The sequence below is a fragment of the Pituophis catenifer genome, unplaced genomic scaffold, assembly GCF_029215685.1.
Source record: "Pituophis catenifer annectens isolate HBS135680 unplaced genomic scaffold, rPitCat1.0.hap2 SCAF_2, whole genome shotgun sequence".
NCBI lineage: Eukaryota > Metazoa > Chordata > Lepidosauria > Squamata > Colubridae > Pituophis > Pituophis catenifer.
The window spans coordinates 96,462,609-96,582,960 of NW_027256882.1; the positions used below are offsets into that span (position 1 = coordinate 96,462,609).

Below are 120,352 nucleotides of genomic sequence, written 5' to 3' on the forward strand. Positions count from 1 at the left end.
TCAGTGGGTCAGGGAGGCCTTGGGTTATCTTAAGCAGGTGGTCTGTTCCATCACTAGCCCCCCCCCCCATGGCCTTCCCTACCCTGAAATATCTCATGTTCACTTAATGAGCCATGCATTCAATTAGCAAATGTGTGGGCAAAAGGAGGGAGTGATTGCGTTCAAGGTACAAGATTCACTCCCACGAATCCTCGGGTTACGAATGGAATGGGCAGGCTGAATTCTCTTGCATCTCATAAACCCAATATCTCCTGACCAGAACCATTTAGTACTGTTGTTTTTTTAATAGTAATTTTGTTAAAAAGTACAACTGCAGCAATAAGAAACTAATCAACAAATGTTCTCTTCTTCTTATATCTCCTTATCTATAAACAAATCCTTTAAAATCCTTGTCATTTCAGTCCTGATTAGCAAAAGCTCATTAAGGGGTTACCAGAGATAACAAGTCTATTTTAATTCTGATAAAGTAAGCCAACTTTATATTCCTTCCTTTTTCTTCTAATAATCTTGATAGTTTCTTCAAATAATGTCTTAAAACAATTTCTTTTCAGTATTTCTTTGTCCCTTTTTATAAAATTTTAATAGGCCTGTTCTGAAAATCCAATGTAGGAAGGTTATCCAGGCCACACTCTTGATTTGTTTATCCCTTTTAATTATTAAAACATCACCTAGTCTCTTTTGTATGTCCAGTGTAGCATCTTTTTCTGTATCATTCCTGTAGCTTGTCATTTTAAAATCCACTTTCAGATCAGCTTCAGCCTTGTCTAATAGAACCTGTTCCTTTTCATAATATCTTTTAAACATAGTCTATATATAGAGGAAGACACTTTTAAAATTAACTTCTGTGTCTACTGTTCAAGAATATTCTTCAATATGTCAAATGTTAAAATAGTTTGCTCCATTCTGTGTAAATCAAATTTAAGTGTTCTTCTCATTTAATTGTAACTTTAGTTCCCTCTAGTTCCCTCCATAAGTATCTTCAACTTATGATCTGTAGTTTAATGACCATTTGAAGTTACATCTTAGAAAGGTTGTTTTATGCCCTGTAAAGTACTTCCAATTATTGGAATGTCGCCTTGCCCCCCATACAGATGGACCACATGAGATACACGTAGGAGGAGAATTTTTCTAAGCCAAATATGTACCTTAAGGGTAGGATCTCCATTGGTAGCCTAAGTTTACACCAACCCCAGATCTCTTGTGAGATTTTTTTTTCTCCATTGACTAAACTAAAGATACGGTTTAAAACGGTGAATAAACCTGATTGAGATTCTTATACTGGTAATCATCAGTTTTTCCCCAACTTTGTATTATGCTTGAGATTTCTTGCTTGATTCAGAATTAAGCCCAACTGAAGAGCTTAATTCTGAAGAGCTTCCTTTCCTGAAGGAAAAAAAAGAGTCAGCTTTAAATTTAATAAACCCTTACAATGAGTTAAGTATTTTCTTAGATGCATTTCTCTCATTTAAACAGGTTGCTTTAATGTTCCTACAAAATATATAGATATATAATGAAGGCAAATTCAGGTCAGATCTTATGAAATTATACAGCTGTTTTCACAATAAACCACGCCAGTGAGCACACCTGTCATTGCTTCATGGAAGCCTCTGATACAGAGATGTACAACCTTGGACCCTTAGCCTAATTTCTAAAACCCTGACCAGCCTGCTGAACAGGGAGGGAAGAAAAATGAGAGGGGTGGGTCACAAAAAGGAAACAGCCACCTGGCTCCACCTGCCAATAACATCAGTCCCATTTTCTACCATTGTGACTCTCCGGATAGATTATGAAATTCTCATCCCTGTTTTACAACATTCACAACATGTGATGCTTCTGGTATAAAGTTTCCCACTTGTTAAAATTCAAGAAAGAAATCCCAAGAATTCTAGATCTACCAGAGGGCAACGCAACTTGTGATCCCAGGTGCAAGGTACATACACAAAAATACTGTAGATTGTCCTTAATGTGAGCTCGCATGAAATAACAATTTTAATAATTACAATCCTACAATATTAGTAATTATGTCAAGATTTGGTGTTCTCAGCTACATTTTCACAAGACTGCAGAGCAGAACTCTAAACTTTCATGAGATTTTGTGATCTTATGAGATTTTTTTTTATTTTTTTTCAAAAAAAATAATTCCTGACTAATGCTGGCATTCCAACAGGCATAGCAGCATATGCATGATGTCACCCAAAAGCAATGTGTCATCAACCTGGTTATGTCATGGCTTTAAAAAATTGCTGTGATGATTTCATGGTCCACATCAGTGGAGAAATACAAAATGCTGGCAGAACACATAAGAGTATTGAGGACTCTTTCAGAATAACAAGACTATAGAATTTACCTCCTAGTACCGTGATGGCGAACCTATGGCACAAGTGCCACAGATGGCACGCAAAGCCATATGGGTGGGCACGCAAGCGTTGCCCTAGGTCAGCTCTGGCGGGCATGCGTGTGCTAGCCATCTGATTTTCAGGCCTTCCGGAAGTTGGCAAATGGGCCATTTCTGGCCACCAGAGGGCATCTGGGGGATGGGGAAGTCTGTTTTTGCCCTCCCCAGGCTCCTAGGAAGGCTCTGGAGCCTGGGGAGAGTGAAAAACGGGCCTTCCGGTCCCACCGTACCATTGCATGCCAAAAGCTGGGGGAGTGCAGGGGGGCCATGCGCGCATGTGCGGTGGGGGGGTGAGGTGCATTGAATTATGGGTGCAGGCACACGTGTGCATGACACACACACACCCGTGCTCCCCCCGTTTTTGGCACACAATGGCAAAAAGGTTAGCCATCACTGTCTTAGTACAATGACCATGAGGGATGCGGTGGCTCAGTGGCTAAGATGCTGAGCTTGTTGATCGAAAGGTCGGCAGTTCAGTGGTTCGAATCCCTAATGGCACGTAATGGGGTGAGCTCCCGTTACTTGTCCCAGCTTCTGCCAACCTAGCAGTTTGAAAGCACATAAAAATGCAAGTAGAAAAATAGGGACCACCTTTGTTGGGAAGGTAACAGTGTTCCATGTACCTTTGGCGTTTAGTCATGCCGGCCACATGACCACGGAGACTTCTTCGGACAGTGTTGGCTCTTCAGCTTTGAAACGGAGATGAGCACCACCCCCTAGAGTCAGAAACGACTAGCACATGTATGTGAGGGGACCTTTACCTTTACCTTACAATGACCATGGCACTAGGGGTTCATAATTAAACACCATTTTCATGAGCCTCCTCTCATGGGAAATTGTTGAAAGTTCTGTAGGGAAGGTCAGAATAACAAAATACTAAGCTTACAAGTTTAGTAGTTTCACAAATGATTTGCAGTGACATCTACATATTTGCATGAACAAACATATTACTAAAAAATAAAACTGAGTTTATTGAAATTTAGTCCCAAATACATGGATTTCAAACTAGTTTGAATAGAATAAAAGAATTAGAATAAAAGAAAAATCCTGCTATTAAAGATATTTATCTTCATTAAAAAAATTGGTATTAACATGTTTAATTACAGGAAACCATACTTCTGACAATATCTGTGACAACTTACTTATCTTTTCATTCCTTCATTTCCCATCCATATCAACTAGATTTTTTTTAAAAAATATTCCATCTTTATTGTTTTTATAAATAACTTAAGATGGCGAAGATATTTAATGCTCCTTTTTCCTCCTATTTTCCTACAAGAAGCCTGTGAAATGAATAGGACTGAGAGTGAGTGAGTGACTGGTTCATAGTCACCAAGCCAGCATTTCCTTTTGAGGGCTAGCATGTTTGAGCTACAAAGCTCTGGGTGACCACTAGATGGCCACTAAGACATATGTACAAAAACTCTAGATCTTTGCTGCCATCTGGATGTTTGCAGCCCAGATCTGTTAGTCCTACTTTTCTTTTTCCCAGGAACTCATTGTGACATTGCAAATGTTTATTTTTTCAAATGGAATTATCTTTTCCTCCAAACTTTCCCCTGCAATGGCTCCCTTTTTCACCTGTTCTGTTTAGCATCTTTTTGTCATAGCCAAATTAACATCACTTTAATTCTGGATTGGGTTGCACTATCCCAGACAGACCTGGTTTGTAACTAGGGGTTCTCCTGGACACACAACTCCTGCTCGATAAGCAGGTGAAGTTGTGGCTAGGACAGCCTTTCCACAACTTTGTGTTGTGTGCCAGTTGAGCCTTTTTTTGGATTGGGAATTCCTGACCTCAGTCACTCAAGATCTGGTCATCTTGTGCTTGGACTACTGCAATACATTCTACATGGAGCTACCCTTGAAGAGTATCCGGAAGCTTCAGCTGGTGCAAAATGCAGGTTCATTGGCGGTTCTTGAAGTTCCTAGGGTGGCCCATGTTACATTGCTGTTGTAGATGACCAGGCTGAGCTCGAGGGTGAGGTCAAATACAACATCAGTTTGGAGTCTCTACACAACTGTGAGAGGCCGAAGTTCAGCCTTCTTTGCTTCAGGGTCCAATTCAAGGTGTTGATTATCAAATTTAAGGCCCTAAATGGTATGGGTTCAGGCTATCTCAGAAACCAGGTCACCTTGATGGGATTAGCCTGCCCCACCCATGTCCCTTCTGCAGTATGGCAGAAGGGACATGCTGCAGATGCCATCAGCCAAAGAATTTTCACTGGCAAGTTCCAGAAGAGCCTTTTCTGCTGCAGCAGAGCACCTCTAGAACATCTTGTCCCCCGAGGTCAGATCTGCTCCCACCCTTTCAGCCTTCAAAAAAGCCTTGAAGACATGGCTATGTCAAGTAGCCTGGGTCCCTTAATGGGGATGTAACACATTGGGGGTGACTAACGGACAGGGGTGGGCTGCTGGGGGTTCAAAGGGTTTCTATTGTGGTCTGCCAGCAGCCCGTGGAGCTAGCAGCGGAGTCGGACAGCGAGGAGGCTGGGGAGGACCATGGGCCTGTCCTGGAGTCTGGGGAAGGCCCGGATGAGGGCTCTGGGTCGGAGGCAGAGCTGGGTCCAGGGCCATCAGGGAGTGACGTGCAGACTCCGGAGCCTCCAGAGTCGAACAGCAGAGAGGCAGAAGAACAGGAGGAGCCTGTTCCTAGTGTACACTTGCGCAGAGCTGCCAGAAGGCAAGAGCAGCTAAAGCAAAAAAGACAACTCGGGAGTAAGGCCAGGAGATGATTGGCCCCTCCCATAAGGCTTAAAAGAGCAGCAAGGGCTCTTGCACTCTTTGTAGGAAAGCAACTTGCTAAATCTGTTTTCCAGTCGGCGTCTCGTTTCTGAATTTTGTGGGGCTTTGCTAAGGCCTTTGGCAGGGTGCCAAAGAAGATAAAGGTTTGTGATAACCCCCTGGACCTTTTCTGTTTTGGAATTAATTTGGACTAAACTGGGAATGAAGTAATTCTCAGCTGTTATAATAGTTTTGTTTGAGAATAATTGGGTCCTGTAATGACTGAGCTGAGGTCACAACAGGTTCCGGAGAACTCCTAGCTAAGATTCTGTGCAGTTCAGAGAACCCCCAAATCCCACTCCTGGCTGGCCCCGTCCACCCCCTCCCAGGAGTCCCCACACAGCCCAGTTTGGATGCAGTTAAATGCAGGGTGTGCGCGGAGGCTCGGGGAGGGCGAAAAGGAAAGCCTCTGGAGGCCAGGGAGGGCAAAAATGCCCCCTCCCCCACCATGGTGCAGGAGGCTGACTAGGCCACGCCCACCCAGCAACCAGGCAGAGAACCCCTTTTTGAAGCCCACCCCTGCTAATGGAGTATAAACATCCTGCCTCCTCCCTGTGTATACTTTGCTCTCTTTCCGCCCCCTCCCCTTTATCCTGCTTAGCTTTATTTTAACCAAATTTTTAAATTTAAGATCTTTATTGTTTTAACGTTTTACACTGCATTTTATTCAATGTTTGTAAGCCACCTAGGATTGCCTGTGGTGAGACGGGCAGCATACAAGTTCAATGAATAAACAAACATAGCCAAAAAATGCTGGGTGCTTTCAGATAAGGCTTTTATTTTATAACCGTCTTACCACATTCAGAGAATTTGATATGGAAGTCTGAATACAGCCAACTTCCATTTGCTGTTCTCCGAAGTCCTTTTATTGCTTTTGTTTTTTTCCTTGCAGGGAAAAATCCATTAGGAAGGGCCAAGTGAAATTACAGCAAAATGTTTTTTGACAATTAGCATTAGCAGTCACATATCTGGAAACAATCCTTCTTGTATATTATATTTTAGAAGCTGTGGGTACCTTAGGGTGAACACTTTTGAACAAAACCCCCATAATATTAAGTCAGATAATGGCATTTTGACAGATGCAGATTTTGTTACCACCATAATATGAGCATTTGCTTTAAAAAAAAAGTACAGAAGTCTACTCCCTATGCAGTCAGTCACATTGCTCTCCCACTTTTTCCTGCCTTCAGCATTTGTACAGATAATTTTTTAAAAATGCATGTCCCTCCCCATTATCAATTCCATGTTGAAGTGGTGCTGAGCTATAGCAATATAACTAGTTGTATAATACTTGAACAAACAAACGAATAAAAATTCCCTGAATATAATTGACGAGCAAGGTTGTTCTGCAACACCAAGCTGCTGTAAGCTATGTTTTTTTAAAAAAATAATCATGATCTTAGCCCATATTTAACCGACTGGAGATTTCACACAAAATCCACCCCCCTTTTGTAAAAAAAAAAAAAGAAACATTGCATTTATTTTGCACATTCACTCTAGCAAGAGGAGGAAATCATCTGGTTGCTATTTTGTCACGGCTCTTCGGTTTGCTGCCTCCCTAACTGATCAAATCTCACTGCAATCGATCACAAACGCTTTGCAAAACGAACGCGGTGCTTTATTTCGGGAAGGGCACACGGGGCACGGGAAAAACAGACTGAAACGTAAAACCGAGGAAACTTCACAGCCCCCAAGGGAAAGATCTGCGAGGAACGCACCACAAAGGGCAAGCAACCATATTTCTTGTTTATGCAAGAAGAGCTCCCAGACTTAGCGTTGAAGGGCGGACTCGGGATATTAACGTCAGAAGGGCATACTGTTGACTCGCGGAACCGAAGCACAACCGCGCGCCCTAAGACGTTTACCAGCCCGTCTGGGCTTCCCCGCTACGGTTCCCCTCTTTTGTGCCTCTGCCGGCGACGGAGGGGAAAGTTTGCTGATTAGCTGAGCGGCTTGTCAATCACGCTTTGGGAAATTCCAAAAAGGGCGGATCTGAGTCAATGTTCCTTCTGGGCAGAGGAGAGGAAGTAAAAGCAATGCCCGTGATGCAAAGGTTTGGAGGTCCCGGAGCTGTTTGGACCTCGATCCGTACAGTTTTTAGCAGGTAGGACTAGCTCACCTCTTCCCCTCTCCCTGCAGGAACTCGAGCTCATTGCTTCTCTTTTAAACGAAAGGAGGAGGTGGGAAGGATGGAATCCCGGGTGCTTTCGGTACGTGTCCGAGATGCTCTATGTATAACACGGCTTTTTCAAAATATATATATATATACACATATATATATATATGTATGTATGTATGTATATATATGTGTGTCTGTGTATGTATATATGTGTGTATATATATGTATATGTATATATGTGTGTGTGTGTGTGTGAATATACATATGTGCATATTTGTATATGTATATATGTATATGTGTGTGTGTGTATCTCACATTTATGGGTACTTTAAGATTTGGGAATAAAGGTGAGACAAGATCAGCTCAGAATAGGATAAACAAGAGTATCGCTGTAAGGGATGCAGGCACAGGCAGGTCTGAATTCTCTCATTTGGACCACTTTCTGGTGAACGACATTTCTTAGTCTCACTTCGTATTGCAGGTAATAAACAGTGATCTTGTAACTGTATTGAGTTTTGGGGGGGTTATCAAGAAAAAAGGAGGGGATGTTTTCCCTTTGATGTTGAATGTAGAGTCTTTTAAAAAAAATATCCTTGTCCAAGTGCACAACCAAAATTCTGTTGTCATATTTCTCTTTGCTGTTAAAAGGTCAGATCTCCAGTATGTGGCAACTCTTTTGAGATGCATGAGTGGAAAGATCACATCAGATTATGGGGTCATGTAAATGAATTAAATTACTGACTCATTTGCTAAGCACTGTTCTTGTTTGGGAGCAACTGATGTGTCTAACATCTGGGACCCAATTCTTTTCATATACACCTATTTGTTCACATTAAAATATGCAGATTCCCAGATAAACATGCACAGGATTATAACGTTTTTTAAAAAATGTGCTCACAGTATTTTTATTCTACTGTCTTCCATAGATTACAGGTTTGGATATGTGGGAAATATTTTATTTTCTCTTTCCCAGACTGAGTTAGATCCATGTCATTAATGTTAAAATATGATTGGCTGGCTTGTGGCTAGTATGCTTAGTAGGATGGGTGAGTCCAATTGATTGTGTTCATTATATAAGCAGTGGTTCAAGTTAATTGTTGGTTGATCAACACATCATGGTCACAGTTGGTGAATAGCTACTAGTGAGCAGGGAATTAAAGCTAAATCTCATTAGTAAAAATAACATCTCCTTCAAATTGAAGGAAGGGCATGGATCTAGCCTCAGACTGGGAAACTGGAAAACAATGTAAGCAGGTACATCTTCAAATATCCTTGGTAAAATATGGTAGTGATTTGCTACTAGAGTATTATGAGGCTTAAATATGATTAGATTTTTTGTTTTTGGTGGTGGTAGTAGGGAAGAATAGTCCAGCATTAGTTAATTTCCATCATCTGCTATAACAAATTTCCAATTATTTTTCGGTTGTGTTATTTTGGTTTGTCAGTTCAATTTCTCATTCTCTATTTCTCAGAATCAGGGAGAATAAGCATAATCACACATTTTCCTATAGGTAGTCCTCAATTTACAACAGTTCATTTAGTGATCGTTCAAAGTTACAACGGCACTGAAAAAGTGACTTACGACCATTTTTCACACTTGTAACCATTGCAGCATCCCCATCCATGGTCACATGATCAAAATTCAGATGCTTGGCAGTTGTCAAATATTTATGACAGTGGCAATGCCCAGGATCATACGATCACCTTTTGTGACCTTCTGACAAGCAAAGTCAATGGGGAAGCCAGATTCACTTAAAATCATGTTACTAACCTAACAACTGCAGTGATTCACTTAACAAATGTGGCAAGAAAGGTAGTAAAATGGGGCAAAACTCACTTAACAACTATCTTGTTTAGCAACAGAAAATTTGTGATCGTAAATCGACTACCTGTATTGTTTTTTGTTGGCATCATACAGTAGGCACATTTATGTTCAGCAATAGAGTTGTGATACAGTGAAAGGCTATATTAAAAAAAATCAACTGAAATCACCATTGGCCTGTGTACTGAGTATTAAGATCAAGAGAGAGAAGTAGATTTGTGAGAAAGTGTTGTTATGTGGCATATCCCCAGTTTGGTTTCTGTTACTCCATATGCAAAATAACATTGTAGTACATATAGGCAGTAACCTCCACATATGACCATAATGGAGACTGCCCATTACAGATGTATATTGTGATAGTCATAAAAGAAGTTGGTCATGTGACCAACCTGGTTTTATTTATTTATTTTTTTGCAGTCGTCGTAAGTGCAAACCCGGTAATCGCAAGTGTGAGCCTATTGTTTGCTATGGATGTGATTTTGCAAAAAACTGGAAGTAAGTGTTGGGTTTTGGCAAAACCATGGTAAAAACAGTCACATGACTGTGGGATGCTGCAAATGGCCAGGATTGTGGTTGTGTTGCTGAGTGCCCAAAGTGTGATTATGATGGTGGGATGGGTGGGGGTGACCATTAGAACTTTGAATCTGGGTCAAGTCCCCTTTTTCAGGCAGGTGGTACCTTGAACAATTGCTAAGCAACCAATCATAAGTTGAGAACAATCTCTATATGTGTTGGCTTCTACATGAACTAGAGCCTGCATTATCAAGTTCTTGGCTCACGTAGAAGCCAAGGTACATGCACTGTATGTGGAAGGTTTTTCTCTCGCACACATCAGGGCTAAACATGCTGATATTGCTTGAGTGATGTTTGGTTGTGCACAGAGCTTTTTTTAAAGAATGTGTGATGGAATTGCTCCATTGTCCTAATAGAATCTCCCAGAATCCATTTAATTTGCCCGTAGATTAGTTTATTTGATTTTGTTGTTGGTGAGCCTAGCCATTGTGGTTTATTCAATAGCCTGTGGTTAAACTATGGTTTAGTATTTATATGAGCCAAGTCACCAGCTCCTTATGGTAACCTTTGGGTGAACTCCTGTATTGGTTACCTGCACTGGAAGTGGTTAGGCTCTCATAGAGTTCCAGGACTCCCTCTGCAGCCTTGAAATACAGAACTGCTTGAGTAATTCTAACCAAAGTGTAAGAAGAAAAGTCAGGATGAAACCAAATAATTTAGATTTTGCCCTTACTTGTTTATCTGTGTATGTATGTACAGGTAGTCCTCGACCTATGACCACAATTGAGCCCCAAATTTTTGTTGCTAAGCAAGACAGTTGTTAAGTGAGTTTTGCCCCATTTTACGACCTTTTTGCCACAGTTGTTAAGTGAATCACTGCGGCCGTTAAGTAATGCAGTTGTTAAATGAATCTGGCTTCCCCATTGATGTTGCTTGTTAGAAGGTTGCAAAAGGCGATCACATGACCCTGGGACACTGCAACCATCATAAATATGAGTCAGTTGCCAAGTGGCTGAAATTGATCACGTGACCACAGGGCTGCTGCAACGGTCATTTTTTCAATGCCATTGTAACTTCAAACGGTCATTGAATGAATTGTTGTAAGCCAAGGACCACCTATTCTCACATATTCTGTAGGGGTGTGTGTATGTATTCAGGAGCAATCTAGGCAATAGTGTAGCAATGGTTTGAAGGTAACCATTAACCCACTTCCTAGAAGCCAGGATACACAGACTGTTTATTATAAACTTTAGTCTATTTTATAATAAGCTTGGAGAATGAGAGGTGCTCTGGGCACAAGAAGAGACATGGTTTTAAAATTGTGCTGTGTCTGTTTTCTTATTACAAAAAGGAGATGGTTCCAGACATCTATGTACAAAAAAACCCGAGTCATTCAGCATATGGAGTTCTGATCTAATCACTCCTCCTTGAGATGCACTGTCTGTCAGGGTTCCAAGTAATACTCCCAGGATAAATAAGGACTCTGAGGCAAGCAGATTCCTCAAAGAGCTGGTTCATTGGAAATATCATATTGGCACAGGCTAGTGAAAACCGACTTTAAAGGTTCCCGCAGTTTTCACCGAATTAAAAGTAAAAGTTTTTCCCCTTCCCCAAACAATCAGTCACATGGTCCAATCATGATGCCGTCCGGTTGCCTGGTAATATCACTCCTCCTCTCTCTGACCTGGTGTGAGAATGTCCTTGGTTCCCAGGAGAAAGATTTTATTTTTTTGGCATATATATTTTATTGATATTTTTTCTTTAATAAACATTCTCTCCCCTCCCTAACCCTCAGCTCCATTGTGGCAACACTGAAGCCTGGAAAATGGCCTCTCTCAGGCCAGCTTCAGGGTTGATATTGTCTCTACTCTGTACCAATTTAATGCTTATTTGGTGCCAGCTCTGGATACATGTTTTCTTTCCCAAGAAAGAAAACATGTGGTTCTTATCTGTGGCTAAATAATTTGGACTTTTATCCATTATTCATTAACATTCATCTCTGTTTTCTGGATCATTGGGACAGGAGGCAGAGCAAACAGGTCATGATATGCCCCCTCCCCTTTTGTTAATTTTTTAAAAAATTGATGGCATTCATGTTCTATGAATCATGATCTGATGGCTTCCCCTGAAATAGTCTGGCCTAGAATTGGCCTCTCTTTCCTGGAAACAATTCTTGGGTCTTTTTCATACCTTTGGGGACATATGCCAAACTATTATAGCAGTGTGTGTTCTGATACTTTATTTATTGTTCATTTATTGTTCAAAATTATATACATACATACATACACACACACATATAGATATAGATATACATATACATATATGATTCTGGGTGGGCTTAGAAACAGAACAAATATAAACATTGGCAAAACAGAACAATACAGTAAGAAAAAGGAAAATGTATATATAAAAGTATGTAAAAACCTCCTGACCTTCCACAAGAGATTGAAGACCTGGCTCTGCCATTTGGTTTGAGGCCCCAATGGGGAACTATCATGCTGGGTGGAGGTGGTTGATGGACTAATAGCAACTCCCCCCTGGTACATTCTGCTCTCTTCCTTCCCATCTTTTGGTTATGATTGTATTGCCTGTATTAGGTGGTAGAGAGTCAGAAATAGTGGCTGATCTACTGTAATTCACCCAATGCCTTTTAGTAGCTTCTGTAATCTTATCTCAAAAGATATACCGCATGAATCTTTTATTTGCCATCACTCTATCCATCTACCCCCGCTCAGTTTTCTAACACTAAGGAGAAAAATCCCCCTGTAGCTGCCTTGTATTTTGTATTATGTGTAGTGCTGCTAACAGTGGGTGGTAGTAATCCTGTTATGGAGGCTGCAGTGTCATTTAAGTGGGCGAAGCAGAGAATAGGTGGGCAGAATTACTTTGTGGTTTCTTCTTTTGCACCTGCAGACATGGCTGTCTCATGACCTTAGTGTGAGGGGGAGTGTTTCGTCTTGAAAGTGCCAAGGTGTATATCTCTTTCCAAATAAGTTCCCTCTCAGCTTTTTATTTTTTAAAAGTCATCATTAATTCTAGCTACAGTTGTCACGGCACCAAGCTGATCCTGACTGATCTGAAAAAAAAAACAACTGAGAAGAATTTGAATGAAAATCTACTAGAAAACCCCAGCACTCTTGAATTAGACCGAGAAGTTGAAAAGAAGCATCCCGCCAAAAAACACAACAACCTGGTAATGAACTGGGCCTTCTACCAGGACCAATTCTATCAAGACTCGAACACTTCAGATCAGTGTTTCTCAACCTTGGCAATCTTAAGATGTCTGGACTTCAGTGTCCAGAATTCTGGGGAGTGGTGGCTGAGGAATTCTGGACACTGAAGTCCTTTCATTGTAGATATGCTATGGTTGAAAAACATTGCTATAGGAAATTAAACAGATGTATGTATTCCAGAAGTCTAAAAATGAAGCTATAAGTAGAAAACTTACTAATGTAACAGAGGAAATGATAAAAAATAGGACAGGAAAGGACTCATTTTATTGGCATTTCAGTAAAATAAATATCAGTGAAACTAAATGAGGGAAGATTTGCAACTGGCAGAATGGAAAACTTTGTCACATAAATCACTGTTAAACTGTGAAATTCACTGTCATAGTTATGGTAATGGTAGCTCCTTTGGATAGTTTTAAAAGAGACTGGACAGATTCATGGAAAATCAGGATATCAGTGGTGTTTAATACTGATCACTATTTACTATTTCCTAAATTGTAGGCAGCATATGATAAATTCTGCCTGTTGGAAGGTGACTGGAATGGAGGATCACCTGGTAGTCCAGTTTGGTGAGCTTCCCAAAGAATCTAGTTGGATATTATGCAACACTGCCCTATATTATGTTACTCTGTAGGATAAGCCAACAGGGCTTTTACATGGAAGTCTTTTCTGTCTATGGCAGAGGTGGGCAACTGTAGCAACTTTACAGCCTGTGGAATTTTGGGTCCCACTTCAAGATAATAACTTTGACCCATAATGAGTTTGATCTTTGAGGCCTATTAAGGCATGGGATAAACACCACTGCTGCGTGAGAGCCTTTTTGGTAATAATGGTGTATTGCAGGTGGTGCAGATTTTATATATATATATATTTCTGTAGCATATTTTATGTGAGTTTATTTTATTTGTTGCTGTGAATGCTGTTTTTGCCACTATTGCAATGCTGTTTAAATTTGGTATTTGGTTGGCATATAATTACTGTAGGTCAATATATTTCTGCTGTTGGAAGTATATTCTAAGGATTTTAGAGGTGTGCTCTCTCTCCCTCTCTCCCTCCCTCTCTCTCTCTCTAACTACCCATCTCCCTCACAAAGGGGATCTGGGTGGTGTACATTTTAATCAATACAACAAAACATTACAAACTGAATAATTTAAGATCAAAAATGTAAAACAACATTAAAATTGCATAAGATGGAGATTTCCAAGATGGAGGTCTAAGAGTTGGGGGAGGGTTTCTCAATCAGCCTCAGCTGTGTGAGCCCCTGTATTCCCCTCACAAGGCTACACAGCCAAGTTTTGCCCCCACTGCGGGAGGCCAAGAGATTGGGGTTTTTCCTCACGTCTGAGGGCATGATGTTTCACAAAATATGGGCAGTGGAGAAAAGATCCTCTTCCTTGATCCCACCAGTTGAAGTTTTCTGACTAATGCGGTCTGCAGCATGCCTTCCCTGCCTGAACAAGTGGGACAAACTGGTAACGGGGCAAAGATAACCTGGCCCTATGACATGTAGTATACTCACATACTACATCTCAGGTATGAGAGCTAATGTACTAAGTGAGCTTATTTCCAAGTTATTATGAATAGGAATACAGTAGAAATCCTAATTAGTTTCAATGGAAGGCATTTAGTCATCTGACTGGCATTCCCATGGAAACTTAAAGTGCATTCATTAGCTGCATTGCACAGTTCATAGTTCAGGATGTTATATCAGTTACAGAAGCATACTAGATGAATCAAAATCACTACTAATCAAGTTAATGATTTCTACATACTTTGATTAAATTCCACATGAAAGGAGAGAGATATTCATTTATTACTGAAAAACAAAGTATATTTTCCTTTCGGATGTGGTCTCCTGATCTCTTCATTCTCCTGCAGATTAAGTACTTACAGAAATAAGCATAACGAAAAGCAGTTGTTATCTATAGCATTGCACTGTAAATCAATCTAAATTTTACCCTGAGAGTCTTCATGATATTTTGCAGGAGGGTATCTAAAAAGTTACTGTATATAAGAGCCATGGTACCACAGTGGTTAGAATGCAGCATTGCAGGCTAATTCTACTGACTGCCGACTGCCAGAAATTTGGCAGTTTGATTCTAACCGGCTCAAGGTTGACTCAGCCTTCCAGCCTTTTGAGGTCGGTAAAATGAGGACCCAGATTGTTGGGGGCAATATGCTGACTCTGGAAATTGCTCAGAGAGGGCTGAAATGGTATATATATATATATAAGTATTGCTATATATCTAGAAAGTTAAAACTTGTCCTGTAAACTTTATACAAATACAGATATATGTCCTTTATTAACAATATGAGCATCATTTTGAAGTTATCCCCATATTTATGAGAACAATCATATATCAGAATAAGGTTACGCAATCTTAGTGACCCCTAGATAGAGTTTATCTAGCTACTGGTAGCCTATTAAGTATCTCTGTCTGCTTGACTGGTATGTGAATAATGTGATTGTTTGGTGTTTTAAATTCAGAGTGATGGTTCCTTCTTCATTTCCCAAAGATCTATTTTCTAATGATGGTAGTTAATAATGGAATTATAAGGTTATCAAGAGAAGAAGGGCTGGAAGAACGTTGTCCATGGGGTTGCGATGGGTCGGACACAACTTTGCAACTGACAACAACAAGGTTATCAAATAGCTTAATTGTAATTAGGATATTTTTAGTTCCTGCAAATTACTACCCCAGCAGGCCATTATTACTAAAATAATTTACAATATATTGTTCTCATTGTAGTTAAGACTGTAGAATTTGCTGCTCAGTAAGATACTTGGAATGTTTGGTGTTCAGGTAGTTCAGTCAGTTGCAATAAAAGGAGAAAATGAATATTGCATTAATATAGATTTGATACTTGATTATCTTGTGGGATTCAGTTACTAATCTGGTACAATCTGTACAGTATTTGCTGATTTCCTCCCTCAACCCCCCCCCCCCCGCTCCTCCAGATCATTAAAGGATGGCAACTTCATCATTCAGTGTTCATGCCACATCCTTTCAAACTGGGGTAATTGTAAGGTGTCAGTTGTTATGTTTGGCAGTTGTCTGCTACAAACCTAATCCCCAAAAGTTCTCTGAGTCAGCGATTCTTCAAAAGAAAATATCCTATTATGGAAAATGTTATCTATCCTCCAAGATTAGATTCTTCAAAAGAAAATATCCTATTATGGAAAATGTTATCTATCCTCCAAGATTAGTGCACTTAATATTCTCTGTGCATGCAAACATAAACTGACTATATTTCTTGATCAATTTCCAGTCAGCTGCTGGGAATCTCCAGAAATAGATAGATTACTCATGAACCAATGACTCTTTCTCATTGCTTTGATATGCCTTCTGTTTCATTATCAGCTGAACCTCAATCTATACTCTCCTCCCGGATCTGCTTTTTCAGCTCGGCAAAGTGGGATTACAGTGATGAATATATCATGTGTCAAGCAGATAAAAGGGTTCTTTTTATGTCATCTGCTCCAGGAGGCTGTTGTTGGGGTGGTTGTGTTGAATTGATATAAAGCAAGAAGAATGCAGTTGTGTTTTCCCTTGAAAGTTTGTATGGGATTTGAAGGCAGGGATTTACTTTAGGCTGAGAATATCCACAGCAATGTTTCTCAACCTTGGCAACTTTAGATGTGTGGATTTCAACCCCTAGAATTCCCCAGCCAGCATGAAATCTCATTCTGGAAGTTCAGCTAACTTTATTTTAAATTGGTTACAATTCAGCAAAAAGAAAAATGTTTGTTCTAGTTTCAGCCAAACTCAGATCCCATAGTTAAATGCTCTTCTTTTTAATATTTCTCTGTGCAACATATCCCATCTGCCTACTGGCTCCTGATCTTCTCAGTGCCTTCCTTTCCCACAACCTTCAGCTATTGACATCAGTATTCTTGTCTTTTGCTCACTCTTACCCTCTGAATCACTTATTCCCAAAACATCCCCATATCAGTCCATATCTAGAATATAATGCTCCCATTTCATTCTCTGTACAATTTTAAACACCCAAAACATACATACTGTATTTCAGTTCAGTCATAGACCATGCAAAACCAGCTGTGTCGTGCATGGACTGGTTCACGTATTGAACATTTTGCATGTACCTGTTTCTAAAACATATATTTTGTAAACTGTTTTGAAGACTGTTTTGTAAACTGTCAGATGCCAGCTTCTTTGTTACCAGTGAAAAGATCCATGTCCCTAGTAGGTCACGAGATTGCTATTATTAAAAAACTAGAGTTTCCATCATTACATTGATAAATTGTAATTCACTTGCTGAAATTTTTGTAACCCCATCCTTTTCATTTCAATAAACCTTGCTAAAGAAAAGTGTGATGATCTTGCCTGAAAAGAATTACCATATTTTTCGGAGTATAAGACACACCTTTTTACCCCCTAAAAGGGGGTGAAAATTTAGGTGCGTCTTATACACCAAATGTAGCCCTGCCCACCCACTGGCCCCCACCCTTTGGCCTGTGCCTGGCTGCAGTTACCTCCTTGCAAGCAAACAGCAAGAAAAAACAGCTCCTTTCAGCTTCAGCACAGGCTAATTAGCACAAGTTGATTAGATGGCCTCCCAACTCTCAGCTGATTTGCTCTCAGCTGTTTTGGGCAGGGCTCTGCTGCTTGCTGCAAAGATGTAAATTGCTGGAGCAGATTTTTTTCCCCTTGTGCTAATCAAGCTATGCTGAAAACGAAACTGAAAGTAAAGCAGGCTGTTTACTGCAATGAGGCAAAATTAGGCAGAGGGAGATTTCTTTTTCTTCTTTTTCCTCACCGGAAAAGGTAGGTGCAAACAATGGGAAATTTAAGGCAAAAGAGGAGAGTTCAAGATTTTAAAACACAAAAGAAAAAAAGGAGAAAGAAAAAGGCAAAAATAAAAATGGGAAGGAGAAAAAGAAAGAGAAAGATGCTATACATATTCATAATTGAAATATGAATAGTAGTAAGAAATAAATGGGAAATCATGATTGTAAAAATGAAATGAATAATAATTGGAATATTTGTCTTTGTATTTTTGAAATCTAGACAATGATAAGTTTTTATTTTTTTATTTATTTTAGAAATATGAATAAGTATAAACTGTAACAATTGAAATACCTTTAATGGTATATGGTGGTGAAAGTAAAAAGGATTAAGTTGTAGCTTGGATAACAGCTAGAATATTTTTTAATTTAATTAGGGAAATTGCAATGATTGAAATATTTTTAATTATATATTGTGATGAAAGTAGAAATGATTAAGTTGTGATTTGGAGGATTATATGGTTATTGGGAGAGTTTAAGATGTGAAAATGAGTAACATAAAGGGAAAGCTCTATTTAACTAGGGAATTGTAATAATTGAGATACTATTAATTGTATATTATGTTGAAAGCAGAAATGGTTAAGTTGTGGTTTGGAGGAATATATGGGGGAAACTATTTGGTTTATTATTATTGGTAAATTAATTGATTTGTAAGAAATTGGATTGCATGGAAATAATTGGAATATTCATGTTCATATTGATTAATATACAAAAAAGATAATTATATAACTAATTGATTTATATTAAAATGTTGAATTTGTATTAAACAATTGTAATATTACATAATTAATCAATATGAGGATGGATATAAAAATAGATGACAATGGGAAGAAGTATAATATAGAATAGAAGGGAAAAATTGAATTTGATTAAGATTAGAGATGAGGATAAAGGGTAATGTTGTTTTTTTAAAAAAATAGATGAATAAATATGGCAAAAAGGAAATATAGAAATTGTAAATTTAATTGAAATGATTAAACACTGTTTAAATTTGTGAACTGGCCAAATACTCTGTTCAAAGAAAATACATTGTATGTTTGTATGTGTGTTTGCCTAAAAAATAAAAAAAACTTTTTATAAAACAAAACAAAACAAAAAAGGTAGGTGCATCTTATACTCCGGTGCGTCTTATACTCCAAAAAATACAGTACTTTCATTCAGACAGCTGCTAAGGAGCCTGAAGTATCTTATTAGAAATTCAGTATTTTATGGGTTAAGGTGGGGAGACATTTGTGCTCATTTTTCTTTTTGGAAACTTCAGTTCTCAAAGAAGCTTTTTTAATATTCAGGATTTAAATTTATACTGTTAAATTTATTTAATTTCTCTCTGGGATTAGTGAATAGTAAGTTTTCCTCACTGGAATTTGCCTTCATGTGCCATCTTGAAATTGGCACATTTAATATCCTTGGAAAATGTTGAGGCCTAACCAGCTTGGCAAGTCCGGAATTTCCCCTCCTACTCTATTAGCTACAGGAGAGGTGTGGTATGTAGTAACAAGCCAACTCCAATTTGATCCTGATGAACGTTGGGAATCCAGATTTGGAAAGAACAAGGTGATTTTTCTGCAGCAAACCTGGGAGAAGTTTGTAACTAAGATCAGTTAGTAAGATTTGAGGTTGAATATTTGTTATTTGAGTGGTTGCAATAAGTAATATTTGCCCAAAAGAACAATGGTATTTTCATCTTCATTTTAATGTCTAAATATGGGCCAGTAAAACCCTAAATGTCTCAGAATCTTCTTTTTTGTTAGAGGATTTAACAAACTAGGTGTTATGACCCAGGTCACCTAGGCAGTGGCAGGCTTGGATAGAGTCCTTTATTGCTCTGCTACTTTCATGACAAATGGCCCTACAATGGACGGTAAAGCTGCATCCTTAACTTCCCTGAAGACAGCCACCCATAGTCAGTGCAACTCAATCCCACAAATATAAGCCAATAACCACCAAAGCTAATTCACAAAGGAAGAGAAGAAGTCCAAAAACAAGGTGCAAGTCCACAAGGCAAGGTCTGTAAGTCGTACTCAAGATTCAAGGTCCACAAGGCAAGGTCCAGAGTCCACAAGGCAGAAACACAATTCAAATCAGGATTTTTTCAAGGCTGGGGAAGTATAAGCTGAAGTAAAATAATTGTTCCTAACAAAGAACTCTTCCCCCCCAGCTTCTGCTTAAATCAGACCAAGCCAGGTATTCCTTGTGAGGAAGGGCGGGGTGGCCTCCGTACCAGCAGCCTCGCAGGCCTCCTTTGAACTTGCCTCCACTCCACTCTCCGTGCCCTCAGATTGAGTGAGGGAGGAAGCTGTTCCTCATCGAATTGAGATCTAACCAATTTCATTGTATATATGATGTACAATGGCAATAAAGGCTATACTATACTATCTGCTGCTCTCAACACCATTTCCTGTCTGCAGCTGATCCTCCCACAGGCAGCTCCCTGTTCAGTTGACCACCTCCCCCAATGCTGGAGGGGCCTTGGATAGCATCGATCTCAGTCCCTGAACTCTCCAAACATTCCAGAGAAGATGTGCCATCCCCATTGGATAGTCCCAGTTCCAACTCCTCCTCCTGCTCTGAACTGGAATCTTGACGGGACCATGACACTAGGATACAAAATAGAGCTATTATGGTTATTGCGCTTACCAAAACAGTACTGGAGTGGTGACACTCTGAGTGTGATATTCAGAAATATGAGAGGTCATTAAATAAATTGACATCTTGATCTCCCAAAATCTCCGAAAGGTGCTTCTTGGATGAGAAGCGAAATGTCTTTAAGAAAAAAACAAAGTCTAGTTGCCTTCTGAAAAAGCGTTTTTGGAATAACCATGACCTGGATAACTGAGAATCTCCATAGACATCTTCCAAAATGGGAATCCATTTTGCCATATATGGATGGCATATAAACTACCATTATTTAATGGATACTGGATATCTTTACATCTTTTTAAAAAAGAAACTGTTGGGCTCAGTAAATTGTTGTAGATAGAGCTTTCATGGATCTCTCTCTCTCTCTCTCTCTCTCTCTCTCTCTCTCTCTCTCTCTCTCTCTCTCTCTCTCTCTTCTGAATCTCTAGTCAGTCTCGTTGGATGGCACTACTAAGGTTTGGGGAGAGAGAGAGAGAAATACTTGATATCTACCTTGTCTATGCCATGAATGATTTTATACACTTTGATCATGCTCTTCCTTGGTTGTCTTTTTTCTCATACATATTTTTTTCAAGCTATCTAATTATTTTTGTTGCCTTCTTTGGCTCTCCCCCCTCTCTATTATTTTCTCAAGTGCAATAATTAGAATTGCAACTCTACCATATATTTGTGTAAAACCCTTTCCTCATGATTCCTAGCATGGCGCTTGCCCTTTTCACAGCTGCTGCACATCAAATTGACATGTTCTTTGAGGTATCTACTATGAACCCAAGATCTTTTTTCTGAGTAGTGATAAACAATGCAGACACCACCGAGTTGTATGTCAAGTAGAGCTTTTTAAGTGTGTAGCAGTTGACCATTATTTCTTTGTTGTTTTGGTAATCCTTCAGCCATTTTAAAGAGCTACTTCTGGAATCCTTCACAACCACTGTGATTTTTTTCATCCCGAGCAAAATTATCTGCAAAGTTGGACAACTCACTGTTAGGTGGAAAGTACACATCTTAGTGAACTTATTGTGCTTTTAAATAATACGTGCTAGTACAGCAATATCTATCTCTCATCTAGGTATCTTCTTAGTTGTTTGGTGACATCTACAGGATCTCACTGCAAGATACTCTTATTTTCAATTTATTGCTATATCAATGATTTATAATTTTTTAATAAATGGGAATATAGTGTATGTATTTTAGTATGTTCTGTAGATGTGAACCCTTTAAGTGCATAAAACTTACCAGAAAATTAAGGCAGAGCAGTGAAAGCAAATCTTTTTTTTTTTGTAAATTTTTTTTTATTTTTTCCAACATAAACATAAAACAGAAATTTTTTTCCAGTCTTGGTCCAGTCACAAATGGGTACACTAATTTAACAAATGTAAAACAAACAATTTTAATATAAATTTCAACATCTATTATCTCATCATACATCCTAATCTTCTACTAAAACAAATCTCCTTTTTATATTCAATTATAAGTTCAATTATAAATCGAAGTTCAAAATTTTATCTAAATTTTTTATCCCTTGCTCCTTTTAGCATCAACATTAAACACAAAAACAATCTATTCTATTAATCTATATATTTACCTTACAATTTTATCACCACAAATCTTAATTTCAAAATATATACAATTCAATTTTTATTTCAATTTATTAATCAAGATTTCTTTCTATTTTTCTTGTTTTCTAAACCAATCTATCCTGTTATATTCTTAAACTTTTACCCAGAAATCTCAAAATTTACCATTTCATTTTAATTATCCCCCAACATTTTCTTTTTTACCCCTTATTAATAATTATTCTTCAATATGTTCTCCTCATTCTCCTCCATTACTCCACCTATTCTGTGGCTGATTTCCAGCATAGCATATTTTGGCTGAGTTTTCAGCATATTATCCTCCTTAACTCCCCCTTTTATTTGGCTGATTAACAGCATTTTTTATTTGGCTGATTAACAGCATTTTCCTCCTTGACTCCACCTATTATTTGGCTGATTAACAGCATTCTCCTCCTCTACTCCACCTATTATTTGGCTGATTTCCAGCATTTCATAATTTGGCTGATTTATCAGCATATTCTCCTCCATTAACTCCAACTTCTATTCTACTAACCTATTAAAAATTTATTTTTCCACATATTATCTTTTAATCCACTATCTCAACTATACTTTTCCAGGCTGTATCCCCATTTATTTCTTAATATTAATCATTCCCAATATATATTAAATATAATCACAATTATAATTTCCATCTGTGTACCTTAATATATCATCTAAAATCATTAACAATTAATCATAATTATCATCCACCACTTTGTTATCAAATTAAAACTAGAGTATGTTACAACAAATTATGCTTTTATGAACATATCACTTTTAGCCACCTTGACTTCCCATTTCTATTTTTATAATATTTCTATCTTTATTTACCATGAACACTTCTTATTTTTATTTAAAGTTCATTTAAGTTTTGAACCATTTAAACAATTAAACATCCAAACGTTGCTATCCAATTTATCTATTTTGCTTCTTCTTTTCCTTATCTGTCCATGTGCATTTCAATTTAAAGTCAATACTTCCACACTTAAAACTCTGCATATCCTTTTAATTCCATTATAAAGTCTGCTTCCAGTAAAACATCAGCTTCTCAACTTCTGTTGCTGCGCCAAAACCTCTGTTGCTGCGCTAGTTAGTTAAAAGTTTATTAAACATTGTATCTCTTCTTTCTTTGTAAAACCATCAAACGACAGAATAGGAATCTCCTAAGTTCAAAAAACCATAGTTCTTTTCAAAGTAATCCACAATATGTAGCAAATCAAATAGGTTCTTTTCAGGGAAAGCAAATTTCCACAATGAGCACTTTCACTTAGTCACAGTTTCAATCGCCATTTTGTAACATTCATGTAGCAATCCGTTTGATCTCTTTGTCCGTTTGATCTCTTTGTCTGGCTTTTAAAGGTGGCAAATCCTTAGTTCACTTTCTTCTTTTCCAGTTCTCAGTTTTAAGAAAAAAGTTCAAATATCCAGCTTTATTTAGTTAATAAGCAATTCCCTCCAATCAATCAGTGGTGAAATACAGTTCTTAAAGGGTTTAAAACTTCTTTCCCTTCCCCCCCCCCAAATCTTCAAGCCCTTCTGATCTTCAGCCGCTAAGTAAGGCTGGGGGTCTTATTTATAAATATCTTCATTAGCGCGTTGTTTCTCGCCTGGGCTGGTGTCACTCACCCGGCTCCGAAGTGTTTCGTCCTTTCTTCCTTCCTCCTGCACTTTGCTTATCCCGATTTGTCGCAGTCTCGAGGCAGTTACCATGGCTGCCGTCCCCCGCCGCTGACTTAGAGGGTTGCCTGCGGTCTCCGAGGAACTTGCCTGTTCCTCTCGGCTGCCCAAGGGGTCCCTCTTTTTTCCCCTGTCCCTTCAGGACAGGGTAGGTCCGCAGACCTGTCAGCGGTGGTTAGCCAGACGGGGTTTTGGCAAGGCTCATCAGAGCCCCGCCATTTCCCCATCTGTATCGCCGCGATGCCAAATGGGAAGTCTTCAGCAGTGAAAGCAAATCTGTCATCAGCCTAATAGTGTAGTTGCTAAATATTTGAATTTGAGTGCTTCATCTTTACTTTTGCTTTGTATAGTAACATTTATTTGTACAGCAATTAAAACCAGCAGGATATTCTCTTGATAAATTGGCTATCAAGAATGAAAGATAATACTGCACTACAGAACTGAACTGATAATGTAGAAATTTGCTTTGCTTTTACTGTTATGTGTACAATTCATGATGAGGTTTTGACATCTTTTAGAAGAATTGATAACACCTCTGCCCCCCACCCACTTTCTATAATATTTTAATATCTTTATATTTGCAAGCACATATATTTAATATTCTTTATAAGGAAGTCAGTCCTTCAGAAACTACCCTGAAATATTATTCTGAAGCTGGAGCTTATTGAATAGCATAAAGAAAAGGGTTTGATCTCTGCACCAAATACATGCTGATACAAACCAAATACATAGGTTTAGACCAGGGGTGAAATGCTCCCGTATCGGACCGGATCGCCCGGTCCGGTAGCGATCTTGGCCATTGGTTCAGCGATTCGGTAGCGATGGTGGAGCAAAGCTCCGCCCACCTGCCTGGGTGTCATTACTTCCTGGTTTTAACCAGAAAGTAATCTGTTTTTTACCTTCTGCGCATGCGCAGAAGATTTTGCGCATGTGCAGAAGTTCTGCGCATGCACATGACGTGCGTGCGCTTCCAAACCGGTAAGGAAGGTAAGTAGATTTCAGCCCTGGTTTAGACCTGGGACACAGGTAAATTTTGTAGTCAAGAACTCAAGGTATCAGTAGGAATTTCTCACTCTTAGTGCCCCAGGAAGATGCAAGTTGGTAAGTGAAGTTCACTGAAGTAACTGTGCTAAATGAAGAAGATTTAGGTTTGTTTTGTTAGTTTCTGAAATCTCTCTTCTCTAGCGGGGAAATCCCATTCTCTCTGAGCCACCCAAAATTTAATTGCTATTCTAGTTGTTGATTCTGTCAGGTTTCAACTCTTAGCTGGAAAATCCCCAGCATTCCTGAATCCTAATAGGCGGGTTATGTAAACTGGGAAATGCCTCTAAAGTAAAGCTCTTGGATGCCGTCATTCGGTGACAGAGGTTGCTTGCTAATTGTGCTTTCTGAAAATCATTTTTCTAATGGTCCCATTTTTCCAGTTTCTCCTTTTGTGATCTGGGTAGACTAGCATAGCAGTCTGGTTGTTTTTTTGTTTTGTTTTGTTTTATCCCTAGTAAAAGACATTCATTGTTGAAGGCCTATTTTGTTTTATTTGCTTGTTTTTTTTTGAGGCCGAGCAGACAGTGGCACCTCTTAACTGCATGTACACACAAAGACACACCAGAGGCCACAGTATGAAAGGCCAGTTTGGATGTGAGTAATCCAAAATAAGGAAAGTCCACATGCATCTCTTCTTGCATGGTAATAAAAATGCACATTTGCATCCCATTTCCTGATAGCTACAATTGGCTGTGTCATTGCAGCACATCCAGGAAGCTTTAATGCTTAAGCAAACAAAGAACAAGGTAGATTTGGTGGCCCACCAAGCCTTGTCTTTATGCAGAAGGGACTTGGTCTGGGGCTTAGGAAGAGCAATTAGGAATTTTTGCTTATGTCTACATCTTCAACCACCTGAGGCAACCACTACAGTCTGTCTAAAGTTAGTGTCCACTTTTCATATTTTGCAATTCAAGAATTGAAACCAAGTTTTGTATTCTGTTCCAATAGTGGCCACCCTATTGCTATGAGGGAGCAGAACTACTTTTTTTTTTTAATTTGATTTATATGCCGCCCTTTTCTGGAGACTCAGGGCGGCTTACAATGTGTTAAGCAATAGCCTTCATACTTTTGTATATTTTTACAAAGTCAGCTTATTGCCCCCACAAACTGGGTCCTCAATTTATCTACCTTAGAAAGGATGGAAGGCTGAGTCAACCTTGAGCCTGGCAAGATTCGAACTTACTAATTGCAGACAGCTGGAGTTAAATTACAATGCATTAGTCTGCTGAGCTATCCAGGCTCCATACTTACAGTATGTAGCATTTTGCTCCCAGCATTTAATGCTCAGAGTTTCATCTTTCTGTTTCTTCAGCTTTTCTTTCCTTCTGTCTCCAAGATTGAGAGGAAATGGAAAAATTTATGAGTCTGGGGAGCCTTTTTCTATCCCCATCCAATTAATTGCCCCATTTCCATTATCTGGTTTGCTTTGCTTATTAGAAGCTAAGTGTCTCTTGAATGAACTCAATGTGTTTTTTGAAGAATATAGTCTATCTTAGCACATAGTGAGCACTTAACCAATTGTATGCTATTCCGGAAACCAGGATTAAGACTGGAATTTTGCAAGGATTGAATTTTGCCAGTACCTAGTATTGCTGAATATTTTTCAAATAATCGCTGGTGGAAAACTTCGTGGAGGATTACGGTAGTTTAATTTGCTGTACTGTAAAAACCAGCTCAACTACTTATTGTAAATATTATTTATGCACATTACTTATAAATTGTATTAATTAGCTCTTTGTTTTGATTTTCATTAAATGTATGACTAGTCAGTTACATGAAATAGGAGTTTTTTCAACAACCCTAACTAAAAACTCTGCATGGATTGGAAAAAAGAATCAGTGATATAGAACAGGTGCCATTTGCATCCTTGTAGTCATCTGTCACGGGAGTCCTTATTATAAGTACCTGGATTTGCATGAAATTACAAAGCACAAAAGCATGTAGGTATTCTCAGAGGGAAGAAAATTTTAGAACCTTTTTGTAATTGGCTGCTTTTGTAACAGTTTCATAGAGATGTTTAGGTTACAAATTCAGCTGAGATTGCCATACTTTTCAGAAGTTCAAAGGATCACTAACTGATCTAAAGATAATTTTCAGAGGTAATACATATGAAGTTAAGCCAATATTTTTAAAATGAGGCATTCCCAATGTAAATATTAGTGATCTGAGACTCTGACCTGAAACAGAACTGCACACTTAAATAATAAAAAATACTCCTGTGTGGGAACTTGCTGTTGAATATACTGTAATGTAAAATGTGTACTCAAAGAACAATTTATTGGAGAAGAAATGCTAAAGACCTTGATGGGATTTATTTCAAATATAGTTGCATAGAATTGCTCATTAAACAACTTTCCTTAATCCGATGTCCTCTAGAATGTACCTATTGGACTACAAGTCCCATCATCTCCAGCTAACAAAGTTGCTGTCTATATTTGACTTAATCCAGCATAATGGATGAATTATATGCAACATTGACTTCTTTTTGTTTTGAGATTATAGAAGGAAGGAGCGTGGAGGATTTTATCAGAACAAGGTAGAAAGAAAAGTCATGATGATTATATATTATTTCAGTTGTAGGCAACTTAATTGCTGAGGACATGAGTGGGAAGTATGTTTTGTTTTCAGATTTTGTGGCTTTCCCACTGTATCTAATTACTCAATGTGAAAAGAGAATGCTGAACTGAATGGACCTTTAGTCTTATCCAGCATTATATTTCTTACGATTTTATCATTACATGACATGTTCTACTCCAACTAAAGCTTCTTAAACACATACCCGGGCCCCTGCCATAATTCAATGCAGATTAGATTGAAAAAGAGTTCAGATTTCTTAGAGCATTATTTTTGAGGTTCAGTGCCAAGACCTTTAATCTGTAATGTATTTTCGAAGACATTCCTACACCATTTCCCAGGTATCTGAAAATGTTACAGGTATACTGCTTAATTCCTGCGAGTCCCTTGGACTGCAAGGCGATCAAACCGGTCAGTCCTAGAGGAGATCAACCCTGACTGCTCTTTAGAAGGCCAGATCCTGAAGATGAAACTCAAATACTTTGGCCACCTAATGAGAAGGACCGACTCACTGGAGAAGAGCCTAATGCTTGGAACGATTGAGGGCAAAAGAAGAATGGGATGACAGAGAATGAGGTGGCTGGATGGAGTCACTGAAGCAGTGAGCTTAAATGGACTCCAGAGGATGGTAGAGGACAGGAAGGCCTGGAGGAACGTTGTCCATGGGGTCACAATGGATCGGACACGACTTCGCAACTAACATAACTAACTAACCCCCTCCTGCGCGAGCTGCACTGGCTCCCAGTGGTCTTCCGGGTGCGCTTCAAGGTTTTGGTTACTATCTTTAGAGCGCTCCATGGCTCAGGACCAGGGTACTTACGAGACCGCCTCCTGCCACCAATAGCCTCTCACCGACCAGTTCGCTCCCATAGAGAGGGACTCCTCAGGGTGCCGTCGGCCAAACAATGTCGACTGACGGCCCCCAGGGGGAGAGCCTTTTCTGTGGGGGCACCTACCATCTGGAACGGGCTTCCCCCGGAGTTACGAAACATCCAAGACTTACGCATTTTCCGCCGAGCCCTGAAAACATTTCTATTCCAACAAGCTGGTCTGGCCTAACTCTCCCTTTTTAATTGGCTTTTAAACTGTCTTTTAAATTGGGTTTTAAACCTCTTTAGATAAATTTGGATGTTTTTTAATCTTTGAGCCTAAATTACTTAATCTGTTTCTTAATAGTTTTTAACTTCTATATGTATTTGTATTTATTATGGCTGTTCACCGCCCTGAGTCCTTCGGGAGTAGGGCGGTATACAAATATGAAAAATAAAATAAAATAAATAAAATAAACAACAACAACAACAATACTGCTTAATAGTGATTTTTGAGTTAGAAGTATTTGATAATTTAATGCTGATTACTGTTTCTGTGTCACAGTTGCCTGCCCTGAGAATAACAGCTTACATGGAGAATGTGCAAATCAGAAGTATAAATGCAGAATGCAAATTAATTTTTGTAAATAAATCAGAATGGAAAAAGTATGTAATCTGAAACATTGAGCAACATGTGATAGCACGAATGTGAACAATGTAATTCAAAGCCTGTGTAAAAAACGTATGTGGGGAAAAAACCTCTAGAGTTCTCAAGAAGTGAGTAGGAGGGCATTGGTGAAACGTCAGGAATTAAAAGCTTGGATCTCCTCAATTGCAGTTGTTTCTTGAGAATTGTCATTCATCCTAATATGCTAGAATGACTGGAATCGGGAGGTGACCAATGTCAGAAAAATTGAATCAAGGGAGATGCATGGGACATAGCACATTTGGTCGCAAGACTCTTTGGACTTTCCAAAATCTACTTCAGCAATAAAATTTAGATCAGGGTTGCATGTCACAAATGCTGGAATGGACTAATGGTGTCTAAATATTGGCCTTATATATTTCTTAGTAACTTAGAAAAAGTATTTTTTCCTGTTTCTACAGAAGCTACTTATCTATTTGTGATTCACTTACTTTTTTGTTGCCTGTATTGATCAATGGTTGATTTGTTCATACCTGATAACACACATATTTTAAATTCCAATTTAGGTCTCTTTCGTGAACGATTTTTATCAAGTGAGATTTATTCTATGTCTGCCTTGGTCCACCTGCCATCAGTTCTTTTTGCTATGTGACCAGCCCATTTCCATTTCAATTCTTTTACTCTCTTGATGATATTGTATACTTTCGTTTGTTCTCTAATCCGTGTGCAGGTCTTTCTATCTGGTCTTGTAATGCTGAGCATGTATTTCTCCATGGCTCCTTGCATCATTTGTAGCTTTTGTATCGATTCTCAGTTACTGTTCTCTAAATTTCCTGTTAATCCCTATGGATAAAAATTATCAAATTTTATATGGAGAAAGGCAGAAAAATGTCAACACCCCCCCCACCCCCGGGGACTGTTTGGTTATTACAGAGATTTCCTAACCACATTATGTCCATACCTCATTGATCTAGATCAGGGGTGTCAAGCTGGTGGCCCATGGGCCGGATGCATCACGCACAGGCCACACCCACTTCAGCTCTGTGAAGGGAAAAAATGGTGCAAAAGGTCACGTGATGGCAATGTGACACTGTGAGTTTGACACCCATGATCTAGATCAGCAGTCCTCAAACTTTTTAAACGGGGCCAATTCATGGTCCCTCAGACTGTTGGAGGCCAGACCTGCTGGGTGGGTGTGGCTAGGTGGTCGTGTGACTGGGTGGGTGTGGCTAGGTAGTCGTGTGACTGGGTGGGCATGGCTAGGTGGTCATGTGACTGGGTGGGCATGGCCAATTTGGCAGTCCATTAAACAATACACACAAATTAAACTTTAATTTGTTATGCTCCTGGGGGTGCCTGGGGGGGAGGGACTTCTATTTGTGTGTGTGTCCCTCCCTCCCTTCCTCCCTTCCTCTCTCTCTCTCTATGGAGGCTGGGGAGGCCAAAACGGGCCCATTTTTGGCCTCCCAGGGCCTCCGTGCGTCCCATTTGTGGCCTCAGCCTCCAGAAGGCAGGTGCGGGCTGGCAGGTAGGTGGGGTGATGTGGGCAGGGTATCCTCGTGGTCCCGCGTGGGCTGGATTAATGGCTTCAGCGGGCCGTATCCGGCCTGCAGGCTGTAGTTTGAGGACCTCTGATCTAGATGGTTGTCACTGAACAAGAAATTGATATCTAGAAAAATGTAATCTAAATTCAGATTAATTGTTTCTATTAAAGGCCTAGTCTACAGGCAGGATATTATTGGTGACTGTTGATACACCGACTGAAACTGTCCCATGCTGTTAAGTATTTCAACCTTCTTAGATGATTCTCTTCGGGAATGCTAACTTTTTCTTGTTGTTTTTCACATCAGGCAGAAATACCTGGAAATTCAGTAATTAATTTGCAGTCATGGAAAGCAAGGGGCCTTATCGAATCTATGACCCTGGTGGGGGAACACAGGAACAAGCATCTGCTGCCTTTGAACGGCTAGTGGAAGAAAATGCAAAACTTAAGGAGAAAATGCAGGGGATTAAATCTCTAGGTAACGGTGAGCATGAAAATGAAGCACAATTGACTCCTTGTTATTATTGTTGATGACTTTGGAATCCCATCATATGTGTGACAACCTAGAGAAAAACAGCTTTTTATCTAGTTCTTATCAGTAAACCCCTCAAATCCGCAACTTCATAAAAGTTAAGTTGGAGCATAAGAGGCCCTTTACCAGTAGGTGCATCTGTTTGGTTGGGTGGAATTATTGTAGAAAATAAGCAGGAGTGGTCTGACAGCAAATGTAATTCAAGTAAGAAGAAAAGTAACTTAAGTGCAATTTGTAATCTTAATATTTGCATTATAAAGGGGTACATTTCTCTCCCCCCCACCACTCATCAGTTGATTTATGGGCTGCAATTGGTCAGTTTTTGTAGGCAAAAGAGGATAAAAATCACCTCTGATAGCAGCAGAAGGTATGAAGTTATTTTCTTCTCCTTCACAGTGGAAGAGAAGCCTAGTCTGAAGTAGAAATAGTATATATATAGCTTAAGAAGGAAGACAGCAGCTTCTGCAACTACATGTTTTCCTTTTTCGTACCAATACAAAATAACATTGTTTGCACTTTATATTACAAATTGAAGAGTTGTATGATATCAGCCAGACATTTTAAATATGATGTTGCACATAAACTGGGCATGATAAATTCTCTGGATTGAGACATACATGACCTACATATTTAATGCTTTCATTGCCATTAGCACTTCTGAATGAAAAGAAACGGAAGCATCTTCATAGGCTTCTGTTTCTGTTGATATTGCTGCCTTCTTACCTCACCCTACAGAGCCACATGTACTTTTAGAGAGCCAGTTTGATGTAGTGGTTAAGAGGCTGGCCTAGAAACGAGGAGACTATGAATTTTAGTCCCGCCTTAGTCATGAAAGCCAGCTGGATGACCTCTCTCTCAGCCCAATCCACCTCACGGGGGGGGGGGGGGGGAGGGTTGTGGTGGGGAAAATAGGAGGAATAAGGAGTACTGTATTATATATGTTTACCACCTTGAGTTACTTATAAGATAATAAAGGCAGGATCAGAATCAAATAAATAAATAAATAACAAATCTCAGTCTAAAGCATTAAAGCTGAATTATGGATATACATGAATGAGGCACTTGTGTAAAGTGAAAAGGTTATCTTTTTCCTACATAGAGATACTTGCTTAATTAACTACCTTGTCAGTGTACAAACATTTGACTGTTCTGCTGAGAAGTGAGGATCATCTCTATCGGGGGTGGGTTCTACTTACCTTTACTACCGGTTCGCAACGGGATCGCATGCACGTGCTCGCTTCGCTCGCGCATGTGCCTTGCTTCTGCACATGTGCCGATCACCAATGATGATATCTGGGGTGGTGGGCGGGGCCTCCTGCTGGTTTTACTACCGGTTCTTGTGAACCGGTCCGAACCGGGGGCAACCCACCACTGATCTCTATGTAGAAAAGGATAAGCTATCAAATGTTCATTGGATTAAAATGCAGTACAATGGGGCGAGCATTGTAAACTGGGCTACAAATATGATGTTTTGCTAGAAAAAAAAGATCTGAGCATGGGTCAGGAAGCTCCGAATGATACCCTTTCTGTTTTGCCAGGAGAGTTATTAGAAGAGTCTCAGTTAGAAGCGTCCAGATTACGTCAAAAAGTGGAAGACCTTGTGAAGGACAACGAAATGCTAAGATCAGCCTCCTCTTTTGAGAAATTTGAAGAAATAGCAGGTATGAGAATATTAAAACAAATATGGGAATGTCCCCTAAATTCATGCATTAATGTGCAAGAGAAAGGGAATGGAATTTGAAAAAAGATCGGAAAAAAAGAGAAGTTTTGAGTGGGGCAGGAAAAATAAATCTGCAATTGTGCCTTTTCCTGTTCTGGCAGATAAATCGGATATAGTAAAATACACTTGAATCTACACTGTGACATATGAAAAGCATTCACACGAATAGGAAAGCTTGTATAAAATGAACTCAGCTCTTCTAACAGTTCCGTGTTTTCACCTTTATGAATACAGTAGAATTGAATTATAGCTGTAGGAACAGAGCAATGGAAACTGTCCTAGGTTTTATCCAGTGGGGGAAAAAAAATCTCAAAAAGTAAGAGATGAGAAAAACTCTTAGGTTGAAGGGTTAATGCCACCGGGAGTGACCAAGTTGCTAAATCGATGAATAGTTTATTTATTTTGATTTATTTAAAAGATTTCTGTGGCCATCTATTTGAAAAAAAACAAAACAACTCTGGGTGGCGCCCAATGGCAATAAAAAGCAAAAAATGATAATAATTTAAAAATTCCAATAACCAACAACAAACCCAACCCAATAAATGCAATAAACACAAAAAGCAAATGTCTGATGTCCCCAGTCTTTCTCCTCCAATGCAGCCATCACCACTATCTTCAGGTTAGACCTCATAATGGAGATGAGGATGGCAACATTTCCCTGAACTACTGGACAGGGCAACAGAAGCTACGTGGGGGGAGGTGGTTCACATCTAGCATATAGATTCTTGTAACCAGCACCATGAATTGCATTTGAGAACATCCTGGCACCCAATGCAGCAATTGTGTAAGATAACAGTGCTGAGATTTCCTGGTAGCCACATTGGCTGCTATTTGAGATCAGCTGAAGTTTTTGTGGGCATCCCCATGTAGAGCAAATAATAATCCAATTGTGAATAACTTGGAGCATCTGCACTCAAATGTCAATAAGTGACAAGTTGCTTTACTTTCATTGTTTTGAAACTTTATAAAGAAACGGTGTACGCTTAATCTTCGAAATGATGCATTTTCTCTTACTGTATTGCTGAAGCCACAAAACTCTCTCTTCAGTTCTTAAGAAAAGGAAAGAAGCTGACATTGTCAAGACAGGTTCTGCCTATCCGAGATGGAAGGGAATAGATCACTCCAATTTGGCCTTTCAATTTTATCTCTTTTCATAAATGCAGTGTCTCCTGTTTCTGCATCAGTTCAGATTTTTTAAAAGTACATGAACATCCACATTTACATGCTAGATAAACATACATTTAAAAACAAAGTTCTAATTATGTACTTCATTATAATTCACATACTTAATTTGGAAAGTGCAAATCGGTCTGATAGATAAGATTCTACAAGTGTTCTTCATTCTATGCCACTATGCCGGGTTCTGAAGAGTTCTAGAGTAGTTGAGAATTCACCTAAGTTTCTGCAATAAACCAAATTATTTGTTTGACTGATTGATATAGCTGTCCATCTTCTAATCAAACCTCTGGCCAGAGAATAAAGATAAAAAACCCAGTAGAATAAGTATAAATAATAACAACAGAATAAGCAACAGAAACACAGTAATAGGACAGTAACAGCCAAAGACAATCAAACTCTATTCATGTAAACCCATGTCAGAAAAAAAACAGAATGACCAGTTCGCCCAGCCTACAAGAGCCATAAGCTGGAGTTTATCCACATCTTCAAGGCTTTATAAAATGTCATCAGGGTTGGGGTTAAATTAATTTGGAGTGGGAGCCTAATGGGAGAGAATAATATATCTATGGTTCTAGATCAGTAACAATTGAGACATCTTCTGTATCTTGACATTACCAATTGTAGTATGTGCTGTACCTGTGAATTAATTCCTAATTGCAATATTAATTTGTATGATGAAATACTGTGACCTAGTAGGTTAACCAGAATTTTGAGTGAACTGTCTGTGAACAGGGAATACCATTAAGTTGTCCAATTTAATTTTTCTCTTACTTGAAATGTCTAGGCTTTCATGAGCTTATTTAGGTTCCTTAATATCTTTTTGTCCTTCTTGTTATTCTCCAAAACCTTTGCATGCCACTCTCTATCGATGCTGGAGTCTTGAAAATGTTAAGTGTCAACTACTTCTATCTATTGCTGAACTTTAATTCTTCTTGCTTTCCAGTTGATATAATCGGCTTTCTTGATGTTCAAGGAAAGCCTTGCCTACTTGCTCTTCTGTTTTGCTTTTAGAAGACCTTCTTAGGTCTTTTTCAGTTTCTGCAATCAAGGTAATGTTGGCATATCTCAGATTATTGACATTCCTTCCAGCGAAGATTTTTACTCCAACCTAGTACTTCCTAGTACTGTAGTCTATATGTTGTATTCAGTATATAAATGGAACAAATATGGTGATAGAATGCAATCCTGTTTGACTCAGAATTTTGTTCTCATGGTGACTTCCTAGTCATTGCAGAGATTTCTTATCAGGAAAGGATATTGAGGTATATTCATTGCTTTGAAGGGCTGCTAAAGTCTTGGATGATTAACACTATCAAAAACTTTTGAATAAAACAGAAATAGAGCTCCTTTTGATATTCTCTTGCTGTTTCCATTAAAACAGTCAATATTATTATAAAGTTTCATATTTCCTTGTTTGTTTTTTTAACCTGCTAGTTTAATTGTCACTTCTCTCTCAATACAGGATGCTGCGGACTCTGATCTCATTTGTAGAATTTTCAACAGAATCTTTCTGCCACGTATTAAGGCTATTCTTATTAACACAGTTAATAATTATTAATTATATATAAAATGATCCTTTATCTATATGCTCTAATTAGGAGATAAAACTCCCTTTTTAAGGATTTGAATCTTTCCCAGTCTTTGGTGGGTGCTTTCCCAGTCTTTGGTGGTCCATGGTGCTTTTCTTGATCTTTAATGTTTCCACACCAGCCTTCTTCAAGAGCTCTATGGGGATCCGTCCCTGAGGCTCTTCAATTTGCCAGTTGTTTCATATTCCATTTCATTTCCTCCTCAAGCACCATTGGTTCCTCCTCACATTCTTCTTTCTCTAATACATTGTCATCTTAGTTGATCTTTTTGTACAGGTTTTCTGGATATTTCTTCCAACTTTTTCATCTTATGTTCCATCATTAATTCATTTGATGTTCTTTATGACTTGTGTTTTTCTGATTTTCTTAAATAGGTCCCTTGTTCTTCCCATTCTATTATTTTATTCTATTTGTCTATAGTCTGAATTTGTATATACATCGTTATTTCTTCTCACCTGTCACTGGTAGTTTGTATTAGGTTCTCTATTTTCTCTAGATCTGCTTTGGCATTTGCCTTCTTTTCTTAGCCATTTCTATTACCTTGTTTGATAGCCAGCGCATTAGTTGTTTTCTTCTGGCTTTTAATATTTATTTTTTTAGCTTTCTCTTTTACAATTATTTTAACTAACTCCAACAAATCCTTGAGTTTTCTGTCAACTAGGTGCAACCCTTTGAATCTGTTTCTCATCTCAATCTTATATTCTTCTGCAATGGGTTTATAGTATGTATCCCACTGAAAACAGAGTCTTCTCTAGTTTTTTTCAGACTGGTGTATTTCTATGACTAGAGCGGATGATCTAATTCACAGTCAGCATCCAACATATTTTGCAATTCAGTATAGTTATTTTCCATCTGTTGTTACATAAAATATATTCTGTTGATTATAGTGTTGCCCATTTGGAGATAATCCAGATTAAGAGCTGTCTCTTGTTGTTGAAAAGTAATGTATTAAGGGACATAAATCCTATTTTTTATATGGAAAACTATTAGTCATTGTTCTGCATCATTGCAGGTTCCTATTCTGAATCTTCCAATTGTATTGCATATAGTTCCTCTTCAATTTTTACATTAAAACTGACTCTCAGAACCATCAGAAATTCATTGACTCGAAAAGGCTGGAAGAACAGGCTGGGAATTTATATTAAACATTACAACCAGTCCAGATTAATTAATATTCAAAATGTGATTCCCCCCCCCCCCCACTTCTACAGCATTTTGTTTTTTTCCCACCCCATATATGTTACTTTCTTTTGATCTGGAAATTCTGAATGTCTATGGAGGTTCTCAGTCATCCAAGTTATATATGTCCCAAAGGTGCTTTTTCAAAAGGCAACTAGACTTTGTTTTTTTCTTGAAAAAGTTTCACTTCTCATCCAAGAAGTTTCTTCAGTTGTGATTGAATGGAAAAAGATAGAAAGATTTATATTCCTTGAAATCATCTGGTCTTTAGCACTCATTCTGAGAGTTGTTGAGGCCACTTGGATGTTCATCTGTGCCCTAAGGGTCACTTTAATAGTGTAAATGGTGTGGAATCTTCTTGGAACTGCTGAAAAGATTGTGTTGTAAACAGGAGATAAGTGATGTCATATCCCTCCCCTTAGTTGAGAGAGGGCTGTTCAATCTGAATATAGATGGCCTGTTTGACCCTTCTTTTGGAAGTCCTGAAACTTGGCAGAGAATTATATTCCTGAGATATTACTGGTTTATGTATTGTGATATTTTTCTTTTGAGATTGGAAACCTCTTTTGCTACATATTGGGCTTGAGTTACTGTAATTCCTTTAGAAACCATAAGTAAGCCAGAAAAAAATCAGATTTATAAAGATAAAGGTAAAGGTTTCACCCGTCCAGACATTCCTGACACTAGGGGGCAGTGCTCATTTCTGTTTCTTAACCGAGGGAGCCAGCATTGTCTGAAGACACTTATGTGGTCCTGTGGTCAGCATGACTAGTGCCGAGGCGCACAGAACACTGTTATCTTCCCACTGAAATGGTACCTATTTATCTATTCACATTTGCATGCTTTCGAATTGCTAGGTAGGCAGAAGCTGAGGCAAGTAACAGAATAGCAGAGTTGGAAAGGACCTTGGAAGTCTTCTAGTCCAACCCTCTGCTCAAGCAGGAACCCTATAGCATTCCAGACAAGTGGCTGTCCAGTCTCTTCTTACAAGCCTCCAGTGATGGAGCATCCACAACTTCTGAAGGCAAACCATTCCACTGATCAATCATTCTCATTGTTAGGAAATTTCTCCTTAGTTCTAGGTTGCTTCTCTTCTTGATTAGTCAAGTAACGAGAGCTCATCTTGTTGTGCAGCACTCAGGTGCCAAACCCAGGCATGAACAGGGAAAAGTCAGCTGATGACAGCCTATTGGAGGAACAAAGGTGAAAGCTGGAAGGAATAGAGTTCAGAATGGAGGTGAGAGCAGCCTTCCGAGTCTAAGAGAAACCTCCTGGCAGGGGACCTGAAGATTGGAGCTAGAGCCTGAACAGAAAGTGAAGCCACTCTTTAAGGTCATAAGGGAAAGTTGAAGCAGGGAGATCTGGCCAAAGGACATTTCTAGCAATATTTGAAATATTTGAAACCTTTATCCAAGGAGCTAGCAGTAGCAGAAGGAAGTGGAGCTAGTGGAAGATTGCTATACATAAATTATCCTTAGTTGTGAGAGACTGACTAAAGGTTAGGAAAATCTCATCTGAGGAAACCACAGTTGAAAGATCAAGTGGTTGGGGAAGATTCCTTATGCATTAGAAAACATAACTAAATGTATGGATTGAAGTAATCTTTGGCTTCTGATAGAAAATCAAATCCTTAGTAAGCCCTTAATATATATCCCATAGTAAGTATTTTCCTTTTGTTCTATATGTAAACTGTTCTTACGGTGATGTCAGTACTATGTATGTGCCTTATATAAAATAAAAACAGAGTTTTATGTTTTATATAAGGCACACTGTGTTTTTTTGCTTAGAGTAGTTAAACATTTTATGGTTGAAGGAGTGGTCCCTAATGGTAAGGTTGTTTTAACTTTGTTAAACATTGTATCAGAGAATGCTATAAATCCAAGCCTATATTTTCTTGAAAAAACAAAACCAGTCAAGTGTCCACATGGTTTTGTCATGGGATTAAAGGAAACATATTTTACATGGTTTAATTGAGTACTTTTAATAACTGTTGGAGATGTAATTTACAGTTTTCTGCCTTGGGCATCAAAATAACTGAAACCAGATCTCTAGAAAGACACATAGTATGATAGAGATTTGCTTAAAGGCTAAAATGCATGACTAAAATGATAGATCCAAATGAAAAGGCTCACGGGGAAGTCTCGGTTAATCTTAGAAAATGTAATAATTAGTGTACAATTTATTTCAATAGAGAGTACATACTTGTATTTTAAGTAACTTTTAAAATATGTAAAAGGTTTTCAAACCACGATAATTATCTCCTTTTGAAAGATAAATTAACAGCAAATGGAAAAGCTGAGGAATAATTTTGATCTTTCAATATTACAGCATGCTAAGCCCAGGAGGAAAGGGGGGAAATTCCAGCTGACTTTGATCAAATGTCATTTATATACATTTGCATTGCACACAAATGTTGCCCTAGAGACAGCCACTTACACCATATGGGAAGATAATTTGACATGTGGATTTTTGTTACTCTTTAGGGCTTATTAGAACCTCTTAATAAGAAGGTGAAGAGGACTTTAGACTTCTTGGTATATCTGATTGGGCTTTTCTTAAACAAGGAATTGGTTAAGTGCAAATAATGGTCATGTTTGCTGTGAAACCTCAGAATTTATTTCCTGTAACTGCAGGCCATGGCTTTTTCATTCTGTCCAAATATCTATTTAGTCTCCCCCTCCCCCCCCGCTTTCTTTTTCTTCTCATTGTGCTTATTTCTGCTCACAGAATCAGGACTCCGAGGCTCACTAATTCACTCTTTTTATAGGTGAGATTCCAGAACTTTGCTCGTCCTCCGATGTTCCAGCTGAGGGTGAGAAGACTCTAGAAAAAACAGCACAGAAGCCATCTTCCAGTGTAAGAAATCAGTCTTGAGTATTTTTATAGCTATAACCACAAATAAACAAATTAACCAAATGGTTATGTATACACAATAGTTGATGCCTCAATTTATTTGGGGGATGAAGTGAATTGGTTTGCTAGAATGCAGCGAAGATATAGCAGTTAATAATAACTTAGCTGGCAGGATTGGGGCAATTTATTTCACTGAATTAGATACCACATGACTTCTGTTATTCTGACTTGAAATTGACTCTAAGTGGCCAGAGCAGTGCTAAAGTACCTTTAGCAGAGGCATGAGGCTTACAGAAATATATAAAACTATGTAACTCTCCTATCCCAAAATCTCTGTCTTCAGGAGTTGTTGATAGTTATTTGGAAAAGCACAGGATGGGGAAATTGGGTAGCTAAGTCTTTTCTATATCCTGGTACACTGTGTGACTACCTTTAAGAGAAACACTCTGGTTAACAGATAAAGTTCTACTACAACATTTTGTTGTAGGTTGCTGTTTTTGTTATTTGTTCGAAGGCTATCTAACCATCGGTTTACATAATTTTAAACAAAACAAAGCATTTAAATGTGCTTTCTTCCCCCCTGTCTCTTTCTTTTAAGGGATCATCATCTGAATTTGAAATTGTTGGCAATGAAGATAAGAGGTCCTCTCAAGAGACTAGTAGGAAATCTGTAAGTAATGAAACATTTTTCAAAACTTCCTTGTGCAATTTTAGAAATGAAAATAGGGACAGGTAGTTATGGAGCAATTAACAGAAAACAGGCTAACTTTGATATTTACCTGGAATTGATTGATCGATTACTTTAAAAAAAATAAATTATAACCCAATACTTAAGTGTATTGCATCATGTAGCATCTTGTAGGAAAAGGTTATGCTCATTCTTAATGAGCTTAATAGTCTTAACATTTAACAGTGTCAGGCATCCTATCTAGAAACAATAGATGCATATGTGCATAAGTGTATGTGTGTGAAAAGGGGAAAATGTTCCTCTGTAGCCCATTGTTAAGATTCAAAATACTGCCCAAGTGCTTTTTGATCATTGGGGGAAAAGATACCTATGTTCCCATTCTTTTTTCCTTCATGGTGGACAAAGGGTGAGGACAAGGGAGATTCTTCAGTTTAAGGGAAAAGGTGATCAATTCTACGAATTATAGAAGTGGGAGGTGTAATGCGTTCATACATTATGTGGTCGGTTGCTCCATTCATTGCTGCTTTAGTTTCTTTAGTTTCTGTATGCTCTGTCTCCAAGGAGCTGGCTTTTTCTGTCTGGAGCCATCAGCTGCTCATTACTGCTATTGATATTTTTTTTGCCCCCCAAAAGCACACAACTGCACAAATCATGCATAAGGAGCCCTGGTGGTGCAGTGGTTGAAATGCAGTATTGCAGGCAAACTCTGTCTACAGCCTGGAGTTCGATCCTGACCGGCTCAAGATTGACTCAGCCTTCCATCCTTCTGAGGTCAATTAAATGAGAACCCAGATTGTTGGGGGGTGACATGCTGGCTCTGTAAACCACCCAAAGAGTGTTGTAAAGCATTATGAGTTACCATATAAGTTTAAGTGCTATTGCTGTTGTTGTGTGCCAAAGGATTTCTTCACTTGGCCCTTTCCCAGATCAGATTTACAGAAACTGTTAGAAGTGTTAGTGTAAGAAAAATAATCTAAAGGTGATATTGTCAAGAGGGTTTTTTTCTCCTTTCTTACTTATATATGCAAAGCTGCTATCAGGTCAGCTATTTCCTTGTCTTCGGTAGCAATATATATTTACAAGCTTAGGCAATCAGCTAGCAGAATGGCAGGCAACATCACAGGCATAGAGCATAAAGCCTTTCTTTAAAAAGGTGGGGCAAGAACCAGTGTTGCTTGAGTAAGTTTATGTCAACAATAAGCAGATCAAGCTCATTCTCCTCACTGGAAAAACTGCCAAAAATTCATTGACTTGAAAAGGCAGGTAGACCAGACCAAGAATTTAAACTCTGGAGTCATCAGTACAGGGCTTTATTTCTGCATTTTCCATGAGCCTCCACCATATCCATGATGCTTGTGTTGTAAGCAAGTTCCTGGCTGAGGAGCTGAGTCTCTGGAGATTTGAGATTCTCTGTCATACCTGGGGTGAAGTCCTACAGCATGATGTGCCTCCTTCTCTTCCAAACAGTATGGGAAGAAAGCTTCTGCTTTCAACATTTGAGATTGAACAATGCCTGCAGATTCTGTTGTAACTCCATAAACACAAATCAGCTAACCAGTTCCTCGCTCCAGTATCAGAACTCAAGTTGCAACCCAACTGGATCAGTTGGCTCAGATGAGGCATTAGACAGTGGGACAGTTTCTGTGCCAATTCCAGACCAATATTTGTTCACTGTTGTTGCTGCTTCTGCTGCCATGGCAGAAATATCAGCAACCACTTTCCCTGACTGAAAAATCCTGGCAGATTTACTCTCTTCCTTTCCCAATGTGAATTGCACACAGAGTAACAGATCTGCAGGGTTGAAATTGGTCTAAAGACCCTCTCGTTCAGGGGTGTCAAACTCAGTCATCACGGCGGCATCATGTGATGTATCAGGACTTTTTCCCCCTTCGCTAAACTGGGTGTGGGTGTGCCCAGTGCATGATGCATCCGGCCCATGGGCTGGGAGTTTGACATCCCTGCTGTAGTCCGCAGGGAAGCCAGTTAATCCAGTCTTGAGAAGTGACTGCTCCAACTCTTCTTAAAACTTCCAGAGATGAGAACCCACAACTTCCATAGGTAGACTATTCCACTGTTATACAAATCTTGTCCTTAAGAAGCTTTTTTCTTCTTCTCAATATTAAAATAAGAATTAGATACCTGCAACCTATACCCATTTTCTTATCCTAATTTCTATGATTATCTTCCCCATGGTCCCTTTTTTAGCACACATCTATTCCTAAGAGTGGAGGATTTTGCTTTGGTCTGATTTCAAGTCAGATTTGTATTTGGTCTAATGATCTATCTTACGCCTGAAGCATCAGTTCTGCACTTATGGGAGGAAATGCCCTTTTGCAAGCCAAGCACTCAAGACCTGCAGAGCTGAGACTCTTGCCGGTTGACTCTTCTGGCCAAGGCTCATCACAGAGTGCACTGAATCTCCCCTTCTCACCACCAGCAAAGACTGCAATTTTATGTAGCATCCCCATTTCCTGTAATCTTGGGAAATTGGGCTGGCTTCAGACCCACAGTGTAGGACATCATTGACTCATCAGCATGCAAAACACATGGGTTACAAGGCCTCAAATGCTCACCACTCCGCATCAGGAACTTCTCCTCCCTCTCCTGCCAAAAATAGGGCCTAGTCTCATATGTTTTGAAAGGAAGAAGTACAGACGCTGCCCCCTTCTCCAATTTTGTGGCTACTGTCAATTGCTTTCCTAGAGCGCTGTTTCCTGAAAAACATAAGTATCCAGGGTAAGGGACAAAATTAGTTTGCCTGAGTTCATTGATGAGAACTCACAGTAAAGTTGTATCTTCCCCTCCATTTCCACTGATGGTTTCTCTTCGTTGAGAAAAAGACTGGGACTCCTGAATTCTGTAACCATTAGGGATTGTGATCTACTTCTTCCTACTTTTACACTCTTTGGACAACCCCAGAAAATATAGTTTTTATTATATTGGGTCTTGGGGAGTATATAGCTGGATTTGCGTGAAAGGTTACAAATATTTAACTATTATTGCTGCTTGTTGCAGGAAGTAATGTAAATTGAAATGTGGATCGGTCACTGCATCTTTGGCATTTAGAAATTATATTTTTAATTATTTTTTTAGAAATTCCACGTTTGAACTATTCTTTTTTTTTGAAGATCCTGCTTCCAACACTGAACACCTTTGCAATTTTACTTTCTACACTAAGCTAGAGATCTGCATCTTTATCTCCCAGTGTTAGATTATTAGGACATCTATATTTCCACAAAAATAATGTAAATAACAATCTGGTAGATTAAAATATATTCTGTTTTGGGAGCTCCTCTCTTCAGCAGTATCCAGAAAATACATCATTTCCTTAGCTTTACCAGTTTTAATTATACATTTGATTTTAATTTTGCTGCACTAATCATACCGCTAACTAAATTTACCAAGGAGAGCCCTTTAAAATGGAGTTATGACTCTGAAATAGGGAGTCAGGCAGATGTCAAGGCCCATATTCTTTGCAGCACTTGTTCTGGCAAGCTTCTTGTGAACAAGCCAGCTAGATTGTTGCATTCCTTCCCCTCATACAGGGAGCTGGGGACAAAGTTTCCTTGGACTACATATCAGATTTACATATGCCAAGTACATGTTTGGTGTTGTGGTTAAGGCACAAGGATAGAAACTGCGAGATGGGAGTTTCTAATCCTGGCAGCTGCATGACTTTGGACCTTTTTCCCAGACTGAGGAAGAAGGCAAAGGCAAATTATTTCTGAAAATCTTTCCCAGAGAACTGCAGGGACTTGTCCAGGCAATAGAATGTGGAGGCTATTTTGGTGAAAGCTGCCCTCTATCTAACTAAAATAGCTTAGTTCATTCCATCTGGTGCCCCTCCCCCCAAATTACTTTATTCAGCAAATTTTCTGGAACCATGATTTGTCCAAGCATTTCATTTCTGGCAGAAACATGTGGTTCATAATTTGTTTTTGGAAAGCTGGGTTTTAGCTCTTAGACATAAAACTCCCTTAGCTCTGTCCATCATCTTCAATCAGACAGAGAAATTGAGAAGATAAATGTCATGCAATTGATGCAAGTTTGTAGTAAATATGAGTGCCTCCTTAATCTAATTAAGTATTTTTCCAGGAATTGCCCTGCTGTTTTGCAAGGTCAGGAAAATTTATAGCTTCTTGATGAAGGCCCTGAGAGGTCCAGCATGCTAAATGAAACAAACAAAATGTCAAAAAGTTGTGATATTTATGTAGTTAGTTACCAAGCACATCTAAATTATATTAAAGTAACCAAATTACCTTCACAATCCCCAAAGCATGTCACAACTTTTGAGCACCCCTAATGTTTGAAAATTGAAAGTTGAAAAAAATTGACAAGCCCTAAATTGCTTACCCACACTTATATCTTTTCAACTTGAGATCTGAAGCATGGTATGATCCATACCACAGTGCCCTGATTTCTCAATGCTGTCCTACTGAATAGTAACATGATGAAATAGGATATGATAAAGCTAGAGGACAAAAGCAACCAGTATGGTTATAATGATTGTTGACCATGAGTTGCAGTGAATGAAAGCCAAGGCCATCGCTTTGGACAGCCAATTTTCTACTAGCAATATTTTTAGGCTGGGATGGAAGATTAGTGTCTTAAATAATAATTTGGAAAAGTCCCACGTGTTTCTTCCTCAACAACATATGATGGCATACCATGCTCATAATCCTCAGCATGATCATAGCCTCCTCCTGTGCTTGGGAAGGCACAGGGTTCTTCTGGAACAATTGGGCTGTGGATTATTGGAAGAGAAAGCTACCAAGCACAGCCCTCTGCTGGTTCTCAGTCCTGTACATAAACAGAATAGCTTTTCTTCCTCCAAGGAGTAATTAGGGTACAAGCAAACACCCAACCCCCCCCCCCCCAAATCCTAACAGACCTTCTGATGTTTACATTCTAAAATAAATGCATCCTGTTTAGGGATTTTAGTTTCCCTTTTATCTGCCATATTGCTCCAGTTTAAAACTAGACCTTCATGGTCTCTGTTAAGGAAATATGGAAGGATTCCTTGGTTATAATTTATCATAGCTCTTTCTTAACAGTTACGAGTTCTTTATCCTGCCAGAGGTCTCATTTTTATTCTCAGAGGTCAATTCCATTTACTTGGTATTGCTTGTGTATTTTTCAGGGCTCTTAAGCAGAGGAAAGGGGGAGCCTGTTTTTTTAAAACCTGAAATAGAGCAAGTCTCTTCATGCGTTGCTACCGGGCCAGCATGGGCGAGGCTAGTCGAGCAGAAGGTTTAAAGAAACAACTATATTAACATAAAAATAAAACATACCCACTTTTTTGAAATCTGGAGTGGTGTGGAACTGGCAAGAAATCAACTTTGGAGTTACTAAGTTGGGTAAATAGCTATTGTAGGCCTGTCAGATATAATTGGGAGATTGCATTTCCAAACTTGCTGATGTTTTCTTTGTCTGGTTGGCTGGGGTAGAAATGGACAAAGCAACTTTTCTCAGATACTTAATTATGTTAAGCATACTGGCCTTTAGCTGGACATTTTGGTAATGACTGCAGAGCTCCTGATCCAAACACATAATAAATGCCAGGCAAACACATAGCTTTATTAATTATTATAAACAATTATAATTAATTATTGTAATAACAACCTTAATGGTGGCCAAGGAATGTCATGATCCACCCTTATGTTATATAATTCCATAAAGCAAGCAGAGATTGTTTATGCGTAGCTACATAATGTATATGTGAGGGCACACACACACACACACACACACACACCTACAACATGTGTATTTTAAATCACAGTTGAATTCTCATGAGTAAATATTTCACAATCCTGACATTTTAAACAAGGAACCCCCGGATTCTGGAACAGGAAGCAAGATTAGATACCAATGCAATTTTTAAAAACTGCACTAGATTTTTAATGATAATATGTTTGGAAATGTATGTGAATAGTTCATGTGGAAATACAGGAGCTTTAGAAGAGGTGAAAAAAATGATTCTTTTAGATTCGTTCAAATAATGGAACACTGCTATAATATCACCCCTAGTCCTTCTTTTCAGTAGACTAGATGTACCCAATTCCACTATAACAATATATGTTATATCCTGTATAACAATATAAAAGTATAATAATATACTGTGAGATCTTGCCTGAGTTGAAAGTTCCCCCTGTTTTTAAATCAGCACAAATAATACTGTCATATATATTGCTGACTTGCACCTCCCTTCTCTAGCCATTCCTTTCGATGTTACTAGATGACAAAAGTTGATGGGTTTTATGTGTAGCTTGAGGGTGTCATTGGCAATGTTGTAATAATGGGGAAAAGGTTACTTTAACACTGGTAAAGCTAAAAAGGATTTGAGCCTCTTTCACTCATGTACTGTGGATGAGCTGGAGGCCCAAAAGGCCTGGGGTCTCCGTAGAAAAAGAAATTGCTAGAGCATCTTTGCATCCATAATTAAATGCAAAGCAGAGAAAGGCCTTGGATTTTAGCTTGGTATTTCTGGAATCTCACAGGCTAAAACCATAAAAAGCATCTGTAATGAAGTATTTATCAGGTGCTAGGCAATGGCATAAAAATGGTAAAGACTTCAGTTTCCATAGCAACAGAGTACCTAAATACTCTTTTCATTGTTGCATAATGTAGCTATGATATCTGGGGGGAAAAGATCCATGGGGCCTACATTTACAAATCTAGAGTTACATCTGTAATTTCCCTCACCTCATCCTGAAACCCCCTCCCCCGGTAATTTAACTTGTTTGTTTCTTATATATAATGGTTGATTATTTGCCATACTGGCAGATTGCAGAAGTGTTAGTCTGCCACATCTTCAGGGCATGAGTTTGGGAAAAACTGCCCAGGGAGAAGTAGATAAAATCTAAAAAGAATCTGCTTTGAATATAGTTATGTTCATTGAAAGCTCCTTACATTGTGATTTACAAGGCAATAAAGACCTTAGACTGCAGATAGATGTACAGGTTATGGTTCCTTCTTGAGGTCTTTTCCTCATGAATCATCTGCCAGACAAATGGGCAAAGTCTCTTGCAAGACTGGGCTTTTTTTCTCCCTGAACCAAGTTCATTGGGGCAGCCTCTGGAGGGGAGGAGATCATGAGTCAGCTATAGATGCTGAACAAAAGGTTGCATTTCCCTCCTTTTCACTTTCAAAGATTCCTTTTGCATGGGCTGCCCATGAGGTGGCAATCCAAGTTGGCTGTGCTTGCTGTTGAGCAAATGTGCTCAAAACTCTGAAGAGTGAACTGTAGCTTCCAATAGCAAAGGCTTTTGGCAGGCTTCCTAAAATTAAGGAGATAAATTTAGGAGGGTCCGTCTGTCAGTTATTATCTGAGCAACAAACCGCTTGCAATATTGAAATGGAAATGGCTAATGCAACTACAAAATGAGATTCTGGAACTGGAGAGCAGAAGGTAGGAAAAGGTATTCTTAATATGGGAGAGAAGCAGTGGTGAAATGTAAAATTTTGTTACTATCGGTTCTGTGGGCGTGGCTTGGTGGGGGGGGAATGTGACTGGGTGGGCGTAGCCAACTTTTTTTTTAACTTTTAAAACCATTTTTTCTACAACCTCTTCAGCCGAAGAGGTTGTAGAAAATTGCTTTTAAAAGCCTCTGACGATCCCAGCTGAGTTGCCTGATCATCAGAGGCTGTTTTTTCTTTTAAAAACATTTTTTACAACCTCTTCGGCCAAAGAGGTTGTTTAAAAAAATGCTTTTAAAAGCCTCTGATGATCAGGCAACTCAGCTGGGATCATCAGAGGCTTTTAAAAGCATTTTTTTCTACAACCTCTTAGAGGTTGTAGAAAAAATGGTTTTAAAAGCCTCTGACAATGCCAGCTGAGCTGCATGATCATCAGAGGCTTTTTATTTTACTTTTAAAAGCATTTTTTCAGCTGAAGAGGTTGTAGAAAAAATGCTTTAAAAAAAAGCCTCTGATGATTGCGCGGCTCAGCTGGGCATGGGGGGGGGATTTTTGCTACCGGTTCTCCGAACCACCCGCCTCCATCGCTACTGGATCGGGCAATCCAGTCCAAACTGGGAGCATTTCACCCCTGGAGAGAAGCAATATTGGTCTAGATGTGGAAGGATCATCCACTAGAATGAAAGTAGTAGTGAAGTAGGATTCTGGATGTATTTCAAAGCAGTGGTGGCTACTTTTAAATCCCTGATGGTTTTTGCCCATTTCAGCAAGGTGGGCATGCTCCAGTCCCATCAGCAAAGCATTGTCACTTGGGGACATTTAGCAAGTGGACCTTTTCTCTCATGCTACCTGATTTAATGGAACAGCCCTCCTCCCATGCCGATATGACAGCTCCAATCCCTTCAGCTTTCAGGAAGGCTGGAAAGACCCAGCTCTTCTCTAGGATCCGGGACCATCCAGGATGTTAATGGGATGCTGGCATGGATGTGGCTGGAACCTCAAATTAAGGATTATTTTCAATGGTTTTGTATGTTTTGCTTCATGCTTTTACCTGTATTGGGAAATGGTAACCTCTGCTGGAAATCTTGTTCTGAATCCTCCATATCCTTCATTTGAATGGGGAATGTTTGAAGGAGGCATCTATATCACCTTGAGTAGAGGCAGACATTTTGTCAGAATGGGATTCCTCTTAAGAACCTCTGGTTATGCAGTGGCTTTTGTCTCCATTCAAGCAAATGCAGTTAGAATTGTGCCTTTGCCCTCCCTCTTCGGCATGGGAACTTGGAGGCTGAGGAGTAGGGAGTTACAAGTAAGGGGTAAACAATTGTCTCCTTTCCCACTTCTAGCTTTGTTTGAGCATGCTGGAAATGTAATTTGGAGCAGAGGTCATTAAAGGCTGTTTTATTGTTACTTTTCCTGTTGCTCTTTAGGAAATTTGCTGAGGCAAAGAGTAGCATTCCAGCAGTGCGCAGTCAGAGTTAAGCTTTCTAGGAGTACATAGCACACCTAAGTTCTAGAATAAGTAATCTGTGATTCACATCACAAAACAGTATGCCCATAAAAACCATTTTCCATCATCCTAAATGGGGAATGGATTATAGTTGCTCTATGAGGAGGGGGGAAAGTATTTTGGCATTGGTCTTGCAAACCAGTTTTGAAACCAAGCTCTGAATAGCTCAGTCACAAATGACAACCAAAATATATCCTAAAGACACCCTGCACAACAGTGGGAATTCCAAGCAACAATAATCCTTAAATGTCCAATTCAACTTCTACTCGGTCCTGAACTGAGAGGTTTTGGCACCTGTAGTGACTGTAGAGACTTTACCTAGATTGGTTGATTGGGAATCTGTAAACTGAATTTTCTTTATGGAAAGAGAGAAACTTTACAACGTTCAATGGCAGTATGCCTGCCACCTTCTTGAGTTTTTAAAAATTGTATAAGGAAAGTAAATACTAACTTGTATGCATAGCAAACTGTCCGGGGAAAGCAGGAACAGGGAAATCATAAAGGAGTAAAAAAGGTAAAAAAAAATCTGTAATGAGTCATTTTGTCAGAATATTACTGACAAAGGTAAGTATTATCCCACTGAATCACAACATCAATCCAGATGCACGTCTTCATTGAAGAGGGAAATATATGATAGCCTTAGATTTGTAATGTATTAAGAGACAAATCCCTCCTTTTTTGAAAAGTCCCCCTCCCTCCCAATCTCTTAAATTCAATTATTGTATAAATTGAAGATATGGAGAAAGGAGGAGTCAGGAGAGTCTGGAGCATGTTCTATGTGATGGGCTTTCTACTTTGTGGGGAAAGAGACTGTTTGGAAAGGGGCTACAATAGATTTGATAGATTTATGCCTAGTACTGAAAAATGAATTTCCTCATAAAACACTGGGTTTTCTCCAGAGCAATCCTCAAATCGGACAATTTTCTTATCTCCACTTTAAGGGCTTTAAGGGGCAAAAAGCAGCTCTCTCTGTGAGCGTGTGAAAACATTTCTCATACAAAATTTAGAAGAAGCAGAAGATCTGTTTTTCCATCCCCCTGTAATCCTTTTCAGTTGCCGTCCCATCGCAAACAAACAAAAAATGGCTTTTTAAACGTGCAGAATAGAATAACACCAGGTTATTTGAGGAATTTTCCAGGTCTAAGTTGAAGTAAAAAACGGCCAAATGCTTTGCTGATACCATTTTCTACTTTGGATCATTTTCTGCAGGACGTAGAGCCACTTCTGAACGAGGATACCAACCTTATGCTCCACCTTCAGCGCTTCGAGAACACGCTCAGTCTTTTTGCTGAGGAGTCTGACAAAACGCAGCTTTTCGCCCATCTGGGGCGCATGGCTCTCGAGTTTAACCGCCTGGCCTCCAAAGTGCACAAGAACGAGCAGAGGACATCTATTCTTCAGGTCCGAGGGCTACTGGTAGATGTGCACAATTCATTTGTTTCTCTGTATTCCTGAGTTCTCATCTTTTTGTTTTTTCTCTCCCCCCTCCCCCCCATCCCACTGAGTGGCCATAACAGGCGAGGTACAGTAAAAATATTCCCTATACACCCAATCATACTATACCATCCCAGATCAGCTGGTTTCATCATGCCTTTTATGGCCCTTTACCTTTTTTCCTCATTCTTTTATTTCTGTGACATCCTCAGTACATCCCATCCATCTTTTGAGGAAATGAATAAAATCCTTTTGATTCAGTTTTATTGCTCCTATATTAAGTTTAGTTTTTCATTTGCCTATGCCCCTACCATGAGGCAGGGACTTTATTGCAAACTCTGTGACTGCTCAAAATCACGTTGTCATGCTTGGTGGCATTCCATTGTCCTAAAGCAGTTCCTGCCATAAGAGCCGGGGTGGCGCAGTGATTAGAATGCAGTACTGCAGGCTACTTCTGCTGACTGTCGGCTGCCAGCAGTACAGCGGTTTGATTCCCATCAGCTCAAGGTTGACTCAGCCTTCCATCCTGCTGAGGTTGTAAAATGAGGACCCAGATTGTTGGGGGCAATATGCTGACTCTGTAAACTGCTTAGAGAGGGCTGTAGCACTGTGAAGTGGTGTATAAGTCTAAATGCTATTCCTATTGCTAAGTAATCTCATTTAAAGACTCTGACCACAATTAGGAAGCATAAAGGTATCCTTTTGTTTATTCTTTCCTTCCTCAGTTTCCAACAAGGATGTAAGACTTTCAAGGGATATAAGATGTGGCCTTTGTCAGGCAGATCTTAAAAAGCATTAAAAAAAAACACCTTTTCCTCCAGGCTACAAACTAATCAGTGAAACCTTTGGATAAAAAGAGGAAGAATATTTCCTTGGCAATGACATACACTTTCTATTAGTAAAATGGGCAGGAGCAATTGTGTCACCTCTGGAATTGAAGCTTATCCTTTTGTCTGAGAAATTTTCTCTGGGGCCTTTGGCTTTGTTCATATCACCTAACTTTAACAATAACTACCAGTAGCCAATGGGGATGAAAAGAGCAAGCTAGGTCAGAGTAGGGCAAAAGAGATTTTATCCCTTTGAAGTTAATGAAAATTTTTCTCTTATTATAAAAAGGGTTCTATGTATTTGGCAGGGGTAGAATTCCATTTGGGATCCTGGAAAATACAGAAATTTTCTCTTCTCAGAGACGGATTGAACCTTGATCTTTCTTCCTATCCAAGTTTTCATGATTAGAGCAAACCAATATAGCATAAAGTGTATACAGTTATATATACATGCAATTTCAACCATAGGTTTTAGCAAAATTTATATGAAATCACAACAGTCCATACCCGTTCAGTACATTCCCTCTAATATTAAGATCAAGTGTAGCATAAAATGTACTTTTCAATAATTATTTGGAAGAACTGCTTGAGATCTTATATTCTCAAATTTTAAATGGTGATAAATAAACATACATGCATGCAGGACTTCTGTGCAATTCTTTAAAGCAGATTAATTTCCTATAGAAGCTGGGCTGCTTTCGTGAGGAACATATAAATGCTGTACTTTCACAAGATCTGAAGCACTTCTGAATTTTTGAAGCATATACAATTTTAATATTTAAATGATGGTGTCCAGTTAGGACTGAGAAGATCTAGTTCTTATCAGTTAGTTGTAAATGAAATTAGATTTCTCACTATTTCTCAGCTCCATTTTGAGCTTCTTGGGGGTGAGGTGAGAACTGAAAGAATCCAGTTGGATATTTGTGTCAACATCTGAAAAAAGAGGTGGTGAGATTTGTATTTAATTCAGACTAAAAGATAGATACCAAGAAAAAATAGTAGGCGGCCTCTTGCTGGAAGATTTTTGAAAATATTTAAACTATTCACTGTTTTCATCAGACCTAAACAAATCCATATCTCTGTACACTCCTATCCTCTACTTCTTTAGAAGCTCTGTTCTCCGTGCTCTAATGTTAAAATACAGTACATCAGGGGTGGGTTCTACTTATCTTTACTACCGGTTCACAACGGGTCCGTGTGCTTACGCTCACTTTGCTCGCATGCTTCTGTGCATGCGCATGAGCCTCCCGCCAGTTTTACTACCGGTTCTTGCGAACCAGTCCGAACCGGGGGCAACCCACCACTGCAATACATGGCTACTAAGTCTTCTTAGTTTCAGTGCCTCCGTGAAATACTCTTCCCAAAGAGGCCATTTCATTGTAAGACCAATCGATAGACAGTTTTGTTCTTTCCAGCCTTTGGATGTTTTATTGTGTCACGGAGATGTTTTTAACTATAACCATATCTTTGCAATCTAGTAACTTTTCTGATTGAGGTGCTTATTCCATTTATGTTTTTATTATGTATGTTATTCTGCTATTTTAAATTAGATGTATAGATGCAGATTGAAAAAGGCCATTTTGTTTGAGAAGTGTTTTTATTTATGAAATAAAAACAATAGATGAAATATATGTGTGGTGGTGCAGTGATTAGAATGCAGTATTGCAGGCTAGTTCTGTTGATTGGCAGCAGTTTGATCCTGATTGGCTCAGCCTTCCATCCTTCCGAGGTTGGTAAAATGAGGCCCCAGATTGTTGGGGGCAATATCTGTAAATCACTCCAGAGTGCTATAAAGTACTCTGGAATGGTATATAAGTCTAAGTGCTATTGCTATTACTATATGGTTCAGCAAACATTCAAATGGCCCTTGACAAATATGGTACAATACATAGCGCTCTCCCTCCCTCCCTCCCCCTCTCTCTTTCCCCCTTCCTCCCTCTCCCTCTCTCTCTTTCTCTCTCTTTCCCCTCCCTCCCTCTCCCTCCCTCTCTCTCTCTCTCTCTCTTTCCCCCTCCCTCTCTCCCTCTCTCTCCTGTATCTCTCTCTCAATTTCTCTTTTTCTTTCAAACAGACATTGTGTGAACAGTTGCGGACTGAAAATGAGGAGCTGAGGACAAAGTTGGAAAGGGAACTAGAGCAAAGGAACGAGATATCAGAGAAACTAAGGTGGGTGAACATCAGCTGGGAAAGGAGTACGTTGGTGAGCAAGCATACAACTGGGAAAGGGGAAGAAGTCCCCTATCCCCTAGAAGTCCCATAGTAATGTTAGTGCTACTACACATGTTGATTCTAGTATCAACTTTATTCTTTAATCTACTCTAATCTACCTGAACAGGAAGGAGCAGCAATGTGGCCAGTAAAAAAAGTTCCAATGGTGGGAAGCCCCAGAGAATTCTAAGGGAATTTCCATGGTGTAGAATGAGTCTAAACATTGGTCTAAAGCTATTTTCTTATTTAATGAAGGAAAGGTCAGAACACAGATAAGGTTTAGAAGATAATTATGAGGATCTTCCCTCTTGAATGCTAGTTTGCTCAGCTTGTGCAGGGTGGCGTAAAACTATGCCCACAAATCCCAAACAAAAAGAGCCAAGCATTACTAATGGCCTGTTTGGGATCAGGGCATCCTACTTATCTTAGCCCAGAATGTTTTGTGAAAGATCAGAATAGCTCATGGAGAAATATTTTTCTTACTTCTCAATGAAGGTAGGTAGTGGCTCACGTGTTCTCTCTGACCAAAAAGAAATGGCCTTCCTTTCATAAGATTTATCATGAACTGTGAGATCTTTCAGGGGAAAAAAATGCATTTTTGATTTGCAATTCTTTCAACGATTCTAATTGGGAACAGAGGCGCAAGGTTTATTTTCACAGTTGTGAATGTACTTGAGAATTTCTTCAAGAGCTTGATCCAGAGCATCACGGCACTTCCTTACTTTTGATGGAAACTATATGAAGATATTGTGTAATTTGCTTTTAGTCACAGAGATATCATTTGTATCTTGCTGGCTTCAACTGGTAAAAGTGAAGCTTTTCTGAATACCCTACGTTCAATACCATGATTATTCCAGTTCAAACCTTATCTTTTAGCTAGAATTGTGGGTCTAATAATCGGATTTGCTTTTTAAAAAGCTATGTGTTTAATCTCCATTAGATGGTGCCCTTGGTACCCAGTTCTGATATGAATTCTACATTCTGAACAACCAATGTTCTAGGATTGAGTTAGCTCTCAAGTAGGGGATAAGAGAACTATTTTGCACTGCCATAGATCCTGTTTATGTTATAATGTAGTCCATTAACTGCTTGGACAAGAATGGAAAAACTTGTCCTAGCTCAGTTTCTAAATCAAAATCAAACTCTTGTTTCAAATCAACGTTCTTAGAATAATTGTAGCCTTAAATTCATAATATGGCATGCATATATGTTGAGTTACATATCTTATTTCATTTTTTTCTTTCTTAGATTTATATCCTGCCTTTCCAGCAGTAGCTTAAAATAGCATATATATGACATTTCTGATTTTTAAAAAATAATAATAAAAATGGAAAGAGCCTTGTTTTATTCTTTAGGTGGTAATAGAGCTGTCAAGCCTGAATTCGAATGGGGTATGGCATTGTATCTAAATAAATGTGATGGATGCATTATTTGGAGCCTGACAAGAGCTGTTATAGACTAATGCAATAAGAATTGCATTAGTGCTTTAAGTTACATTGAGACAAGCAAGGACAAAACCAAATAGAGATTTCATATTGAAAAATCAAGCCTATTAATTCTGTACTAATTTAGACTAGTAATTTCTCTAGAGTTGAAAAGAAATATATTTGGTTTTTTAGCTAAATTGAAAAAAATGATGCAAGGGCAGCTCCCTAATTGACCTACCTGAAGGTTTGTACGGACATACAGAAGAAGAGAAGAATTAGGTAGTGTCTCAAAAATAAAAGCAAGCAAAGATCAGAAAGAATTTTTTAAAAAATAAAAATTTGACACTTTTAACATTGCCTGCTGAGCTCTGCTAAAGCGCAACTCATGATATCAAATGTAAACATTGGTTGACTATGTATATTTGTGCACATGCATAGATGGTATATATGCTCATCCTTTTGTTGACTTAGTAGCAAATCTCATATCTTTCATAAGTGTCTTTCTTTCAAAAGTTGGATTGCTCCTGTTTAATAATTGATGTTAGGGTACTTGATCCCTATAGCTACCATTTAATACTGGGGGAGGAGCCAAATCACAACATTCCATTTAAAAATAATTTCTGTAACATAATTATAGCATTTTCCCTCATTGATGTTATACTGAATCATGGTAACTCCTTGTAGATATTTTGAGCATGTGTTTGGCAATGCAAAATAGAAATCTAATAAATAGGATGGTGCTATTTTGAGGAGCTGTTCCATAATAAGCAATAGCACTTAGATTTATATATCGCTTTACAATGCTTTACAGCCCTCTCTAAGCGGTTTACAGAGTCAGCCTATTGCCCCCAACAATCTGGGTCCTCATTTTACGACCTCGGAAGGATGAAAGGTTAAGTCAACCTTGAGCCTGATGAGATTCGAACTGCCAAATTGCAGGCAGCCGTCAGGCAGCCAAAGTAGCCTGCAGTACTGCATTCTAACCACTGTGCCACCACGGCTCTTGATAGGGGGGGGAAAATAAGTATATATTATTATAGTGATGTAAGAAAATAGGGCTAGATCAGACCAAAGGATTATCTCCTCCAGCATTCTATGTCCTCTAAATCAAGGGGCCCCAACCCGTGGACCGGCACTGGGCTGAGGCATGCTGGAAACCGGGCCACACAAACAAGCAAAGCCCCATCCATGGGATGCAGGCAGCATATGAAACCACGCCCCCTCCAGTCCACGGAAAAAAACTCTTTCCACGGAACTGGTCCGTGGTGCCCAAAAGGTTGCGGGCACTATAAATATTCCACGTCAAAACTCATCAACAGGAAGTGAAGAATATATTCCTCTTCTCTCATAATTTTACACTGAATGGTATTTGGAGGCAGGTTGCCTGTGAATGTTAGCAGGCACTCAGTATAGTTCTCGTTATCCTCGGTGAAATGATCTAATTCAGTTAACAGTATACATTTTTGGTCCATTAGCTTTAAAGTAAATCTTATTCTGAATGACGGCTACTGTGACAGCTGCCTTTACATGCTTAACATGCTTTCCTTAAAATGTAATACTGTGTTTGATGATGATGATGATGTCTTTCTAATGTAGGTGTGAGAATCTGGAACTCAGAAAGATGGTGATGACGGGAAGTAAGGAAAGCGTGAAAGCAGAAAATATAGAATGTGCTGGCCAGCAACAGGTAACAAGATTTTAGCCTAGATTGAACCACTATCCTGTGCCATATGCTGATAACATTTAGCCTCAAATTGCTTGAAGTTATCTCTCAATAATGTGAGCCTAGCTATATCTGAAAGTCAGCTTTACAGTAAAAGGGATAGATATTTTAAAAAAATCAAAAGTAACATGTATTTAAAACTGAAGGATGAACATAATCTAAACTTAAACATCAAATAATCATATTTTTTCATCTTTTGACACAATGGTGCAAGGGTGTGTGATTTAAATATAGAATTTATTTGGAATGTAGCATCTTTAATTTTAAGAAAAAAAATGGTATAACATGTATTTACTAACTGTAGATGCAGACAGATTCAGGATCAACTCCCAATGGTTTACAATAAATAACAGATAACAAAATCAAAATAAAAGAATAATATCTTAAATTACAAAAAGGCTAAGACCATGCTACCAATCTCGTCCCTACATTCCCTGGAATGAATCTCCAATAGAGAGAAATCTTTTATGCTCAGTAATTCTTGCTTTCAGAAACAGAAGATTTAAAGGGTATTTTTGAGAGAAGCAGTCAAATGGCAACTTCTTTTAAGAGGTCACTGGTATTTTTAATCATCTCAGTTCTGTCATATGCAGAATGTTGGGGGAAAGGTGGCACTTAGTTGAACAGTACCTTTGTAGATTTTGAAAAAGGAGTCGTGGATACAACTTCTGAATATTGAGCTGGCTGCTTTGAATGATTTCTCAAGGTCTGATATGTGTCTGCCTTTTAGAAGGGAGCCACAGAGGAGCAAGCAGCAGGGAAGAGCATGTTGGGAGCAAGTGAGAAGAAAGTGAAGATACTCGAACATCAGCGCAATGAGGTAAGTCAAATACAACGGGTTTTTTTCCCCTTAGAATTATAAAGAGTTCATATCAGGTGATGGCTGCTACTAGATAAACAATAGAGGTTATTTACCTTCTACTCCAGAACTATTCTGAATGATTCTCCAGATTCCCAACCTGTCATGTTACCTGGTGTTCTTGCTTGTTTATTTATTATATTCCTAATCTAACCATCACCAGAGCTCTTCCTAAATGGGTCCTCCAAAGTATCCCCTCTGCTTGTATGTAATCCCTCTTCCTGTTCAGGAAAGCCTTGGAATAGACTAAGTGTGATAACTAGCAGGTTTAGCAATAGGGGTGATACCTGAATGACCCCATTTGGAATATAGGGCTATATAGAGAGCCGAGGTGGCACAGTGGTTAGAGTGCAGTACTGCAGGCTACTTCAGCTGACTGCTAGCTGCAGTTCGGTAGTTCAAATCTCACCAGGCTCAAGGTTGATTCAGCCTTCCATCCTTTCAAGGTGGCATCAGAGGAGGAAAGCTGTAAGGGGATGCGTTCAAAATAACATGATGCATTTTCTCTCTCTTTAGCTATTGGAGGTGAATAAACAATGGGACCACCATTTCCGGTCCATGAAGCACCAGTATGAGCAGAAGGTAGGCAGGACAGCTCTATCTGAGATGTTTTTGATAGCACAACACAAGATGAATGTGGCCTTGTTCTTATCCATATGAAGTAATACAGGAATGCTAGTTGAGTCATAAATTGAGTCAACAGCGCTATCTGTTCGAAATCTGCTTTAAGATAATTCTCTTTTATTGGCCTGGGAAGATATAAACACTTCTGGGGATTGAAAGAAAAGAAAAGAAAATTACAGTTATCACAGCTGCTAACTATAGACTTAGAAAATATCAGTTCAATAATACCAATATGCAGTTTTGTGCTTTTTAAAAATTTAGTATCTTCATTTTTATAATAAACAATAATATAGACAGAACAAGATATTGCAGGTAGTCCTCAACTAACAACAGTTCATTTAGGGACAGTTCCAAGTTACAATGGCGCTGAAAATAGTGACTTGTGACCATTTTTCACAATTATGTCCTTTTTAGCTTTCCCATGATATGCGATCAAAATTCAGATGCTTGGCAACTGGTTCTTACTTATGACCGTTGCTGTGTCCCAAGGTCATGTAATCACCTTTTGCAGTCTTTTGGCAAGTAAAGTCAATGGGGAAGACAGATTCACTTAACATTTATATTAACTTAACAACTGCAGTGATTCACTTAACGACTATAGCAAGAAAGGTTGTAAAATGGGGCAAAACTCATTTAACAAATGTCTCACTTAACAACAGAAATTTTGGGCTCAATTGTGGCCTTAAGTCAAGGATTACCTGCACTGTAATATATCATAGGATCTTTGCCAAAATAGTTAGAAGCAATTTTATGCATTTATTCCCCAAATTGCATATTTAATGCAGGAATGCCATGTAATAAGAGCCTGATTTAAAATTATATATTGTAGTATATACCTCCAGTATATACTGTACCTCTATATTTTGTTTTGTTCCTTTGGGCAATGTAGCCTTTAAAGTGGCTTTAAAATGTATGATGGTGTTTTGCATTTTTAAAAATTTCCATCCTGACAGATTACAGATCTACGGCAGAAATTTGCTGACTCCCAAAAGGCCCTAGCGGAGTTGGAGACAGAACGGGAGCAGAAACAGAGGGATTTTGACCGCAAGCTTCTCTTGGCAAAATCCAAAATTGAAGAAGAAGAGGTATAGTCCAAAATCCCACTTGGAAAATCCCACATTTACATTTCTGCCTAAAACAGTAGTGTTTACATCAGATTTAAATCTAAATGACAGACAGGTAGCATTAAAAGCATTTTTTTAAATTCCTGTTTTCAGTTCCTCTGTAGTAACTCACTGTGAGAATGTGTCTTAAATCCTTATAAATACCAAATAACAAAGATGCAAATAACAAAGCTGTCATTAAGAGATTATTGGTAGAAAGGGGTGACAGAATCAGTCATTTCTATATCTTCTACAGGTAGTCTTCAATTTACAACCATTTGTTTAGTGACCGTTAAATTTCAAACCTTTATTGTCAATGCACAACATGTGTACAATGAGATTGGCTGAGCCTCCCTTAGTGCATCCCCCCCCCCACACAATACCTTTCAATAACTCACAGTGAAAGAAAAAAAAATCCCTACTCTACTAAATCATACTAACAAAGACACAATCCTTTATACATATATGTGCATTACATTACATTATAATATATTGCGCCAATATGAGCATGTTGCACGTTGCGCCGGCCCTGCAAATCTATCATACTACATACTTACAATGTTATGTGGCATTCAGGAGTCTTGACAGCCCATGGATAAAAGTGGTTCTCAGTAACTAAAGTTAGCACAGCACTGAAAACAGTGGCTTATGATTCTTTTTCAAGCTTACGACCATATTGGGCACGTACACAAAATTCAGACGCTTGACAACTGGCATTTATTTATGATGGGTTGCGGTGCCCCCGGGTCAAGTGATCCCTTTTTGCGACCTTCTGACAAACAAAGTCAATGGAGAAGCCAGGTTCACTTAACAACTGTGTTACTAACTTAACAACCACGCCGATTCTCTTAACAACCAAGTGGCAAGAAAGGTTGTAAAATGGAGCAAAACTCACTTATAAAATGTCTCCCTTAGCAGCAGAAATGTTGGGCTCGGTTGTGGTCGTAAATCAAGGACTACCTGTATAGGCCTCAGTTTATTAGGCCTTGTAGGGAGGAGCAACACCTAAAGAACTGGAAAGGCCCGCCCTCTGGTGGACAAAAGAGGCTTTTGCAGTTCAAATTCTACAGTGCTGTAGCTACCAAAAAAAAAATAATAAAAAAAAATCCATGTGAGCTCTTTTACTTTTGGATTTGATTTCTGAATGTTCTCCTCTTTGTATTTTCTGGAAGGTGCTTTACTCTGTTGGGGCCTGCTCTCTTTCTTTCCATCAGTGTTCCTATTGCTATGTGTGGTTGAGGACACAAATGAGACACCCAGTTACCTTTTTTTAGCAGATAGGAGTTTTTCTATGGGAGGGAGATATTTGAGAATGACGGTTATGACAGCCAGTTGCATTTGACAGGTATTGAAACTTCAAGGGCTTTTTGGTATAAACTAACATGCTCTTGAAGGTAGACCCTGTCCTCAATCCCTTCTCGTTTCTTCTGAAGTGGCTTCAGAGGCAGGAGAGGAGATTCATTATTCCACACCTGATTGGAATGGAAAGCTGTTTCTCCTTTTATACATCTTCCTCTCCCTCCCTTCCACTCTATTCAAGGCAGAAAAAGAGAGACTCAGTGGGGAGGTGAAGGAGCTCAAGCACAAGGTGAAGTTCCTTCAGGATCAATTGGTGCCAGTCACAAGGCAAAGAGAGTACCAGGAGAAGGAGATTGTCCGACTAAATGAGGTGGGTATACCTTATTAAAGAATTTAGAGGATTTGTACCTGGTTCCTCTTCTGGTTTTTTTTTAAAGCTGTGTGAATCTTCACCTCCCGCCCCGAGATGATGGTCTTTCCAAGGCAGTAGAATGATTCTATATCTCTTGCCATTGCTACAAAGAATAAATGTTATGCCAGGAAAGGTTTCTTACAGTCCCTTTGTCTTCCCTCAGGCCCTAGAAGAGATTCTGAACTTACAAGCACCTCCTCATTCTCCTTCAGCCTTGAAAAACCCTACTGCTCCCAGGCCAAGTCTCCGGCACCAGGAAGTGATGACCCAGAACGAGCTTCTGAAACAGCAAGTAAGCACCCTCAGTTTGTGATTCACTCAAGTGTAGTGATTCCCTTAACAACGGTGGCAAAAAAGATCATAAAATCGCATGTGACTCATTTAACAACTGTCCTGCTTAGCAATGGAAATTCCGGTTTCCAATTCTGGTTATAAGTCAAGGACTATCTGTATTAATACTGTACTAGTTTCACTGGTGGATCTCATTAATTGACAATCAGTATCAGAAATAACATTGTTAATTGCTTTAAGTGCCATTTTGAAAAGTTGCATGTGTTGCATCAGTTAGAAAGTTGAAAACATTTTATCTTTAAAAATATTTTTTTAAATTAATGACATTAATTTAATTATTGTATTCACAACATCGGTTGTTCCCTTTCCCTTTCCCTTTCCCTCTCCCTCCGTCCTTTCCTTTCCTTTCCTTTCCTTTCCTTTCCTTTTCCTTTCCTTTCCTTTCCTTTCCTTTCCTTTCCTTTCCTTTCCTTTCCTTTCCTTTCCTTTCCTTTCCTTTCCTTCCCTTCCCTTCCCTTCCCTTCCCTTCCCTTCCCTTCCCTTCCCTTCCCTTCCCTTCCCTTCCATCTCCCTCTCCTTCATCCTTTCCTTTCCTTTCCTTTCCTTTCCTTTCCTTTCCTTTCCTTTCCTTTCCTTTCCTTTCCTTTCCTTTCCTTTCCTTTCCTTTCCTTTCCCCTTCCCTTTCCCTTTCCCTTTCCCCTTCCCCTTCCCTTTCCCTTTCCGTATCTTGGGAAAATAGGCTAAAAATGGTTTAAATCAGTGTTATGTGAATTTAGGAGGAAATTTTCTTTGTCAGATGACCACATGCTTTACAAAACTTATGGCACAGGTTTTGAATTTAGGCTTCTGCATTTTGTGTTTTCCTGAAATATGTAGAACATTTAAATTTGGTGGCCTAAGTGTCTGATCCTAGGATTTAAGTCTCTTTTTTTCTTCCAGGTGAAGATTTTTGAGGAGGATTTCCAGCGGGAGCGGAGTGACAGGGAAAGGATGAATGAAGAAAAAGAGGAGCTGAAGAAGCAGCTAGAAAAACTTCAGAAGCAGATGACCCTGACTAATAATCAGGTAGGAAACCAAAACAATGATTCTAAATTTGGAAGCTCTGGTGATCTAAATTTAATCTCTTCTATGGAATCCCTTCAAGATGGCTTCTATGGGAGAAATGAAATCTAAATTGGCCCTGATTCATGCAAAATTCCACTCTGTTGGGTATTCTAAACTAAATACCTTTTGTTTTTCTTATTGTGATATGCTTATCAGAATCTCCAGATAACCAAGACATAGTCTTCTGAGCAATTACGAGTTGCTTTTGGTGTCTTCCCCTATTTCTTGGTCCTTTCAAGCATTCTCCCCTTCCTTCTTTATATTTTCTCTTGCTCTCCATTCCCCTCCTAATCCTAGCCACAATCTTTGAAGGTTTATGGATAGGCTTGTCTATCCAAATCCTCTCTCCCAATATCCTTCTCCTATGTAATAGCTGCTCTCTTAAATGAATGCATTTAATAACGCACGAGTTATTGTTTGATTATGTAGTTCTCCTCTGCCACTTGTTTTATTCTTAAAGAAATTGAAAAAAAATGCCCTTAAGGGCATGCTTGCGCAGCTTTTTAAAAAGAGGTTTTAAATGGAACTAGAAAAGGCAGGTCAGTAAATAAGGTTAAAAGGTGTTTAAATACTTGCTTTGCAAAGCTCTTGAACCCATAAGACTTTGTACTCGCTGATTAAAGAAAATGATTCTTTTTGTCAGTGCCCAGGACAGTTTCATGTGTTCTTGTACTAGTCTTGTCTCTTGGGTTACTATCCAATTTCACTTGCTCCCTATGAAAATACTCTCCCTATCTTCCAAGAGGTATAGAATAAAAATAACTCTGTCACTGAGTTAATGATCCACAATGGGCATCCAGAATCTAGTTTGGCTAAACTGCAGATTTGAGCAGAATATTTCTATTGATCTGCTTGTTCTCAATGCTAGAATGCAATGCTCATGGAAGTCTATATTCTTTTTTTTTCCTTTTCCTCCCCCTCCTCTTTCTCACAACAGCTGCGAATCGTTAAAGAGGACTACCATAAAGAGAAGGACGAAAAGGATAAGTTTAAGAAACTGCTTAAACAGCACAAGCAGGTATGGGATACTGTACTATGGAAATGCAAATGCCAGCTGGCTTAATATTATGGCTTCCCAATACTGAATATATGTCATAGTCGCTTGACATGGTCTATCAGTTCTGCATATTGCATTCTAGTAAAATCATATATGAAGTCAGGCTGGGTTGATATAAAGTCACCTCCCCTAACTTGTGCACTGCCCAGAAATGTGGACCTCAATTTTCAGAATTGTCCCAGTTTCTCTGGCCATTGCTAAAATTCTAGGAATTGAAGCCTAGCACATTTGGAGAGTGTCCTGTTTTAAGAATAGCTCCCAGTGACCGGTAAGATCCCACAGAGTTGGTCTCCTCAGGGTCCCGTCAGCTAAACAATGCCGACTGGCAGGCCTGCGGGGGAGGGCCTTCTCTGTGACTGCCCCAGCTCTCTGGAACCAGTTACTCCTGAGGTCCGGACCATCCCCACCCTACTGGCCTTCCGAAAAGCGGTGAAGACCTGGCTTTTCTGGCAGGCCTGGGGCCGTTGATCTCGCTCTTGTGATCTGGCGAGATCCGGCCATGAATGGTGTGAATGGGTTTTAATTGTTTTTAATGGTTTAACTTTTAATGTTTTATATATGGTTTTTAAATGCATTGTAAGCTGCCTTGAGTCTTCGGAGAAAGGTGGCATACAAGTTGAACAAATAAATAAATAAATAAATAAATAAATAAATAAATAAATAAATAAATAAATTTATTGAAGTTTGTTTTATATAGTAAAATGGTGCAGTTTAAATTACAGCCAAGATCAGGTCTAACTTTTTTCCCCCCTTGTTTTGGTCCTATGGCATTGAGAGAGTACTCTTCCCCCAACCTCTCAATAGCTCTGTGTCTGTCGGTCTATCATCTGTTAATAGAAGGGTGTGCATATTTATATGCTGCCTATTCTAGTGACTATTTTTTTTCTTCCTTATCCTAGGTTGAATATTGCACATATAATGTTTCTTTAGCTGGTTTTAAAAGGGGATAAAAAAGGAACAGGCCAAGCCAAAACAATCTGCTTCGATTAGGTTGATAAATCATTAGCCTTTATAAACTAGGATTTCCACAAAGGTCCTTCATTTTCAACTTTCTGCTCTCTCTCTTGCAGCATTCGGGTGACAGGTTGCATCCCGAGCCACAGCCAGGACAAATCACCCCAGTCTGCCCCATGTACCCGTTTCAGTGCTCTCCTCCAGTCCAACCCCACGCTTATCATGGTTTTGAGGAGTGGCAGATCCGGTACCCACCACCAGCGGCAAATGAGCATCCTCCAGTTCAGAATTATCATCGTGTCCCACATGTGAGTTAATAAAATGTGAAGAATCAGAGTTAGGAACTAGAAGCAATAAGAACAGCATGCTCACAATTACCAGACATTTTCTTCTGTTCAAAAAATAAAAATAAAAATAAATGGATAGAATTGGAATTCTCAGGTTCTCTGCCAAAATTTGTGTACAAGGAAACACAAGAATGTAAACTTTCTTATTCAATAATTGATGCTTTCTTCTATTTGCTGCCATTCATTATGAAGAGCTGGGAAGTTTCTAGTAGAAAATATACAGCAGAGATGTTCCAATTCAATTCTGTTATTAGATTGAAACATCCCTCTTCTGATTTAAAAAATCCCATCTTTAAGCATAAAGCAGTTGTCTGACGTACTTATTTGTCCATTTTGGCTGAGTGATATTCAGTCCTTCTCATGAGTTCCAGGAAGCATAAAACAGCCAATTTCCCACGTAAAAAAAATATTTTTCATGCTTGAAATAAGGCATTTCATGCTCAAAAGAGCGGTGGAGGATTGAATTTGAAAAAAATTCAAATTAAAATGAATTACAGCTAGTCCTCAACTTATGAACATAAATGAGCCTGGAAATACAGTTGTAAGTCATGGCTGTCATTAAGTGGGTCACCAGATGACCGCACCTGATGATATGACTTTATGATTGCTAATTTTTTTGCAGCGGTCGTTGAGAAAATGTTGCAGTCATAAAGTGAACCCATTTTAAACAAACAACAGAACCCAGCAAACCCCCCTGAAAATTGGGGTCACATGACTGTGGGATGCAGCAAACAGCTGTAAACATGAGCCACTTGCTAAGTGCCAAAAATGTGATGATATAATCATTAGGAAGGGGAAGGGGATTGGGACTATCAGAACTTCAAAATCATAAGTAGCTCTGTGAAGGTCTGTTGTAACTTTGAAGGGTTGCTAGGTGACCAGTCATTAAGTGAAGACTACCTGTACACATCCCTACTATACGGTATAGTATAGTATTTTTATTTTTATTTTTCTCTGCTTCTTATAGCCAGATATTACCTGGTTTCCGGCATGTGTTATAGCACACAATCAGAACACACAAGGAGGGGACGGTGTGAAACAGTTTACCAAGGAATCTGGTAAGAGCTTTCTATTTCTTTCGTGGCATACTAGAATATCTTTTTTGGTGCTGCTGAATCCTAGCTCTTATTTTTAGGATCCATTCCAGGGGTGAAATGCTACCGGTTCGCACCGGTTCGGGCGAAACGGTAGCAGCAGCGGTGCTAGGCTCCATTTGGACGTTGTTACTTCCTGGTTTTAACCAGGAAGTAACCTGTTTTTTTACCTTTTGTGCATGCGCAGAAGGCTTTGTGCATGCGCAGAGGGTCCAAAATTGCATGTGATGTGCACACGTGTGTGAGCGGAGCTAGCACACGTGCATAGCGCGCACACTTCCAAACCGGTAGGGAAGGTAAGTAGATTCCACCCCTGATCCATTCGCTTGTAAAATGGATTCACATGGGAAATTTTGGCATGACCATGATTTGTGAATCGTTTGGAGAGTCTTCACGACTCTGTTAAATAAAATCATTATGAGTCTGTCTTTCCTTGATTTGATCTCAGGGTGCTCTGAGTTCATTCTAGTTTGGTTGGGTGTTTAAATCTGGAGAGAGGAGAGCCATCACTTGCAATTCTGAGTATATACTTTTCTGCTCTTTTATAGCTACAGTGAGTTCTTTAATGTGTGCTTTCACATACAAACAAAGGCATTCCAATTTTTCTGTATGTTAGTTATTGTATATCAGTCAATACATTCTGAATTCCAAAGCTAGCTTTGGAAACGAAAATGTTTAACAAACAAGAGTGAGGATTTGGGTGGCAAATCCATTTCACCTGGAATGTCTTGGCTAGGAGAATTAGAACCTTGGTAATACAGGTAATCCTCAATTTCTGACCACAATTGAGCCCCAAATTTCTGTTGTTAAGTGAGACATTTGTTAAATGAGTTTTGCCCCATTTTACGACCTTTCTTGCCACAGTTGTTAAGTGAATCACTGAAGTTGTTAAGTTAGTAACCCGGTTGTTAAATGAACCTGGCTTCCCCATTGACTTCACTTGTCAGAAGGTCCCAAAAGGGGATCACGTGACCCCAGGACTCAGCAACCATCGTAAACAATAAACCAGTTGCCAAGCAACTGAATTTTTGATCACGTGCCCATGGGGAGGCCGCAAAGGTCGTAACTCTGAAAAATGGTCGTAAGTCACTTTTTTCGGTGCTGTTGTAACTTTAAACGATCACTAAATGAATTGTTGTAAGTTGAGGACTACCTGTGCAAGATTTGAAAATATTTTAATACATATGTTTGCTTTTCAGACCCTACAGGTCTCGGGTTACCTAAAGCTCAAAGACCCGTTTAACTTTGTGGTGAAATGTGTAAACTGCAGAAGCAAAACAACACCATGTGTTAATCCATCTCAACACCTTTACTTCTGGACATTGGTTGCATTTATTTGTGTATAAAAAAAGATCCACGCCACTTGGATGCTTGAGAATAATAAGCAGGATTTTCTGAAACTGAACCAAGAAGCAACTGTGACCTACAGGTTTTGGGAAATCTCTCTTTTTGAAATCTCCAGGTCTTGTTTACTCTCGGCATTTGATCCACAACTTTTTTTCTCCTACATTCAAGGATTCAGCTGTAAGAGAACAACCGTTGAGTCCCAGCAGTGAAGACTAGGAATTCTGAATTAACAGGACGTATGTTGAGCTGATTCTCTTACAGTCAGGCAGCTGTATATCAGGGCGAGATGTGGCATTTGTTGGCTGTGGAAGCATGCTTTGGGCCTGTACAAGTTTGGGATTCAGTGTTCGCCCAAGGACAGAGAAAAAAAAATCTTCCTGTGTTTGTCTAAATAATGTATAGGAATAAAAATGAAAGATACTTTTCCTACACTGAATGAAATATATATATTTCACACGCACATTAAAATTGTCAATAAATATTTTAACCCTAGTGAATGTTAATTTGAGTTGAAAACTGTTTAATACTGCTTTAATTGCCCCTCAGCTACTCCTAAAGTATCACAGCCTTTTTTGCTCCCTCTTAATTGGAATAATATATCATTTATCATCGCATGCATGTTGCTTAATAGAATTATATCTGTTTATTTAAACTGCTCAGTAGAAAATGGCTTCAGATTTCACTTCCCTGGTTCTGTTTCGTCCCATTCCTAGTTACTATTGAACCTAATTGGTGGACTAGATAGATTTGTTCCCTGATCTAAAAATTCAGTTCTAATTTCCTTTTGTTAGTGAAAGGTTATCTTTGGCCCTCCCATGATTTAAATGGGAGACAGCTATGAAGAATGGTCTTTTTTTTTTCAGATTACTGATCCCTTGGAGCACTCATATGAAATGCTGAACCAGCCAAGCATTTTTCAAAGTGTGTAGCACTAGAAGTGACATAAATTGCTTGTTACAATTACATGCTCCTCTAAAACTATATATGCTCATTTGAAAATAGAATTCATGTTCACCAGTAAGCACATAATTGAGAAATAAATTTAGTGTTTTCTTTTTCTTTACGGAATAAAGGGAAGGAAAAATAATTTCAGAACGTTCACAGTGCAAAGAAAAATGCAGTGTTTGAAGAATCTGTAAAAATCTCTTTAAATAAAAACGTTTTCACTGAGTTTAATTTTTGTCATAGGTCTTTCAATTAGTATAGAATAAATTGTAGGAAGATGTGAAAGAAGAGATACAATAGGAAGTTTGGTCCGTCTACAGCAGGGGTGTCAAATTCAATTTCATTGAGGGCCGCATCAAGGTTGTGTTTAACCTCGGAGGGCCGGGGTGGGGGCTGGGCGTGGCCATGGTGGGTGTGACACGGGACCACACCTCCACACACATGGTTTTATACACTTGGGTCTGGAAGGCCTCCTGGAGCACTCTGGTGGCCAAAACCAGTTGCGGGGGAGCCATGTGCAGCCCTTCCGCGACCCATTTTTGCAAGCAGAGGCACCGCGGGCTGGTTCTTTGCTGTTTCCAGGCCGGCCCTGCAGGCCAGATCTAAGCACCCCATGGGCCACATTTGGCCCACAGGCCTTGAATTTGACACCTCTGGTCTACAATCTCTAAATGGAGACATCTTTATAAAACATTTTGAGAAATTCTAAGTATAAGCTGTCACTGTATTTATGCAGGCCAATATTTTAGCAACTATATTCTGGTTTCAAAAAAGCTTTGAAAAATTGTGTAAAATTATCTTAACTATATTCAGTTGAATAAAATACAAGTTTTCCTGGGCAATGCCTGGAGTTCTGTATCTGAGTTTTGCTCTTGTGAAATATTTTCTTTTGTAGCATGCTTGTTTTTATTGAATACCTTTCAAATTGCTATGAAAGGAGACTGAGGTATGTGGTATGCCGCCCAAACTATTCCCTACAATGTTGGTAAAGGGGAAAAAAGTGTTCACACACAGCTGGAACTTTTCTTCTTTTTGAATGTGGATATTATGAAAATAAATTCAGGGAAAAGCACTGCTGCCTTTTCTACCCTTAAGAATTCATGCTTGAAATCATGGAGAATATATTTAGCTTAATATAGTGTCTATCACACATGTGCTTTTGGTGCATGGCATTCTGGCTCCAACATTGTGAGCTATAAACCTAGAAATCCTCCATTCAACCATGCAAACATGAGTGCTTACAGATCTGAGCTATCAAAATCCAGAAAAACCTCTATAAGGCAGAAAAAAAGTGCAACAGACAATTAAATTTTTGATGTCATTTAGCCCATATACAGCAGTCTTTTTCAGCTTCTGCCATTGAATATAGAATCGTCGCCTATATATCTTATATATGTGTATGAAAGATACATGGAACAACTTGCCTCCAGAAGTTGTGAATGCTCCAACACTGGAAGTTTTTAAGAAGAGATTGGATAACCATTTGTCTGAAGTGGTGTACGGTTTCCTGCCTAAACTGGGGGTTGGACTAGAAGACCTCCAAGGTCCCTTCCAAGTTCCAACCCTGTTATTCTATTCTAAAGTTAGTGTATAACTGTATGTACACATGGCCTTTCCAAGAAGCAATGTGATCTATCCGATACGCTCAAACCTAAAATCTCGATTCTTTCATAATATGAAAATGACGAAAGTAGTAAAATGGAGGTTTGATCTGTACTGAAAGAAAGTCTCACAACAGAAGTGCACTGAGAATTTGCTTTTTTTATTAGACAGAAGATGTGGAGGTTAGAGAGCCTGGGATCTTGGGATTAAAAGGAAGAAATACATCTCTGCAAAGGTTGTAGTGAAGTAGCTGAATGCACTAAAGAACTACTCCACTGCCTTGCAGTCTTAGGCCAGGTCCCACTTGTAAGGAGTTTTCAGACCTAACCGTCATTCTGATGCATTTTCCTTGCCCCAAAATCCTTTGCCCCTCTTTCCTCCACTGTCAGAAAGAGAGTCATTTAAGAAATTCCAGTTCATAAATTCTCCAGATGGGGTCTCTATTCTACATTTTGAGGAAGGGAGGTAAACTCTACTTATCCAGAGATGCCAAAAGTATTAAGTCCATCTATATTGGAGGGCTCATCTTATTTTCAGTAGAACTGGGTGTAACCCAGATAGTAAGGATCGCAGAAAGGGGGTCAAAGGGTGAGGACATGATTGTATTGCAGATGCAATTTCTGTTTCTTAACAAGTAACAAATCTGCAGCCTTTAAGGTGTCATAAGAGACTTGGTTATGTGCCTGAATTCTGATTAATTTTTTTTTTGCTAGAACCAAAATAACATTACAATTTAAAACAACAAAATTAAGTGAGAAACCCTTAATGAACATAGTACTTAATGTTCATCCAATGTTAGAAATGTGTTTAAATTGCTAAAAATAAACTAGATTAACTTTAATACTGTGACACAATTGGCCAATGTATAGCTTGTAATTTAAAAAAAAAAAATCTTAATTTTGTTTTCCCAAAGATGCTTTTTTAAGAGGCAACTGGACCTTCTCTTTTTTCTTTGAAGACATTTCGCTTCTCATTTAAGAAGCTTCTTCAGCTCTGTTGAAGTCCAGTTGCCTCTTGAAAAATCACCTTTGGGACAACCATAACCTGGATGACTGAGAATCTCCATAGACATCTTAATTTTGTTGTTTTTAAAATTTGTACAGTATAATCTGCATCAATATGTTAATAAGGAAAGGGAAAAATAGTCTTCACTTTTCTTTAGTATCATAATATACTAGAGATGCAAAACCAAAATATTATCTTGGTCTCGTTACTCATGCTCAAGTAACAGATGTTTGAAGCATTATCAGAATTTACTAAAATGGTTTCCCAATACATATTGGAGCCATCCTGTGGAAATTAAAGCTTTCGTTGAGTAAACTGAGATCAACATGCTTTTATAAAGTTATGCTTGAAAATACGTTAGTTAAGAATTTTGATATTAGTATTTAGAATTATTAGTATGTAAATTGGCACTATGTAAGGTAAATTCTAACAACCTTATTTTAGCTTCGAATAAAGGATATTTGGATGTTTGGTTGTTTGACAGAAGAAAATAAATATGTCTGGATATGTCTGCAGCCTGCCTCCCCCCCCCCCCCCCATGAATCTATCTTCATTTGTATGGAGTTTATCCATTTGTGTTTTTCCTCATGTATCTTATGATATCATTCTTTACAGTGGAAACATTTGTCCGGTGAAACCACCTCATCACAGGCTTTCCTTGAGGATCAACCAAAAATTTCTCAAAGTTCCACTTAATGTCATGGATCTTCATAGGTGCCCAGAAGAGTCTCGCCGGGTCACCAAAAGTTTCCACAACTGGTGGACAGGAGTTCTATCAGGGAAAATAAAGTTAAATTTTGTTAGTGTTTTTAGAATTAGAATTGTATTTTTTCCCCATCTTTAATCTAATGGCTGTAGGGTTGGTAGCATGGAGAGAGACAGAGAAATTTAGGAAACTGGGAAAAAAATCTATAAAACAGCATACTTTATTTCAATGACATCTGAATTTCTAAGAGGCTTATAGTCAATGTTTATTATGAAGTTACCAATACAGGAGAATATTTGTAGGTCAGGGTTGAAATGAGGAGTCCTTGGTACTCTCTGAGCTTGGTTGTTTTCTTGCAGACATTTTATTACCCATACAAGGTAACATCATCAGAGATGTTACCTAGTTTGGGTAATGGGATGTCTGCAAGAAAATAACCAAGCTCAGAGAGTACCGATGACCCCTTATTATGGAGTTATATATTCTAATCCAAGCTGATTTGTTATAGCATTGTAGAATGATCCTTAAAATCCAGTTATCCCTCACTTTCTAAGCAATTCCATCTTAATTTTTGTTTGCATAAATAACACATATATTTTGGGCTCAACATTGCTCTGTCTTTAATAAGATTTTCTAATGCATTAAGACTTCCAATTATCACAACGGAGAAAGGTAATTTTTTTGCTATTTGTCTGCAGCTCTACAGTATCACAACACCCAGAAGATTTTCCATCCCTCCAGAGGAAATTTTTTGGGAGAAATAAATCAAAATATTGGGGAAATTTTGATCTATCCACATGCCTACAGGAACATTGCATAAGTAGGTGAAATTTTTAAGATTGAGGCATTAGAAGTTTGTCCCTAATATCTTCCAAATCTTATTGTCCATCATTGGTGAAACAGTGCAGCCAATACAAACCTTCAGGAAGGTGTAAATTTTCTGTTCATTTTCCCCATTTACATCGATTTTTTGAAAGAGTTGGAAATTGGGGACAAAGCCTCCCCCTGGTCTGATATGTCTGGAACAAAAGAAGAACATTAATAGAACCTTTCAGAGAGAATGCAGCAAGAAATGGCCTGCTCTGTTCTGACTTCTATATTAGACTTGATCATTTGCCACTAAGGGCCCTTGTATCTGGTTGTGCAGCTATTAATATGACTTTTTAAAAATAATTGCTTGGAGAAAAGTTCAAAGTTGCATGGGTGAGACACATGCAATGCCCAAGAGCACAACCCTTGAAGCTCCAACAGCTCACAGTATTGAAACTGTTGGCAAACTGCTGAATGTAAGTGTTCTTTGGGGATGGTAAAGAAGATGTCAAACAAAACTGACACATTTGACATTATGCATTTAATCCATGCAAAGTTGAGGAAATTCCTAAAAATACAATCTGTGAAAATATCAGGTCATCATTCTACTAATTCAAATCTTCAAGCATCCCCAAAACTACCCTATGTAAATGTGGCCCATGGATACCAAATTCTAATCTATTCTGGGATGAAAAGTTTCATTAGTTGCCCAATTTTCATTAAGATGCAGAAAGGATAAATGTAATGGCTGGTTCCAGACTGATAAAAGAATAAGGAGACCATTTGTTTAATTAATTAGCTGCAGGCCAAGTTATTAGTGAAAATACTAAGTGGCTTTCTAGTGTACTAGGAAAGTAGTTCAAAAGAAAACAGAGAAGTTTCCACCTTAACTTTTGGAATACACTGGTTTTTGATGGGAACAAATTCATTTGCCAGAATCCTACTAGTAACCCCATCTCTTTCTTCTCAATAAGTCTTGTGGAAGAGACTGAGACGTATGTTTGTAGAATAATCATTTCTGGCTTTAGGAACAGGTCAAAGAGCCTAACAATGGGAAAGACTTAGGCTACCCAAATACAAGCCCATTAAAAAATAAATGGTAAAGCCACAGAAGGAGACAGCAATCTAGCTGTTGGGAAGGCTGGCAAAGCTAACATAATCTTATATGAGTAGTATAACCAGGAAGGCATTTCTTGCATAAACTCACTTTATTCCTTGAAGGATTTCAGAATTCTGTCCAGGTTCTTGTTTTCCAAATTGATTGCATGGGAAGCCTAGGATGACCAGTCGGTCAATTCCCAGTGAAGTTTGTAGTGCATTCAGTTCTGTTAGATAAAGCAATAGGATAGTTCAGCAATAAGACTGTACTTCGAACATCCTATCAGGTAATGAACATTCTATTGAGCTTGCTGAACTTTCTGTAAGGTATTTCACACAGCCACCATCTTTGCCTTCTTAATTTGAAATGACTTTTTTTTAAAAATCACAGCATAGGGCCTAGCGGCTCTTTTTCTCCTTTACCAGACAAATCTTCATGGTGGCTGTAAAGGAGAGGCCTAAATAGGCAGTAAAGAGATGATCCATTCCTTTCTTGTTCTTTCTCAAGGAAGAAAACTTTAAAAACTTTTATCTGACCATCATCTGGTCAGCCATGGTGGCACAGTGGTTAGAATACAGTACAGCAGGCTACTTCTGCTGCCTGCCGGCTGCCTGCAATTTGGCAGTTTGTTTCTCACTGGCTCAAAGATGGAAGAGCATCCTTCCATCCTTCCGAGGTCGGTAAAATGAGGACCCAGATTGTTGGGGGTAAGATGCTGACTCTGTAAGCCACTTAGAGAGGGCTGTATATACCCCACTGTGAAGGGGTATATACTGTAAGTCTAAGTGCTATTGCTATATAGAACAAGCAACAAAACCTTCTGTTGGAGGTTGGGGGATGGACTGGTTCTGCACCACAGTGGCCCAATGACTGTAGTATGGAGGAGATCCATAACACCAAGAAGGGGGATGAGATAGAAGTTCCTGTTGCTGAGAAATTACATACCTGCAGCTCCAGAGAAAACACCATGATGAAAATATTTTTGTAGCCTTTTCTTTGGAGCAAAAGGCTAAACTAGGAGATGACTGGCTTGGTTTCCCAAGCTCTGGAATGAAGGAATGGCAGGAAACATCACTGATCTGAGATCAGTACAACCGCCATTCTGGAGCAGCCTAAACTGGGACAAGTCCGTTGTCATGACTTTTAATATATAAGATATGCCCCTAAACCTTAGATGGCTTAATACAGTATAGTTTCATTGCCATGTTTTTCCTTCACAGTACTCCATGAAATGTAATGTTGTGGAGACCTTGAAAATAGCCATCACCCATGTTGATGTACAAGGATATACCACAGTAGTTACCAGAAGTCAAATTCAACTTGAGGAAGCCTTTATTCTAACTCTCAGCCTTCAATGACCGATCAAATCTGGACTATGGGATGCAATTATTAAATACTTCTGAGCATTTCCAATTCCATCTGGATGTAGATGCAAAGTTGCTGGAGTTTTGCCTAGACATCCAACACCTGCTTACTTTAGCAAGAGATTGTGTTAGAGTGTACTTCTCTTCCTAGCTCAAGTTCTTACCAAGATATTGTGCTGTGAGTCCTCAGAAAGTGGCCACATTTACAAAGAGGATATACTTCCCCACATAATTCCGGAAGGCGATGTATTCACCAGTTATAGAGAGAGCCCCATAATCATGGGCTGATCCTTGAACTGAGTCATAGCAATCCACCTGGAAGACAGTACAAGACATAATAGTCCTACTTCCATGAGCTCTAACATGTGGTCCAGATTCCCACACCAACTCCAGTTCAGTTTAATAGCTTGTCTGTAACCCAAACTGAAATGGAATAGGCTGTTCAATTTCATCAGAAGCTTTCATCAGTAGGAAAAGCAATGTGTTGAGGTAATACCTCAATATATGTTTCCAATAATACTAATAAGATCTTCTCCTTGCAAGACAGTGAACGTGTAAAGGGCAAGAAGCACAACCCAGAAGCAAGTGGATCAGTGGTGGGTTTCAAATTATTTTTACTACCGGTTCTGTGGGTGTGGCTTGGTGGGCGTGGCATGGCTTGGTGGGCGTGGCTTGGTGGGTGTGGCAGGGGAAGGTTACTGCAAAATCCCCATTTCCTCCCGATCAGCTGGGACTTGGGAGGCAGAGAATAGATGGGGGCGGGGCCAGTCAGAATTTTTACTACCGGTTCTCCGAACTACTCAAAATTTCCACTACCGGTTCTGCAGAACCGGTCAGAACCTGCTGAAACCCACCTCTGAAGTGGATATAAGGAACATTTCAACTTAAAGGACGAAGAAAGAGGCCACAACCTCTCTCTTCCATGGAACTACTTCAGGAGGTTTCCAGTACTAAGTCAGAGGTTTAGAATAACAGAGTTGGAAGGGACCTTGGAGGTCCTCTAGTCCAACCCCCTGCTCAGGCAGGAAACCCTACACCATTTCAGACAAATGGTTGTCCAATCTCTTCTTAAAAATTTCCAGTGCTGGAGCATTCATGATGTCACATTTAACTTACCAGCTATATATGTAGGATCCATGGAAAGAAAAAAGAAAAGAAGAACCTTACATCAGCTTTCCTCTACTAGAGAAAAGTGTTAAACCATAATTCTCAACCATAATTCCCAGAAACCACTGTCATTATGGGAGCTGAAGTCCAATGTATTCGGAACGTGTCAAATTGAGGGCAAACCATTCTGTCTTTAAAACAGCTCAATGCTTTGAAGCATAGCTGCCTGCTACGTGTAACTACAGCTAAATGTAACTATAGGTTTGGAAGGCCAGTAGAAATAATAGGAACAGAACTGCATTTTTTTTTCTTGTGTCCTTTCTCTTCACCAAAAATAGTGGCATTTTGTTCCCATTAAAACGTTTCCTTTGACAAATTGTACAGCAGCCATGCACATAAATCTTTGTTGCATTTCATGCACTTTTTTGTTTCCCTTTTACCAAATTGGCAAAATAGTTATAAACACGTTCCAAAATGAATGACTAATTTGCAATTTGAGATACCGAAAAACTGGAACTGATACGTTCTTACTCTTAGCATTGTAAAAAAAACTGCTTGAAAAAATGAAGGTGAAGCCTCTTCATCAACATGGCATACTTTACTTTTTGAAGTTTTGACTGTTAGGAAGACATTAAAATCTCTGGGAAACATTTGTGGGGACTGCATGTTTACCCTCAGAGGAATTTCATATCTTAAAGAAGTATATTAATAACATGAAAATTCAGAGGCTTTGGATTTCAAAAATTTCAATTTTTTTTAAAAAAATTAATACATGCTGGACAAATACCATATAGTTTTAATAAATAAGGATTAAGGTCATAAGATTGCTTAACAGGCTAAGATTGAATATTAATTTAACCTGTAGTTCCTTATTGTGCACAGTGCTTGCACTAATGTATGCAATATCCCATGACATCTAGGCTTCACATTGATGCATCTGGTATGTCTAGAATCAGACTATAAAAAAGCTAGAGTACAAAGTCTGGTTTCTACACTTCTAAAATAATATCCATTTTGGGGCCAATGTCATGGTAAAGTGTTGGACGTCTAAGCAAGCTTCAGTTAAAGAATAACTTGACAACATTCATTTTCTCTTTACTCAGTCTTTGTAGTTTAACAGGCAATGTACCAGTCAGTAAATTACACAAATTAAGAAATTATAAACCTACATTACTTCAAGTCTCTTGTTCAGAATATTTAATTTCAATTTTATTTAGTTTAGTAAACTTTTTGATTTGGGAGAGAGATTTTGGCCTTTGACACTGAACAGCAAACTGAAATAACGTACTGTAAGTTGCAATTTCATACTATTGCCCTGACCTAATTGTTTTTAGAGAAAGAAAAGGCACAGGTGAAAAAGTATCAAAAATAAGATTTCCTATTTTACTCTAGCAAAGATGCCAACAAGACAGAATTTCATTTTCTCTCTCCCTCTGTGCCACTATTCTCTCTCTCTCCCTCTCCCCACCCATTTTCCCTCCCTCCCTCCCTCTCTTCAAACAATGCAAAGCAAGATGGATTTTGCTTTTATTGGGTTAAAGTAAAATATGTAGAAAAAAGTCTGAATTGGTAATACATGAAGTCTTCCCCCCCACCCACCCCGCAGGTCAATGGAGATTTGCAAATCAGATTCAGATCTGAAATGTGACAAAAATAATTTTAAAAATGTGAATTAACCTAAGTATAGAAATCTTTTAAAATATGCAATCTCCAGCAAGTTTAGCTAAAATGTTCCCCAGGACATCTTCACAGTGCTGGAAATGTGGGCATAGCAATGGAACTTACTTCCACCAATGGTGGACATGCCCACTGGCAGTTAAATATTGGATGAAAATACGACGATGGTTGTTTGAAATTACACACTGTAGAGTGGAACTGAACCAGAAACTTTTTTGTTGGGGGTTAGACCCGCAAATATTGGATTGACTAAATGGTATTTGATGCTGCACATAATTACTGCAGGGAGACTGGCATTCGCACAAGAATGGAAGAATGAGGACCTACCAATGGATGCAAAAATAATTTATAAAATCATGGAATGTGCAGAGTCTGACAGACTTACAAAACTGATCAAGGGTAAAAGAGACTCAGACTTTTATGGTAGTTGGAATATGTGGTATGATTGGACCCAGAAACGATGGGAGAGAGACAAAGGATAATGTTGGATTATAATTATAGATGATTGTATATTTATGGTAATCAATAAGTATTGGAAAGGTAAATTTGTGTACAAGAATCTGTAAATATTTTCTATTTTTACTCTCGGATTACTGGTGTATATATATATGGATATTTTGGCGATGTTACACCGTGATAGAAAAATTATTATATATTTGTTTTTGATTTTTCTTTTTGATGCTCTAATAAAATTTAAAAATTAAAAAAAAATATGCAACCCCCTGAACCCATAAAATATACAGTGTGAAAAAACAGTCATCATAATTATTTTCCTTTGAGTTTCTAGTTTCTATTTTGTCTTTGAGTGTATGAATAGTGTATGAATAGTGAGCCTATTTCAAAGCCACAGCCTACTTTCCTATATATGGTGCTCAAGATGTTAAAGAAAGAGTTGGTAACTACATTCTTCTCTAAATGGAGCATCCAGTACTCCAGAATATACAAGTAGGCTAAAGTAGATTGTTCATTTAAGGAATCAGTAAACACTAGAAGATCCTACCTTGGCTCGATCTGGGATCGGTTGAGAATTAGGAGCATGTGGGCAGGATCTTGCTTCCTCATGTTGATGAGATAACTGAAGTCCTGTCAAAATCTGATTCAGAACCAAAGAAATAAGGCAATTTGATAGCAAATCATGTACATATTAATTATAATGCATTAGCATTTCCTGTGTGTGAGAGGGTGCATATTATATTATATCTAAAGTCCATACCATCACAGTTCTAGACAAGTTTACTAATTTTTTCTGGCTGTAAGAAATTGGAATTCATGATTGACAGATTATGAAACTAAATTGCATTGAGACCCTCAGTATTTACTCCCAGCTGAGTGTATAGGTTAGACTCTACCGTGAGTTGCACACTCATCTTTGTACACTCAGGGGTAATGTCATTATTGTATATCATGTGTATATCCACCCAACTTTGGTGCCACCCAGAGAGGCAGATTGGAAGAAATTTGGGAAAGTACAGTGCCAATGCCTGGAAAACAGCAGCCTGGATCATAGAAAGCTGGTTAGCCCCACAGTTCTTCTTCTCACTCTTCTTTATGAAACGATGCTTTGATTTTTAAAAAAAATATTCAGGTGACAAAAAAACAGGCTCACAATTATTAGAAGAAGGAAAACACGTTATACATATAATCCTTGACTTACAATAGTTCATTTAGGGACCTTCCAAAGTTACAACAGCATTGAAAACAGTGACATATGACAATTTTTCACACTTACGACCATTGCAACATCCTCATAGTCACATGACCAGAATTCAGACGCTTGGAAACTGACTCAAATTTATGACGGTTGCAGTGTCCCGGGGTCATGTGATCACCTTTTGTCATCTTCCTACAAACTAATTCAATGGGGAAGCCAGATTCATTTAACAACCATGTTATTAACTTATGAACTGCAGTGATTCACTTAACAACTGTGGCAGGAAAGGTTGTAAAATGGGGCAAAATTCAGTTTAAAAAATGTCTCGCTTAGCAACAGAAACGCTGAGCACAATTGCGGTTGTAAGTCAAGGACTAGCTGTATGTATAAGGGTATGCGATAGATTTGGAAAGATTTCCATTTATATCCCAGAGAAGTAAAAATCATGTTTTCAGTCCAATTCTAAGTACTTGAAGCAATTGGGAAAAAAATCCAAGTAATTCAGGAAACGTATGCTGTAACAAAAGTGTTATCTTTGAAGGTGCCACAAAACTTTGGAGTTGTTACTTCTGTTTTCACATAAATTTTTCTACTTAAAAGTGGAGCCAGGATCTTATTAAAGAATGGTTTCCACACTGATTAAATACATGTTTATGTACTCTGAGAATGCAATATTTTACCTGCCAGTTTATGTACTCTGAGAATATAATATTTCACTTGCCAGAAGGCTGGCTGAGGAATTCTGGGAGTTGAAGTCCGCACATATTAAAATTATTGAGTTTGAGAAACACTAGTTTACATGATAGATTGACCATTAAACTTCCTCTGTCAGCATTGGCAGCTTTCACTGCTCTTCTGACCTCAGCACAGTCACAATGTTTGGCAGAGTTTGCCTGTGCAAATATACAGCTCTTGGTGTAAACATGTCCCTTGAGGATGATCTTGTCCACTGTGCTAAATACAGGTGGCCACGTATAAGAATTGTTTCACCATATTTGTGTTGCTAATTGCAGCACACTCCTGGAACAGGGTTTTTTTTTTGCTGGGCTAATATTTGCCTCACCAGAGAGCTCTGTAGTTCTGAGTTCCTTTCTTATTTCCAGGGTTTCCCTTTCTCTGCTTGGACAGGTAGAATAGAATAGAATTCTTTATTGGCCAAGTGTGATTGGACACGCAAGGAATTTGTCTTGGTGCATACGCTCTCGGTGTACATAAAAGAAAAGATACATTCGTCAAGAATCATAAGGTACAACACTTAATGATAGTCATAGGGAAACAGTCAATATAAATCTTAAGGATACCAGCAACAAGGTTACAGTCATACAGTCATAAGTGGGAGGAGATGGGTGATAGGAACGATGAGAAGATTAATAGTAGTGCAGACTTAGTAAATAGTTTGACAGTGTTGAGGGAATTATTTGTTTAGCAGAGTGATGGCGTTTGGGAAAAAACTGTTCTTGTGTCTAGTTGTTCTGGTGTGCAGTGCTCTATAGCGTTGTTTTGAGGGTAGGAGTTGAAACAGTTTATGTCCAGGATGCGAGGGGTCTGTAAATATTTTCACAACCCTCTTTTTGACTTGTGCAGTACACAGGTCCTCAATGGAAAAAAGGTTGGTAGTAATTGTTTTTTCTGCAGTTCTAATTATCCTCTGAAGGGCAAAGCCATTGAGAAAGATGCGTCTGTCTTTTCTTTCCCATCGTCGTTAATATCATGCTGAATTGTACTTTTGAAAGAAAAAAAAAATGACTCCATACATGTCACAACCACCCTTGGGGTAGAGAGCTAGCCCTTCACATTACACAAAAGTGTATTTGCAGTTCAGGTTTACCTGGTGCCCGGCTCAGCAGTATCAGCAGAGCCTTAATCCTAAATGAAATTTACAAGATTGCCTTTATTTCATCAGGCGGAAAAATGTGCACATATCTCCCGTCTTGTTGAAACAAGCCTGCTGAGGTCACAAATTGCTTTCATTATAGCCAACAGATAAAAATTTCAGGGGTGAAAGGACGGCACGCTAAACTATTGCTAGGCAAACACCCTCATTACCTTTCACTGGTTGTTGGGAAGCTGCTGGTTCATGCTGGGAGAAATAACCTTCTTTATCCTTTGATGTAGTCTGACAGTAGAGGTTCAAACATGGGTCTTATTGTAATAAATAAATGCCACCCCCCCATATACACTTTGTTACAATAAATAATACAATAACAATGCTGAAATAAAATAATGCCAGTTGGCTAAACTAAATTGGGATTCATTTCAGTCTTTCTCTTTCTAATAGCATGATTCTGGAGGAGTGGATTTGGCCCTCGTTTAACCAGTTCGGATTGACTGCTAGTAGCTATAGATTCCTAAGATGTCTGCATCATTACTCTGATCACAAATATTGTAAACCTCTGGCTCTGCAGGCAAACACTGTCTGACGTAAAACCAGAAAGCATCATCTGTCTGGTCTGATGATATCCTTCTTCTACACAATTCAAACACCTCCCTCCTTGAAACAGCGCTACAGTGTCTTACCTCCTGTTGTGCCTGTCCCAGGCTGGGCTGAAATAAACTAGCCAAGAGCAAGGAGAGAATCCAGGCTCCTTTCAGTCTGCCCTTCATGGTTGGAAAGCAAGAGGGACAGGGCTCCTGCACCCCTGCCCGGCCTCGCTTCCACAAAAATCTGTGTTGCCGCTTGCTGTAGATGCTCTTTGTGTTTCTCCCTCTTTCTCTCTGTGTCAACACATTATCACCTTCCAGCTCAACAGCTAGTATAAAAAGGATGAAGCTAAGTGCAGGTAGCCAATCATCAAGCAGCAGGGACGAGGGCTGGTCCTTTTGATATTAACTATGTGGCTTCTGGGCTTCAGCATTTCTCAAAGTCTGAGGTGACAAATGTTGCCTGGATCCTTAAGATTAAATTCCTGTAAATTGGCATTAATGCTTCATTCAACAAGTGGTACTGATACTGTTGCATCAGCAAGCTATGTTACCCTATTATGGATGATGGTTTTAATAATCCAGTGGAAAGACTTTAAAGAAGATATCATATGGATTATAAATTTAAAGTTATTGTCTTTTCTTTTTTACTTAGATATAATGGAATATATATACATATATTTTTAAGTAGAGTGGGCAATGAATTAAAGATATTAAGAATTGTTGTGTATGATAATTTTGCAGGACAGTGGGTGAATAAGCTAGTTTGCAGACTGATTAGTTTAAGAAAAGGGATTTTTAAGTGATATGTTTAGGGGAGTGGAGGAAATGGATAGAGTGGAATAAATGTTAAATTAGGTTTTACGGGGAGAGCCGCTTTGAAATGCTATAGTAATATATATAGATCAAATGTTAAAGTAGGATTTATTGTATAGTTTTAAAGTGGAAGGTAGTTTTGAATTGTTGTAATAATATATAGATATAAGCTTGGGAGAGGAGAAAAAGGGTAGATTATTGCCAAATTGGGAGTCATAATACTATTTTGCTAAATTAGAAGTTATTATATAATGTTATAGTATAATGTCTTTTTTTTTCTTTTTTTTTCCTTTCTTGAAATGTATGGATAAAGGGGGATGTTATAATATTAATAATATTTTTAGTAAGTAAAGGTCAGTATTTAGAGGAGGGGGTAAGTAATCTGTTATGAATTAGGTTTTTTTGATATGAAGAAGTCACAGGGGAGGATGGGTGGGGAGGGGGGGGCTAGGGAGGGGGAGCGGGAGGGGAAAAAAAAGGGGGAAAAAATTTGTATTTGAAAACTTTTTCAATAAAAAACAAAAACAAAAACAAGTGGTACTGGATTAAAGAGAAAATCGGAGTATATTCCAAAGGGTCATTTAGAATAATATGGCTCTGTGATTTGTTGGCAGAAGAAAATCACATCCTGGATCTCTCCTGCTGTAACTGAATACAGGTAGTCCTCAACTTACGATCACAATTGAACCCAAAAATGGGATCTATTAGAAAGAAGCAGCCATGGGTTCTAGTGTGAGGAATACAGGTAGTCCTCGACTTACGAGCACAATTGAGTCCAACATTTCTGTTGCTAAGCAAGACATTTGTTAAGTGAATTTTGCTCCATTTTATGACCTTTCTTGACACATTTGTTTTTTTTGTTTTTTTTATTTATTTAAAACAATACATAAAAAAAAAAGAAATAGTCAAACAAATGATCGCGACAGGAACTTTACATGATATTTACACTTTCTACGGTATGTAGGTTTCAGTCAGATTTAACATATATTAAACATAATCCTGGTTATACTTGACTTTTTGGGCGTCTGTTGTTCAACCTAACGTACCATTTGTCCCAACATTGGAAATATACGGAGTCCTTTTGATCTCTCAATGCTTTAGTCAGTCTGTCGGCTTCCGCATAATCCAAAATTTTCTCCAAAATCAAATCTTCAGCCGGCAGGTCTTTCCCCTTCCAATGTTGGGTGAAACATATTCTTGCTGACGTGGTGATAAATACACACAGACACCATATATTTGTGCTTATGTTGTCTGGCCTGATGTTCAGTAGATAGTACTCTGGTTTCAGAATTAGGTTATAACCTGTGATTTCCATGATCCATGCCTGTATAATTTTCCAGAATTCAGTCGTCCTGGAGCAGGTCCACCACATGTGGAAATAGGTGCCAATCTCCCCACACTTCCAACAGTTTGGTGAGAGATTTGAATATATTTTAGAAAGACGAGCAGGTGGAAGGTGCCATCTATACAGCATCTTGTACACATTTTCTTTGTATGATGTTGCCCACAGGAATTTCATATGTTTAAGCCAGATTTCTTCCCATTTTGTCAAATCAATTGGATAGCCAATATTTCTCCCCCAGGCAATCATAGAGTCTTTAACTATTTCATCCCCTATCCAATAGTCTATTAAAAGTTTATATATCCTTGATAACATTTTGTCCTCTTTTCCTAGAATGATATTGTCCAGATCATGCTGATTCAAATTAATACCATCTTGTTCCCTATCTTTTTTAAATTTCGAGCAAATTTGGGCATAAGCCCACCAATCCAGTTGTTTTCCCTGCAACTCCAACTCATTTCTTGATTTCAGACTACCATGGGGGTCCAAAACACACACACACACAAAAAAAACACATGTGTTTTGGCACATTTGTTAAGTGAATCACTGAAGTTGTTAAGTTAGTAACACAGTTGTTAAATGAATCTGGCTTCGCTATTGACTTTGTCAGAAAGGTGATCACGTGACACTGCAACCATCATAAATATGTGTCAGTTGCCAAGCATCTGAATTTTGATCATGTGAGTATGGGGATGCTGCAAAGGTCGTAACTGTGAAAAATGGTCGTAAGTCACTTTTTTCAGCACCATTGTAATTTTTAACGCTCACTATATGAACTGTTGTAAGTCAAGGACTACTGTGTTATATATCTCTTAAGTAGGAATACGCACCATTGAATTCAGTGGAACTGTTGCTGAGGAGAATTGTACACAATCGATGAGTAATATTTTTATTCTCACACTTTTTTCTTAATTAAAAATCAGGTTTGCATTTAGATACACCCAGTGGTGGGTTGCCCCTGGTTCGCACCAGATCTATAGAACCAGTAGTAAAACCGGTGGGAGGCTCCGCCCACTGACCCCGACATCATCAAAACACTTCAGTCCAGTATTCCTTAACTAGGCTTGGCTGCAGTAGTGCGAATTGTAGTCCAAAATATCTTAAAAAGACTAAGTTTCGGGAAGGAGGGGGATTTGTTGAAAGTCAATAAGATGTAGTGGATATTGGAGCAGGTTGGAGGAACCTGAAAGTCTCTTTCAGCCATGGAAGTTCATTTGGTGACTTTGAGTTATTCTTGTCAGCCCAACCTGTCTCACAGGATTGTTGTTATAAAGAAATTTGTTGCAGGGATGCTAAATTTGTTGCCTTGAGACAGGAAATAATTCTAATAAACAAAAAAGAACTAGCTCAAGTCATAGAATTTACATCTAAATTGCCATTTCAAGTGGCATAATTCACAAAAACAAATCTAGAAATCCTTTAGGCACGACCAATAGATTTCCTATCAAATTCCACAATGTTCCAGGACAACACTGTGAATTCTAGCCTTATAGTTTACAGTTAAATTCCAACTCAGAAAGATGCTCATCACACAGTCTAGTGATCAATACCACATATCTTTTTTCCATTATAAAATTAAGGAATTGTTGGAAGGAAAGTCCATCTGGTTCAATTCCAATCCAGGAGAAAGCCACTGGAAACAAAATGGAGGCTGGAGGCTGATTGAAAAAAAGGTCCATTTATTGGTGAACAGAACCATAAAAGTTCTGGGGCAGCTGACAAAATGAAGTTGAGAGTGGGTGGGTTTTATACTTTCTTGGGGCTTTGTATTTGAGCTTCCTGTTCCTGTGCAAGAACATGTCCTTTAATATTCTATTGGATATTGTCAGATTCCTATGGGGGTAAGGTAGGGGTTATGTAGGGGTCATAGCTGGCTCTATAGGCAAAAGAGAAAATGCAAATCCTAGGTGCTTGTCTGAGTTAATCTGGTCAACCTCTGGTTTATTGTTTTTCTGAGCTCCCAGGTTTCTGTGACTTTGAAGTTTGGTCTGCTCTGGGAGTGGCGCAATGATGGGGCTTGTGTTCTGAAAGGGTGTTGGGCAATTCTCATTGTAGCGAATGGCTTTTGTCCTCTGTTGGATCTTTTTTTTTTTTTTTTTTAATTTGATTTATATGCCGCCCTTCTCCGGAGACTCAGGGCGGCTTACAATGCGTTAAGCAATAGCCTTCATTCTTTTGTATATTTTATACAAAGTCAGCTTATTGCCCCCACAAACTGGGTCCTCATTTCACCTACCTTAGAAAGGATGGAAGGCTGAGTCAACCTTGAGCCTTGGAGAGATTCGAAATATACTGTCTTGAATGGATTTCTGCCTGCAGTATTTGCTTTGCTTATGAATAGAACTATCTAGATACTTGTCTTTCTCTTTCAATAAGCTCTTTATCTCTTAAGTGCTGGCATCTGCTGTAGGCTATTAAGAAAGACTTGGGGGCTGCTTTCTGCCTCTAAAGCATATTTTTCTATTTCTCCTTTAGGAAAATATAATATTCTGACTTTTTAAAAAATATTTCATTCTTCTGAGGTGGGGAGGGGCTTCCCACAGAATCATAGAATTGGAAGAAATCATTGAGTCCAACCTCTCAGAAATCCACATCGCAAGAAATGTGCACAGTCTCTTCCTCTTACTTGTTTTTTTTTAAATCTCTAAAATTCAAATAGAATGTGCCTTCCTGTATCTTAAAACAATTGTTCTCTGTCCTGCTCTCTGGAATGAAAGGGAACAGGTTTTGGCCTATTTTTGTGTGACATTCTGTCAGATCTAACAATCTCTTGGACTTGGAGACATTGGTTCACTGGGCCTTATGGAAACCTTTAGAGGAACACAAAAATAGGCCAGGATGATTTATCATGCTATTCATAGATGCAGAAGTAAAACAAACACCTGTTTGCCACATACATCCAAAGCTTGGAATGAAGGTTTAACTTCCATCCCTCTTAATGGTCTTGCTTAATGTCCCTACCTCTGTTCTGCTTCTATCAGTATGGAATCAGTTACCTTAATAAACATTATGAAGGAGAGAAGGATATAATTTAATTCATTGTTTTCTCAGTTTTGAGTACATACTTTCCCGCATTTATCCAATAGAAGAAAACCTACTTAACCATTTCTCATGAACAGGACTTAACAGTGACAATAGAACAACTCCTGGAAAAAAAAGAATAATGCAATGGAGATTGCCAGGAAAGCAATGGTGAACTGAAGACAATTCTGCTGAGAGCAGAGCTGATGACCACTGTGGAACGAAGAGCCAATGAATGGCTTCTGAGAATTCCTCTCTGGACAAGAGAGGACTCAGGATGACCCACATGCATTCCATGCAGTAGCTCCCTGGGAGAATACTGCAAGATAATGGTTTAAGGCAGTGGTGAAATTCAAATTTTTTTACTACCGGTTCTGCCATGTGGGCATAGCTTGGTGGATATGGTGTGGCTTGGTGGGCGTGGCTTGGTGGGCGTGGCAGGGGAAGGATACTGCAAAATCCCCATTTCCACCCCACTCTGGGGCCAGTCAGAGGTGGTATTTGCCAGTTCTCCGAACTCAAAATTTCCGCTACCGGTTCTCCAGAACTGTCAGTACCTGCTGGATTTCACCCCTTGTTTAAGGGTCTCAGAACTGAGGGATCACCATCTTGCTCCAAGCCCCATCTGGTGCTTTTATGGATACAGGATTCACATCAGTGGTGGGATTCAAGTAATTTAACAACCGGTTCTCTGCCCTAATAATTTGTCCCAACAACCAGTTTGCCAAACTGCTCGAAAGTTAACAACCGGTTCTCCCGAAGTGGTGTGACCTGGCTGAATCCCACCACTGATTCACATGCTTCCTTTCTTAATCACTTCTGGAAATTGCTTGCTAACTGGTTTTTGGTTATTAGGAACCTTCCAAATGGCAAACTTCACTACATTCTGTGAGTCTCTTTCTTAATGAAAGAAGTTTTATGCATGTTCACGGACTTAAAAATTCTTATTTTGGAATAAACAGGAAAAAGGTGATTAGAGTGCTGATTTTGGAAAGCTATAAACAAACTATGGGGATGGATCTGAAATAAGATTTTGAAAAATTAAAATAATTCTTCCTGTGGGAAAAGTGGTAGTTTAGAATTCTATTGAAAAAAATTAAAGATTTTGAAATTATATTTTCCTGTGAGAAAATGCTGTTGATTAGTGAAAAAAGCCCGAGATAAGATTGGACTTTGAAGGTTGTACACTAGTGGTAACAGTCAGAAATGAAGATTAAGTAAAGCAGAAGAGACCCATTAATATAGAATAGGGCACAATATAATTTTGAATGAATTTAAGGATACATGGGAACAATGCACTCAGAAGTTACTCTTAAGATTGTCTGCTATCATAAAACTGGATTTAAAAGATATTATAGAAGGAGAACACATTTTACTGGATAAAACAGAAGTTGAGGCTGATTTAAATTGAATTTAAAAATGACAGGTTGCAAGAATAATATAGATAAATAAGTTACACTGGATATTTAAATTAAATTGGCTAATTTCTTAATAATTAAAAGGAATATACAAATAGCAAGCCAGAAGAGTGACTGGGATAACTTTCTTATTGTGGATTTACAAAAGAGATATTGCAAAGGTTTGAAGGGTATTTTGGAAAGAAATGAAGAAAAAAAGTGAAAAGAAATCAAAAGCTGTTATTTTCACAATTAAGTGAATTGTTCCATTAAGTACTGAAAATCTTCAGCAGAAGCCAACGAAATGAATACTCTTCCTTCCCAAATTCCCTACTTGATAAACCTGATCTACTTCCTTCTGCCCTCCCCTGTGCCCAAAATTGGCAGGACAATAAAATTAAAATATGATTGTACTCATAGAAAGGAATCATTTGTTCTAGAAGCACGCTCTGCTCCATAAAGCTTATTACTAATCAGGAAAACATTTACATTTCTTGATGGAAGATACCCGGGGCAGTGAAAAACATTATTTCTGTAGTAATTTGAATATTTGCATAAAACGAGAAAAAATTTATAATAAATTACACAGGAAATTAATGGAATTAGAGGGCAAAAAAGACTATACATATATTCTAATATCTGTGTGCTTTTTCTGTGTTTCAGCAATGAACAAGACCAAGCTTGGCTCGAGGATTGATTTTTTTTTTCATGTTGTCTTTCTTAATTATTTTTTATTTCCAGGATTACTTTTCTTGAATTTAAAATAAGAATTTTGATTATGTCCGTGCATATATTTATACAATTTTTCTTACATTGTCAATGCCAGTTCTCAAAGATGTGCAAGCTCATTTAAGACCTGAAAATGTATCACTTTTCAAATTTTATTATTGCACATCTGTCATTGTCACTGACACATTCAATGCACCTAAAAAAAAAACCACTAAAAATTTAGTCAACTCTGAATTAACTAAAATTCATAGAATTTTGCTCTGTGAGATCCGCCCCCCCCCCAAACATTCCTGTAATTTAAATCCATTATCCTGCCCTCTGAGAGGATTCAGAATAGGTTTTGGCCTTCGTTTCAAGTAGTTGGGGACTAGTATCCTATTCCTCTTTTTCTTTATTGTCAAAGCTAAACGTTCTCTGTTCACTTTCTCTTTGTTGGATTCCTGTTCATCTTTGCCCTTTTCTGAATCCTTCCATGTATCTGTAAACCTTCTTTAATACTGTATTCAGAACAATGCTCATGGTACAATCTAACCAATCCTGAATAAAGTCAAACAGTGACTTCCTGTGATTTGAAAATTTTCTCTCTGTTGATGGAACCCAAACCTGCATTTTTGCAACTATTTGTAAGTAATGGCTATTCCAAAGTCTGTTTCATAAATACTATTGTCAAGTCAGGTTTCCTACATTCCACCTATTCATTTGGTTTCATTTGATTTCTATTTCTAAGTGCATTTATTTGTTATATTTCATTATTTTAGTAGTAGCTAGCACTTAGACTTATATACCGCTTTACAGTGCTTTACAGCCCTCTCTAAGCAGTTTACAGAATCAGCATATTGTCCCCAGCAATCTGGGTCCTCATTTTACCCACCTTGGAAGGATAGAAGGCTGAGTCAACTTTGAGATTTGAACTGCTGAACTGCAGCTAGCAGTCAGCTGAAGTAGCCTGCAGTACTGCAATCTAACCAATGCACCATCTTGGCTCATAATAAATTTTAATTCATGCCACTTTTCTAACCTACCATTCTGATATTTATTTTTTATTAGACCATCTGCATCCAACTGGGTCATTCTTCTTTTCACATATAACCCTAACCCTGTGCCATTTACTATCCCCTCTTGGGTCAAGCCTGGTGAAGCAGCGTCCTCCTCCTCCTGCTCCTCAGCTAACCTATGGAGCTCCCTGCCATTTTGTTGGGGGAGGAGGGAAAAGGGAGCTGTCAACCATGAGGAAACCTGCACGCATCCTTCCCATTCTTGTGTGTCACCAAAGGCCCCCTCCATACAGGGAGGAAGAGGGCTCTTCAGTTGATCTGAGTCACACCCTTCTTCCCTCCTTCCCCCACAGGTCACTTCCATTAAGAGATTTCAGATATCAGTCTCTTTGAGTATAATTTTCAGGTTTGTTCTGCATTATTTTAATTATCCTGTCATACAGCTCACATTCAACAAGTTTGCTAATTAGAATGTTTCATATTGTTATGAAAACTAGATATATTACACAAAGTCTCGCAATCTATTGAAAAAATTGTTTAATTGAAAAACAAATTAAGGTTATTCCAGCAAAAATGTTCTTGATGAATTAATATTAATTATTGATAATTATGACATAATTTTCAAAGTGCTCAAAATTCCTTTCCTTCTAATCTATTTTAGATTCTTCACAGGTATTCAAGTTAGACTGACTGGTTCACTGGCTCCTTTTGTTTTTGTTTTGGAAATGCAGATTTCTCCAGGATCTCAAAGAGGTCCAGCTGGGCTATAAATTCTCTTGGAATATGTTTTTCTGGTTCTGGAGACATAAACCCATTTTAAGATAATTATGGATTCTCGTTTGCAAATTTCTGCCACACTGAAATTTTAATTCTGCTTTTCACAAATAATATAATGAAATAGGGATTTTCAGAGAAGACATAAAAGTAGTCCCACCGTTTTTTTGTTATTTGTCAGCTTTTTGCCATTTTTGTATAGTGATTTTTTCCCCTTACTTTTATCTTAAATATCTGAAACCTCTTCCCCATCTTCTTGTTTTTAGTGTTGTTTCTCAACCTGAAATCTTTCTGTGTTTTAGCATTTATGAGACGTTTATTCATCATCCATCCATCCATCCACATTTCTACACTGCCCATTTCACCAAAGTGACTCTGGGCAACTTACAATAAAAAACATATCATAGTATAAAAGCATGTATAAGAACAAAGTTAAAAACAAGATTTAAAGGGTAGGGTTACAGTATTAAAACTTTAAAAATTTCAGAGGTGGGATGGGTGAACACCATCATGATACCAATCATCCCCATGATTGCATGTCACTCTTTTATTCTCTCCCCCCCCCATGCCAAATGGCAGAGCAAAGTCTTGCACTCTTTCTGAAGGACAGAAGAATGGAGGGGAGGGGCACTTCCCACCAAGGGCAAGGCGTTTTGTCTAATATTCTGGGATCAGTGGTGGGTTTCACTTACCTTTGCTACCAGTTCGCTCGCGCGTGTTTGCTCACTTCGCGCACCCATCTATCACTTCTGCGCATGCAGAGCATATTTGATGACGTCCGGGCAGGTGGGTGGAGCCTCCGCCGCTGCTACTGCCGGTTTGCCTGAACCGGGGCGAACCGGTAGCAACCCACCACTGTCTGGGATCCTCTTCTGTAACAATCCTAATTTTCTTTCCTCTTCCTTTTGGAAGTTTTCAGATCTTCATTAAGCTTTCTACAAATTGTTATCTTCTGATTGCATTTTTTTTCCACTGAAAAAAATACTGTTTTTGAAACTCCATTCATAAGAATGGTAAATTTGAACTCAGGTAACCATGACCTTTTTCTTCAGTGCAGAAACTTCAAGTGGGTGTCTCATTTGAGCACAGGAAAAAAACCATGAATTCATAGCAACCATGAATTCTAGCAAAAATGACAGGCTGATGAAAGCTTGCTCCAGGCGTTCTGAAAAACAGCAAGATTCTACTTGCAGCCACAGCAAATGAGTGGGAGGTAATTAACCCTGTCCCTGTGTATTATCTTTAATGTGCAGAGACAACTACTTGTAGTCGGCAGTTTCTGCTAGCCTGATCAACTTTAGCATAATTAAATATTGTAAAAGAATAGGCCTTAATATAGGACTATAGGAATTTCCTGTAATTTCAGTGATATTCTCTTTTGTGTGTACAAATGGCTATCCCAGCATGTTGTCCAAACTCAGCCAGTGTGATTAGGTAATAATAGAATAACAAAGTTGGAAGTGACATTGGCATTCATCTAGTCCAAGCCTCTGCTCAAGATAGAACAATCTAGAAAGAGTGAGACTGCAGTTATGCCTTATGGGTGAACCAGGACTGATTACCCAAAGTTCAGGACTTAAAAAAAATTAAAATAGCAGCAAAATCCAAAGCAATAGGCCAGAAACTCCACAATGATATATGTGTGTTAAGAAAGACAGAGATTTGTTCAGATTAGAATAATCAAGTTTTCTTTTCCTTTTTTGGTTCAACATGTTGTGATTGTTGTTTTAACCCATGGTTTAGAATTTATTACACAAACCCAGCCATTTTAAAATTGTTCATGGCCTAATACAATGGACAAATCAAGTCAGGAGATGAACTGAAAACTTTATAAGTTTTAAATCTTTTGTGAAGGGTATGAAGGTAACTTCCTAGTAGTGATGTGTTGACAGAGACAGAGATAAGCCTTGAGTACTAGCTTGTTAATATACACCTTGGATAAGATTACACAGTGAATTAATACTAATCAGATTAGTTTTCCATTTCAGCATAAAATAATTGTCCTCTGGCTATATAATGAGGAAGCTTAAACTGGTGCCTCAGATCATGTACCACTGATAAGGTGATTTAAGTGTTTTTGCAACCTGGGCTTGTATTTTGTGTATGTGTGAGATATTAATGCTGAAAACAATGAACAAATTGTCACTAGTTATATCATTTGCTGTCAAGGAGAAAATTCCATCCTTTGTATATTTTCAGTGCTGATATACAGTAAACATAGAAATTTTATCCTAATAATTCAATATACCTGGCTAAATTCCACTAATGCCCTGAGATCTCTCCCCCCTCTTTTTAATCTGAAATCAAATGTCAGGGTTTTAGATTTATTTCACTAAATCTTTTAGTGAAATAAAAATACTGATTTCGCTAATCAGAATACAATGCTCTTTTCTCTGGCTATGCTCATATATTATTGGATGCTTTCATTCTTTATTGCACTGCCCTACAAATTATAACTATGATATGGAAAAAGATGATTTACTGGATATACAATTGAAACCAGTTCTGATGTCTGAAAAGGACATAGAAATACCAAACATAAGAATAATTTGCATAACTCTCTTTTACTGGATTTACAAAAGAGATCTGTTAAAATTTTATAGGGTTTGCTAAAAAGAGACAAAGAGATTGAAAAAAAAAATTTGGGAATATTATTTGAAGGGATTAAAAGCCAAGATTGTTAAAGTACAGGGAAGGAACATAGCATTGACTTATTTGATGAAGATTAAAATGGATATATAGTTATTTCTGATAGCCCTTACTACACTTTTGCTCACTAGAAAAAATTATGAGGTTTTATGTTTCTGTTACAGTCAAGAGATGAGGTATGGGAAAAAGTAACCATTTTAAAGAGATGGTAATAAACTATCAAAATGTTTTTTATTTGTAAAGATGAAAAGGAAAGTTTCATCTTTACTTCTTTACATTTTTCTTTTTTTCTTCTATTTGCTTCTTTTTTATTTTTTACATTTTCAATTTCATTTTGTATTTCTGGTAGTTTGTATTCATTTCTATTTTTTTTAACTGTAATCTTCAATAAAATTATCTTTAAAAAATCAAAGCAGTATCAATCAATATGCCTATTGTTGTGAAACATTTTTAATGCCCTCAATGTGCCAAATATATAAGAGATAGAAGTTCTATTTTGCAGTAGATCATCTCACTCACTTAAGAAGAGTGGCCCTATTTCACCATCCTTCCAAACTGCTGTGTTCAAGTAGAAAATAACACACCCAAATTCAAATCCAACTATTATTTTTGAAAACATTATTAATTAAGACTGTTGACAACAGCTACAGTTTTTTCAAAACTATATGAGATCTATATTGCACCAAAAGGTATAACTAATGCACAGAATCCATGCTGGTGTCTGTTCCATTTCCTTTCCCCATCACACACCTGTGGATGATTCATCATTCATTCATTCATTTTCTATAATCTATAGCCACCCACCTCAACCAATAACTCTGGGTGGCATATAATTCTATTGTAAATTTAATATATATTTCATGTATTTAATTAATGTACATAATATAAGTTTTGCCTCCCCTTCTGACACTCAAAATTCCATAGAAATGGAAGATACTATGTTTACATTGGGTTCTACCAGTTAAGGAATGCACATTGCACCTTATATGATGCTTTTTGAGCTATACATTATAATTCTATGACTAGTGAGACGTTTCCCCTGTTCTTCTTGTTTCCTCACATTGCTTAATAGTAGCCACCCCTTTTTCTAGAAGGACCAGGATAAAGTGACCTAATACAGATGTTGATCTGAAGAGGAAGAAGTAGCCTAGGATTCAACAACAGCTAATAATGAGATTTGCTAAATTTGCATGAAATTGTTTGTGGGCACTGCAAATTAATGTATGGCACAGCAGACACCAAAGAAAATACCCAACAGCTCTGTTTCTAAATGCCTTTGAGCAGTGGTGGAATTCAAATTTTTTTACTATCAGTTCTGTGCTTGGTGGGTGTGGTGTGACTTGTTGGGCGTGGCCTGTTGGGCGTGGCAGGGGAAAGATACTGCAAAATCTCCATTCCCACCACACTCCAAGGGAAGGATACTGCAAAATTCCCATTCCTCCCCACTCCCGGGGGAAGGATACTGCAAAATCTCCATTCCCACCCCACTCTGGGGCCAGCCAGAGGTGGTATTTGCTGGTTCTCTGAACTACTCAAAATTTCCGCTACCAGTTCTCCAGAACCTGTCAGAACCTGCTGAATAGCACCCCTGCCTTTGAGGTATGGTTTCTGTTCACCACACCAAGGATCCAAGATCCTCCTGCCAGGTTTCCAAATTTGGAGTGCTCAAAAACCATTTACTTTTCTCCTTATAGCCACATTTTATATATACATTAGAAATAAACCAAATTGTGTAAAGATGTCATCTGACTGAAGGAATGAAAGAGGACAGCACAGAACTTCTTGTCTGAGTCTAGCTGCATAATTAGCCATCAACACGTAATAAATGCTTCTTGGAAGCGCTTGGGAAAAAAAAGGTAAATGCTTCGCACAATGTAAAATTAACAGAGTCTGCATGTATTTCCTCCTACTCACAGCAATTAGAAAGTGTGGCATTGGAGCCTGTTATCAAAAGGAACAGAAGAATTTCTAAAGGCCTGGTAGACAGATAAAGGGCTGGCAGAGAGACAGAATGAGATAGCAAAATGGTCAGATGACTTACCGTTTTAAGGTTGACTGTCCCATCAGCCAGTGAACTGTTAACACAACCTTTCCAGCTTTTTATCTGGCCTTTTACAAGGTTGGAGAGCTAAATTAAATTGAAGTAAACAAAAATCAATTTCACTTTAATAATCAACCATTAGTCTTGCCTCACAAACCAACAGTACCTTTCAGTCCTGTCCTAAAAATGGAGGCGTGCATCCTGATGGCCCAAAATGACATGACCTTTACCTTGATTTTATAATACTCTGTGGTAATAAGGCCTCCAATTTCCCCATGGTTTACTGCAAAAAGGGTTCCTGGTTTTTTTCCCTACCTTGTTCTAAGCTTTTCTTTCACATTTCTTTCTGTGCTATAGAATTTGCTTTATTGTTGCCCGATGCAAAAGTTTTGTTTTTCAGGCGAACACCTCTCCAGATGCCTGCACTTCATGCTATAAAAGTCCTATGTGAGGAATTCCATCGTGATCGCTTTCTTTGGGATTTAACTGAAGGGAGGAAAGTCAAAGAGGCTGCAGATCACTGAAAAGATGACTGGATAAAGACAATGAACTGACAGATTCCCTTAGCACCTTAATAAGATATAGGTAATTCTCAACTTACAACAGTTTGTTTAGTGACAGTTTAAAGTTGCAACAGCACTGAGAAAAGTGACTTGTGACCGTTTTTCCACAGTTACGATCTTTGCAGCATCCCCATGATCATGTGATCAAAATTCAGATGCTTGGCCATTGATTCATATTTATAATGATTGCAATGTCCGGGAGTTATCTGATCCCCTTTTGCAACCTTTTAACAAGCAAAGTCAATGGGGAAGCCAGATTCACTTAACAACCAGCTAATCAATTGCAGTAATTCACTTAACAACTGTGGCGAGAAAGGTCGTAAAATGGGGCTAAAACTCACTTAACAAATGTCTCGCTTAACAACAGAAATTTTAGGCTCAATTGAGATCGTAAGTCGAGAACTACTTGTATACGCCAGTATCTGCACCCCACTCATGAATGTTACATCTAAATTTTATTCCGTTTTAGATCACACTGTGTGCTGACATCACCTGCATTTTAATATGACTCTGGATCCATTTCTTTAGGTGGCAGATGCCTATGTCTGGAAATGGCAAGAAGAGGAAGCAATGATAGAAGGGAAAAACCCGTAATTAAAGGTTGCAAGAGAGGATGAGGTCCCTACTTCTACTCCATGCAGATATTTGAAGGGTGTTTACCTACCGTACTTAATAATATAATGGATGGGTGGAAAACAGAACCTGCTAATGAAATACCAAAACTGAAATGCTGACAAAGAATGTTATAATTCATGCTTTAAGAAACGACACCAACAATGCATTTCAGCTAAACTCCTTTACTTTTATCAGGAAGATATCTGCAGGCAAATAAGAAGGAATCTCTATGCATATAGCAGTGATTCTCTCACCTCCAAAAAGTGAGTGAATTGACACACATACCTGTATATTATACTCGATCTTGTAATTAAGTTTAGAGGCATCACACATTGATTCTCAAGCTATTCTGTGCAAAAATGAAAAGGAATGAACTTTCTATAGACTTCACATTAAAAAACAACAACACAGACTGATGCAATACTCCCCCCACCTACCCCCAGGGTGAAATTCACGTACCTTCTCTACCGGGTCACAAATGTGCGCAAGCATGCGCAAAGGCTGAAAATCATAGCAAAAAAGGGACGTTGTGATGTCCGCGCAGGTGGGCGGGACTTCATGCAGTCGGCCCTACCGTATCGCGTGATCCGGATAGAACCGGCTAAATTTCACTCCTGTCCCCCCACTTCATGCACCAGCATGCCCTTGGATTAAAGAACTCTGCAAAATAAATTCTATTAGGATGAAGCAAAAAATGCCCTTTGCATTAATATCAATAAGTCCTTGTATTGGTTCATAAATTAAACGAACGGAAAATGAGATGCTGTTCCGAGATATGCTAATTCAGTTTCTTACATGTTTTTTTATCATGATATGTTACAATATAAAACCAGCTGGATTCTCAGTGAGGGTCATTTGCACTGGCCTGTTAAAAGCAGCTTTATGAATAGACTGCTCCCTATAGAGGTAGTTCTCTGATTATGATGGCAATTGGGTCTGGGATTGCCATTGCTAAGCGATGCTGTTACAAAGCACAATGTCACATGACCACATTGCTTAGTGATGGCCATCCCGGCAGTCCCAGTTGTCATTGTAACTCCAAGACCACACAGTTTGTTAAGCAGGAAGAAGTGTGAGTCCCAGTCAAAGAGTATGGGGAGTATGTATTGGTACCACAGGGGAGGTGGGGGTACCATGGATGGTCAGATGGTTACAGAGTATTGTGGCCCATCAGCTACCAACAGAGCTGACAGCATAGTCAGACAAGGAGGAGGTGGAGGGAATGCCTGGGCCAACTTCGGAGCCTTTGGAAGGCTCTGATAAGGAAACAGCATCAGAGACAAAGGCAGAGCAAGGGCCTTCCGTCCTCCCCCAGGTGGAGAGGGAGCTGTCTTTGGGGCCTCAGCTGAGTGAAGGAGAGGAACAGATGGGGCCCATCCCAGATGTGCGTATTTGGAGAGAGGAAAGGAGAGGAGAGCAAAGGAAAATAATAAGTTGGCTCTCAAGCAAAAGCAGACATAGATGCTAGCCAGCCCCTCCCTGGCTGGGAAATAAATAGTAGGGGTTTGGGAGTGGCTGGTTGTCACAGACAGAAGTTTGCTTTTAGGATACAGCAAGCAATTCGGATTTCTTGGCCAGGTCTGTTGGGACTAATTAAGTTTGATTTTTGTTTATCCACATGAATAAAAGACTGCTCCTACCCTGTTTGTAAAGGGGCTTGTTTTTATTCGCAAGTAAATGGCTTATCATTACTTGCTAAGACTGGGTCAGAACAGAGTACCAGATCTCTGGGGCTCCTTAGGAGGAAAAGCAGCAGGAGCAATTTACCCAAGCAACTTGCAACCTTCTTTCCCGATTTCCCCGTTGACTTTGCTTGTGGCAATTATGTGATGCTGCAACCATTCTAAGTGTGAGTTACTGAGTGTCTAAATCACAATCACATCATCTTGGGACGTTCTGTGATGGACAGAAAGACCAGTCGTGAGTACCCCTTGTTCAGCACCATCATAAACTTTGAACGGTTGCTGACTGAGTGGTTGTAACCCAAGGACTACCTATAATCCTTCTGCTCCCTTATATCCCAAGCTATAAGGATTAAAAACCAAGCGCCATGACCTTGACAGTAAGCATTATGAGGAATGATTAAAAAAAACTGAATATGAACCAAGGAAGATATAACAACAGTCTTCAAATATTTGAAGTGCTGTCATGTAAAAGAGGAAGTAGATTTGTTCTCTATTATAACAGAGGAAACAGAACAAACATTAAAATTACAAGGAAGAACCTTCAGGCAAGAACTGGAAGAACTTCCTGGCTCTATGAGCTATCAGCCTGTGGAACAGGCTGCTATATTAGTTCTTCACTGGAGGTTTTCAAGCAGGGTAATCATCTGTTAATGATGCTACAGCAGATCCCACACTGAGCAGGAATTTGGATTAGAAGACTTCTAAGACCTTCCCACGCGATGATTCTGTGAATATTGGATCTGCTGTGCTGATAAATACTATTTAGAGGAGAAATGATCCACACAACAACATAAGCCTAACATAATATATTTGCTTGTGTATTAATTTATTTCATCTATATCCCATCTTTAAAATGAAACAAGCATAAGATTTTATCACTGACTATTCTTCAAAGCCCAGCCAGAACCCAACTAAGGGGCATAAGAATGACCTTGGACAGAATTCAACTAGTAACTAATTTATCAAATGGATTTCAAACTAAATAGAATCATGACACTGAAACACTGTTGAAATATATTTTGAAGAAACTTCTCAGCTGATGAAAGCACCATCTAAAGGCTGTTCAGCATAATCATTTTGTTGTTGATCAATTATGTGCCATCAAATTGTTTTGGATTCCTAGAAATCACATAGACAGAATTTATCCATGTCAATCTACCTTTAACTTGTTCTTTCAGATCAATGCATGCCTCACCACTGTACTGTAACTGAGTCTATCCGCCTTGCTGCTAGTTGTCATCTTTTCTCTCCTTCTACCTTTCTCAGCATTAGAGCCTCCTTCAGTGAGCTAGGTCTTCACATAAGAAACAGGATAATTTGAACTTGATCATCTGTGTTTCGAGTGAGAATTATTGGTTGAATCATTTTATTGTACATCAAAATATTCCAGAAACCAGAAAAATAAAATAAATAAACATTCCATTGTCCAGATAACATATGATCAAGAAACGGTGTCCTCTTTTCCCTCCCCTGTCTTTCTCTGCTTTGTCCTTAGAAACATACACCCTTTCTACAGTATTTCAATCATATATTCTTGGCCACCTCCTCTGCCACCACCATTCAGATATCAACTTCCAGAGGGCTTAAGTTCATGGCGTAAATAATCGGCGGCTGATTGAACTGATTGCTTGCCAGCTCACTCCCATCTAGCTGACTTCTGAAAGGCTTTCTTTTACAATGTAAGTATTCAGGTCTTCACTAACAGATTCCAAAGGGGTTGTGTTGTGTTTTACAGTGGACAATGGCTGAGGGAGAAGCAAAGGAAACTATTAGCAATTATTTTTTTTTGTCTTGCTATAGAAGGGGTAAAGGGCTTTTGTCACTTTCAGGACCCACAAATGTGCAACAGGAAGGATTTGGTTTCTGGGAACTTGAGTTAAATTACCTGGACAATGAATTCTTGTACAAGATGGATTATGCTGCACAAAGAATGGAACCATAGCAAACTTGGTCAAGAGGGATTTAAGGTGGGAGTCAGAAACCCAGGTTGCATAAAAGGAATGCAAAACGAGAAAGAGGGTGACTATACTCGGGCCTTTTTAAAAAATTGATTTGTAATTTTTCAAACTGATTTTGGTTTCTATAGATTCTTGCTTGAGAAATAAAGAGTTCCGCATGAGTTTGGACACTTATCCTGGAAAAGCACCATATTCATCCCAAGGCAAGCTAGCAAGCAAGCAGAGGTGTGCTTTCCTGTTTCCATATCATAGCTGTTCTCCAATGCAAGATAATATTTGTAGTTGAACTATGGGGTCAATAACAATAGCGCTTAGACTTATATACTGCTCCACAGTGCTTTATTGGATTCTCTTAGTGGTTTACAGAGCCAACATATTGGCCTCAACAATCTAGGTCCTCATTTTATTGACCTCGAAAGGATTGAAGGGTGAGTCAACCCTTGAGCTAGTCAGAATCAAACTTCTGGCTGTGGGCTGATTTAGCCTACAATACTGCATTCTAACCATTGCGCCACCATTACTTCTAGTTCATTGGTACTCTCTGAGCTTGGTTATTTTCTGGCAGACTTTTTATTACTGAACTAGATAATATCACCAGTGCCAGAAGGAACTGGAGTTTGCTTTCATTTTATCTACTTGCCCTGTCAGTGTTGGTGAGAGTGGTCTTGATGGTTCCTTGATTGGGCTGTTGTTTGCTTCTTGATTATTAATCTAATGTTAATCTTGGTGTTACTCTCTGCTCATCTGAGTGTTGATTGCTAGTGAGATTAAGACAACTCAGACAAATTGGCCATCAACAAGCACGTAGACATAAACAACATTTACATACCATTCAAAAGAGACACTCAAAAATCCAAAAAGGAAAGAAAAACACCAAAACAGTTCTTCACCTTGTTAGGATATGGTTTGAGCCTAACTATGTTGTCCAGGTAATATATGTGTACTGTAACTTTAATCTGTAAATGTATTATGTGACTTTAATGCTGAGTCATGCTGTAATTAGGTAATGACTGGTTGTGAGAATATTTAAGTAAGGTACTGTAACTTATTCAGTTTGCTGTTGATGATGAAGCTGCTATGCTATGCTACCATTGTGTATGAAGATGATGAGATGATGAAGCTGATATGATAAGCTACTATTGAGAGGAGTTGATATCTGCTAATCATGGTTGGATGGATGCTACCATCGTGGTTTGTGATCCAGAGTGAGTTTGTTATTCTAACCAACTACTGTTTGTTGGGTAACAAGATTCTGTAACTACTGGACTGATTTAACTGGCAAAGACTTGGAATTTGTTTAAAGACTATGAGACTGTTTTTCTACTATAAAGTAAACTTTTGATAAACCAGTTTGCATAACTCTTATTCATTGCTCTCAGCAACGTTTCCTTGTGCATTTACTCTGCTGGTTGGTAACACAACAACAATATCCTTAACACGCCTGCAATCAATACCCAGTTCAATCCTCACATTCAACTGCAGGAATAGAGGCAAAAAACCACGATCCTACAAAAACAGGGCTTTTTTGGAATGCTTATCCATGTTACATTTCACCCACTCCTACCAGCCCTACAAGGGCTGACATAACAGGGACAGGAAGTGGTGGGAAGTTGGCTCCCATCAACTCTACTTCTGGCATCAACCCTGAGTCATCACAGTTTGGGGTGGGGGGAACTAAACAGTGACAGCCATCCAGCCATTTGCCTGGAACAGCTGATTTACGCCAATCCTGCAATAGCGTGAAGTTCTTTTTTCGGCATAAGAGAGCTTTCCACCTGGTTGTGCATGACCCTGGAATTCATTGAACTTGGTGCAAATGTCTCACATATTTTTCCTCCGTGTTCCCACACTGCACATTGTTTCATTAGCACTGTGGTTAGCAATTAGCTGTATGGCTACATTATTCATTGAGCTTTTTGTTTTCCATTTGAAAGAACTCTCTGTCTCTAGGACAAAAAGAAAGTGTTTAAGATCATAACTCATAACCACAGGCTGCCATGTCAGCCTGTTCTATTATTTCATAGGTGTGGTTATGAACACATCAACATGACTTGACTAATATTCTTCCTGAAAGTCTTGTGTGCTAATGGGAATGCTGGATTTAGTGTTCATTATGTGTGATATATGCTCTGAGAAGCTTTTGCTGTAAGCTCTAAGGCCTGCAACAAACACAACATTTAGATCCACTCTGTTTTTTCCTTCTTCCTTCACCCAATTTGCCCCATCGAGCAAGAAATCTGGGTGTGATCATGAGGTCATTTTTCCCATTAAACTTAAATTTTTTTTGAAAAACTGAAAGCCAAGCTCTGTAAGATACTGTAAACTTCAGTTTCTTCAGAAGTAAACTTAGCAAAATATATTTTTAAGTAGATAGGTTGATTGAGACTTACTGTAACCACTTTGGCAGCAAACATTCTGTTATTTTATTTTATTTATTGGCTGATTAGTGAATTTCTTGGGCTTGGACAAAATTATCTTTAAGAATCCAATTCTTTCAAGCATAAGGAAAAGCTTGAAAGACCTGTCACAAAGACAGCATTTATTAGATGAGGATTTCTTTCTTGATAATAACAAGGTGCCACATGACATCCTTAAGTAGCACCAGGAAAAACTTGGCTTTTGTGGGCTAGGATCTGCTTCATGTAACATTTGAAGAATACTCTTCAGATGTCAGGAGCGCATACACAGAAGTATAGAGGAGGAAAACTCTGATGAAAATGTTCATATCACTACCTGTACTCAAACCCATTGTGCTATTTCCTTGTGGAAAAAGCAAGGTGTAGAAAAAGAGCAAGTAGTAGTGAGTTAAAATAATGAAAAACAATATTAATAGCAATAAATTGGATAAAATCACAAACAGGATTGGAATGGAAATGTCGAATGGCCAAATCATCAGGAGACATCCGGATGAAGCCTACAAATAACTGGACTTTTTACAATTGGATAACATATAGCATGGACAAGTTGAAAATGTGATTAGTAAAAAAATATATTCAGAGATTGAGAAAATTGCAAAAAATAAGCACACCCATCCATACCTTTGATATGATGCACTATCGGCATTATTCACCAAACACAAACTGAACTGGATAGTTTGGACTGAAAAGCTAGAAAATTAATGATGTGTATTATAACCCCAGTTAGTATTATTGATAGATTATACCTGCCCTGCATAAATAGAGGCAGAGGTTTATTTCAAGTCAAACAAATTGTTGAGGAAGAACATCATGCCTTGGCTGATTATGTAAAAGACAGCCATGAACAAACATTGCTGCAAGTTAAATATTGGAACTTACTGAGTGTACAGGAAACAAAACTTGGATATCGAAATAAAGTAATGAAAACAAAAGCAGAATGCTAGCAAAGAAAAACATTAAATGGTTAATTTCTGCAAAAGATCTTTGCAAAGGGGAAAGTGGAGCTCATTAAAAAAGAAGCTGATGGCTTGATTTTGGCTGTGCAAGAAGAAGCTATTTGAAGGAATGCAATCAAAGCCAGTATTTTTTTAAAAAATCAATTGTGCAGATTGTGTAAAGCAAAAGAGACAGTGGATCATATATTCAGGTCGTACAAGACAATCGCACAAACTGATCATAATCAATAACATAAAAGAGTAACCAAAATGATTCAGTGGAACATTTCTAAAACTTATTGTGTACCAGTAATGAAAACTTGGTGGGAACATAGAACTGAAAAGGTAGTTGAAAAGAAGCAGGTAGTTGCCAGTAGTTATCAGAACATTTGGTGCCATACATCAACATCATCATCATCATCATCATCATCATCATCATCATCATCATCATCAATATTTAAAGTCTTGATAGTGGATGTGGCAGTGCCTGGAAACAGCAGAATAGAAGAGAAAGAACTGGTGAAGATAACAAAATACAAATACCTACAAATAGAAATAGAATTACTGTGGCAAAGACAAGCAAGGATAATAAGCATAAACACCATAAGCATTGACAAATTTGCCATCAGTCAATTACAAAAGAAGGCTTTACTTGGAACAGCTTCCATCCTGTGACGATATCTGTAACATCGTCAAACATCCAGATTTGCCTATCCCAGATCGTTGATAAGGATTTAATAGGTAGACAAAAATGGCAAACCCAGTCTGAACATCTGGCTGACTGTGCAATTATTATTATTATTTATTGGTTAATCTTTAGTGAGATTCACAGCCTTTGAGGCTGGTTAATAGCTCAGCAGCTCGAGTCCTAACCAAGGACCTAGGAACTGTTAAGGTATCGTCGGAGGATGTAAGCTGTTCCGAGTAAGGTGGTTTTTTGTAGAGTCAAAATGTTCAAGTCCGGCAAATTTAGAATTTCTAAATAGCGGGGTAGCCCTTTGGGTATTGCTCCGAGGGCTCCAATTACAATCGGGACAACACACGATTTCATTATTATTATTATTATTATTATTATTATTATTATTATTATTATTATTATTATTATTATTATTATTATTATTATTATATGTATCAACCATCAGTGCCAGTCAATGATACTTGTGATACATTTTTAAATGTTCAGTTGACTCAGTTTCATGTTTAATGAATAAAAGAGATGACAATATTAATAATAATACCAGTTTAATGAAAAGAAGGACGAGGGATGACATGATAGCAGTGTTCCAATATTCGAGGGGCTGCCACAAAGAAGAGGGGGGGGTGTCAACCTATTCTCCAAAGCACCTGAAGGCAGGACAAGAAGCAATGGATGGAAACTAATCAAGGAGAGAAGATATAGGGTCTCCTGCTTGAGCAGGGGGTTGGAGTAGAAGACCCACAAGCCAAGGTCCTTTCCAACTCTGTTATTCTGTTACTAAAAGTAATGGAAAAGAATGGAAAAGAAAAAGAAATCTAATTAAAGCAAGACCAGTAGATCTGTATAGATAAGGAACCTACATAATGCCTGATCAGGGTTTTGTGAAACACTGGCTATGCATAATATAGGCAGACCCAGGTGCCCTTTCTCTCCTGTCAGCAAAATTAAAAGGCCATGGAGGGAAGATGCAAGCCTATAGAAGCCAAAAGTGGGCAATTGTTGGCCAGATCACAGGCACTGGCTATCGCAAAGGCTGCATCATCAACAGGATGTGGCAGATTATATAGCTCAAACTGTACCAAAGGGAGAGGGAGAACCAGTTTAAAACTAGAGCAAATAAATTGGAATGAATTATTGCCTTTGTATATTAATAAAGAAGAGACAGGATCTCTCCTTCCTTCTCTGTCTCTTTAACTGTTTACTATAGGATTATAACTATGGCCTCTTTTGAAGACTATTTTCATGTATTACAAAATTGACTATTGCATCTAACAATGATGCATTATGTTGTTCCATATAAAGTGTGATTTCTCTGATGGATCTGTTTGGCATTGTCAGAAGGGCATTCATAGGAAGCAGCAAATGAATCAAGTACACGTGTACAAATTTTAAGGACTGAGAGACACAGAAAATAAGCAGGAAAATATGGCAGCTGTATAAAGGCTATTTCTTTGATCAGTAGGGAAGAATATTTTGTAGCCTGAAAGTCAAGGCAAAATGGCTGAACCCCAAGATGGAGCAAGAAGAGTTGCTTTAAGATAAGTAAAGTCCCTTGAACAACTCCAAAGTTTCAGCACACATAGGCAATAACAACACAACAATATTTATGTTGTTTTAAAATAGAATTCATTGCCATTATTAATCATCAACTCGACCAGTTTTCAAAAAGCATCATGTTTATGGCTTTTGCCACTAAATTGGAAAGAGATTAAACTATTTTGTATGGCCAGGATCTGCAGGTGGGCAGAAGAACGAGAACAGAAGCAGATCTTTTCTGTTTCTAAGCTTCTGGCACCTTGGAGCTGGGTTGGACTCAACTATTCATGAGGTGACTGGAATGTTATAACTTTAATTTACACAGCTGGTATCTATGATGTGTTTCCTTGTGGTTATTAATTGGAACCTCATCATGAAACTGAGCCAATTAAAATTTGTCCCTAATTTGATAAAAGTAAGCTTAACTTTTCTATATTTTTCTCTCGTTGTAATTTGAATGGCTCACTGCTTTGCTGAAAACTTACTCTGCAATTCTGTTTTTTAATCTTTTAAATTCAATTTGATGGGGGAAATCATTTTTTTAAATTGTAGCATTTTATTCACAGAAGAAGAAAAAAACAGATTACATGCTTTTGATAATATGGGTTCCATGTTTGGGAAGGAAAGAACCACTCCTATTTTGTCTCCAGCTTTCCTGGCTTCACTTAAATCCCAGGAGAAGCTGTTGTCTCTCCATCAGCTTTGAGGTCATCTAGTTTGGTTTGAGAAAGCCCCATGAATGATCCCATGCATGCAGCATGACAGAGAGACAGCAACAAAAAAGCTGCAGAACTCTCTGCTATCTGCAACAACTCCATAATAATTTGAAAGCATCCTGGAACAGAGTTGGGAAACCAGGTATAATGCAGAAGGAAGGAAAACCTGGGGATCTGAAACAGAGGTGGGTTTCAGCAGGTTCTGACCACTTCTGGAGAACCAGTAGTGGAAATATTGAGTAGTTTGGAGAATCGGTAGTAAAAATTCTGACTGGCCCCAATCCTGAAGTGGTTCGGGAATAACAAGAGGCACAACCAAGCAAGTGACAACAGCTCTTTAATTTACAGTGAGACTTCAGCAAAAACTCAGAGGCTGCAGCCCTCCTTATATACAATCCTGGAGGGACTGTCAGCCAATCAGAAACGTAGGCAGGTTTGAAACTCCCGCTTAAAAGTATCAATACATAACACCCCTCCTTTCCCAGAAGGCACTAACATTCAAAAATTTACATAAGTACACACAAAATCTCGCAGGTGCCCAGGCCGAGTTCTCGTCCTAGTTGACCTGCGCAGTTCAGTGTTTGGTGGGGCGTCGAGCTGGTCGGAGGGACTTTCTGTCTCTCCCGGCTCCGCCAATGGAACCTCCTGGATTTTGTCCGGGGCGTGGTTATCCCCGGTTGGGAGTGGCGACTCGCTGGGGCAGCGCTGGAACCAGGGCTTGTCAGCTAAGTATTCTCGCGAACCCGGGCTTGAGTTAGCTGTTTTGGGAAAGTTGTTATAGTTAGGCTCGGAGATGTCTAAATTTATGTTTGCTTCGCCGACTACCCTTTTTCTCAGTTGGTCTATGTGGCGCTTCCAGAGTCTGTCTACCCCTACGTCTACCGTATAGGATTTCGGGCCTGTTATGCCCACTATGGTTCCTGCAACCCATAGCGGTCCGCTGGCATAGTTCCAAGCGAACACCGGGGACCCAACCTGAAACTGTCTTAGTCCAGAGGTCTCCCCCTTGAAGTTTTCGTGTGAATAGTTGGGGTGAAGCCTATCTAACACGCACCGAAGCTTCCTGCCCATGAGGAGCTCTGCTGGGCTTCTCCCTGTGGCTGTGCATGGTGTGGCATGCTGGACGGCTAAGAATTGGTCTACCCTGGCCTGCCAGTCTCCGTTATCTAGTCTGGATAGGGCCTCTTTGGCCGTTCTTACAAAACGTTCGGCCAATCCGTTAGAAGCCGGGTGGAACGGGGCCGATAGGGCATGGCGGATGCCCAGTCCGGCCAAGTATCCCTCGAACAGGGTTGCTGTGAATTGAGGGCCGTTGTCAGATACTAGAGTATCCGGTAGGCCATGTGTGGCAAAAAGCTTGCGAAGGGCTTTAATAACCGCCTCGGCTGTGGTAGAGGGCATTAGAATTATTTCAAGCCATTTCGAAAAGGCATCTACTACAATTAAAAATGTTTGCCCATGGAAGGGGCCAGCAAAATCAATATGGATCTTCCCCCATGGCCCTTTTGGTTTCTCCCACTCTCGGATGGGTGCTACCGGGGGATCAGGGCGAGACTCCTGGCAGGGTCTGCACTTCCCCACCCACTCGGAGATAACTTGGTCCATGTTGGGCCACCATACATAACTGCGGGCTAAACTTTTCATTCTGACAATGCCCGGATGCCCTTCGTGCAGCAATTCTAAGACCCTTGTTCGTAATTTTGTTGGCACAACCACCCTGTCACCCCACAACAGACAACCACCTTGCGTAAACAGTTCGTTCCGTTTGTTTACAAAACCTTGGTATTCCCCCCCGTCCACCTTGACCGGCCACCCTTTCAGCACCCACCCCATCACAGTACGAATGATCGGGTCCCTGGCTGAGGCTTTTGCCACTTCGGCAGAGGAAATAGGTCCCAAAGTTAATGTGTCCAGTAGAAGGATGGAGGCCTCAGGTGTTGGATTGGTCAGTAAGTCAGGTAGGGGGCAGCGGCTGAGGGCATCCGCGTGACCCAGGGTCCGTCCGGGTCGATGTACCAGCTGATAAGAATAGGCCGAAAGAAAAATAGCCCATCTAGTCAAACGTGGGGAAAGAGCAGCGGGGGTGGGCCTGTCGCCTGCCAAAAGTCCTAGCAAGGGCCGGTGATCAGTCACAAGTTCGAATTGCCGGCCAAAAAGGTATTCGTGGAACTTTTTAACCCCCGCAATTGCAGCCAGAGCCTCTCTGTCCAATTGGCTATAGTTTCGCTCTGCGCTTGACAGGGTGCGAGAGTAAAACGCAATGGGCGCCTCTAGGCCGTTCGGCAGTCTATGGCCCAGGATGGCACCAACTCCTACGGGGGAGGCGTCACAAACCAATACAAGCGGTAGCGCTGCGTTGTATTGGATTAGGAAACTGTCTTCTGATAGAAGTCTCTTTACTGCCTCAAAAGCGGCTGCTTGTGGTTTCCCCCAGACCCATGGTACATTCTTCCCCAATAGTTTGTGAAGGGGATCTGCGACGGTAGCTTTGTCTTTCAGGAACATTGAGTAAAAATTGAGCAGTCCAAGGAAGGCTTGGAGCTCAGCTTTGGTCTTGGGGGCAGGTGCGCTCTTAATCGCTCTCACCTTGCTTTCGGTAGGGTGGATGCCTGTGCCGTCCACCCTGTACCCCAAAAACTCAACGGAGGGGACAGCGATCATACATTTATTTTTCTTTAACTTAAGTCCCGCTTCCCTAAATCTAGAAAGGACGTTCCTTACTCTGTCCCCTAACTGACGTTCGTCCTGAGCGCTGACTAGAACGTCATCAAAATAGGGCACCACTCCGGGGAGCCCTTGCAGGAGGCGCTCCATGGTGCTTTGAAACAGGCCGGGTGCAACGCTCACCCCAAACTGGAGCCTGGTGCATTTGAATGCACCCCTATGAGTTACAATCGTTTGCGCCTCTGCCGTGGCATCATCAACTGGTAATTGTTGATAGGCTTGAGCCAGGTCTAATTTGGCAAAAATTTTTCCGGGCCCCAGGGAGTGTAGTAGATGATGCACGATCGGCACCGGATAGGCGCTCGGCTGCAAAGCCTTGTTGATCGTGCACTTGTAATCGGCGCAGATCCTAATTGAGCCGTCAGACTTTACTGGGGTCACTATAGGGGTTTCCCACTTTGCATGGTCAACGGGAACCAACACCCCTTGTTTAATTAGTTTGTCCAGTTCCGCATCGATCTTTGGTTTCAATGCGAAGGGCACCCGTCTGGCCTTGAGTCTTATTTGGGCTACGTTGGGGTCTAAATTAAGGGAGATAGGGGTCCCCACATACTTGCCCAACGTGTCCCCGAAAACGTCCTGGAACTCGGTCAGGAGACTATCTTTTAACGATGACTTGAGCATCTGGTGGACGCCGGTGAAGCCCATGCCGAGGGCTCGGAACCACCCCATGCCGAGAAGGCTGGGAAGCTGCTTCGTGACGATGGTCAGCGGCAGGTCTCTTTCGTAGTCTCCGTAGGTGACTCGGAACGTGCCCACACCTTCGAGGGGGACTCGGTTCCCCTGGTAGTCTAGGATGCGCAGTCTCTGTTTGGAGAGCTGGTCCTTCCGGAACGATGGCAGGAGGGTCTTTAGGGTCACCCAAGACATTATAGAGAGAGCCGATCCGGTGTCGATCTCCATCGAGCATGGCTTGCCGTTTATTTCGACCACCGTGCTGACTTTGTCCTCGATTTCCGCGCTGGTCTGGTCTATGTGAATGCTGCGGCCATCTCGAGGTTCAAATTCGCGCCGTTTTTTCACGCCGCCTTCTCTTGTTGGCTGTTTCTGGCGCGTTGATTCTGGTTGGCTGCGGCGCTCACGTGGTTGGTGTTTTCTGGGCAGAATGGCTCTACAGACTCGCGCCAAGTGCCCTTTTTTCTCGCAACGCCTGCAGATAGCCTCCCTGTATTTGCAGGACAGTCTATCATGGTGCCCTCCACAGCTGGGGCAACTTCGCCGAGGGCTGCCGGTGTCTTTTCTCTGGTGCTCGGTTCGGAAAACGTCCTCATCCGACTCGGACTCCGAGCTGGATCCGGCGTCTTCTCTGTGCACCGGGGCAGACTTGGGGTTGTCTTTGCTGGTCAGCGGACGCTGCAGCGTTTCTGCGGCTTTTGTGGAGGCTTCGTGAGCCCTGGCCTCGTCTAGGGCTCCAGCAAGTGTCAGATCAGGCTTGGCGAGCAGGCGCCGTTGCAGCCTAATGTCCCGAACACCGCAGATCAGTTGCTCAAGCAACGCATCGTCTAAGTCTCTATAGTCGCAATGGGTTGCGGCTTTTCTCAGGCTGGCCATGTATGCGCTGACCGGTTCTCCCTCTCGCTGAACGCGCTGTCTGAGTTGGTATCGTTGCACGAACTTGGAGGGCACGGGAGCGTAGTGAGCCCGGAGCGTGGCCATCAGGGTGTCCCAGGAAATGGTCTGAACCGGCGTTGGCTCACACAGTGACTCTGCCATCTCGAACACGTCCGGTCCGCAGTGGCTTAGGAAGAGGGCCCTCTTCCGATTAGCGGAGAGCCCTTGCATGTCGCTGGCTTCGAGCGAGCATTCAAACCTCGTGAGGTACGAGACCCATTTTTCGCGGGTCGGATCAAAAGGCTTGGGCGGAACGTAGGCAGACATGTTCGGTATGCCTCCTGTAGTTCGCCTCGTCGCCTAGCTGAAGCTCGTGGTCTCACTGGTTCGCTTCTTGTGACCTCTATCCCACCTTCGTCGCCAATGAAGTGGTTCGGGAATAACGAGAGGCACAACCAAGCAAGTGACAACAGCTCTTTAATTTACAGTGAGACTTCAGCAAAAACTCAGAGGCTGCAGCCCTCCTTATATACAATCCTGGAGGGACTGTCAGCCAATCAGAAACGTAGGCAGGTTTGAAACTCCCGCTTAAAAGTATCAATACATAACAAATCCCATCTATTCTCTGCCTCCCAAATCCCAGCTGATCAGATGAAATGAGGATTTTGCAGTAACCTTGCCCTGGATTGGGGAGGGAATGGAGATTTTACAGTATCCTTCCCCTGGAGTGGGGTGGGAATGGAGATTTTACGGTATCCTTCCCCTGCCACACCCACCAAGCCATGCCATGCCACGCCCACCAAGCCACACCCTCAGAACCGGTAGTAAAAAATTTTGAAACCCACCACTGATCTGAAGGCAGATTTCTGCATAGTATCAAATTATATGACTTCTAGTGCCTTAAGTAGGTAGGTATAAGGAATATTTTTGGAGAGTTTACTGCATGTGAACTCTTGTACAATTTCTCTAAAACCACCAAGTTTTTGAGCTCTAATAAAACTGAGTGAGTCAGAAAGTGCTAATATATTACAGCATTAACCCAAGAATTGGGTGGTTGCTGATATTACCATCTTAGTCATATGAATTTGATAAGTAAATAAATAAATCTTCATTAGCAAACCCTTTTTTATGTCAAAAGAATGATAGTCAGAGAAATGAATTATTTGAGCACCTCTCAGGGTTGCTACAAAAGCTTGTTGAAAACACTTAACCACACTTGGTTTTATTTTTTTTTCAAGGCACTTTTGGCGGTTAGCTTTTTAATGTTTTTTTCCCCCTTATTGGATTTTTCTTTGTTTTGTAGGTGGAGAACAAATGCTTTCATATAATTTAAGGTTTTAATATTTGCTATAAATTACACAAGGCTTTGAAGTGTGAAAGTCCAAATATTATAAATCAAACAAATAAGAAATAAAAAAGGCAATTTATCAGTGTGGGAATATAAGTCTTTACCTTCCTAAATTCTTCAAGACAGAGGTGTACATATTTTTTTTGGATCTGGGCCATACGAAACTTTTGATGGCAAGCAAAAATCCCAATGCAAAAGGAGACACTGTAGGAGGAGAGACACGTTGGGTGGCGGGAAGAGGGCAGAAATAGAAATAGAATAACAGAGTTGGAAGGGACCTTGGAGGTCTTCTAGTCCAACCCCCTGCCCAGGCAGGAAACCTTACACCACTTCAGACAAATGGTTATCCAACATCTTCTTAAAAATTTCCAGTGTTGGAGCATTCACAACTTCTGCAGGCAAGTTGTTCCACTGATTAATTGTTCTAAGTGTCAGGAAAATTCTCCTTAGTTCTAAGTTGCTTCTCTTCTTAATTAGTTTCCACCCATTGCTTCTTGTCCTGCTCTCAGGTGCTTTGAAGAATAGTTTGACTCCCTCTTCTTTGTGGCAGCCCCTGAGATATTGGAACACTGCTAACATGTCTCCCCTAGTCCTTCTCTTCATTAAACTAGACATACCCAGTTCCTGCAACTGTTTTTCATATGTTTTAGCCTCCATCCCCCTAATCCTCTTTGTTGCTCTTCTCTGCACTCTTTCTAGAGTTTTAACATCTTTTTTACATCATGGCAACCAAAACTGAATGCAATATTCCAAGTGTGGCCTTACCTAGGCATTATAAAGTGGTATTAACATTTCACGTGATCTTGATTCTATCCCTCTGTTTATGAGCCCAGAACTGTGTTGGCTTTTTTGGCAGCTGCTGCACACTGCTGGCTCACATCTAAATGGTTGTCCATGAGGACTCCAAGATCCCTCTCACAGTTACTACTATTGAGCAAGGTACCACATATACGGTACCTGTGCATTTTGTTTTTCTTCCCTAAATGTAGAACCTTACTTTTCTCACTGTTGAATTTCATTTTGTTAGATAGCGCCCAATGTTCAAGTCTGTCAAGATCCTTCTGTATCTTGAGCCTATCTTCTGGAGTGTTGGCTATTCCTGCCAGCTTGGTGTCATCTGCAAATTTGATGAGTTCCCCAACTATCCTCTCATCCAAATCATTGATGAAGATGTTGAAAAGCACTGAAGAGCAATGAAAGGGAGTTTAGTAAAAGACAAGCAGAATGCTTATAGCGGCCATAATTTCTTGGAAAAAGTTTATAGGAGAAACCTGAAAAAGCAGCAAATCTGAAAAAGATTTATAAGGGTTTTTTAAAAAAAGTTTAGGTTACTTTACAAAGGCGAATTCAAGAGCTAAGTCCAGAAAATAAATAATTAAATTAAATAAATAAATAAAAGATAAATAAAGGATGGTTTTCTGAAATAAAGGACTGCCCTTTATAGCAGCAATCCTTTGGGCACCAGGGACCAGTTCCATGGAGGGAGGTTTTTCCGTGGACTGGGGGGAGTGTGGTTTTGCACCAGGGGTGGTATTTACTTACCTTTGCTACTGGTTCGCAAATGTGAGCACGCACACGCACTCGCTTAGCTCACATGCGCCACCTCCGTGCATGCACAGGGCCTTCCGAGCATGCGCAGAGTGTCAAAAACACAATATGATGACATCCGGGTGAATGGGCAGAGCCTCCCGCAGCTGCCGCTATCGGTTAGTCCGAACTGGATAGAACCTGCTGAATACCACCATTGCTCCGCATGCTGCATGGATCCCGCCCATGTGTGGATGGGACTTCCCTTGCTTCCTGGTAGGTCACGGACCGATGCCAGTCTGTAGACCAGTTGTTGGGAACCCTTGCTTTATAGTAAAGGATGTATGGTCACTATAAATATGTTGCATAAGCTCACGAGAGCTTAAGCCTTTTAATAAAGTTAAGTAGCCTGGAAAGGGACTATCAGGTTTTTTCTTTTCTTTTCTTTTTTTTACTGTAAAAGGAGGCAGACCATATCAAGTTAAAAAAATGGGTGGGAACCAAAAGAATTAATTGATCCAGTCGTAGTATTTGTATTTTTAATTCATTTAATTATTTGCATGTTAAATTTCACTTTTACACACCTCTAGCATTTCCTATATATTCACATCTCAATTTTATTTCCGAGCTACATTCATTAAGAAGTATTTGAAGAAAATGAGTCCAAAAAAACCCCCTTACCATTTATTTATGAAAATTTATATTGGCCGTCCACTTACTCTCAGTTAATCTAGGTATCTTATTTACATACATACTCTTTCTTGTCTTACACACAGAGAGATAGACAGACAGACAAACAGAGAGAGAGAGAGAGAGAGAGGGAGAGAATTTGATGGTGTGTGGGAATGACCTTGGGAGACAGGATGAAATGCTGTAGACTAGACAGCAGTCCGGCAAGTGGCAGCCGAATCTACCTAATGAATAGTGGGGTGGAAAATGTCTCAGAAGAGACTTCCTGTAATTTCTTTGGCTGTAAGTGTGAAGAGGGAGAGATGTGTACTTTCAGATTTACAAATTTATGTTAATATAAACTAACAATAAAGTTAGAGCTAGTATTCCTGGGTGTGCTTCTTGTCTAGACTACCTCATAAGGCTGACAATGCAGATCAGACAGGAAACATAGTCACATGTGCTAATATTACTGTAACAGCACCTCACAAATCTGAAAATACAAGTCTCCCACTGTCTCTTTTACAGCTTGAGAAATTAAGGACAATCCCTTCTGAGTCTTTCCACCTGTTATGCAAATGTTATACAGATGGTAAACAGCAGACAGTGTAGGGCACAAAGGACGTACTGGGATCTCTGCTCTGTCTGTCTGTAGTGCTGGGCCAAAAAATGTTCAGCTATATCTAAATGTAATTCAAAAAGTACAAGATTACCATTCATTGGTATAAAGACATTAGCATATACAATAAGCATTCATGGTATTAGCTCTCCAAGATACAGTCAACCCAGCAGGCTACAAGGCAAAGCTCACAGATAGGGGCCACCAAAATCTGGATAATCATAGATGACAACAACAAGATATGAAAGCTGTACTTTGTTGCTGCCATCTTGTGATCTTCCAAGGATTGACAGTTCAGATATATCAGTAGTCTTATTTTAGGGAAAGAGTTTTATATCCTTAACATTCTTCTAAAGAACAAGTTTAAGATTAAGTTTGTCTCCCAGCTATTTAAAAGCATTTTCAAAGATTAAATTAACAATAGGGAAAGTTGCATGCATGGCAGTATCCTTACATATATTTACTAGTCATTAAAAGACTATTAAGAGTCATTGGCCTAATGTTGTGGGATTATGCTGTATTATTTTAGTTTAAACAATTTTGGATTCCCACTTATCCTGTATTAATGAACTGTAATAAGCCCCTAAATGGTAATTTCTTGGTCACCCTCCTCCTCAGCATATTTCTTTAAAATATATTCAGCCAACTAGTAGAGAACACCCATGAAAGAATTATAAAGCAAATATATGAGTCGGTCAGTCATATGTCTTTGTCTATAAAAGAAAATGATTCCAAAGAATGTCCAATTCATTTTCTGTTACAAGGAATCCCAGACATCATTTGTGTCGACTTGTATAAACTCAGTTCACCATTAGCAAATCTGGCAGCAAAGACCTACTCCTACTTTGAGTAGGAAAGGCTCTCTTGAAGCTAAATATTGATAAATACAGTTTACTTGAAATAACAACATCCCTCTTCAAAACAGTTTCTCTCTTCCTTTTGTAGTGTGTTTTAGTCTTTGTATTTACATTATACATATTTTTTTTAAAAAAGTCCCAACTCAGTCTACAAATTTGACTAATTATAGTGGAAAATTATGGGAACTGCTATTTGAAACAGTTACATTGCCAGCAACTTGACGATCCAACAGAATGGAACAGTGGTAGAAAACAAGTTCCGTTCAATTAATACACCTTAATGATGACCTGGAAAGACCTATAAATGAAATGAAACTGAATAAAATAATATCCAGTAATAAAAGAATATAAAGAATAAATAAAAGAACTACACTATGCTCCCTAGTAGTATAGTGTTCATCATGGCTGGTTGGGGAATTCTGGGAGTTGAACATCACACCTCTTAAAGATGCCAAGGTTGAAAAACTCTGCCCTAGAAGCTTGCTCAGAGATCTGTTGCACATTTATTCATTACATTTATATTTCCTCTCTCTCTTTTTCTTTTACTCTCTGTCTACACATATATGCACTCAAATTAGCAAACATTATCAAACTTCTCATCTCCTTATTGGTAGTCTACTTGCAATGTCTATCATGGTTGGCTGCAAAAAACATTATTACTGGAGCTTATTTGTTGCGGCTACTAGATCTGATCTGTAAAATTCTAGATAACCACATGATGACAGCAAATATGCACATATGCAGATAGATAGATAGATAGATAGATAATGGGTGGATGGGTGGATGGATGGATGATAGATTAGATAGATAGATGATAGATGATGGATGGATGGATGGATAGATAGATATAGATAGATGGATGGATGGATGGATGGATGGATGGATGGATGGATGATGGGTGGATGGATAGATATAGATAGATAGATGATAGATGATAGATAGAGATGGATAGATAGATAGATATAGAGATAGATAGATAGATAGATAGATAGATAGATAGATAGATGGATGATGGGTGGATGGGTGGATGGATAGATATAGATAGATAGATGATAGATAGATGATGGGTGGATGGGTGGATGGATGGATAGATGATAGATAGATAGATAGATAGATAGATAGATAGATAGATAGATAGACAGACAGATGATAGATGGTGGGTGGGTGGGTGGGTGGATGGATGGATGGAGAGAGATGGGGGTGGGGGGTGGGCAGACAGACAGACAGACAGACAGACAGACAGAGGCAATAGAGAGGAGAAGAAAGAAAATTGGTTGCTGTCCATTTCCTGTCTGGCTACGGTGCAAGAGTTTAGACATAGGAGTGGTTATGGGTCATAGTTCTACTTTATCTACAGAAATACTATGTCAGTCTGTAGTTGTACATTTGCTTCCTAAGAAATATGAATAAACATCTGTGTAACCTACAATATTTCTAAGATGGGGCATATGGTTTACTGTTACAAACTTTAAGTCATCTTCTCTCTGCTATTTCATTTATTTGGAGGAAGCTCTTCAGAGTTGTTCATAAATGTTTTCCTTCGTTTTGACAAGAGTTTATGAAATTAGGAGGGGAAATGCTAGTTTGGCTTCAAACTCCCTTCCTTTTATTGTATTTCCTTTCCTTCAGCATGCAGGAAAATGACTCATGATGTCTGGGATCAGAATATCATTTCCTAGTTAGCAGAAAGCCCATTTAAAAACCTACTGCAACTACCCAGCTATTACACAGTTATTCCCATAATAAACCTGTGAAACAGGAAGGCTACATAAATTGTTTAAATAACAAATAAATAAATACCTGAATCTTTAAACATTGTGACTACATGCCCCAGGTCTGTCCTAATAAGGGTTCCCAGGCACGGAGAGAAGCATATATATGATTGTTCTAGGAAATGTAAATGTAATACTCTGTTGAGTCTGTAGAAACATTACTTTAAAATGTGGAGCCACTCTAGGACTTAAGAGACAGTGGCTACAGCTTATATGAAAAACATTGAATTTGGGGTTCAAGTGCCAAGAAAGGGGATTGATACAAATCCTAGACCTTTTTGGGAATGAATTATATAAATAGGAATTAGAATAGCTGAAGGCAATCTGTAAAATGATAGTAGCTCTCTTTTACTTCTGATGTAAGGGCAATTTACCTGAATTTCCCTTCTGCCTTTCATTTCTAACAGCACTAGCTATTGGAGGCACAAGATTAATAATCATGATGATTTAAAGGCCACCAGCTGTCATTTCTTTCTTTGGTCCAGTGCTGGTGTCTATTACTTATAAAAGACCGTTGTTTCCTCTGTATTTTTTCTGCCTATTGAAATGGGAGAAAGAGATCAGAGGTTGTGTTGTATTACTCCAGATATTTTTTCCCCTCATACTACAGTGAGGGAGGGAGGGAGGGAGGGAAGGAAGGAAGGAAGAGAGAGAGAGAGAACGAAAGAGAGAAAGAAAGAAAGAAAGAAAGAAAGAAAGAAAGATAGATAGATAGATAGATAGATAGATAGATAGATAGATAGATAGATAGATAGATTATTCAGCACCTTAAGATTAGGCTGTTTTCCTTCTGTTTTATGAGGTCCACACTAAAGCCAGTGTAGAGAACTATATGAATGTTAGCTCCACTTTTTATTTGGATACTTTATTTATTATTAAATACTTTTTCTTCTGTTGGTCAACCAGACTTAGAAACATACTGCTATGCTGTCACTAGAATCAGATTTTGAGGATTTTTAAACATCCAGACCAATGTCTTCAGCCCAGAAGGAATCCCTGCTGGCTTAACCCAATAATCTGTTTAGAGATACTCAAAGAACATTTTAATGTTAAATCTGGTCATTCTATCCAAGATAATAATAGGAACCATACTTGGTGCAATACTGGTGCAGTATTTTTTGTTATTCAATTTGTAGTTTTCCCCTCAATATTCCATTTTAATTGAGGGATAATCAACATTGAAAGTCTACTATTTTGGTCTTGGATAATAATCATTTCAATGTATCCTATATATTATTGTATTATCTATCCAGCAGAGGAAATTGGCCATATCAGATTGTGGATGTTAGGTTTTGAGGAAATTTCCTGAGCATCAGAGCTGTTCCCATCTTCCTGTCAAGTTACTAGAGTTTAAATATTTTCTTGTTGCTGCTCTTTTTGTCATGCACACTTTGTTCTTTCACTAAAGCATATGCCCTAAAACAAAATGGTTTCCTGATTTTGGGCCACCATAAATTAACATGACCCCCTCCTCCTATAGAGTTTTCAAGGAGGAACGTTTCCTTTTAAAGCTTGTTTAGTGCAGCTGCCCAATGTTAACTCCATAGCCTTAGATATTTTCATTCTGCCTTAACCTTATGCAAAAAGAGCAAATGTTTAAAATGGAAACTTAGAGGAATTAAATCCAGTTCTTTGCACATCCCTCAGTTGAAACCAAAAACAAGGACTACAATCATGTTTCAAGCCTTTCTGTAGATCTTAAGGGAAGAATCTGTTTTCCTGAGAGTCATGAAAGAAAAAGCATTTCAGCATTTCATCCACATTTCCTCTGGTTGATTTATTGTTGCTTTAAAAGCCTTTTGGTTATCACTGACCAATTTCTCATCAGAATAGATGGAGTCATTTGGCGTAGACTTAGAATATTAAACATTTGTCATGCATTTCTGTGCTTTGCTGGAAAGAATTTAAATCATATTTCGACTTCACCACATTTGTCCCCCTTTAACCTCCGTGCTCTTTGGCTTTAGCCAAGAGTCCAAAAGATTTCTTTATCTTAAAGTAAACTTTATTTTTCTTTCCCTCTTGGAGGAAAACAACAACTCTAATGTTCTTGGCAGATAGAAATAGTATCTTCTCTGCCTTCTTGCCTCTCCTCATCTCTCCCCATTCCACAAATGTTATTTAGAGCAAAATATTAATGGTCCTCTAGTGAACCATGTGAAAATATTCTTTGATATTGGTAGGAAAAACATATAAACATACATTCAATGACTCGCCATCCATCAAGCCAGCTGGCCATGGGTAAGTCACATGTATAGATCAGGAGTCAGCATTGCTGTATTATATAGTGTAAGCATATTGCTTCCTTTCTCCAAAGTGGAAGAAGTCAAGAGCCTTTTGATACAGTCATGGCTGGAAAAAACAGGAAAAGAGACGGGTAAGCCCGACGGTAGAGGATCACCAGCATTGACAGTACAGATTGTATTTGAGGCAGTAGATGGTGTACTGTCCCACGATCTATCCATATTTGTAAAATATGCTCCCTTTCTTTGTCTATTTTAATTTGGTCTCTGACCGCAATAAAGCTTACTAATACTAATACTTCTCAAAGGGGAATCTCCATTTAATCTATGTTTCCTTTGGCCACATCCTGAACTCTCTGCTTGCTTGCAATGTTTCTCATTTCTGTAACTGCTTTTCCTGTTCTAGTTTACAGCATAAGAGATATTACATTCTTAAATTCATTAGTTGATGTAAAAAAGCTTCTGTAAACATTTAAGAATGCTTAAGAGAATATACAGTTCTTATAGTGGAACTGGATAATATGTCAATTATAGCAATGGAGTAGCATGAGCTACCAATACTAATTATCTTAACAGGCAGCTATTATGGAAAGCAAGACCTATGGGAATGATAGGGTTAAGAGTTAGATGAAAGCTGAAAAGGGACCATACATTTATACTTTTGCTTTAAAAAAAATCTCTTTTTTTCTAGTTTAACTTTCTGATTTTTTCCCCAAGTTCAAATTATGACTAGGGAGCTCAAAAGCTCAAAGGGGCTCAATGAGGCTTCATTCTGTATTTCTGAGGAGGCCTAAGGAA

General features: G+C 39.1%; 2 protein-coding genes across 6 annotated transcripts; one reads left to right on the forward strand and one right to left on the reverse strand.

Moving 5' to 3' along the window:
* Window positions 1–7,049: 7,049 nt before the first annotated feature.
* Window positions 7,050–68,147, forward strand: TNIP1 (TNFAIP3 interacting protein 1). 4 transcript variants are annotated; one of them, XM_070937211.1, is made up of 18 exons: window positions 7,050–7,283; window positions 30,503–30,679; window positions 32,266–32,388; window positions 39,162–39,250; window positions 39,846–39,917; window positions 50,071–50,277; window positions 53,194–53,288; window positions 56,354–56,444; window positions 57,211–57,300; window positions 57,856–57,921; window positions 58,917–59,048; window positions 60,607–60,735; window positions 60,941–61,069; window positions 62,008–62,133; window positions 63,110–63,190; window positions 64,300–64,491; window positions 65,498–65,588; window positions 66,824–68,147. In XM_070937211.1, exons 2-18 carry the CDS (start codon window positions 30,541–30,543, stop codon window positions 66,865–66,867), a joined length of 1,896 nt encoding a protein of 631 aa, XP_070793312.1. In that variant the 5' UTR covers window positions 7,050–7,283; window positions 30,503–30,540; the 3' UTR covers window positions 66,868–68,147. The 4 variants fall into 4 exon arrangements, with proteins under 4 accessions (XP_070793312.1, XP_070793315.1, XP_070793313.1 ...); XM_070937214.1 differs by having other exon boundaries at window positions 50,071–50,262; XM_070937212.1 differs by having other exon boundaries at window positions 30,503–30,673.
* Window positions 68,148–69,657: 1,510 nt separating this feature from the next.
* On the reverse strand, window positions 69,658–91,326 carry GPX3 (glutathione peroxidase 3). 2 transcript variants are annotated; one of them, XM_070937217.1, is made up of 6 exons: window positions 91,125–91,326; window positions 78,287–78,379; window positions 74,667–74,817; window positions 73,247–73,364; window positions 72,149–72,248; window positions 69,658–71,295 (listed from the first exon to the last, which is right to left on the reverse strand). In XM_070937217.1, exons 1-6 carry the CDS (start codon window positions 91,170–91,172, stop codon window positions 71,089–71,091), a joined length of 717 nt encoding a protein of 238 aa, XP_070793318.1. In that variant the 5' UTR covers window positions 91,173–91,326; the 3' UTR covers window positions 69,658–71,088. The 2 variants fall into 2 exon arrangements, with proteins under 2 accessions (XP_070793318.1, XP_070793317.1); XM_070937216.1 differs by lacking the exon at window positions 91,125–91,326 and adding an exon at window positions 81,455–81,682.
* Between the last annotated feature and the right edge of the window lie 29,026 nt (window positions 91,327–120,352).

Excerpts from the sequence above, each read along its gene's own strand:
- TNIP1 (XM_070937211.1), top strand. The coding sequence starts at position 30,541 with ATGGAAAGCAAGGGGCCTTATCGAATCTATGACCCTGGTGGGGGAACA. Across the intron at positions 53,289-56,353 it reads GAGATATCAGAGAAACTAAG|GTGTGAGAATCTGGAACTCA; the intron begins GTGGGTGAACAT and ends TTTCTAATGTAG. Across the intron at positions 65,589-66,823 it reads ACAGTTTACCAAGGAATCTG|ACCCTACAGGTCTCGGGTTA; the intron begins GTAAGAGCTTTC and ends TTTGCTTTTCAG.